The sequence below is a fragment of the Ixodes scapularis genome, unplaced genomic scaffold (assembly GCF_016920785.2).
Source record: "Ixodes scapularis isolate PalLabHiFi unplaced genomic scaffold, ASM1692078v2 PGA_scaffold4__175_contigs__length_147842914, whole genome shotgun sequence".
Taxonomy (NCBI): domain Eukaryota; kingdom Metazoa; phylum Arthropoda; class Arachnida; order Ixodida; family Ixodidae; genus Ixodes; species Ixodes scapularis.
The window spans coordinates 120,536,110-120,680,288 of NW_024609879.1; the positions used below are offsets into that span (position 1 = coordinate 120,536,110).

Here is a 144,179-nt window from a genome sequence, read left to right on the forward strand (position 1 = left end):
CTATACTCTGTTTCACTTTAGGTCCGAGCGCAGCGAACGCAACGAGACGATAAAGGCCTGTTCACACATGTAGCGGAGCGCTGCAAGCGTAGCGCTGACCTCGCGCTAAGCGCGTGCTGACGGGAGCGTTCACCAGCTTTGTGTCGCACCGTCAATACTGTTGTTCATGGCAGACAATAAGTAGCAGACGGCACGTGAGAAGCGCTACATTAGCGCTTCGCTGCATGTGGGAACCGGCCTTAAGGCCAACCAAGCAGCGACTGAAGCGCACTTTTTGCACCTGATTGGGTCTCCCGGTGATGCACTTCGTGACGTTGCACCTTTACCGCTATTCGATTGGTTCTGTCTTTTCGTAGCGTACGCTGCGCTCGGTCTGAAGGTGAAACGAAGTATTGACATTTCGAAAATTCTAGTTGATTCGCGTTCTATGATACACAGGCAGTTACAGTCCCCAGGAACAATACGATCTTTTGCCAAGAAAAGCACAAGTTGATAATTTTGCGAGTGTGACCTATGGGGTTCAATGCAAAGAAAGTGTAGAGCCGTGAAATAAAAGTAATACAATGTCAGAAGTTTAATTACTGCTAATTAACATTTTATGACTTTCATCTAAACTAGCCCGGGGAACATTGCGATGTTTGTTGTTGTTTAATCATTTTTTTTTTATTTCAGTACTTTTAGCAAAACGTTGATGACCGAGAGAGTTCAAGATATTTATAGTCGACTCGAGTAAATTCGACGGCACCTATAGCAGCTAGAACAGAACGCTTTGGCAGCAAGTTCGCTGCCGAGCTGGCCAGAACCAATGAGATACTCACCGCGCCTTGCGGTTAAAAGAAGACGCCGTGAAAGTTCCTCAGAAACACGCGATTAAAATCAGCAATTTTGAGATGCAAATAAAATTGGCCTGCTGTTGACACATCATACACCTGCAGGTGTCTTAGTCACGTAACTCTAGCCACGACTCGTTACAACGCTCTCATTGCGCCTCCCGCGGCTGTGAGCCGCCGTTTCCAAGTCACGACTGCCAGGAAAGGTTTGCGGCGTGTTACTCTCTAGATGTAAATTGAATGACCTCTTTAATTGGGAAACCTCCGTTCCCCCTAAAACTGTCTGCAATGTTAGTTTTTCATATACACGTATTGAGCAAGTTCGTGCTCAGAAATGATTTCCATATACTCATATACACGGTGTACTTACAGAAGGGACGTGACTATAGTTATTTTTTTCAGGGGTAGTGCGACGAGGCAATTGTTTGAAACATAGATATATTATCAATATTGTTCAAAACGTTGTTTCATTAATATAGTTTTTGCTTCTTCCTTACCGCTATTAGTTTTCTTTTTATCTTATATTGAGGGGGGGATCGGTGGCCGAGCGGGCTAGCGCACACCAGCTCGGATCACGTGGAGCGAAAGCTTGCGCTGCAGAGCTCAGGGATCCTGGGCTCAATCCCCACCCCTGCCCGCCTCGATCTGGATGAGCATCGTACCGGCGTGTAGTCGTGTATCACAACTGCGTGGTGGACGTTAAGGACCCCAGGCTAGCAATTTTACCGCACTGGCTAAATTGCTCATTTAGAGCTGAGACACCAGACACCCACTCAGGCAGACTAACTTTCGGCTGTATAAACATAAACACAATAATTTGTTTGTTTGTTGTTGCATATCATATTGGCAGGTGTTCATCTTTGCTTTCAGGGAGTTTAACATTCGTTGCTTTACACGCTAGGGACTCATTAAATAACAATGCGATACAACTTTTAGCGTACGGTGCCTTTGCAAGTAAATGTCAGGAAGTAAAAAACTCTCGCATGCAGGTTCCTTGTCGGGACGTGTTAAGCCCAAATATTTCCCCAATAAGTTAACTGATAGGATAATGGAAAGTGTGCTTTCTCACACCGGCGTAAAGTGACGTTCAAGTGGTGGCGCCATTGCGAATCTTTTGACCAAGTGTATATGCCCCCTCGTCATGTCAGCATTCTGAACCTCACTATGTATCATTGACAAAAAAGCGAGTTTTCAAAGAGAAACATTTGCGTGCGTTGAAGAAATAATTAATGTATCAAACGCTTTACACCGACCCTCATGGTCTCAGTCTAGGTCTTAAACCTGAGTCCGGGATGCGTTTGAGACCCCTGTTCGTACACATTTCCTTTGCTTATCAACTAGCTGGAAAATACCGAATCAGCGGGCTATGAACGTGTCTGATATTCTGCACAAGAAAGCTACTTGTCATCCTCAAAACGTCTTTCCTAGCCCAATGGGCAAAAAGCTGGCGACACGCAGATGGCGATTTGTGAACTATTCTACAAAGGTTGTACCGATGAAAATACCTCGCGATCGAAGCCATGCTTGTTGACTCAACACTAGCACACCAAACTGGGAGAGTGCTGCAGGTGCCTCTCGCTTGTTTTCTAGCGGAGGGAGGCAGCCTCAAGGTCAAGACCGCTGTACATCGACGACGCGATCGAGAGAGGATATTGCTAATCATCCACGGCTAGTAGCGTTGTCCGTCAAACAACTTCCCTGTATGAGCGCTGCTAGAAAGCGCGCGCCGTTCGGACAAACAATCAAACAACATGGCGTGCGTCCGAATGCCCGTTTGGATTCTCCTGCTTTCGGTCTCCATGTGCCACTCGGCGGCTGTCGACGGACGTAGAGGTGTGTGCTTGATACCGAGAATTTTTATGGAAATTCCGTTATACGTTAATTACTAAGGAACGTGACGCATTACTCAATATTCTCAGATTTGCGAAAAGAATGTAAGCAAATTCTCTTAGGATCTTCGAGGACCAGTGAAAGCCATCTTTGCGTTGGTTTTGCCAGGCTTTGTATACATTGTTTTTCAGATCAGTGTTGTGGTGATTATAATTAATAACAAAGTAGCGTTGTTTGTTAGAACATCAAAAAATTAACCAGCTACTGACATTCGATTCCTTCCGGCAAAATTAACGAAATACCGTTACCGTTACTTTAAAAAAAATGTTCAACTTTGATTTGCGTTAGATTACACTTTAGTATTTAGTGGCCGCGGTTCCGAACTTCAGCGGAAAGTAATTTATGACACAGCGCCGCTCTCTTAATATTTTTATCCTCCTTTGTAGAATGTGTAGAATACGACGATGGCGCGTTGCCCCCTCGATGAAACCTACAATGTGACTAATTTCAAACAAAATTAACGGGTACCTTTATATGACAGACTATATCGTAAAAAAGGCGACGAAATTACTTTACAAGTGAGTCATTTCCGATCCTAACCTGTACGTTATAGGGCGTTACTCAAACATCCGAGGCCGCTCTCACGCAGCGCGAATACGCCATGCAAAAGCCTGTCTGGAGACACTAGAGAGCTCTGGGGAACCGTTTTTGCACTTCCGATACGGCGCCATGGGCCCTCCAATACGCACTGCGCATGCGCGAAACTTCCTCTGTGGCGCATGCGCAGTTCGCACAGGAGGGCCCATCGTACCATATCGGATGTGCAAAGGCAGTTTTCTAGATGTCAGAGGCGCGTTTCTTGCTTATGTGACCGTCCCGCCATATTGGCCTTGTAAAAACTGTCTCGCAGACGAGTTCGAAGTACGCGTACGTAGAAATCAAACACGCTTCGAAAATGCTCAATGTCTGTTCGGAAATACTTTGGTCATCGTGCATGCAGCGAACATCATGGCTCTCGTACGATGTACGAGAAGTATGACTGTGACCTAAGGCTTTACAAGGGACGTGGCTACATTTAACGCGTTGCGTTCAACGCTATTCGGCGTTTGTACAATTGGTGGGTGCGTACCGCAAGCACACCGCGGCAACGAAACTCCGCAACAGTCACACTTTTCTAGTGTTGCTTTATGGCGTTCATTTTTCGTTTTGTTTTATTCATTTCTTTTTTTCTTGGCGACCTGCAGTAAAGCGTGACTCGTGTCGTGCTAGGCACCTGAGCCGGGCCGAGATGGTGGACGGCCGCTGCATGCCAGTCCAGGAATGCATCCAGTCCCTGAAGGACGTGGGCAGGCTCAGGTCTCCCATATACTGCGGACTTCGCGGTTTACGGCCCATCGTGTGCTGCCCTCAACCCGAAGAGCCCACGACGACTACCGCCACCGTCACGACAACTACAGACACAACGAGTACGTCACCGACTTCAGCGCAGTTAATGATGGGTAAGTCAAGCTTCTGTTCAGTGGCTTGTAGCTAAAAAATATCCCTGTTTCTGCGTGAAGAACTTTATCGCAATTATTTTACTAGAGTGCGACACGCGTTGTAGAATGAAGTAAAGCGTGAACCCAAAATTTTATAAGGCCCGCTTCAGACGGGCAATTTCACCCAGCAACATGACATCGCAACGCCAACAACACGGACCGCACGCGTTCACACGCACCAACCGAATTCTAAACCTCGCCATTATCATCATTGAATTTGCCTTTTTTGTACTATTTAGACGCACAGCTACGCGTTAAAAACGTGTTTTAATATCTTCGAACTGCGTTGAGGTTTGTTTCCAAGAAACGATCCATTTCAAACCAGAACCACGTCTTCAGCGGTCATCATCACCACCACAGAAGTGTTACGTGAAAATATCGCGTCCCTGATTGGCTGCTGCCGCTTCAAACGTCTCCGAGTTGTTCGAGTTGCTCGTCCGTTTCGAGCGGGACCCGTTCTTAGCGATTCGTGTCGATCTAGGGAAGGCTAGGAAACAACCTGCCAGCAACCTCAAATTTCCTGGAAACGCTGCCCCGCCTGAAGCGGGCTTAAGCCGTTATATAATTAACCCCTAACAAAACTAAACCTTCTTAATTATGACGATTCCTTTTTTCATTTGATCTCGCATTACAAGTCACTTTCGCGTTAGTGAAGCGTAGTGAAATCAATGACACAGTATTTAGGAATATACCATTTCTTAGCAAGCATATAGAGGCAGGAAACTTCATTCAATGTCAACGGATACCCAGGTACTACCAGGTATCTGATAGAAGGTGGTCGGTGCTGGTGCAAGATCTACCCGTAAATTGGGGTCATACATAACAGACCCTTATTTTTTTTAATATACAGCGGCATACAGAAGTGGGCCATAATTAAGGGTGTGGGTACATAGAAGCCTGAGCCTTCTTGGCATTCCATATGATAGTCTTCTTGCGACTGAAGTAATCAGACGTCTCTAAAACCGTCAAGCTCTGTAAAGGTCACAATTTTATGTGACTGAAAGTTCCCTTCGATGAGTGCCGAAGAAAAAGAAAACTAAACATGTCATATTATCTCGTTTTAGTTTGTATTGTTTCACTGCCATAGTGTGACTTAATCTTGAACAACCGGTTGTAGAAAGTTCTCTCTCTCTCTATATATATATATAGAAAGTGAGAGAGAATGGAAGCGTACTGAGGGACATGTCACTCCTTGAGGTCACGTGACCTCGGGGGGGGGGGGGGGGGGGGGGGAGAATGTCGTGTGACGCCAGGGGGGTCACGTGACCTGGGGGGGGGGGGGTCGCGTGACCTTGGGGAAGGGGGCGCTTTTTTGAGCGCCCCTAAGGGGTGCGCTCTAAAAAAGAAGCCGTGAAAGCTACACTTCTTCGGTTTGTTCAGGTGAGTTATACGGCCAGGGGGACATAGGCAGGTAGGAACGTTTATTTCACTTTTTTTCATTAGGAAATGCTGCGGTGAAAGGGTTTAGGGTACAAGAGCGGGGGACAGGGGGCCTTCATTCTTATTTGTTGGCCCGGTTGGTGTGACGGCGTCAGAGGATAGATGTGCGGTAGGTTTAGGCTTTGTCTTTTGTCTGGGCTCAGTGGTGGAGAGCTGAGTGCCTTGAAGCCACGTGCCGACAGGAGAGCTGCAGGGTCCTGGATGTACGCGAGCAGCGTTCGCCAGAGCTCGATAGCGGTCACTCGAGGAAGGAGGGGTCCGGGCATGCCCAGGCATGCAGCGAGGTACGCATGGAACTCTGCTGGATGGTAGCCAGGGCGCGGGTGCGGGGCTTCGAATATACACAAGGCTGGGGCTAAATAAGAGACGAAAAAATCTCGCGCGTGCCTTGACACAACCGCTAGCCTTGTACTGCTCCACGGGTGGTAACTTTATTGCGTTACTGGGCTTCTCACGCGCTCAGACTCTTTCTGAAATTGACTGATGTAGTGTGTTCTCGATAACGGTCAGCAATTTTCTAATTGGGACCATATGTATATTTTCACTAATTAAAAGTTAGCTAACGAAGTTTAGCAAATTAGCCGAGTGATCGTTATGATTAGCCCCATATACTTTGTCCCCCTGCCGTACAATTCACCTGGACAAACGACATGTGTAGATTTCACAACTTTTTTGAAACGAATTGGTTAAGTTTAAAAAAAACACCACTCCATAAATATATATATATATATAACGAAGTGAAAAACTCGCGGTGAAAAGCAACAAAAAGCGGAAGTTTAATCAACAGTTCCACCGAGAGACTCGGATTCGTCAGGAGATGACTTACATTTGACTTCGTTATATATACGCCTTCGGCCCCTTGGCTCCAATGCCACCATGCGCACTATATATATATATATATGTATATATATGGAAGAAAACGCGCCTGAGACGGTTGTTGGAGTTTTTAAAACATATTACATATTATTGGTAAAGTTGGCCGACGTTTCGGCCTGAGCCAGACCTTTTTCGAGAGCCTCGAATATATATATAGAGAGAGTGATATATATATATATATATATATATATATATATCACTCTCAACATAAAATATCTTATTTTTAAAAGAATGCAGTTTCTAAGAACGGTATGCACTGTCTTTAAATCGACACGCTTGAAATTTAGAGACGGACGTTTTTGCTAATATTTTGCCCATCACCATAGGCCCTTAGGTGAGGGAAAGAAATCTTACTTTTCACCCCTACGTGAACTGTCGCCACTGGCGGAAAAAAAGCGCATCGATTACGACTTGATGTCGCCAATATACAGATATTTATTCACTGAATCGGAAAGGAAACTCATCAAAAAGCCCAGTATTCGTCTTTCTCCTAAAGCATTTGTACATATTTTGTGATTGTGAAATATGCGACAAAGAAAGAAGGCTACGGGTAATAGATTTAGAATGACCAAATGTCAGAATAGTGTTTTCTCAACAAGGTACTCGACGCCTGGTATGCACCATAGGAAAAACATACTTGGGCCACCAGATTGCTTTTTTGTTTCTTTGAGGAGCACAACTCGGTTTCTGTCAAATGATGATGACTTCTTCCAACTCACCAGACCAGTGTGTGTACTGTCTCCCTTTGTACCTTCCTCTCTATTTCTTACCCTCCCTGAGCGTAGTAGTACCTGTACGAACCTGCCCGATAGAGACCCAGGTAGTTAAATTCATTCACCTTTGATAGGATATGCTCAATAAGATGGCAGAAGAATGAAAGTTGCTTCTTTTTGTTAGCATTTTTGTTAGCAACTGAGTTGTTGTGGAAAATCCTTTTCTAAAGCCATGTTGACAACTAGATAGTACGTCATATGTTGAACAATTTCGGAAATATGTTTATTTATAATGTGTTCAAGGAGTTTGCAGACGGAACAAGTTAACGATATAGGTTTGTAGTTAGCCAGTACTTGTTTATCTCCAGTTTTATGTAGGTGTTTAATTCTGGCCATCTTTCAATCGGTCTGCAATTCGCGTTCTTATAATAATCTTTTGAATATAATGATTAAGTACTTGGCGATAAGCTCTGCATATCGTTTCAAAAACGCGTTTGGCAATCCAGCTGGACCACTAGACTTCCGTGGATATAGATTCAAGAGCTAGTTACTAATTCCGTTTTCATTCAAATGCACATTTTTAAAAGGTGGTAGATGGTGAAGTTGGTATTTTTGACTAGAGTCCCTATTCTTCGCTTCATGTCTATTTCTAGCCAGGCAGAGGGCTGCCGTACGTTTACCTTCAACTTGGTATAAGGGGGTATACTTCTAACATCACGTGTAAACACTGACTTAAAGTTTAAGCTGAAAAGATTGGGATTTTTTTTTTTTTTTTGGGGGGGGGGGGGGGGGGGGGAGGGTTCTGTTTCAAGAGCACCGTCGGCCATAAACGTGCTGGCGTTTGTTGTGGTTCAGAAGATGTATCTCAAAAACTTTCTAGGTGACGAAACCATAAAGTTGGCAAGAAGGACAATGTAAAACATATGTTTATCTGCCCTTATTTTTTTTTCTTTTAGCTTACTGGAAAGATCTACAAATTTATCTTTTAAAGTGTGATTTGTATCTTTTTCACACTTAGTTTTTAATCGCCTTAGTTAGCGGTTTAACTGAAGGAACTAACAAGATATCTGCTAGAGGCCGCTGCCGTTGCTATCAGCAGTACGCGTAGTACTGACGTCACCGGGCGCTCTATAAGAAGAGCATCGTCATACGCGCAGCCAGATCGCTGCCGGCCTCTGCGGAATAAAGCTGTTCGCAGTCCTTCCATAGAGTAATATGGTAAACGTAAAGAGAGGACACTGAAGCCGATTCGCGGCCCAGATAGTGCGTTTCATACCCTCCGCTACGTGGCGCTTTTCTGTAATTTGGTTAATATTAATTAGAGCTCTGTCTCCGAAAAGTATTTATTTTTTTAATTGTTATGCTTTACAGTTATTTAAAGTACTTAAAACGACTAAATAGTGTTTATCAAATACGTCACAAAAACCACGTGATGAATGGCGCCTGCCATGGCCTGCCTGCCTCGCCTGCCTGCACGCCGTCGCCTCTGCTCGTCCCTGCGTCGTTCGTCTGTGCCGTGCGTGTCCTCCATCCTTGCTTTCTGCTGTATCATGTTCGGTCGACTTTGCATCAATCAAGGTGACGCATGACCGCCCGCGTGCTCGCATGCTCGGCGTGAATTCGTGGAGCCGATCGGTTCGAGCTTCTCGCGCTGTTGTTTCTGCCGAGCAGTCTGGCTGCACTTGAACGTGTGTGCATGTTGATTTTCGATAAGATTGTTTTAAAAAAAGAATATAACTTACGACCCTGCACACGACATTGTCCATGGGTTCACAGATGACGGTGTTGAACGACCCTCTAACATTGCAGATAGAGCCTTGGTCGTTATGCTGTCTGAAATTTCCAGGAGGTGCGTTTAGCCCCTTGCATACACTGTTGTGCGCACTTCAACAACGTCTTTTGTTTAACGCAGTCTCCTCATTTCTCTCATTCGGGAGCTTAAAGGGGCGGTGCAACGATATTCAATTGGAATGTTTTTCAGTTTACACGAGCTTACTGGCACTAGTGAAACTCAAGGATACTCGCACGTAACGCCACTGACCAAGTAACTCCTTTGTTGCGCTGTAATTTCGAGGACAAAACCGAGTGTTTTCATTCAATCTCTCCTTCGAAAAACCTGATGACGTAGCTGGGCGGTAGCAGTACCGCCCTGTGACGATATTTGTATACGGTTCATAGATTGGACCCGAGCATGGCGTAGACACTCGATTTGGGCTCGTGATAATCAACAGCTCGAGAAACATTCGGGGAGTGTCCTGTGTCCAATCGCTGCAATGACGACAACAGCCGAACCATAACATTGTCTGGAACTCAGCGCGTGTCCTGTGTCATGCCAACTCCAGCGCATGGCTATGATCAACATTGGCGGCATATAATCGGCTCCAGATCACGGGGCCGCTTGTTCTGGCTGCGAGTTGAGGGGGTGAACTCTGCTTGTTTTTCTTTATTTTTTTTCTGCGACTTCGATTGCGTGTGGTGAAAACGAACGGGTATTTCACAGATCATTAACGTCAGGGATTCGTCCTAGGCGGTATTCGAGTAAAATACAAATATCAGTGTATCGCCCCTTAAAGACTGTTGGCTTCACAGTAAAGGCTGTGGCCTGTGGTTAGGGAGCTTCAAACGTAAGCTTGGTGTGTGTGATGATAAGCCATTTTTTTTTTAAATTGACAACGAACACGTTTACTTTGTCTTTGATGTTCCGCACCTTCCCAAAACACCCAAGAGCAATCTCCAAGCCCACAAACTTTGCATTGGAAATGAGGTCATTGAGTGGTCTTCTATTGTGAACTTTATTGTTCTATTCATGAGATGAGCTTGCAATTGGCTCCAAAACTTACTGAGAGACACATTTTTTCAAGAACCTTTTTGTAACATGGAAAAAAATTGTGCCACACAGGTACTGAGTGCCTCACTCTTTCTTGTAATCATATCCGTTGTTTATGCTAAGGATCTTCCTGAGGCAGTCATGGCTACAGCCTATTTCTGTGATAGGATGTGCATACTTTTTGGTTGTCTAAATAGCTAAAAAATTCAAGACGACAGGGCAGAAGTTGCGTCATGCCATTCTGAAGGAAGAATCTGAAATACTTGATTTTCTCCACTAGTAACTCGGATGGATTTCAGCATAGCAGTTCCAAAGTAGGAGGCAGCCATAAGCCACCTTTGGGTGGCAAGTTGCTACAAAAAGTGTCCTCATGCTCTGGGATGAGCTTGCAAGCAGCCATGACTTTAAGTTCTTACTTACACGACGCCTGCAGCGAGACACACTTGAGAACGTTTTTGGAGCTATATACGACAAATGCTGGGCTGCTACACAAACCCAAATGTGCATCAGTTTACCTCAGGACTAAAACACCTCCGGATAAAGAAACTGTTCAAACTGTCGGACAATGAAAACGTAGAGGATGACAAGGCTGACCTCCTAAAGGAGTTGCAAATAGCTTCGCACCATGAAAGTTTAATTTCAGACATTGTGGAATCTCTTCCAATTGATAACTTCCCGCCACTAGAGGATACTTCTGAGCTGGCATCAGACATCAGGTCTAACATAATTGATGACTCGTCCACTTTTTTATTACGTTTGGGGCTATTTGATCAAGCTTTTGCTTAAACAGACAACTTACAGCTGTGGCTGTTCTCAGCTGCTATCGGATGAGTCTAAGAACTTGACCAGGCCTCACCAGTACTGTCTTGTTCCTGAAGCATACCACGTGCCTGGAAAATTCTTCGGGAACTTAGTAGTACCATCACAAGCTGCCTTTCATTTCATTCAGCAACTAGACAATCACTTTCTTCCCATAATAGAGAGTGTGCCACATGTTCGAGGAGTGTGTGCCGCCTTGTATAGCACACTTTGAGGTCTGGGTGGTTTTCGCCTTTGCCCAGAGGAGCACCACAAAGGGTTTTTAAAATTGTTCTGCAGACTACGCTTGTGTTGACATGTTTGATTGCTTAACTGGAATTTGGACGAAGTTCGGTTGCACTCTTCAGTTGCTAGTGAGAACGAGACAGGTTTAACTGTTAATAGTGTATTAACAGAGGCGGTTGCCAAACCAAAAACAAAAAGTGCTTATTAAGTGGGCAGTGCAGTTGCTCTCAAAATATTTGTTTCCCCTTTTCCCGGCGAATGTGTATCATGGCTCCCTAACAAAAATATTTCTCCACTTTCTACAAAATTTCTATAGAAAATAGTGTATAGAGGCTAAAAATATTTGAAAGAAAATGTATCCACTTTTGTATCCACTATCCATAGTTCTTCAGCCACTTTTTTTTGAAGCCATATTTCTTTTCTGAACAATTTCGGGGAATGTTTAGAACGTTGAATCTTGTCAGATTTTGAATATAGTTTTTATTGTTTGGTAATGGCTCGCCCGCAGTGAGTTTGAGGCTATGCAAATTGGTGCTTTTTTTATTTTCCGGAAATCGCGAATTTGTACTATCCGGTCTGTGCTTCGCACTGTTATTATACTCTTATGACTGGTAATGATAGCGATGTCTTATTTATTTTTGCACTTACTTCCCGTACCCGAGTCGGCGTGAAAGTGAATGTATCATACAGCATGTTGTCCGTGGAAAGGTTTTGTCAACTTGGTTCCGCTAAGAATCTGTTACGAAGTGTACGACATGCCGAAGTCCTTCATATTCGTTTATTTTTGTGAGTATCGATCTCTTTCGTATAAAACATACAGAGCTTCTGAAGTAAATCATGTATACATGAATATGGTCCAATAAAATGTGTTCGAACCACTTACTGTTGTTGACCCCAAAATGCTCCACTAGCCAGGAGTCAATGCGGCGATTGTGTAACCTCAATGCTTTACAATAGAAAAAGAACAAGAAATATATATACTTCTGCTTTGTGAAGTAAGTTGAACTATTCTTTGACACATTTTGCACGGACTCTATCGTAAGAAATAAAGCAAAAGTGCGTCAGTATTAAAAAAAAAAAGAAAAACAGCGGCTTCGGGAGTCAAGGAGCTCCCAAGAGCCGAGCGAAGCGGGGAGGAAAGAGAGAGAGAAGGGTACCGGAAAACCAGAGCAGAAACGCCCAAACCGAAACCGAAACTAACTTGACCGGAAACGGAATCAGATTATACTTAATACCGCCTGCTAGGAGCGCTAGCTGTCACTGGTCTATCTAGGCCGCTGGGGCCTATGGCAGTGTCCGCTCTTTACCTTGTGTATATTACTCTATGGTCCTTCCTTCGTCTGGCCACCCGTTGCATTGCAGACATAACAACTGGCGACGAAGATGGGGGCAACAAAGCCAAGACGAAGGTAAGAAGCTTTGAAGCTGCGACCAAACAGACAGCGAAGCATCACCGCATGCCGCTGGGTACTCGGCGACAGCAAGCTTCTCAAGATGGCATCCTCCAGTCATATCGGCCAAGTAGAAGCCTTCGATGAAACTGTGAGTGACTGGCAGTCTTATGAAGAAAGGTTGACGTCCCTTTTTCTTATCAACAAAATACCTGACGACCTCAAGGTGCATGCTTTTTAAGCGTTATTGGGCCTAAAACGTACAGTCTTTTGAAGTCTTTGACAGCACCTGCCAAACCGTCAGAAAACACGCTGGAGCAACTAACCCAATTGCTGCGAAACCAGCTGTCACCGAGAGTATCAGTGATTGGAGAGCGAGCGAAATTCCATCGCCGTAGTCAGTTGGAACATGAAAGTATCGCACAATATGTAGCGGAGCTCAGGAAGCTCTCTCAAACCTGTGAATTTGGCGGTTTCCTAGATGATTCGCTGAGAGATCGGTTCGTGTGCGGTTTGTTCCGTGCGGACATGCAGCGGTATTTGTTTGCAGAGGATAAAACGTTAACATTTAAAAAAAATCCGTTGAACGCGCACTCGCGTTAGAAGAAGCCAAAAAGAATGTTCAGGAAGCGCACGCAAAAGAAAGGAGCGATGACTTGCACAAGATGAGCATCGAAGATTCCGCGAAAAGAAGAAAGCAGTCGTTCGCGTGTTATCGCTGTGGCTCTGATAAGCATTTCGCCCGGGCGTGTCCGCACATTGCAGATAAGTGCATGAATTACGTCAAGAAGGGTCACATTCAGCGTGCATGTCGGAGCGCCCAGAAGAAAGCTGTTGGCGGAAAGAAGTGGGTCCGGTCTCTTCAAAGCGACGACACATTCAACGTCAAGATGTTGTCACCGCAAAGCCGGCGTCCCATCACCGTCGACGTGGAAGTCCAAGGAACCTCCTTGAGCCTGGAATTGGACACGGGAGCCACGGTGTCCATAATACCGAAGCAGCAGTTCAAGAAACTTTAGCCTCCTTTGAAGCTTGAACCCACCGAGCTACGTCTCAAGACTTACACCGGGGAAGTCATGCAACCCTGCGGTTTCGTTAAAGCGTCCGTACGGTACAAGGGTAAAGAGGACGTTCTACCCCTCTACGTAGGTGACCACGATGGGCCACCTCTTTTGGGTCGCGAGTGGCTCACACGTCTTCCTCTGGACTGGGACAACATCTGCGGCGTGCACAAGCTGTCGGACTCTCATCGGTCTGATGAAAGCAAGAAGTACGAGGCACGCCTAAAAGAACTTCAAGCCAAGTACAGCCGCATCTTCGACGGCACCCTTGGCAAGATAGAAGGTGAGCGAGCCACTTTAGTTTTGAAAGAGCAACGTCCGAAGTTCCTCAAAGCAAGAAACGTGCCTTACGCACTCCGTTCGGTCGTAGAGGAAGAGTTGCAAAAGCTTGAACAAATAGGCGTCATTACGCAAGTGTCAACCCGCGGGTTTGCTACGCCTATTGTACCGGTAGTTAAAAAGGACGGCACCATACGTGTGTGCGGGGATTACAAAACAACGTTGAACCCTGTCCTAGACACGGAGCAGTACCCTCTGCCCAAACTTGAGGAAATACTAGCTGCGCTCGCCGGAGGCAAGTATTTTTCCAAGCTGGATCTTAGCAGGGCATACCAGCAGGTAGAGAAGTCGGAGGACTCAAAAAAGCTTCTCACACTGAACACGCACAAAGGGCTTTTTGCGTTGAACAGACTCCCTTTCGGAGTAGCGTCTGCGCTCGCGTTGTTCCAGCGCATTATGGACAACATACTTAAAGGACTACCGGGTGTCATATGCTACCTTGACGATATTCTCGTCACGGGAGCAACCACTGAAGAACACCTCAGAAACGTTGAAGCCGTGTTTTGTACACTTCAGCAGAAAGGTGTTCGCGTCAAGTGTGAAAAATGTGAATTTTTCAAGGAAAGCCTGCAGTATCTGGGGCACATTATCAGCGAGACCGGCGTCAAGCCAAGCGAGGAAAACGTTCAAGCGCTGCTGCATGCCCCAGCGCCTACTAACATCGCAGAGTTGCGTTCACTGCTTAGACTGATAAACTACAATGGAAAATTCACGCCACGGCTAGCAACGCTGGCAAAGCCTTTCTACAGGTTACTACAGAAGGATGCTCCCTGGTGCTGGGATCAGAAATGTCAAGATGCCTTCCAAGCCATCAAGGAAGTCTTGTCTTCGACGGAGGTGCTGGCACACTACGACCCGGCACGCCCGCTGCAGCTATCCGGCTATCACGGGTTATTTTGGCATCGTTTTATAGTTCGGACTGGTACATAGTTTTTAATACAGTAATTCACAATGTTCTTAAATCTAAGCCACAGCGTGTTAACATCCGAGGAAGGCTCTGATACTAGCAAAAGAAGCTCAGCAAGCTGTAAATCCCGCGTGTCTAAAATTGAAGTGTAATCAGCTTGAGCAAAATCTATGGGATTTGTTATTTAGTCGCACATTTCCTCATTTCGTTCGATAGCGATAGGAGAACGGTATTGTAATCGCACATTCCTGCAATGCTGCAACATCTTCTCAAGCAGAGAACTTTTTCATAGGGTATCTGATAAAAATGAGATCTAGGATGGACTTTAAGGTATCTTGCACTTTTGTGAAAGATTTAGCTTTTTGTGATAAATCTAGTGTAAAAGCTAAATCTAACAGTTCCTCGTTTTGTTCCAAGTCGATATTCTCCGGAAAATAATTAGGTCAATCTATGTTAGGTAAGTTAAATTCTTCCCATAAAATAACTTGTTTTTGTTATACGCTGTGCAAGATAATTCTTTAAATATTGAAGCATAGAAATAGAGGAGTTCGGCAGCCTATACACACAACTCTCAGTAGATATGTTGTACCATTTACTGTGGCGTTCAAAAAAACTCCTTCGACACCAGCGATATCATTCAAGTTAATAATCGCTAATGTGTTTTTTTTTTTGTCTTTTCGTACAATATTGTAATTTCTCCTTCTCTGGTTTCTCGGTCTTTTTTAATGGCATTAAAGCCGCTAGGAGCAAAGTCACAATCAAAACTGTTGTTATTAAGCCAAGTTTCGGTTAAGCAGACGACATCCGGGAGGGGACAGCATGATATGTTCGAATGCAAGAGAGTTATTTACGACAATTTACGTTGAGAAATTTAAACCCACATGATTATGGTGATATTGGTCATTGATTTCTAATTTCTTTGATAGCGAGCTTTTCGCCCTTTGTTTCATCCCACACGTAGTAGTGCCGCTTATTATAATATATCGTACCGAAGGCTCACTTTCTTATTTTGATCACGCTCAGTTGCTGCGCTGTTCCATCGATTTCTCCTGGCTTCACGAACTCTAAACAAGAAGTCTTCCGTGACATACAGCTTTGAGCCGTTCAGTTTCGCAGAGTTGTTCCAGACCAACAAATTTTCACAAAGATCAAGAAATTTTACAACGACGTTGTATTTTATTTTCCAATTGTCTTCCTATCCTATGAGAACGTTCAATTCCAGGTACAGTCATTCCAAGGCAGGTTTTAAAATTTTTCCTTCGTGATTCGGGTGCTTAGCTTACCTGAAGTTTCTACAGGTAATTCTTCAATGCCGAAGGTGATAAGATTTTTTCTGCGGCCTTTGTTCTCAAGATTGTCAACTTTGGTAAGCAAAAATTTCGCTTGATCTTCAAGAGCGGCCACATTTGCATTGACCGAGCCGAAATGATCGTTAGCTTCATTCATTTTGAGGTTTAGGTTTGTGACGAGAGTATCTAAACGGTTTGCATTGCTTTGATTTCCTTTTGACCTTTGAGTAATTGAAGCATAAGTACTTGATCTGCGGAGCCGAGGATTGATTCAATATCACTTCCTAGCAAAAGAAGTCCCACGAACACACGCGAATATTCAAATAAGCAGAAGCAAACACTTCGTGGACAGGGCAGCAGCATGATAAAACGGTTTTCACTACGAAAGCAGGGAAAATCGTCACAAGGGCCAACCTGCAGTGCAAGAGCATTGCGATTAAGCATGGTAGCCGATGTGCTGCCACGCTGCCCACTGAATATCCAGCCTGTCGTGGTTTCCTTTATAGCCGACGTTTGGAAGGCATCACGTGACATGGCAACCATTCCAGTGCACTAAGCCTTTCACGTCTACTGACGAACAGGGATTAGAATTACCTCTAAAAGATTCTGCAATCGGGTTGTTCCTTGACTTTTCGTACTTGTTTTTCTGGTGTATGTCTTCGAAACCCTGATTCCCCTGACGCAATTTTCCTTGAGATTTCGCAGTAGCGACGTCGCTCGTGCGTCGAAATAAAAGCGAGGTGGAAGCTGTGGTGCTCGACGTCCCAACTAAATAATCGCGAACAAAATCGCACTAGGAGCATCAGGCTTGATACATTTTTTTTTTAGCTAATAAGAGTTGATATTTGCATGTAACGTCATCTCGTGCCAATAGTTTTATCGCGCTGCTCGGAGTTCTAAACTTCAAATTCTGGGTCACGCATTTGCGTCTAAGTATGACCGGCTGCGTTTCAATCTCTCGGGACCGTTTATAACAAATTAATATACTGGCGCCATCCATCGTGCAGTCCTGAAACACGTCCGATTTGCGTTTCTAATTAATAATGCTTATATTGATTTCTAGCATACACAAAACCTTTAATCTAGTTATAGGCGGAGATAAAGTGTTCCAGGGAGGGGAGATTGAATAGCGATTACAATCAAACAGCACTTCGTCATTCATAACCTACACAGCACAGGAAAAAAAAAGTTTTTTAGAGTGTTTAAGCTAGAGATGACGCTGAGCTATTCGATCTAAAACAAAATTCGCAGACTCATAGTTCAAGTTACCTGTTAGATGACGCTAATATGACAGTATGTTCTCTTGCCGTAAAAGTGTATCACTCTCAAACGCAAATGCATGAAGCAGGTTTTAGTCATGAAACCATGGTCCTCTTGCACACGATGTTACTCTCGAACGCACTGCCAAGCAGCGTGTTCGTAAACTACAAAGTCCAACGTCATTAAGCCGCCTGTGGCGTCCCTGCCGATGACACCTTCCGCTATTTTTCTATCCGCATGCACGTAAATGGTTCTTCGGTACCGTCGTCCTGTCAGTTGGTGAAACTCTATGGTGCCTCCAAGAGGAAGTCTCCGTCTGGTGTGTTTGCGTCCTATCTCGCTCGTGTATCCAAAGTGGTCCTGAAGTAGCAACAAATGACGTCACAGAAGCCGGACCGTCATGCTGTCGGGTGTCGCGATATTGGCCGATGGTCGTACAAATGCCGGCGAAAATCACCAGCGAACCCGAATGTCGCTCTCGTCGCGGCGTCCCAACTTCTGACTGCCGCGACTTCCGTGGACTGTTACACTGGAGAGCGACCTGCAGCAGAACAGGCGTCTGCCACATCTAGCACCGCTGCTGGGACGCCGCCAGGATCGCGACCGGTGACAGCGTGGTACTTCTACGACGTCACCGGGCAGACATCGAGGGACCGCTTTTCTTGAACGCTGTAAAGACACCAGTCGGAAACGCGTCTTAGGCACCAGTGTTGGTAAAACGCAGAGGCGAGCAGACGGCTCTCGAGCTGAAGATGTAGAATTGGGGACGTATTTATAGACCTTTCCAAGAAAGAGCGTATGGCCGGTGCCATTTCCAGTGTTCGTGCGTATGGCGCGTGCTTTGCTCGTTTTCCGGAGCGACGCACACGCGCGTGCTGAGCTGTGGAGATCGCACGCTGGGCTGTGGATTTGTAAATATTGGAAAGGTCTATAGGACGCTTCGACCCAAGTTCGCTCTGTTTTATCCCCTCTTTGGAGCCACCAGGCTGCGTCTGCCGAAGAAATTTTACCCACCGACAAGACAACATCTTGAGCGCCAGCTTGTCATAAATTCGAGTGAGGTCCGCTAACTATAAAGATTGAGTACCAGCCGAAACTTCTTTACGTTTCCGACCGCTTTGACTGACGCAGGCCATTGAGACGCGACAGAACTCGAGTGATATGGAAAGCACAATTTACGATCATAGAAATACATCGCGGATATAAGAAGAAAAACAGACGTGTGTCACCCACATGACTTCCGGCGGGAATTTTAAGCCGGAGATAGCGATGCAGCTTGGTATCGTGCAAGCACCCTATTTAATTTGATTTCAGATCCCTGCCAGACAGAGAATGGCCAGCCGGGCATTTGCATGCCGCTCTTCGACTGCAAGGAGCTCGAGGATCAAATGAGCCAGGGCAAGTTCCCTCCCCTCTGCAGTATCCAGAAGCGTGTGCCCTACGCCTGCTGCCCACGCAACGAGACATTATCGCTGGAACCAATTCAGGGGGACGTCATGGCTCGCGCACTCAAGACCTCTGAGCTCGACTACGAGAACGGACTTTGTAAGCATATATTATACGAAGGCTCTCACACCTGCCTTTACTGCTCTCCCTTCGTTCTGTTACCTCCGGATGATTAGTCACTATTTAGTCCGGAGGCATGAGTCGTACTAGTGCATGGGTTGATCGTGACGAGGGAAGCAAGCGCCAGTTTACTATGGCTGCATGATCAATAGAGCAACGTATAAAATCGGATGAATTAAATAATTAAAACTTTAACTAATAGCATGTCAATACACTAATCTATTGAGGTCGGTTAGTTGGTTGAGCACATAATGCATAAATATCATGAAGGGCAGGCGTACATACATTTTTATTTCAAGTTTTTAACATCTTGCAATCTATGTCCACATAAGCCAAGGCTTGTGTGTGAGCCACGGCAGGCATGAAGACAAAAAAAAATTTGAATAGCACTAGTCCCGTCGGCTTCGTGTACTTGTATGTCCTTCGCGGTTTTTAAGTTCAAAAAGACATTACATACAGATCTATCCATATATATCTTTTTTTTTGAGGGGGACCGGTGGCCAAATGGGCTAGCGGCTACTATCTCGAAGCCACGTGGAGCAAAACCTCGCGCTTCCGGACACAGGGACCCTGGGTTCGATTCCTACCCCTGCCCGTTTCGATCTGAATGTGCACCGTACCAGCGTGAGGTCGTGTATCACTACTGCGTGATGAACGTTAAAGCCCTCAGGCTCGCGGGTGCACTGCACTGGCTAGACAAGTCGCTTGTTGAGGCAGACTTAGTTCAGACTGTATAAACATAACGACAACCTTTTTTTTAATTGGGTAGATTTCAGTTTTAATATAAAGCGTTTTAAAGTAGCAACGCATTCCGATGTTATGTGCAACCTTTTCATTTTTGTGTTCCATGTTAAAGTAGTTCAATAAATTTATGAATCAAAAAGTATGATGTATGGAAATGACGATAGTTGTACATCGCGAAAAACAAGTTTAGAAAATAAAACATTCCGCAACGGTGGGAACATAAAATTGAAGCTTCTGATCGAGCCGCTTGTCCCTCATAACTAGTCCCGGTGCCGTCTCTAATGACACGGGTATGTTTCTAGCACATATACATGAGAATGGCAGTCCCAATCCCGTCAGCGTTGCTTGCACTCAAATTGTCTATACAACGAAGTTGGCTGGTTCACTACAGCGGACGGTATGTTTCGCTTGTTTGTTTATTTAGGAAACGTTAGCAGACCAGATTACCTCACTCCCGCCGGCCAGAGCTTTGAAGAAAGAGAGACAGTGTTTATCGGAAGTCGAAGAGGCGAACGACAAAAGCGCATTACCATAAAAAGCATCTTTGGAGCATCAACTCCTTTCACGCTATTCGCCCACCATGAAGCTGGGAACATCGAACGCACCTCTTTATCATGCTATATTACGTAACCTATTATTCAGGGAAACAACGGATGAGTCGCTTAGCTGGGTGCGCATGTACGGGTATGATATTCTTCGCAAAAGTGCTACCGTGGATGCTCACAACGCGTTTTAGGACCTAGTGACCGAAGAGGGCAGCGCAGAGGAGGCGATTAGTGGACTTGTCTATGAGACTCGATGGGACCTCATTGGCACGTTAATAACCTAGTTAAACAGGCGCACTTAACTGCAGTTACGCTTAACCACAGTTGTTACACTATACACACTAAATACACGGACAGCCTTTATCGAAATAAGGTAATCCTCAACTGCTGTTACGCTTCACCATAGTTACACTCCACTGCGGTTAAGGTAATTGTAGTTACGCTTCACCGCAGTTACACTTTATTGCGGTTAGAGGCACCCGCCTAACGCGGGTATAAATGAATCGATCTGACCACCAAGACTCCCATTCCTACGAGATCTTTGAACTTACAAAAACAATGCATTATTTGTAGCTGCAGCTTCTGCAAAACCATGAAACATCACATTAAAAAAAAAAAAAAAAGATTTTGCCTGCAATTCTATTTTCTTGCCAGTTTGGCAAGACTCGCTCTCCTGGATATTTTTTTCATCGCGCACTAGACTGTAATTTCTAGTAAGTGATAACACTGTCTGTGTGGGGCGTTAACCGAAAAAGTGCAACTTTTTGCGTGGTGTCAAATTGGGTCCTGTCTTAGGTCGACATTGTGAATCATAAACAGATTCAAATAAAAGGGAGACATTACAGAAAAAGTTATTTTTATTTTTAGTCTGCGGGAAAACTGCACCTCGCCCTGACGACGAATTGCTTCTCCCTCTTCGTCTTAAGACCATTGGAGGGAGGAACGCAGCCAAAGGTTCCTACCCCTTTGCGGTGAGTTTCCCCGCGTTCGCGGAAATGCATCATTTTTACCTGTGGTTCACATTTCAGTGCTTGTTCCTTAGTCTTCTTTACCGAACGCTCCTGTCGCAAAAGTTTCAAAGCAACCCGCTAGCTAACGGATCCCTAGTTGGCGGGTTCGAATAGCGGTCGTTGTGCCCGCAATCTGACGGAGGCTTATTATGGAATATCGGTTGCCGGGGCGGCAACCGATATTTCGGTTGCACATCAGACGATCCAGAAGCCATTGAAAGTACCCATCAGTCCTTCGTAGAGGCGTGCCAGATGTCGTCCGATGGTTTGGCACGTAAAACCCTAGACTTGTGTTCACTCAATGGTCATCTCTATAGCAAGAAAATATCGGCCTACATGGCAAGGTCACGCGGACCTCATCAAGCCTTGAAGATTTTGAGGGACCTTGACAGAATTGCGTGCGTCTTGAGCACAGTCGAGACACGCTGAGGAAAGTGCTGTATGTTATCGTTATCTGGTAGATAATCCCACAGAACGGTGCTGGTCAATAAATATTGATACTTCGCTCGTTGCCCTTCGTCCATACAAAGTTTCAAAGCCGTGGTCTCGCAACGTCGTACGCTGGAACAAGAAGCCCATTCACACAATAGCATTTAACTAGGAACGCGTTACACTGAGATATAAAGGCGAGTTACCGCACACATCTGTCCTTTGCGCACCGAGTACAAATATACTCCTCGTATTAGACACCCCGCTTCGTACAAGGCGTGGAAATTCCGGCAGGTAACGGTGGTACTTAAACGTAGGTCCCGGCCATACGTTCATAGCAGACATGGTTTACGTTGCCCGAAAAGGTACTCGCTCAAAAAGTAATTAAATTCGTTACTCGTTACCGATTCTCAAGAGGAACGCGTAACTTTACCTCAAAAGTAGCGAGTTACTTTTCTCGTTATTTTGATGACCAAGTACGCAACTGCTTTTGATTCATGGTTTATTGCTTTCTTTACAGTAGTCGTTGCATTTAAGCACACATGTACGTAACGCGTTACCAATAACAAGGTAGACCTACTCAGTTAATTTTATCGGTAGCAAGTAACGTATTTAGTTAGTTTTTCATGAAAGGAACGAGTAACCTATTCGGTTACTTTTAAAGCAAAGTAAAAAGTAACGGTGTTTCGTTACTTCTGAAAAGTAAAGTGTACAACACAGTTTAAACAACCTTGTTTTTCTTCAAACCTTAGTATGCATTTTTTGCGATAAAGTCAGATGGCCAACACGAGAAACAACTAAACAGTATGACAGTAAGGTAACGTTTATTGCTGAACACGTCAGTCGAACTCTACAACTGGGAATGTCCTTCACCCGGCAATCTTCTAGGATTGGGTATAGACCGAATGTAAACCTGGAGGTTGCCAACACAGAAAGGTACAAAACTCATTGTCAACTTTGAACTTTAGAATCGAATAGGACAAAAGAGAGAAGGGAATTCCAGATTCACCAGCTCTTGCTGAAGCAGAACACTGCGGTTCCTTCGAGCACATCGGTAGAACGACTCTTCAGCGTCGCCGGAGATGTATTCTCAAGGAAACTGGGAAACTTAACAGATGAAAACTTCGAGAGGTAGCCACTGTTTAAGTGTAACGACTACTGAAAAGAAAACAATCAACCACAAACCAAAAGCAGTTGCCTATTTGGTCGTCGAAGTAACGAGAAAAGTATTTCGTTACCTTAGATGTAACGCAACGCGTTCCTTTTAAAAATCGGTTACAAGTGACGTATTTAGTTACTTTTTGAGCTAGTGACGGTAAACGTTATTTAGTTACTTTTTGGGGGTAACGTGTACATGTCTGCACTTAAGCAGTAGATCCCTCTCGAAGTTTTCATCAGTTATGTTTCCCCGTTGCCTTGTGGATACATCTCCGGCGACACTGAAGAGTCGTCCTACTCACGCGCTCGAATGATCGGCAGTGCTGTGCTTTAATAAGAGCTGGTGAATCTGGGATTCCCCTCTCGCTTTCGTTCTCCATGCTTTAAAATTCGAAGTTGACACTGGATATTGTGCCTTCCCGCGTTGGCAACCTCCGGGTTTACATTCGCTCTGTACACGATTCAAGAAGGTTCGAGCAACGCACCGTATTATGTTCTCTGGGCGAAGGACATTCCCAGCTGTAGAGTTCGACTGACGTGTTCATTGATAAGCGCTGCTATACTGCCATACGGTTGATATGTGCTTCTGGTCGCCCATCTGGCTGTGTCGGAATAGGCGCGTGTTCAGGTTAGAAGTGAAACGAGGCTGTTTAAACCTTGTACAAGTTACTCCTCAAAAGTAGCGAAAAACTGTCCTCGTTACTTGTCCTTAAAAGTAACTTAGTACACTGAAAGTACGGTTGATGTGATTGTGAGCTGGCCGATATACATGATGACTGAAACCTGACACTGTGGTTCGAAAAGCGGAAAACTCTCGAATGAGGAAGAAAAAGGGGAAGACAACGTTGTCTGTTCCTTTTTCTTCCTCCTCCAAGAGTTTCCCGTTTGTAAAACCACAGTCTCAGGTTTCAATCTCAATGTATAACTGAGTACGTTACCGGAAAAGTAACTAGTTGGAAATAACTCGTTAGAAGTAACGCGTGGCGTGCATGTGTGGTTAACATTCAACCGCGACATCCTGAATGAGCTTATATCTTAAAAGGTGTAATTGTTCGAAGCTGCGTGCTCGGCGTACCAATCAATCCCCCGCATTTCATCCTCGCGCAGAGAGCCTGATCGCGTGTTGTTATAGGGCTGAATGATTCCACGAACACGCAGCACCTCCGCCCTCTCGACTTAGCGGCGGACAAAGGTATATATGTATTCCGTTTCACTTTTAGTTTGACCGTATCCGATGCCCGACCGGATGGAGCAAATCGAGCCCCACCGAAACATTCGTCGACATGGCACACATCGTGTTTTGTGACTATGTTGTCGCTGATTAAATCAACCCCGCACAATGAACGCGCCGGTGATCCTCCGTTTACTCCTTTGTGCGATTAAATCAGCCGGTGATGGTAAGACGACGAAGACCACGAGAAGCGTGACGACGCACTTTCGGCTCTGTTTAATCGGCTCCATCAAATCGCAGCGCCGGCTGCGATCGAACTTAGAGTGCAACCGAGTAAACACACTCGACTCTTACGTCACGCAACTGCGGTGGCGCCGGTGTAGGCATTGCACCTGCGCAGACGCTTTACATCGCGCGAATCTGGTTTCTGCGTTTGGGCACTGACCACAACCGGTGGAGGTTGTGGTCATTGCTTGTTTGTAGTCAGTGTGTTGGTCGATAGTAGTGAACAGTCCTTTCCGGACGTGCGCTTCGGTGCGCGTTGATGGTGCGATTCGTGTGTGTATTTCAGGGCTGGTCGCAACAAACACCGTGTGCTCGATGGAATGCAATGTAGAAAGCGATTAACTTTTTGTTTTCTTTGCCCTTTATCTAATTGTAATTAACGTAGCCAAGGAGCGTGCGACGCATTAGAACGTGGGCCTGTGACTGTGCAGTTGCGCTATTTCGATTGGTTTTGGACGTGCGAAACCGAGCAGAATCACGATTTTTCTGTGGCGAGCTGACCGTTGTTAGCAAACAAGTAAAACCGGGGGGGGGGGGGGGGGGGTTGCCTTTTTGCAAAAGTGCGTGTCGTCTAGTTGATGGATTGTACAAAGGTCGCGTCGCTTAAGCTTTTCGTGGCAAAGTGTTCCGTTCACTTCCGCGTAATTTCATTGCAGTAGCTAAAAAAACTGCATACCATATAGCAAATGCACATGACGCACTTCTCAACAGGCGTCCTACAGCTTTCCGCACATATTTAACCATTGAAACATAATTTTTGCGTCAAGTCCACGCGATATAAACGTGTTATCTCTCATTCTCATAAAACTCCCGATGTTTCATGCAGGTAGCCATTTTTCGCAACAAACTGAGCTTCGAAAACTTCTGGTGTGGAGGTACGCTCATCACGAGAACCATCGTCTTGTCCGCAGCTCACTGCTTCTACAAATCACCGTGAGTCGACAAATGTTTATTGCGCGTATTTCGTTTTTACACCTTAGGCTCACAACACGCAACCTAGCAACTAGAGGTCTGCTTAACCGTCGACTATACACGTTTCCAAGTACGGCAAGAGGGCGCCGCCATCTTTCCCAACTAGACTGCACTTGGACACGCGTCATATTTCGATTACGACGTATTGCTAAGGGGTCGTAATCGGATTATGACGGCTCCACCAGCACCCCAACTAAGCAAGATGGCGGCGCCCTGTGACCGTACGTGGAAACGTGTATATGAGTAGAAATTACGAGAGAGAAAATGAGATCGCGAAAGCACGTCGGAACGCCACCGAGCTTTGGCTGGAATCATTAGTGGGTAGACACAAATTAAATGCATTTGTCTCTGCTCGCTGTTCGAACGCTCTGGAATTCGAACGCCAAGTGCCGAACGCCGGCGTTCAGACGTGTTCGAAAATTGATTAAAGAGAAAGTCGGCCTGCTTTGCCTCTATCCACTAGACATTGCAACCAGAGCTCAGTGTTGCGACGTTTCCACGCACATTTGTCTCCTACTCGTCCTCAGTTTTTACCCACGAAAGCGCCCCTGACAATAAGCATGTTTCGCTGCGTGCCTCTCAAGGACGCTACCAAGGCAATTGCGACAGATCGGGCTGTTCAACGACGAACCGTGACTTAATTGACAAACCACCACTCAGCAGTATATTTAGTTTGTGCTTGTAAAGTTCTTCGTGTCACGGTCTTTGGATCGATGCATTTGTTAATATACACCTCAGCATATCAAAGCCAATAATCACCGCTCCTTGAATTTCTCTGAAAATTAACGATTGCGAGAGCCGTGCTGTTGCCAACTCTGTCGCACATTCTGCGGCAAACATACTACAAACACACGCAAATACTGACACCGGTATTCACCCACTAAATTGAGCAGACAAAGCTTCTCGCTCAGTCTAGTGTCGTGGCGTACAAATGCCCAAATAATTTACCCCCCTCATCCTAGACAGAAACTTTTACCCGCTAAATGTCACGTTGTAACTTTATGCCCTGAAGCCACGCGACACTGTGAAGTCATGTTTCACGACGACCATATGTCCGTTCCATCAGGGGATGTGCTACGAAAACACACACAGAGCAGCTATCGTCTCGAAAGCTATAGTCTATGTCGTCTTGAGAAACGCAGGCATGGCCGAGTCTCCTGAGCACTGTTATTGCTCCGCATCCAATGATTTCGCAGCATAAGTCGACCAGAAGGCTCAGGAACCAATCACAAAGCAGGAAGAGGGAACACGATGTGCCATGCCCTGCGCTTCTTGAGCTGTCAGTGACTGTAAAGGTTGGTTCACACGCTTGCGTTTGCTTACGACCAACTTGGGATTTCTGACGACGAGAATACGCTGGCGCCATCTATAATATGGCCTTGGAACGAAATTTCAATATGGCGAAAGCATTTCAGTATTTGCGAGATCGCACGTATGTGGACGACTTATGAGAAACGGTCGTTTATAATATTTCCGAAAGTTTTTCTTGAGCAAAGGAAGAAAGCATGACGTGCGAATTAAAGAGGCATTATACGAAAACTGAAACGGTTCTATGACTACCTGAAAGATGGCGACAGTGTGCTTTCTCAGCGTAAGAAAGTTTAAGAGGTTTTAAGGCACACTGCCGTAAGCAGCTGCAGCGTGTCAACCAGCCTTCATCCCTCGCGTTCCCCATTCGTGTACTGGAGTGGAGAATAAAGTTGTTACGCAGTAACGGCACGCAATACCTGGCCCGTATCGGGGAGGTCAAGATTTCGGGCACGAAGAAAAACTCGACTCTGGAGCGGAACGTCACGTCGGTAGTCGTGCACCCCGACTACAACGAGCGGCAGCACTACGCCGACGTGGCTCTGCTGATGCTCGACGCACCGGCACGCCGGAGAAGACTCAGGAGACCATTTGCCTGCCTGCCGGACGCCGGCGCGGAGCCCGACAATGACCAGGCCATCGTCCTGGGCTGGGGTCACGACGCATTCGGTGAGTCTAATCAAAGGCAGCCAATCGTGACCCGTCATCGGTCGAGCTCGTGGGGGAAACGAAAGCTCGTGGGCGTATTTGGCGGATAAACAAGCGCACGAGATGCTCATCGAGCGGACGAACTTCCAAGCTGTATCGTCATTGACAACATAACAAACGCAGGTCGTGGCGGGTCCACTGCATCTTAATTTAATGTCCCTCTGCAGCTTTTGCCAGCATCAGTTCATAAGAACACAACAAAACGAATCACAAAGCAAGAAACGTGAACCCAACAGTCTTCGCCCCGTGTTCCTCAAAGGGATGCTGAACTGAAATTTGGATTTTACGTAATAAGATAGGAGTGTTGAACGGGGCGCCACGAACCTCAAAACACCACTCATGAAGCGATATCTCGAACGGGTGGACGTACTTTTGTAAAATAAGAATGCGGTTCAGTGAGAGTCGCGACGTCGCGTTTCCTGCAAAATAGTTGAGGAGGAGGGGAAACGGCCTGGGTTCCTTCCCTTTTCGCGTGCTCGCGGAGTCAAAGCGAGAATAGGAGAAAACGTGAATCGCGACGTCACGGGCCTGTCTGGCCTTGTTCAAGCGCGCTCTTATTTCACAAAAATCCGGCTATGTGTTGGAGATATCGCTTTATAAGTGATGCTTTCGTGTTTGTACCGTCCCGCCTAGCGCTTCTGCGTTGTTTTTCTGAGATCAAAATTTCGGTTCAGCATTCCTTTAAGCTCCAAGTGACAAGAATGGCATTCAATGTTTCTAACTTGTTGAAAACGTGAGACGTCAAGGCAAGACGCAAAGCATTAAAATCGAGGGAACAATGTGAAATGTCACTGCCGTATATATCTGGACTCCGTCACGAATGGTGCTTTACCGTCAATTGGTAGGAGGCGTAAACGATTGTGTCCATGGCGACAACCAATGGCGTCCTCGTCGGGCGTCTCGGTGCGAGTCGCTTAGATGCATCAACGTACAACCCGTACTGTGTACGGGTTGTTACGATCGGGGTTTGCAACTTTGAATGTATGTATGCATTCTTTATTTCGTAATAACAAGTTAAAATTAAAGTGAACGTAATAACTTACTTTCTGGTAGTTTTAATTACTTTTTGTGGTGCATTAATTGATCACTGTAACCAGTTACATTCTTCTCTAAAGTAATTGTAATTGATATCGGTTCATTTGTTTCAGTAACGCGTACAAGAATGCTTTCGAAAAGGCTTGGTATTCAAACTCGCAGTATGAATCTGTTTTTCCAGCCTACTTCGGCATGGCCTGTACTGATCGCTCTTAATGGTCCTTCTCACTCAAGCAAAAAGGAGCACTCAATAGTCATTGCGTATATTTTGTGGATTTTCCCTTTGGAGGATACAACGTAGAGACAAAGGATGTCTTTGGGTCTGTAGAACGACATGCTTATTGACGAATACCAGGTTTTGCTCGTCGGCCAGCAAAGAAAAGAGACTAAATGGTTGGTGCTATCGCATCAGACAAATTCACCTGAAGGTGCCCACGCTACCATACTAGGTCGATTCGTAGGAAGGGGAAGCTACAGTAAGAAAGTAGATTCTCCATAGACCAGAACCTCCCTCAGCAAGAATGTCTGGAACTCTCCCCCCCCCCCCCCCCCCCCCCCTCCCTCTTCCTCCCGCCCTCGAGGGTTTACGGCCGGCTTTATAGCCTGCGGAAAATGAACACGCCTGGACTAGGTGGTTTGGTTTAGCCCGCAGATAGGTCGCGTCCACGATCATTTTGGAGGTATGCCAGTGGCAAGTTCACCCAAAGAAGCGAAGAACATACCGTCCTCTTCCAGGAATATGACCTGGCCTCGTATTCAACAAGCCGCCGTCAGGGTGATCTCAAGCCTGCATCTGTTAGGCCTAGATAAGGAGACGGGAGCACGTAGTCCCCACAAGGTCCAATTAATAATGAGCTTCTGGCAAAGCCGTATCGAAAAATACCCTTCTGCCCTGATCTGTTATGGGGCCGCGTGAGCCGTTCAACCCACTTCAGCCCTTCAATTAAACCCATTCTGCCTTTCAAACTCCTTCAGCCCTTCAAACCCCTTCAGCCATTCAGACTAGGGCTGGGATGTTGATTGATTAACCTACCGATTAATCGATAAATACTTTCATTGCGATTAATTTGTTAACTACTTAATCGGTACAATTTTGCGTAATAAAAAAAAAGTAGAAATTCAACTGTAGAAACGAAATTTGTAAGTCCGAACAATTGCAGAAGGTTACAGGTGTCTCGGCCACTTCAACGCCGTTCGAGTGTCCATTTAGCGCAGCAGAGTCTATTGTGAACAATCAAGGGAGGTCGCTCTGGCCGGAGAATATCAACGAAACTCTTTGACTTACGCAGCTGAAATAATAATCTGTAAGTGCGAGTGTCTTGGAACAGTTCCCAACCGAACATTGAGGTTGATTCCACATCCAATTTTATATTGCGCCGTTTGTCACATATTCAACAAAGGCGCAAAAAAAATTGTTTTGCTTTTTTATATTTTATTTCTGGAAATGAACGAGACCGATTATTCGATAAATTAATCGATTAAATAGTGGCGGGTAATCGGGTTAACATTGTTAATCGAAGCCCAGCCCTAATTCAGACCCTTGAGTATTTTAACCCTTTAGAAGCCCAAATGTTTTTCGGGGTACTCAAAATTCTGCTGAGTAAAATCCTTAGATGTACGATTAACTTTTAAAGACGAGGTTTCTGAAATCGCCTAAATATGGCGATTGTTGGTTCTAAGCATTTTAAAAAAAACTCTAAATAATGACGATACGCGACCGATTTCCTTATTAAAAAAAACAATCAAAGATCGCAACACATCGAGGTCATCTCCAGAGATGGGGAAAGCGTGTTCCCAAACCAGAACCACTGTCACTTAATAGCAAGCAAAAGATCATCGCGCCTTCTACCGGTAAAACCGCGGAGCTATATCTCGATTACGCGCGGATCAGTGCCCATAGAGCCGGGACTATGACTCAATATAGCGAGCGCGGGCTCAGAAGCTGATGACCGGAGACATCGCTCCCTCGGAACACAAAGAAAAACATTGTGCACTATTTTTGAGACGATCACTGCATGATTATGTGTTCCCTCTCCGCGAAAAATTAACATCGCCCGACTACTCTTATTTGCGTTTATAATATACAAAAGCTTACAAATTTTATACTGACAGCTTTTACGATCTCAACGAAATGTCGCGTTTTAATTGGTCACATGTCGTTCTGGCCTACCGGAGCAATACTCCCCTCATCGCTGGAGATGGCCTCGGTGTGTTCTACCTTTGATTTCTTTTTTCTTTTCTTTTTAACATGAAAATTGGTCTCGCATCGTTATGACCTATCAATTCCCACAGAGTGAGTTGTCGCCATATTTAGGCGATTTCAGAAACCGTCTTAGGGCACCATTAAAACCGATCTGGTGCACCACGCATACACACACACAAACAGAGACTATCAGTGACACGCTTAGTGAAAGCCACCATCCCGAAACGAACATCGGCAACCGTTAATGCAATCCTGAAGACGGTTACGGAATAGTCCCTGGTGCATTGCAGTGGCGTTTCCGGCGTCTTTTACAGTAACTGGAAAATATTCTGATGCAGAACGTACCAAGAGGCGTAAGAAACGGAGCACTGAGAGACCTTTTCTCGTATTCACACATTGAGCTGCTTTTGGGAGATGAAACCCCCACGTGGGACGGGAAGCTGACAATGAGCGAACCTTCGTGGCGGCCGCCCGATACAAAATGGCCAAGCGGCTTCTTCGACTCATGTATGCTGAAGGGCCACGTCATTTCTCCAACAGAACCGTTAAAATATTCGGATGGGCCCAGGGCTTTCCCGGAAACGATCGCAACATATCCTACAGGGTTGTAAAAAAAGCTCTGACGGACATCTCGCACCCTTCAGGAAATGTTGAAGGGTATGTCAAACACCTTAGAAACTTTCGGCGGACATCTCAGACTTCCCAGAATTCTTTTTAAACGGACACTGACAAGGTCTTTATGCTCGCCAAGATTTTTAGTCGTACATGACATATGAGAGCCCAACTACCCAGAACACATTTTGCGACTTAAAATTTGTTTTCTTTCCACCCGACAACCGCCGATCGAGAACTGGCCATTTTGAGTCGTGTGCGCTCTCTTCTCCATGATCACTCGCCGTTTCTATGGTTTAGACACAACCACAAAAGATAATCAAAGTTGTGAGTAATTGAAGGCACATGCTCAATACTATAAACAGATAAACATTAAATATTCATTTTTGCGGTTTCTAAAATGTCTCAAGTAAGTTGATTGCACAAAAAGAATGTTGCACCGCCATGTGATTTCCGGTTTCTTTCTCCTCCTCTATATTTCTCCTTCTTCCCCAGTCCAGTTTCGATGTCGGCTTCAAACAGTTGCGTTTTATTTTCAACAATATACGTGACACGTACTGTAGCAAAATATTGATTGGGTAGTCTTTTAACACCATAACGAATCCCCTGGCAAGAAAGTTTGTAAAAAACATTTTCGGGGGGCTGGCGCTTCTTTAAACGTAAGTCAAGACATTTCAGAAATCCTGGTGTGTCCCACAGACGTCCTTTTCAATGGAGAGGGGTCGCCATCTACGGATGTACGCGATGGAAAGAGGGAAAGGCGCAATAAAGTAGAGGATAAGTAGATGGTAAGAAGTTGCGAAAATATGGCGGGTTAGGAATAAACGAATTTGCGGGGGAGGGCGGGGGGGAAGAGACTGCACAAAGAAATATGCTGTTGCATTTTAAATAATCCACAGAGTCTTTTTTATGTCTCCAGCTTGCCACAATGTAGTACCGGTTCATTGTAAAGAAAAACGACATTGTGTGCAGGCGGACGAGTCCACAGCCATCTTCAGGAGGTCAGGGTGCCCCTGGTGGCAAACGACGTCTGCGACGAGTCCTACCGCTCACTCGAAAACTACGCACGGGAGTTCCCCCGAGGCGTCAACGACGACTTCGTTTGCGCGGGAAACCTTACATATGGCGGCGTCGATGCTTGTCAGGTAAGATACCCCTCCGTACATCGCTTTTGGGATTCTCATCCTATTGGCATAAGTTGAAGGCTGTTCAAGTCGTTATTCTAACGCATGGTCGCTCCCTAACAATATTTAATATGTACCACTGTATAGAAGAGGAAATGTCATCTTGATATCAAATACGTATGAGTAATTTAAAGATTCTGATCGGTGCGAACATGTCAAATGTATCGTTTTCGACTGGACATGGTTCGGTAGAACAAATGGGCAGAAGTTAAGGTTGGAACGATTGGTTTCAAATTTTAAGAAGTTTAGATTATGGGTGTTTGCATGGCATAACCTGGCCTTTTTTTAATTTTAATTTTTGTTTGAGATACATATTCCCTGCAAAATAGGCTTCATGGAAGGAAAGGCACGATAAATTTTTCTGACAACTCTTCGGTTTTTACGTAAACTTGTAACGGTTGTTGTTGGAGATATTTTCAAAATGTGGTCGTAATTTGATTATGAATTATAATCAACGTATATGTAAGGCTAACATAAATATAAAAAATGGCAATATAGGCCAACATTGTTTCGTAGTACAAATTCACTACCGTGATGTGAGTACTCAAGATAATCGAACTTGTAGCAGACAAACTTCAATATCTTCTCTTTTGCACACCGTGGCCCTTTTATAAACTTTCACGTTCAGGTTTAAAAAAAAAAAAAAAGAATGTTTGAATCTCCAGCAAAAGACGCATCGTTTAAATAAAAATGGTAATTTTCCTATATTTCTTAGCATTTAATGAATAAAGTTGGAGTAAATAAGGTACATTATTATTGGATCTACAAAATATCACCTGATTTCAGGGAGCATTCCTCAAGTCTACATAAAGTCAACAATAAACAAAATAACAGGTTCTTTAAGAATTCTTATGGCCGCTTGGGCCATCTGTGGAGTTGTGACCGAAATTGGAGAGCTGCTTGATCAGAACAATTGATAGCTTTGCACTAATCTTTACACTGAAATCAAGAGGCTTTTAAGCAGCTGTGCATGGGCGCAGCCTTAACTGACCTTTACTTTTTTTCCCTCTTATTCGGTGCGCTTCGCTTTATTTTTGTGTTCGTGAGACAAGTTATTTTGTACTATACGCACCAGGGCTATGTATAAAAAGTTGTCTTGTCCCGATTTCGCAACCAGTCTCATAATGCCACCGCTGCCACTATGCATTGTGGGACAGGTAGTCTTTCTGCACGCTCCCCAACCTCGAGAGGGGCCTGCGCGAGCATAGCACGAGGCGGCACGAGCCGTCTTGTGCACTGGCGCCTTTTTCTTATGAACTACAGTTATGGCGGCGACACGTATGCGTGGAACGCTTACTGAGATCAGTTTAGTCGGTATTACCGTTCTTAGCGGCTGTGCATTACAATGAAGTAACAAAAAGGCAGTTGTGACTCAAATTTGATATTTGTAAAAGGTGTAATAAACACCCTTCTTGCTAAAGGGGCTACTAAAAGCGTGGCACGATGGGCAAGACCCTCCCCAGGTCGTCTTTTTGTAATAAATCGTCTTTCATTTATTTAAACAAGCATAATGTTAGAAGGTCAACTTTGACTGCGTTGGTTTAATAATGCGACGACTCCAAACTACCACTCTAATTTTTACGCCCACTATAACTTACGCACTTTGTAACTAACCATGAGCAGTCAGGGTCACAACTCGTAAAGTTCCCTCGCCCTTCCCTTTCGTTCTTGAAAGTGCCCGTAATCAGTGTTCCGAAATAAAATCAAGCGAGATGCTCAATGCTACCCTACTATGTTCTTCTATGGCCGGGCCAGAGAGCGACTTACCTTGCGCCCTTCGTTCTCACCTGGGTGCACTGAGATATTTTTAGCCGCGTGAGGTTGCGACCACACTACTTTGCACAACACTGCCTGGCCACCCTGAACAACAGTTCCCTGATCATTGCGATTGAAAATGTAGGCCGACATACTTACCTAAAATAGCTGCAAAGCGCCGATTGAAATATGTTTCGGCTTACGATAATTAAACGCTTGCTTATAGTATTAAACTTTTTGCGGAGTCGAAGAGACGGAGGTGTTCTGGCGGCGTGAATCTAATAGCTCTGAAAAGATCTCCAAATTAACCCCGGTGCAAAGAAGCCAAGACGGTAAGGTTGATGTGCCTCTCGGAAGGAATTAAAGCTCTGTAGGAAAGGTAGTGCTGCGGAAACCCTCTCAAGCTGTGGCTGCAAAAAACAACTATACTCCCGTACAAAGGTCGTAAGAGATCGGGCCTGTTCACCCTAGCCTGGCCATGGTACTTCCAACTGCTGAACGAGGCAAGCCACACTTGGCTTCACACTTATACACATGAGGAGAATGACCTGGATGAAAAACCTGCGCCGCAGAACCCAGGAATCATCGATTCAAACCATGACGCGGACTGTTTCGATCTGGATGAATATCGTACCGGCGTGCTAAATTTCTCGGAAACATAATAGACACCAGGTTCCTCATAAGGTAGTTTAACATTCCGCTGCTTAATCATCCAACAACAAATACTGACGGTGTATTTGCACCACGAAGGTTTTCTCCAAAGAAAAATCAAGGCGTCATCGCGTTTCGAGGACACGTGCACCATGTCACGAATGCTTGCTAATCTATGTGCTGCGCCACTCCACCGGGGGGCGAGGATTGTCCATCCGTTCCTCCGAGAAAATAACATGGTGTCGAACGCGAAGCTCAATGCTGTGTGTAAAAAGCATGGAAGTTTGAAGTCGTCACAATTTTGTACCAACAGCGCCAAGATTGACGGTTGGACAATGGAATGAATTTTACTTTCATCGACGAAAGAAGAAGCAGCCTCGAACTGTCCACTTCGTCGTTTTTGTTTTGAGAGCGCAGCGACTTCAAGTATCCCCCATCCTAAGTCACTAACATCACCAAACTAATCGAACTCGTCGTTCGGCGTCATTTTCCTTGCTCGCCGAAGCGGACAGTCTCTAGGAAGGGAACTGTTGTCCAATATTGGACATTTCGTCGCGGTGGACATTTCGTCTCGTTGGACATTTTGACCTGCTTGGACATTTTGTCTCGTTGGACATTTTGACTCTTTGGACATTTTGACCCGATTGGACATTTCGTCTCGTTGGACATTTTGACTCTTTGGACATTTCGACCCGATTGGACATTTCGTCTCGTTAAACATTTTGACTCTTTGGATATTTCGACCCAATTGGACATTTCTAATCGGTGGACGTTTTCACCCGATAGACATTTTGACCTCTTTGTATCGTTGGCCCAGACTCTGGCACTGCATAATGTTGAGACGGACGTCTTTAGAATTCCGAATCCTTACACGCGCCCCGGGTTTTCGCTAAAGCGGTAGTAGTGTGATGACTAAGAAATCTGACAAACTTTTTTTGGAGAAAACAAAATATTTCTAATCGCAAAAAAAAAAAAAAAAAAAACTAATATACGTTGTGGACGCTGAAAGTCCGCTAAAATGTAACCCTTGCGGTTGGAAGAAAATGGCAAATTTCAGATTTGAGCTCTGGTTAAAAGAGGGGGGGGGGGGGGGGGGGGATTTCTGTTTTTTTTAATTAACAAATGGAGCCCGTTCCCGGTGACGGACGCTATTCCTCTTCATGTATTCGCGAGCTCTGTTGACCACCTTTTCATCACTGAAAATTTCTAAGCATTGCCTAAAATGAATCAGACTACGCTATGTTCCGAAAAATTGGGTTAATTGCTCCAGCCGCTGGAGATATATACTGGCGGGATTGGTGCTGACCGCGATATTCAGCTTATTTTTGCGATGCTCAAAACAGGGTTTCTTTCCCTAACCTGCAAATTAGGTGACACCTAAGGCAATATAATTAAACGTGATGAATAACGGCAGCAAATGCAATAAGAGATTTTGTAATTAGGATAAGGTGAATGAAGCAAAGATAAAATAGCGCTAACTAAAACTTTGGATTAGGTAGTTGGTTCATGACTAAAAGGAATGAAAAACGCAAAAAGACACGAACGAAAAAAAAAAGGAAAAAAAAGAAAGGTTGTGTTTTATGTCTTTTTTTTGTCTGTATCTTTTTGCTTCTACAATGTTATCTTATATTGAGCCAATTTTAATCTATAAAAACCAAGGAGGGTGCTTCGTGCCCAGGTCCACGAGGTTCACATGCGGACGTTTGCAGCAGAAGCGTTTAAAACGAGACTCAAGAAGAAATTACTGATTGCACTTGCATTCGTCATTACCTTATTTTAGTCGTCCACCCGAATCTTTTCCCCGGATAGGGCGAGCACATGAATACGCGGTGTGTACGAACAAACCCAGCATGCTTCAGATTCGGCATCGCATACTGTGTTCGCTGCCATCCTAGCTTCCTTCCCTTGATAAAGGGGACAGATTACTGCACCCTTGTTATAATTAAAGTCACTGCTAGTGGCATTGGTCAGAAGGCCTTGGACAGGGGTCGGCGCATTCTATGCCTCCCGCAGTTTTTCCCGCATTTCTATTCCATATCTGACTCGATCATACTTGATATAAGCAACATTAAACAGGGTTGCAACAACTTTCGTAATAAGCATTCTTAACGCAAGCCATTCAGCGTGTATACAGCATGGAACGGATTAAAAAATGACACGTGGTTCAATACAAGTCTGTTTATTCCACATGCAAATATAGTATCGTCTTTTCAAGCGCCGTTAGTCAGCTCAATGTGAGACTGGGAGCGCGCCACTGCTGGCAACTCTGTCGACGTAATTCCGGACATCAGCAAACGTGGGCGTGTGAGAGCTGATGAAAGATGCAAAGGCGTCCATTTCTTGGTGCAATTTGTTGTTCCTGGTTTGGATGACGTGGGATTGCGGCTGAGCCACGGCCAGAGGGTCAAGCAGTAGCGCTTAAATCCTGTTTTGCGCTGCATGCTGAGCCGACTTTAGGAATTGCAGAAACTCTGCCAGGTCGGGATGTCTGCTTGGCAGGCGGCTATGCAGACCGTTGTGCCGAGTCCAAAAAGTACACGAGAAACACCGAGTCCAAAAAGACTCTGCTCAAAATGACAACCCTCTGCGGAATGAAAATCACTGTATATGAGGCACATCAAAGATCTTCAGCTATTGGAATCATCCGTGGAGTTTCTCAGGAGATCATAGAAGCGGACCTCCAGGGAGGGATACGCGCGACTGTCCCTGTCACCCAAGTGAGAAGGCTAGGGAAATCAGATATCGTCAAGCTCGCCTTTGCCACAGAAACTGCTCCAGAGTACGTCACTCTAGGCCACACCAGATTCAAAATCCTACCATACACAGACAAACCTCGACAATGTCCAAAATGCAGTCGCTTTGGCCATGTTGCAAGTGTATGCAACAAGGTGGAGCGGTGTAGTCGCTGTGGCGGCAACCACCGACGCAGTGCCTGTGAAGCAAAAGAACCGCAGTGCATCAACTAAAAAAAGAACCACGAATCGACATCACGCCAATTCACCTTCTACAAGACAGAAAAGAGGATATCAGCCTACTGCAGCGAAAACAACGTCAACTACACAACTGCCCGGTCTGTGGTGAAGCCATCTGGCCCCAGACATCAAGATCCTGAGCAGAGAAGTCATCACCGCCAAAGTAACAAAATCGAGAAAACATCGCAAGTTGTTGTGGTACCCCCAGCGAGAGATGCAGACTTCCCACCTCTGCCAAGCCATTCAACTGACGGGACAAATCCTGTTCAAACGTCACCTGGATCTTCACACGGCCAACACCAAGAAAGCGTCAGCCAATCAAAGAAGCTCCAGTGGGCTCCAAAGCAGCTCCACAACGAGTGTAAGGCCCCACCGCTTTTAAGATCGAGTGAAACACCAAAATCACAGAGCCTGGGAAATGCGCTACACACGATAGCAACGCTGATTCGTAATCTTCTTGTTTCCCTTGATTCTCCACTGGCACAAGCTACAATCACAATCATAGACATCGCTCTTCCTCTGATCAGCTCCTGGTGCAGGTAGAGAAGGTCCGTAACAACTCATTCATTTTTCAGTGGAATGCTCGAGGCCTCCGGAACCGTCTTTCAGACTTTCGTCAATTAACCTTCAAATATCAATTCCCCGTAATAGCAATATCGGAATCACGTGTTACTCGAACATTACGCTTGTCCGGTTATGAAGTATTCCACTCAAGTCGTGGAAGAAGTCCCAGCAGGCTTTTACTGGCGATACGTAAAGACCTCACATATGTGGTACACGATGTAAATCCCCATCCTACCAATGAATACGTGGCAGCAACCATTAGCAAGGACACTACGGTTCTAACAGTAAGAGCTGCATATATTGAACCAAGAGCCGGATTCGACAAAGACATTCTAGACGAGCTAATTAAGGCAACCCCGTCTCCACATATTTTGACTGGGGATTTTAACGCCCACCATCCTTTATGGGGAGGGGTAAAAACCACAGTACGAGGAAAAAATATTATAAACATTGCTCACCAACACAACCTAACTATATTGAATGACGGAAGTCCAACATTTATTAAAGGTGCAACACTTAGCAGCTGCTTAGATATCACGCTGGCATCGTCTTCCATTTCGCCCCTACCTCGCTGGTTTCTAGACATCGAAACTCATGGCAGTGATCACTTTCCGAATTACACATTGATACCCGGACTAAATAGCAGTCGCCGTAAAAAACTCCTTACATATACTAACTGGAATATGTTCAGCGAACAAGTTGAAATAGCATGCCAGGAGATAACCACAATTGAAGATTTTTCTAATATTGTCGAGAAAACAACATCGAATGCTACAAAATCTTTAGGAATGCAGATCAGCCGAATAGCTGTTGATGAGGAGTACGAACGACTTCGAGCCATCCGTCGACGAGCCGAACGAAGGGCAAGAAAAACTAAAAATAGAGAAGATATAAGAAAGTCCAGACAAGCGCAAAGAAAGGTGCAACGCCATCTCGATAAGCTTTCAATGAAACGATAAAGATCGAACAGTGCTAGACTGGAGCCCAGAAAGCCTGTAACGCAAATATGGCATATGACGCGAAGTTTAGGTTCCAGGCCGCAGCAAACTTACCCATTTCGTTCGATCGCACTACATCGGCAAGTTACACAAAAGGAAGTAGCAAAAGATTATTGCTTGCAGATTACTCGCGACTCCTCAACATCATACTTGGCTATCCCTATAGCTAGTCATAACACTGCATCAGCGCAAACCGATGTCATCGACGCTCCATTTACTTTAATAGAACTGAAAGAGGCCCTCTCTTCAACAAACAAGAACTCATCCGCTGGTCCAGATGGTGTCCGCTATTCTGCATTAGCACATCTTGGTAGCGCGGCTAGAACATTCTTACTCCATGTCTATAACGCTTCGTGGGAATCTGGTAGAATGCCAAAAGAGTGGAAGACTTCACGAGTGATTCCCATACTTAAGCCAGCCAAGACCCCTTTGGAGATTAGCTCATATCGACCCATCGCTTTATCGAGCTGTGTCAGGAAAGTCATGGAAAAAATTATACTGTCACGACTCGAATGGGACCTCGAGAACAGAAAGATACTTCCTACATGCATGTCAGGATTCCGCCGAGGAAGGAACAGTGTTGACAATGTTTTAGACCTAGTATCCACCGTTGAACAAGCAAACGCGAGCAAATTGAAAACAACCGCCGTCTTTATTGATATAAAAGCTGCCTTTGATTCTGTGGATCATAACGCCATCCTTACAGATATGAGAAGGATCGGTCTAAGTACAAGACTATGTACGTGGGTCTCCGGTTACCTGAAAGGTAGACATCTTTATTGCCACTGAAGATGGAGACACCGATCTCTATGAAGTTACAAGAGGAGTACCCCAGGGAAGTGTCCTGAGTCCCACTCTTTTCAACATATCTCTAATTCATCTGGTCAAACTGCTTCCGAAAAATGTGCATACATCTTTTTACGCCGATGATATTTGCTTCTGGGTCTCCAGCAGATCGTTATATATAAACAGAGCACGTATACAAAAAGCAATCAATATAACTGTAAAATACCTCCATTCACATGGAATGCAAATCTCCCCAGCCAAATCCGCTGCTATCGCCTTCACGAGAAAGGATAAAAGGAGATATCCCATTCTAATAGAGGGGACACCAATTGAATACGTCAAAGAACATACATTTTTAGGAGTGACCCTACATCGATCTTTGTCATGGTCCCCACACATCAGGCGCATAAAGGAAAAGCTGAAGTACTTCACACACATTATTAAAATGATAAGTGGAACGAGATGGGGATGTTCAGTAAGAGCACTTTTGACCCTTTACAACGCTCTTTTTGTCGGACTATTACGCTACAGTATTTCAGTCATGCATGGTATCTCCAAGTCGTCAATGAAAGACCTGGAAAGTGTTCAAGCCCAGGCTCTAAAAGTTTGCCTAGGACTACCAAAATGCACATGAAACATTCGAACTCTTGTTGAAGCTAGAGCAATTTCGCCCGGATATCCTCAGAACCCAAGAAACTATTCGAGTTCACCTACGACACCAAGCGCGCAGCCAAGCATATCATCTGGCGAATATTACGGAAGTTAAACCCTCTGCTCGCTTTTCGAAGGTCATCTCGCAACTCCATGGGTATATTCCAAATACTTTTGAATTAGCTAAAACTCCGCAGCAAGCACCGTGGACGTGCAGTTCTATCGGCATTAAATTAAACATCCCCGGTGTTACGCAAAAAGCAGCAACCCCAACACCTGTTATGATGCAGCTAACACTTGAGTATATACATCATGCCTATCTCTCATCGCGACACATATATACGGACGGGTCAACTAACTTTATATCATCATCCATTGGAGCCTATATTCCGTCAACTAGCACGACAATCAAAACGAAACTGAGCCATATTACATCCTCGACAGCAGCTGAACTTGCGGCTATCCGAGCAGCTGCTGCCTACATCAGCACCCAAAACCCCCAAAACTGGACAATATTTGTAGACTCTAAGTCCGCTCTCAGTGCACTCACGCATAAAATAAAGAATAACGTAAATGCTCAACTGATTTATGACATAATGCAGAAGTTCCATGATGTGAGGTGTCAGGGACATGAAATTGTCTTACAGTGGGTACCGGGGCATAGTGGCATACCCGGCAACATTTGTGCTGACAAAGCTGCTAGGGACGCCCACGAAGCTGATAATACCTGTGCAATTCCTCTGTCAAGGACAGATGCAAATGATATAGTCCGAAAAATTGGGAGAGAAATATCATCCAGACTATGGACAGATCCATGCTACTATTATGCGCGCTTGAAACATATTGACCCGGAATTAATGTTCCGAATGCCGGGAAATATAAAACGACGAACAGAAACTGTGCTGCATCGAATACGCTTGAATGTGGCTTTTACTAGAAAATATCTTCATATGATCGGCCAAGTAGATTCACCGCATTGTACAGCATACTCAACAACACACGACATTAAACATGTACTCTGCCATTGTTCACTATATAGTTCCCAAAGGAAAATACTAAAACAATCCTTGAATATGCATGATCAAGACATTGAGCTCAGCCATATATTAGGACCCTGGACTTCAGTAGCGAAAGAATCTAAAGCAACCAACGCTTTACTCCGGTTCTTAAAGGACACCCGCCTGGACCAAGAGCTGTGAACTGACATCACTCTTTTTAATTTACGTGTGGCTATTTATTTTTCGCCAATCTTTGAGTGCGTATATATGTGTTTTAGTATGTGTGTGGGATGTGTGTGGGGGAGGGGGGATACGAGTGTATATGTGATCCCACCCTTTCTTTACTTCTCTATTCTGTCTGCTGTCTCTCTGCTCTCTTCCTTTTCACGCAAAGTAGCAAACCAGCACTCACAAGCAGGTTGACCTCTTTACTTTCCTGTAAATAAACATACCTCTCTCTCTCTGAGCTCTTTGACGTGGACATTTTGACCCCTTTTGGATATTCGTCTCCATGCACATTTTGACACAATTGGACATTTTGACACAATTGGACATTTCGTCTCGATGAACATTTTGACTCCATGGACATTTTGACCCAATTGGACATTTCGTCTCGATGGACGTTTCAACTCGATGGACATTTTGACCCGATTGGACATTTCGTCTCGATGGACATTTTGACTCGATGGACATTCTGACCCGATTGGACATTTCGTCTCGATGGACATTTTGACACGGGTGTCACGTGGCCTATTGGACATTTTGACTCGATGGACATTTCGTCTCGTTGGACATTTTGACCAGAAGCCCGCATAGTACGGGGATTAGCAAGCGCCCGTGACGTGAACCAGGGTAACGTCAAAACACGGTGGCGTATAATCCAATACCTGGAGAAGATATGCGTCATGGGAGTACACCAAAACAGCAATGTCATATTGCCAACTTTGACGCTACTGGTGAAAAACGTCGGAGGCTCCAAGCTTTCCATGTGCTTTTTGCAAACACCATATCGAACCTGACGTTCGAAGAAATTTCCTTTTCTCGCGGGAACGATGGGGCAATGCCGAGGCTCTCGGCGGAGTACGGAGATTGGCACGCATGCGCAGTGCGGCGCACGTAACCTGGAATGGCGATGACGTTTGCTCTTTTCTCTGGATGAAATCTCCGTCGTGTAAATACACCATTAGGAGTTAAGGTGGCGATGCAGGCGAGTTGGTTCATGACTTAAGAAACTGGGAACAGCGCGGAAAAAAGACGAGGACAACGAGAGTAGAGCACAGGACAAGCGCTGACTATCAACCGAAGTTTTATTAAAAACGGCTCAAACAATATAACACCACAAAGCCAACCAACGCCGTAACAACCAATGGCTTGTCGCTCACCAGGCATTGATAAAATATATCTTTTTTTTTTTGTTGAAGATGAACCGAAGGCTAGCTGACGCAGTGCCCCCAGCCAGCTTTTTCTATTGCATGCACCTCGAGCACCTCTTTTTTGCACGTTTGTACATTCCCTGCCAATGCACGTATAAGCGACCTCCTTTCATTGACCGCAGGGAAACGCCACGTCCACGCATTCTCTCACAGACACACCGTCCCGATTGTCCTATATAAACCCGGCCGCGTGACAACGGGATTTTGTAGATGATTCAGACCACTCAATCCACGAACCTGTTGACATGTTAGGAGCTTCACGATGAGAGGTAGATGACGACATGAAAAAGCCGGTTCTCGCAAGCAGGGCTACGCGAACAACAAACTCCGATATAGGCAAGATTTAGTGTAACATTTCCCCCAAACTATCGTACTTACACGCCGACGTTGTTAAAAAGAAGTTGGATATTATTCGGGGAAGTTAGGCAGATAACTCGAAAGGTAGGGTTCTAATCGGGGAGTCAAAAGTTGACCACGAAGTTCTATCACTAGATTAAAGAATAGTATAAAAATAGCCAAAAAAGAGAGCCATCTTGTGGCGGTGCTAAATTAAGGGGGAACTGTACATTTCCCGCGTGTATGCAAGTTTCCAGTTTTAAAAGGATAAGAAAAAAAGATAAGAAGCCTTAAATGAGCCAGTAGGCATTGCATGCGTGGAGAAGGGGTAGTTGGAAAAGTGCGAAATTCCTAACTAGTAGGCATCTCGGCGCATCAATAATAACTTGTTTTTCTAAGTGCCTTTCTATCTGACATTAAAATTTCAGAGTGTCGTATTTATAAGCTTGGTCTTATTGACATAAGGAAATTTCAGATTTTTTTTATCTCAACTCAGGCACCGAATTTTTTTGAAGAATACAGGTTCGGGGGGAATTTTTGAAATAAATGATAGTGCAAAAAGCAAGCTTGACGGATTTTTTTGAAGTCATTGACAACTTAAGTGGCCAAGCCGAAAACTATAATGTTTCTTCCAGTTGTCAGAGATCAGATGTTTGACCGCTCGCCACGCTTTCACTTTTCACACTACTGAAAAATAACTACTCTGTGACATATTAAAAATAGATATTATGACACTGAACAGAATTTAAAAAGCTAATATTCATACGGAATTTGTTGTAATATTTAATGAAAAAATGGCGACCGACAGAGCTCTCGAACGCATTGAGCTTTATAGCGCTCGTTACCGAAAACGGGCGAAATTGGGAACCATTATCCCATAAATATTTCAGAAAATCAATTTTCATTTTCAAATTAGACATCTGTTAGTACTGACACTGTGGCACCAACTTGTGTTTGAAGCGTGCCGAATTGCGAGCACTTAAAAACAGACATTAAAGAAAAACATTGTCACTGGGCGAACAAATGGCTAAGATGTCACCGCCCAAGCAAAAAAAAAAAGCACGTGTGTTTGCACACTTCATCTTTCCAGTAACGAGCGCCGTATAGCGTTTTTTTTTTTTCGAGCACTTTAAACTGAGACAAACCATCACTGTTGTGCTCTAGCGCTTTTATCCTTCGTAAGTCTTTTTATATATTTATTTTCACTTTCGTTTTTGTATTTTTCTTAGCAAAAAACTGCCACGTATTTTTTCTCTCGAGATTTTTATTACCCATGCACTTGCCATGTGTTTTAATTATGTTTTCATTGTAATTATGTTTTAATAAGATTGGTTGCCTTTTTATTCCTTTGAATTTTCGGCAACAACTTCTTTGCGGATGTTTTCACACCACACTGTCAAAGAAAACGAAGTCTCATAGGCAAAAGAGATACCTACAAAACTAATACAATAACAACAACTACATCATGCCCCACAAAAAGAAAACAAGAGTAATTTCCTTTTCTTGCTTTTTTTCGCAAAAATAAATTACGCATCAGTGAACGCTCATTCTTGACCCAAATAGCTGGTCCAAACAAGATGCCAATGTATCAGCACTGACGATCATTTTATTCGGGACTTATAAATTATAAGTGATTTTCTCAAAACATTAATGGGAAAATGGGGCCCATTTTGATTAACATGTTAAAGGGCGCGAACAAACAGGACGAAAAAGAGACACGTACGACACGGACAGGCGCCATAGGGCCCATTTTCGCCCGGTTTTTGTTGACTGGCGCCATAGAGATCCATGTACGCATTTGAGAGCTTTGTCAGCCGCCATTTTTGCATTGAAAATATCAGAAAATCGCGTCGTTTGAATAGTATAAGGGTTAGTGTTGAAACTTTTGGCGTCTGGTTTGAACGGCTGGAGCTATACACTTTGGCGGAGAATGAGGATTCGGCGACGCGTAGTCGATCCTTCGATCCTTCCAGCGGCAAAACAAAAATCATATGCATCTTTCTCAAGGGACGCCATAAACGACAACGATAGCTGAGGGATGGTATTTCCACAAAATGTTTCCTTGCTCTCTCGTCTCTAAAAATGATATCTCAAAGACTAAAGTCGTAATTGACTCATTATCCAAACGCGTTACAAATTCTAACCTCTTCCTCGGCTGCTAAACCGAAATTCGGATCCAGTTCACTGTACCTCGGGATTCACAAGACGAATAACGACGATCTACTTATTTCGTTGTTGATTGATGCGTATCTTGACCGACATGATGCGATAAATGAACGATTACCGTTCTCTTTTCCCCTTCCATGTGAACAACCAAGAGCGAAATAACGGCATTACTGTGTGGTGTCACTACATGGCGTTCCTCCAAGTCGTTGAACCAGAAAAGCTATCACGTCACTTATGCTTCGCTGGGTCACGAGTGATGCCGGACGATATACGTATATGGAAACATACCAGCCGCACAGTCCCGGCAACCTGGAGGGAAACATAATGAACACGATCACAGCACAACTGCAACTAACATTTACTAATTAGCTGCTACTTAAGATGTCTGCATGAAATGAAATGAAATCGATTGAAATCAAATCGGCGGCAACGCACTGGGAGCAAAAGTAAGCGCCTGCTCAGAAAACTACTGGAAAAGAGGCTCATTACTTTGGCCCAAGCAGGAGTGAAGTTAATGTCTGGACAGAACTAAAATGCCAGTGATTATACAATGTAACAGCATTGTACAAACTCTGAAAGTCCGAGTGTAGCTTCTTTTACGCTTGCTGTTTTAGAGGAGCGGAGCATAATAAAGACGACCTTTGAACGTCAAGTGAGCTGCATCCTAAGGGTTTGTCACTCCACTACACTAAACTACATCCGAAACAAAATTCCAGCTGTCTTAAAAAAACAAGATTGAAAAGGCACGTTAATGCGAGATAATAGATAAATGAGCTCGTGTAAGTAGCTCCAGAAAACGCCACAACTCACTCGTTTTTTTTTCCGTTTTTTTACAATTGCAGCAAGATTCCGGTGGGCCCCTGGTGATGGAAACCACACGGAACAGCCAAAAAGTCTTCGAAGTCATCGGAGTAGTTTCCTTTGGTGTGGGCTGCGGATCACCAAACTTTCCTGGAGTGTATGCCAGGGTTTCCACGTATAGAGACTGGATTTTAAACAAAATGACTCAAGTGCTGCCCGACAGCCAAATAGGCCTGGTCAGGGACTTCTGATATGGGACTAGTCGGCCCTCATCAAAGTTACATGCCAAAAATAATTTTGCGTAACATAGCCCTCGAACTCAGAAAGAACTGTGTGAATGCAGTTAAATATGAAATTTCTTCATTTTTTCTCCCGGTCTAAGAGCTTACATCATGAGATATCTCAAAGATGCCATATATATGCCGAACAAGTTGAGAATATTCTCCACACCATTAAAGAAACAAAAAAAAAAAAACAAAGCATAAGAAACGGGTATGTACTTTTCCATAAAGTGCAGATCTGTTGTGGTTGTTGTTGTTTCAAAACCCTGTTTGCGATTTACGTCCAGAGACCAGTGTCCGAAATCCTCGCCCCCAGCGAGCAGCGAGAAAAATAGGGAATATTAATATTGAATGCAGGCTCTTGTGAAAGGAGGCGGTGCGCATAAAACAAGGTTTTTATTTTTACAGCACTCTTGGTATCGGTGTTGATCTTAGAGCTTCGTGACAATGAATTTCTGACGTTCTTGCACTACGATATCTGTGAAGGTTTCTAAAAAAAAAGAACGGAATTGCGCAAAAAGGCCAGGCCCCCTCCCGCACCCCTCAACCTGTGTCATGGCGTCAGCATGAACAACCATGGTGGTGGCCATGGAACAGAGAGGGCACTGGGCTATACATAAGGTTGTCGAAATTAGCACCAAACAATTTTCACGGCTTTGGATTTTTAGAGGACTTTTTGTGTGTCTGTGTTTTACAGCGATACCTGTTAGTGGAACACTCAGCGATACTGTTAGTGGAACCGTGAGTCACGTGATGTCATGACGTCACTGACACTGTAACGTCACGTGGCATTACGTCGTCATGTCACACCATGACCGCACGTAGAAACGTATACATCAGACTGTTGATAATAAAAACGTAGAACAAAGCGTTTTCGCTAATTATGAAGAAAGGTTCTCGGGTGATAAATCCAATAAAGCTAGGTGGGTGCTAGTCCGGCGATACCAAGGGCTTGAAATTAAGTGGAACTACACGCTTAAAACTTGATTTCGTGAGATTTTAACGCGAGCTCGTGTCGCAGAAAAGTTGACGTTGGCGTACGTGGCGTTGCAACGGAAAAATCCTGATTGGCCGATAGGGTCATGACGTCACAGTCACATGACGTCGCGCGGGAATTTCAATTTCAAACAACCCACAACGTTGAAGTGAAAGTGACGTCAAGCGTGCAATGAAAGTGACTAAAAACTATGACATGTAATGCTTTCCGCGCGCGATCCGTACACATTTGAAACTCCATATTCCGTTGATCGGCCGTCTTGCAGGCGAACACTCGCGAACACTCGCGATTCGCTGTGGCACGTCCAACGGCGCCCTCTCGTGTCTGTGCCGAAGAGTCGTGAAAAGGGAGTATTATGATCTTTGATCCCCTTTTAATAGTGAAATCGCCCGCTTATCAAGGTAATCTTTGGCGTTTTAAGATGCTTAGAGCCCGTATATTTAGTTATGACCATTTTTTCCGCCCATTTAAGACTGGTAACCACTGTGTTCGCTCTTGTAGATCCTTTTTTGCTCGAACTTATCGACAAACTGTGTAGAGGGTCTCTCGAAGCGCCAGTGGAGATCGGTGGCTGCAAATGTTCCTACGAAAACTTGGCAGATGACGGAGAGCCTCCAACAAACATTTAAATGTTGGAGTGAACCACGAGTTCTTAATCATGGCCTCCGAGATACTTAGCGCGCAAAGCTCTCCTACGGTACTTGCAAACGCTCTCTTGCCAAGCTGGAGGAGCGTATGCCGCAGCCTTTCAAGAGCTCCGGAACACGGTGGCGATAAACCGTCATTCATGATGCTGAGGTCGGCATCATGAACTACAATGGCGACGATGACGACAAGATATTCCGGATGGCCGCAGATCCACGTTTCAAGCCCTGGGCATGAATTCCTTGGGGTTGTCAGCCGCCTACTTCAGCAGGGCCACTTCCTGCAGCTGACTGCCTTCACCGAAGGAGGCGACCGCACCACCACACACATCGAGATTGCCAGGGTTTTGCCATCTGAAAAGACTATTTCAGCCAAACAAGCGCCTTTTTATCAGGGCAACTAACGAAGCAAGCTCCATGACGGTGATCTCCGGCTCTGTACCAGCTCCACAGTGCGACAGAAACACACTCGAGCCATTTCTTTCTTTGCCAGTTTCTCCACACAATTGGAATGGCCGGAAGAGAGCTTTTCCCTCCAATAATCTCGGAAAGCACGACTTAAATTCGTGCTTAAAAGTGACAGCGCGAGGTATTGGCACCTTCCGCTAGCAACTCGACGATGATGGAATAACAGATCTGAAAGTCTCGAAAATAAAAACTTTGAATTGTGGGGTCGGAGGGAACCGATGTGCACTATGATACTTCAAATAAATATATCTTTGGGATTTCGTCTTTCTCACTCTGTAGTGTTTGACAGTGTAATATTGTTTCTTGAACAAAAGTTTGTTAACAGGAGACTTCTATATTTGTAATTTGGAGACTGACAGGCACTCCGTACAAAAGAAACAAAATTAAGTCGATAGCGAAGCATGAAATGCAAAGTAAAAACATATAGTCTAATATTGTAGTTCCTTATGTATCATGTATCGTTTTTACAGTTTAGGTCTAGAAACACCTTCACCTCAAGTAAATTGACGAATTGTTTTTCGATAGGTTACCTTTTCGACGAGTTTTCATTTCGGTAAAGGGGCCTGGGACGAGTTTACCTTTTCGAGAAGTTGGCATTAGACGAGTTAGGTATACAAGCAATTTGCTTAAAGCGGAGTGAACGGGTTCTCTTTCGAGTCGATAAATGCTTGTCTGGTCTGCGGTTGAGCTAGTTCTTTGTAAATGAAGCTAGCAAGCGTTTGTAAATGCACGTATCTGGGTGAAATTGATAGACATTGCTATATGGAGATCAAATTTAATTAATCGTGCATGGCCCCCGCAATTGCAAGCTTGCTGAAGCTATTTTTACGCTCGTGCTGCACGTGTTGCACTCGCGGGGCGCCAACCGGGACGCCATGCGTGTAATTGGCTCTAATTAAGGTTGCGTGCTTTTAAATAGAGCGACACCGATTTATCCGAAAAACTCCAAATTTTGAGGTCACGATGACAAAAAAAAAAAAAAGACAGTCTTTTACGAACAAACATCGTCAGAGCACACAGTTAGTGGGCCTAAAAAAGCCAATGAAGTTGTTTTTGTTTTTGTTTTCCTCTTTTACTGTTAACAAAATGGAATTTCCTGTTTATCTCGTCAACGTTCGTTCAGTACAATGGGCAAAGGAAGTTCTGGACGACGACAAAGGCCACTCTTCCACTTTTTAGTTTTTACCATACTATTTGTGTTTCTCACTGCAGTGTTGGAACTAAAACATTACAAGTAACGACGTTACTGGTAACACGTTAGATTATTGACTAACGTCCTAACGTACTCGTTAGAATCCCAAAGGAATAACGAGTAAAGTAATATAGTTATTATTTTACGGTATCTCATATCAAATTCCGTTAGTTACTTTTGATTAAAAATGACCACGTAATCTTTTGAAAACAATTTTTTTTTTTTTGTACATTACGTAAAAGTGACAAAGAAACCCCAACAAAGCTATGCATATAAGCGTCCTTGGTACAGTCTTGGTATAGAAGCTGCTAAGATCACCGTCGCCGTACCCTGAAGGAGCAGCCGTCTCTCTGGAAAGAGCCATCCGTTCAGAAGGCCACCGTCTGCCGCCGCCCGAAGTATTTTGCTTCAGCGTTCCTAGCTACTCCCAGCTGGTCACATCCTTCTCTTCAAAACAAATGTATTCTCATTCTTTCAACAACAGAAAGGATAAAGTTTTGAAGCGTTGTCGTTCTCACTCTTTGAACCAGAACAAGCCTATCAACGGTGGCCGGGTGCTCACATGTCGTTCATTGGAAATGCGACGTTGGTTTTTGAAGGAGTGAGTAAAATAACGCGTATTTTGCCGGATTAACTTGTATACCATAAATATAGTTATATTTTTCGTCCGTTACGTGACATGCATCCGGTCGTTCTTTTCAAAGCGGTTTCTTCCTCACAGGCAGTGTCGTTAGGCAACGTCCGGTTCAACGGATCACGCTCGCGAAGCGTTACGTATTCGAGGATATACATTGCACATCCTGCCGAGGCCAGACAAAGAAGACGGGCTAGCTAAACATGTTTCCTGAGGATATACATTACAGCTGTCAGAATTACGTTCGCGAAGCGTCACGTGTTCGAGGATATACATTACCTATCCTGCCGACAGTGCATTTTTTATCAATCTGATCAATGCAATGTGCATTTATTGGTTAGTATTTTTGGCGTTATTGAAATTTTGAAATGGTATTATTTTCTGTTGTTTCGAATTGCTTATTTATATTGTTGGTTACTGGCTTATGCGGTTCGTGTACGCTTCCAAGGTATAAATGGGATCTGTACCCCACTCCTCTGCTAATATGGTGCGGCGCTGCAAAGTTCAAATAAATAAATAAATAATCACTCTGAACAAGTGTATTGTTGCCAAAGTTTATAGAGGTGGTTTACTATAAAAAGAAGTGATATACTAACAGTGAAACACGAAGTAACGACAAACTAACATAAAAGTAACGCCCGTTAGACATGACAAGTAACGACACCAGTATTCCGTTACATTTGCAAAATGTTAACGGACCTCTGTAACGCGTTAACTTTTTTCCAAGCTAACGTGTAACGCCATTTCATTACTTATTTTCGGTATCGGGCACAACACTGCTTCTCAGACGGAGGAAGGGTTGTTTTAATAACAGTAAAAGATGTGCACCTGTCGATTTCAAAGAACGGGGAGATCTACTGAAGGTTTTGTACGCCCAGACGTTTGCCTATATCAAAGTACTTACGCTTATTAAAGAAACGCTTGCTTTCAAGCTTCTTTGTGGGACAATTAATAGTGCCAATCACATGGGTGCAAATGCCAAAGGCAGCAACAGATATATATTTAGATACCGGTTATTTCCTTTATGAATTTAGTGTGCGTATTTGTCCAGAGATTATTTACTTTTATTAAAGAATAATAAGAACAGGGTGAAATTAAACCCCGAATTTCGGAGAACTGGGAATCTAACAAAAATAAACTCTGCCAAACCCCAAATTTTACAAAAAAAAATAAAAAATTAATACCGAAAATACGAAATCCTACATCTAATATATGCAATGCAGTTCCCATGATTGATTCTTTCGATACACTACTTCCAAAAATGTTTGCATGCAACACTGCGCGCGTTGCATTATGGCTCCTCTTCGGCCATGAAGAAGAGAGGCATGGTTTTGATTAAGATTACCCCGTTGGCAAAGTAGTGCATCTCAGCACTGCATGAAACTAAACTCAGCGCTCGCTTGCATTGCTCCCATTTATCTTCGTGAGAGCTTTCGTTGAATCTCTGACTCCAAGTAAGGACCTGCCTAGACTTGGCAAGGAATAGGACTACGGCGAGCCTCGTCCCTTACCTTTCTCGTAGCCTGGCCACCATTTAAAGATTATTTGAATAGGCTATGGATGTTGAGAAGATTCAGCGGGATGATCAGCGGAGTACATTTCTTTCTGTGTTTACATGCGCACAGACTATGGAACGTCGGGAGCTCCCCCCAAAAGACGTGCCCCACAATTCTATCCGTATTACTAGGCCACAGCTACAGTATTATAAGTGTATGTAAAGTCGCATATTCGAAAATGCGTGCACTTTATTTGGTCGTGACGGGATGTCAATAATTGAGGTTGGCAACTCGAAACAGAAACCGTGATCAATGACTTCCCAAGAGGCTTTGCGCGGTACCACGTAGCTAGGCTCGCTATGATTTTGCAAGATGTCTATTGTTGAGAATTTATAAATGAATCGTTCCCGGAGTGAAGAACCACACATGGCTGAAAGCTGAATCTCCTTGAGAATTTGACGCTGTGGGTGGTGATAGAACGGAAAAGTTTGAAACATGACGTAGCCTGAACCAAAGAATAAAAAAGAAAGGCGAAATTTGTCTATGATCCGTCGTGGATATAAGCGTGATATGGCTAAAACAATAATTGACATTTTGAACGCATGTGCCATTCATATTAGTTAAACCAAGTTGGCAAAAAGAAAGATAATATTGTTTTCTTTTTTGCTAACGAGCTTTTGTCCTTATAAAAAATTCTAAAGGCGCCCATAATGTAATTTCGAAGAGAAAGTTTGTCTTCCTATTTTAACTTTTAATCCAGGTAGCGTCTTGTTTTCAAAACTTTGCGTTCTGTCACTCCCTCCTAGCGTCACATTCTCACAAAATATCAGCTTTCTGCGATATGTACGTAATTTACGCGCGTAAAAGAAATACGTTTTCCTTTTATCACTAGCACCCCGCACTTTAAGAGTGCGAAATGTTTAAACAATAAACTTTGAGATCCTGAACTGATTTTCTTCAAAATAGCGTTTTGCGCCGCGGCAAACGCCTGGACAGAAATGTAACGTGATAACTGTAAGACTTAAGTTACAATGTTTTTATATTATTGCCACTTTTTATGTGGACACCCTTCATTATACGAACCCCAAGCCACACTAACAAACTGCCGGAAGAACCACGAAAATATTCAGGATCTTGCCGTTCATGGTCTTTCAGGATCTTGCCGTTCATGGCACTTGTTACATACCATTTTTCCGTTTACAAACAAAGGTCGTATGCACCTATCTCCACTAGGGACCTGGATAGTGGACAAACAGGTACAAAGCCACCGGAAATAAGCAGATGTCCTGGAAGTGAAAACTTGACGGGCTTCTTAATTTTTCCGAGTACTAGTTCGAACAACGTTCAGGGCGCTGAATGGTTTCCTGTCATCTAAAGAGAACCTGCTAGTTGCGCACATTGGATCAAGTGTGGGTATGTCCTACGTTCAGATGCCTTAGTTTAGGAATTTAATTCAAAACGGGATTAGTAAAACTTACTTAAAGACACACAAAAAAAAAACATAAACCAAGACGTCGACTGGATGCACTATAGAAAGCTCAGCAGACGTCCAACCTCCGGGACAAGCATCGAATGTTTGGTTAATTCACTTGCGCCAGGCTCGGAGAGCAGGTATGCGTCATCCAGCCGCATATAGTAGAGAGAAGCGGCCGTATCTGGGCCCCCCTGAAAAGTTCCAGTCAATCCGTTTGGGCAGACCTCCTGAGACTGTTGATGTTTAGATTCCAGGGACAATGAAGTTCTACGGAAATCACGAATTTGGGGATTTAGCGATATCCTTACACTGCGCTATTAAACATATAACAGCAGATCGGTTGTCTTATGGGCGTAACAAAAAGTCTCCAACATGTATCTCGATTACCAGTTCTTTAGCTAACCGCCTGGAGGACTGGTCACAAAATATTCCATAAACGTAAAAAGGAGCAGTGCTGTAGCAGGCATTGTTTGTCCTCTCGTTTGAAAGGAAGTACATGGGGACGTGACATCAGCGTCTCTTTCTGATGCTTTAAAACATAGTGCACGTACAACTATCCAGCACTTATAGCTGGATTTTTTTTCCGGAGTTTTTTTTTCCTTTGCAAAATTTGGGGAGTGTTTTTTTTTTTTTTAGTTTATTACATGCGAAAGTGTCAGGTTTATGCGAGTTTATTTTTGTTACATTCCCCATCGTCCGAGATTCCTCAAAATAAAAAAGGCCCGCTATTTTGTTTTATTTTTAAACCCAATGTTGTCCTCTTCGTATGTATGTTTTTTGGTAGTTTCTGATGTTCAATTGTTCACACGCTGGGGATCATAAAGAGCAACGCGACACGATACTTTATTCATACGGTGATGTTATAAAGTTCGTCATGAAGGCGAAAACTATCGCGTTAGGATTTGCCGTCGAGGCGTGTTATAGTCAACTATTTTCTGAGTGAGTTGAGCGGCGCGATAACTGACAGTGTGCCTTCGTGCTCTATCAAGGAAATGTCAGCACGCGTTCAGTTGGGCGGAGCCATTTTGAATCATGTGGCTAAGTGAGAGCTTTTCTCATATAGCCATTCTTAAGTTAATGTTTTACGGACAGACGAGATGTTGCGGATTGGACATATCTTTGATACTACTAGAATCTGTTCATAGTTTTAACGCTAAGCTCTACTCTACATCGGCATTCACCAACACTGTATCGCGACTAACCTCAATACCATGGAGGGTTAAAGATGTGACCAGGCACAAGCACACCGGACAAAATCCACACCGGAAAAAGGCTCACGAATAAAAGCTCTGCCGTTGTCCGGCAAACTAAAAAAGGAAAGAAAGAAAAACTTTATACATTTGTTGTTGTTGTTGTTTTTTTTTGGGGGGGGGGGGGGGGGTGGGGGGAGGGGGGGAGGGGTGGCGGCGACTGAGACGTAAGTTTAGCCGAAGTAAATCGGGCTAAACTGTGGGCATAGAGGACAAAAACACGCCAAGAATCGTTCGAGTACACTATTCTTTGAACACGTATAACGAAAATATATATGGGTTTTACTTATTCCGGTTCAAAAATAGATTGTTTATTAGCTTGCGTGTTTTGGGGGGACTGGCCTTATAATGCTCAATCTCGGTCGGTGCTGCGACATACAGAACAACTCCAAAATGCCTCGCGTATACACACTGCTTCATTGGCTGAATTGTTTTGATAAAAAGGAGGAGATGGAGAGTGGGGGGCATTCTTCGTATTACTTGAGCTCACTTAAACAAATTGCCCAGTGGAGTATTTTTTTTTCACTGTAAAACCTGAATGTACCGTTTTGACCGGGTCTGTGAAAAATTCAATGGGCTTTGGGCCTTCGAGCTTTCGTTCAGTGAGATTCGGAATTCGGTTTAACACCCTTTCTACAGACGATGCGCCTAGAAGAAAACTCGCTGTCGAAGGCATTCTTGTTAACTCCGCACCAGCACCAAACGGGCAAAGTGCAGCGAGTACCTCTTGCTCGTTTGCATTCGGCGAGGACCCTACTCAAGGACGAGACCGCCACAACTCGATGGCGCAATTGAGAAAGAGTATTGCTATGGAGTCATATCCACCAGCGTTGTTCTCTCGAACAACTTCCCGGTGCGAGCGCTGCTAGAAGCGCGTGTCGTTCGGAGTCTCAAACAACATGGCGTGCGCCCTGAGACCTGTTTGGATTCTGCTGCTTTCGCTCTCCGTGTACTACTCGGTTGCTGTCAACGGATCGAGAGGTTTGTGCTTGATAATGAGAATAAGTATGGGAATAGCGTTACTTGTTAATTTGGATGAAAAAAAAAAGTTAAACGTCACTGATTTACGTCGGCTTCTTGAAGATATAAAGAAATTTCATATTATTGAATAACTATCGAGAACGAATTAAAGCCACAATTGCATTAGTCTTGCCTCGCTTTGTACATACGTTGGTTTATTGGCATCAGTGTTGCTCCCGTTACCAAAAACAAGTAACGAAATAGCGCTGCTCGCTAGTTCTTCAAAAATTAATGCGTCACTCTGGTTTCTTAAGGTCCCGCAAATCTAATCAAATACTGATACCGTAACTTCCAAAGATTAGCGAAATTTTCTTTGGCGTTACTTTACACTTCGGTGCTTGGTCGCAGCGATAAGCCGCTGTTGCCAACTTTCACGGTAAGTAAAGTTTGAGAGACCGATTTCTTAATATTTTTATTAGTGGTTTATAAAATTCATAAAATACATCGAAATCCTGGTGGCGCGTTGGCCCATCGAAGGAATAAAAAATGTGACTATAGTTTTAATTGAGGGAAACAGGTGACGCAATCTGTTAGACAATCTAGAAAGATGGTAACAAAACTGATTTAATCGCTAGTCAATTCTAATTCCAAGGAGAATGTTAGAACGTAACTGAAGTACCTCAAACCGCGGTCATATTGCAAATACAAAATACAAAAAGATCGTCCGCAAACGCTGCCTGAGGCGTTTTTTTCTTTTTTTTTTTTTTTTTCTTGTATGACAGTTCTGTCACATTGGTCACAAAAAATTTGTTTGCAGGCACATATGTATGAGCCAAGCCAAGCATACTTCAAACACACTTGAGGCGTGTCCACCGATACGCCTGTCATCGTGTTCTGTGTGTGATGTATGAGCAGTGGGATGCAACTTAACGCAATACGAGTAACGTCATTACATTTAACACGTTACTTCCAACGCGATTAAGCATTTGAATAGTTGGGTGTTTCCCCAGTACCATGACCCGGTAACAAGCTTCCACAACAGTTGCACTTTTGGTATAGCTTTGTTCCACGCTGCTTATTTTTGGTTTTGTTTTATCTGTTTCTTTCGCGACCTCCAGTGCGCCGTGACTCGTGTCGTGCTAGACACCTGAGCCGGGCCGAGACGGTGGACGGCCGCTGCATGCCAGTCCAGGAATGCATCCAGACCCTGAAGGACGTGGGCAGGCTCAGGTCTCCCATATTCTGCGGAATTCACGGTTTGCGGCCCATCGTGTGCTGCCCTCAACCCGAAGAGCCGACGACGACTAGCGCCACCGTCACGACAACTACAGAGACGAGTACGTCGCCAACTTCAGCCGAGTTGGACATGGGTAAGTGCGGCATCTATGGGGTGCTGTGGTGCACGAAAAAATCTGTCGCATTTCCCGCGTCAAGGACGATAATGGGACACTTCTGATTTTGGGTGACAAGTGTGGGGGAGGGAAGTATGGACCATTCTTTTCGTAATTGGTTATGAAGGAGATCGTGACCATATTTATGAGTTTTAAACATGGATTATACAAGTCATTCTCGCATGAGTGAGAAGTAGTGAAACAATGAACTGGTACTCATTATTATCGTTCCTATAGTCTGTTACAAGTCAAGAAGGTAGGAGAAGCTCCTCCCACAAGTGTGATGCGCCCGTTTCAAATTTCTCCGCAGTCGAAAGAAGAGTTCGCTGGAAACGCTCCTTGTTCCGCTTCAATGGATTCCAACTTGTCTCCGATCCCACTTTTTAAGAAAGCGACCTTTATATTCATTCGAGAGGGAACCGAGCCCCTGAAAGCAGCCTTTGTATCCATCGGGGGGGAAGCTAATCCCCGAAAGTCGTATTTGTTTCCGTCGGTGGGGGAAAACTCTAATCTCCCTCTCGTGGCTTCCACAATGCTAAGTCGAAGTCCAAAGATAAAGCAAATATGTACAGAAAGGCAAGACCCTCCTCGCGCGTTGGCCGCGACGTCACGGAAACGATGGGACGCTATTGGATGCGGAGGTGGCGGAGAGATATAGGATTCCCTTTGAGGGGCATTTGCCGCTACCTTCTTAACCTGTAACCGACTATAGCAGGTCAGTAGAAGCAGGACACTCCCTTCGGTCTTTGTGGGTACCCAGTCACCACACGTACTATCGTGGACACCATTAGTCATGACGATTCAGCCGTGGCCGTTCCGTACCCGCCAGCACCACATAGGAAGGACACTCTCGAACACCGCGTCTACCTCACTTACCTTGTGTGGCAGGATTGCTCTTCCACGTTTCGATAGTACGCTCTCCTTCTTGTCTGCTTGGCGCAAAGCAGACACCGCCACAGCACTTCCCGATGTTTGCTTCACCGGCTTCTGTGCATGCCCTTCTGGATGACCAAATGCGCTGACTCATGGAAACGAGTCTATCAAATATACAAAGAAGGGGACACACCGAGCTAAGCATAATTAGTAGCGCTGAGCAATCGATCGATTAACCTACCAATTAATCGATTAATGATTTAATAGCGATTAATTTTACGAGCCGGTTAATTGCCAAAATTTTAACGACCCAAAAGAGAGTAAATATTAAATGCTCTCACCACAATGACATGGTCATACATGGAGAAAAAAGTGTAGGTCAAATTTTAAGCAAAAATAGTGTCATGGCGAGATTTGTAACTCCAGCAAAGTGCAGAAGGTTACACGGGTCCCGGCCACTTCAACGCCGTGCGAAGGTACGTTTAGGGCAGCAGAAACTTTTGTGAACAATCAAAGGAGGCCGCTCTTGTTGTAGAACATCAACAAACTTGCTTGCCTCATGCAGCTGAGGTAATTATCTGTACGTATAAGTGTCTTTAAACTGTTTTCAACTTCGTATTGAAGTTGACTTACAATAGAAATTGTATTTTGCGGTTAAAGCAAGTATGCAGGTGAGCTGGTAAAGGATAACCTGGGAAGAAGAAGACAAAAAAAAAATAGGACACATAGACACGAAACTTTGAAGAGTTTTGGAGTTTCGTGTCCGTCCGACCCTTTGTTTCTTGTCCCCTGGCTCCAGGGTTACTATGTCTTTTTTGCGCCTTTTTTACATAGCCAAGAAAGACAAAAATTATGTAATTTTGAGTTCTTGAACAATACAATGCATAGGAATGAACCAAACCCATTAATTGGTTAATTAATAGATTAATGGTTGGCAATAAATCGAGTTGACATTTTTAATCGACGCCCAGCCCTAATAATTTCCTCAGCAATTCTGCCAAGAAATAACCATGAATAGGCGTCTGTTCGATTAATAGAAGAAATCTACCGAGATTTGTATTCTATCTTCGACAAGGATTATGCTTAGCTCGGTATGCCCCCATGGTTGGTGGTTTGGTTAACTCGTCTCCATGAATCAGGGAATCTCCGTACCGAAAGAGGCACCCGCCAAGCCTTTGAAACAGACATCGGCAAGTTTTGTGGCGGCGTCTGCTTTGCGTCTAGCAGACGACAAGCGGATAGCAGTCGCATCCGGGAAAACTAATTCCACCGCACAGGGCAGGCGGGGTAGGCGCGGCGCTTCAGAGTGTGCCTGATAGGTGGCGCTGGGAGTATACTGAACGGCCACGGCTGCCGTTTTATAGCTAATAGTGTCCGCTAAAGTACATCATAGCAACGTAATATAGGCTGGTGCCAGATATGCGCATTAGTTGGGCAAAAAACTTAACAGTTCTCTATTGTTCACTTGTATATTTATTTCCATACAGCGGCACACAGATGTGGTCCCTAAAAATATAAGAATAGATATAAACTGGAGTTTTTTTTTAACTCTTATCTGATAAACAGGAGCACTATTTCGCCGTCAGTAGTAATCACGTCTGCATAAACCATCAAGCGACGCAAGCTCCAGAATTCAATCTGACAAAGTAAATTCGGTAATTGCCCGAGGTAAAAAATAACACTTGATAACATCATGTTCCAATTTGGATTGTTTTGATTCCCTATGATCTAATCTAGATGAAGAGGCTGTTAAAAAGTTTTATATATTACTTTTTTACCATTAAACATTTAATTGCCATAATAATGCGGAGCGTAGGAACGATATATATTCTCCAATACATCGGCACGGCAGAAATTCAGCGAAGACATTTTATGCCAATATGTTGCGCATCTCTATGGGCTTGTAGATGTGGGACATGTATCCTACGTTTTATCTTTCAAGTGACCTGTCTCCGTGGGCGGAAGAAATTATACATCGATCAGGACTTGATTTCGTCAATATACAGATATTTCTTCACTGGATCGAAGAGCAAGCAGATAAAAAATTACCAGGCTGCGTCTGCCCCCATTTACCATCGAACATAATTTATATCAATGCGAAGTTTACGAGAAATAAAAGTGCCATGGAAAATAAATTTAGAGTGAATAAATGGCAGACTATTTCTATACTACAAGGTACTCGGCGCATAAAATTCCCAACATGAAAAGTTGAAGGCCGCTGAGTTGCTTTTGTGTTTGCTTTCAGGAGCACGACTCGACTCTTGCCTCATGATGATGAATTCTTCCCACTGAGCAGGGCAGTCTGTCTTTTCTTTTTTGCTTTTCTATTTTCTTTTTTTCTCTTCCTCCTGTGCAAGGTTATCAATTGGGACGCCCTTGCCAAATGAATATTGTGGCGTGTTTGTTTAGACAGCGTGAAGTTAGTCAGCCTCAATGGCCGTCCGTTGGCTCAGCTGTTGATGAAATATTTAACCAGGCCAGTACCCCATCAAGACTTGGGTCTTAAGGAGCCTCGAGTTTTAGTGATACCAGATCGCACACTGGTGCTATGATGATCCAGATCGGATTGATCAGGGGTAAGGATTCACATGATTAAGGTGAGCGTGTTGAAATGTAGACGATTAAAATCGAAAGACCAACCAAACGATTATGCAAATATCCCGCAAGGAAATTTCGAGGGAACTACGCGTCTTTTCAGCGGTGCAGCCCGGGTTCATCGGAAGGTTGTTTGGAACAGCCTACACGAATCATCCTTTGTACATTTTTCTGCAGTAAGCCGCCCAACAGCTTTTATAGTTATCTTGGACAAAGATCGCTTCTCAATGCCGTCTGCAAAACAGGGCAGAAGCATTCACAGTCAAGTTTGCAGCTCCAACCTACATCACAGAAGCAAAACTATCGTCAGACACAAAGCCTCTCCTCGCAAAAGAACCCAAGTTCTCCCCAGACATCCCGGTCGCGAAGGTTGACAAATTAGCAGCCGTCCACTATGCCGCACCTGTCATAGCAAAGCAAGAACGACCGGATTTCTTGGGGGCAACGACTCGCTAGGTCTGTTTCTATCCTGCTCTTTGGCCGAAGGCACGTGGCAAAATTCGTTCCGCTCTAACCAAAATGCGTGAGAACAACCTCAAACTCCTCCGGGCCTACAAAGCAGGGGTATTTGTTGTAATCGATGATGGCAAGTATAAGACAAAGGCCAACGCCGCCGTGGAAAAGAATTTTACAGCGTTGAAAAATCGGCCATCGGGGTCGCTCCGCAACAAGCTAAAATAACCGTGCACCAAACTAAACCTTCCGAAATCAAAAAGTTCTGTAACAGCTCCAGCCAAGCAGCACCTGCAAGCGTTCTTCTTCGCAAAGACACACAAGCCGGACATTCCCTTCCGCACAATCGTATAAGACAGAGGGTGTTGTAAGAGGCATTATTTTTTCCTTTAAAAACATACCTCCATAGTACTTCCCTCACAGCCGTTTTGCATTAGACATTATCAAGAGCTTATCACCGTCATCGAGCTTCTTTACGTTTCCGTATCTGATATCGCCTCCTTCTCGTTCGATATAGAAGACATGTATTACAACTTGGACATCCCATTTAAGCAGTTAACGAACATGGACTCCGCAGCTTCCAGAACTCACCTAAAATTTCGCTTTTTGGGCTCATCGAGTTTCTACAGCTCGATAAATGAAATGCAAATTCCGAATAAAGAAATCAATAAAAAAAAGTCTATATGATGGAGGATGAAGGGAACATCTGGCTTAGGAAATAAAAAAATTCAAATTGGACGTTTTAGTGATTTATACAGCGTAAAATCGGTCTGCCAGTAGGGGCGACACTGGTTTACACTGTAGATGAGCAAGTTCGCCAGTGCCGTAGGACTGCTAACATGGGGTCTTTAACGTGCTCACGCAGTAGTGATACACGACCGAACGCCGGAACGATGCTCATCTAGATCGAAACGGGCAGGGGTGGGGCTTGAATCTGACTTAAAAAATGTGGAATTTGCATAGGATTTCGTCTTGCGCCCGTGCTAAGCGAGATATTGTCTTAGGTTCACAAAACCACAGAGAAGGAGCTGAAGAACACACTACCACGATGCCAGGTGTTCCGGTACGTCGACTACTATCTGGTTCTTCACCCTCGAACCATCAAAATGGAGGCCATTTTGCCCTCATTTGGACGTGCAGGAGGCAACCTAAAATTCAAGAGGGAGAACCCGTCGTCAAAAGAACTGCAATTTCTGAAAATCCAGCTGATGGAGACGAACGACGGTGTCTGCTGGGCTTTCTGGTAACGCTCGGAAAAGCCAGTGCTTCCATTTAGGAGCGAACACCCATAGTCGGTCAAACAAAGTCTCATCAAAGCATTACTCACTTCAGCAAAAACAAAATCTCTTCCGCATTCGGCAACTGAAAGCTTAAAGAGCCATACCAGTCAACTACTGAGATCTTGATTTTCTGTTGAACTATAAGCTATTGAAAACTAGATACGAGGCGTATCTAGTTTTCAATAGCTTATCACCTTAGAAACTGCCAGAAGCCCACCTCTCACACGAAGAAGGATCGCTTGCGTTCCTTACATTCTCAACGTATCCTACCACATCCGGTCTATCGCCTTCCGCTTTGACACCGGGAGTTGTCTTTCCCTACCGGTTTAAATTGATTGGCAAGTACGTGCAACATGATCAACCAACCGGAAAGAGAAGAACCCGCAATGCGAAAAGAAGCAAGCCACACAATTCCGGCCTTCCGGCACAAAAAAACTGTACTCGGTGCCCCCCAAGTGCAGAGCAGAACATATCGGACAAACAGGCAGGTGCATAAGCGACCGCCTGCGAGAACGTCAAAACGAGGTCACACCCAAGAGCACTCAAGTCATCCGATCGCGGTTCACGCAAAAGGTTGCTTCGGATGCCAACCTGATCTCAAGTTCATAGATAAGACATTCCAACAAGTGACGACACTCCTTGAAGCGCCGACTGCGTGACGGTGCATATTTTAGGAAGCGAATAGCGGCGCACAGACGAAGAGTGAGGTGAATGACGCCATTTTGTTCCTACGAAATGTGCTTTGTCGTTCGTTAGCGTTTCTTGTAAAACGAGCATCAAGGAAATTTAGGGACACCGAGACCGCTATGGACGCGGAATCATCGAGTCATGATCATACGTCGTTAAGACATCACGAGTATTGTCTCGTCCTCGTCCTTCGTGAAGATTGAACCCAAACTTTCTGGGCTCTGCAGGTCGAGTTTTCGATCCACGTGCTCCGAGTTGCGGTGCAGTAACAAACTCGTCTAATGATCTCCTCGAATTTGCCAGGTAGACTTCTTTGCATTTTTCGACAGTTGTTCTTTCCTGTATGAGCCTCCCCCTACGGCCACTAGACATGTGTCGTAATACTTTACTTCTAATTACGAACAACTGAAATAGAAGTACCGGGAACAAATGCGTCAGACATGTCGTTCCGAGTTTGGTTTTCTAGTGTATGCGCCTTCTAACACAATATTTTTCCGCTAGCAACAATCATTACTTCAAGGTAGAACCTCTCGCTCCAAAAGTGTGACTACACTGGATTGAGTTTTACACTTTAAATGCTGGTTCCCGCATTTGCGTTTGAGTGTGATCCACTACGCAGCAACCGGTCGTGTCTGTTTTCAACGAGAGAACACACTGGCGCCATTTATTGTGGAGCCCCCGAACTTTCGATTTGCGTTTCTTTTACGCCCTATTTTTTTTTTTTTTTTTGGTCGAGGGTTTGATATCACTATTACAATGTTATAAACGACCATTCATCTTATATAGCACGTAGATTAATCTCGAACGTAGCGCAAAAACTTCAGTCTAGCTGTATGCAGATTTCAATTGTTCTTGATACGGTCGTGCAAGTAGTGGGTTGAATCAAAGAAAACTGGGTCAAACAATCCAGGATAACTTTTTTTCTGCAGTGTTGAAGAAAAACTTGAGACTCGGCTATTCGATTGTTGGTTTATTTTGGTGTGCAGAGAAAGGGGGAGGCAGGAGATATGCACTATCCGATTCAGACCACAATCTGCGCTCTCCTAGTTCCAGGGATGCCAGATATGTGCCGCCAGTATGCGAACATGTTCTCGCCTTGTGAACCTTTACAAGCGGCTGTTACTCAGTCGATCACACGTAAAAGAAGCAAATGTGTGAGCCAGTCTTTAGTCGTGAACACATACGACATCTATCTCTTGGTTTCAGGTTCGTGCCTGACAGAGAGCGGGCAGCAAGGCACGTGCCTTCCGCTGTTCAACTGCACGGAACTCGAGGAGCAGATGAGCCAGGGCAGGTACCCTCCCCTTTGTAGCATCCAGAGTCGCGTACCCTACGCCTGCTGCCCACGCAATGAGACTGCGCCGGTGGAACCCATCAAGCTTGACATCACGGCTCGCGCCCTCAAGACATCTGAGCTCGACTACGAGAACGGTTTATGTAAGTATATAGTACCAAGGTTCTCACTTTGCTTTGTAATCTCTGGATGGTGAATTACTATCCACTCAGTAAATGAGAGTCGTCTATAGTGGTCTATGACTTTATCTTGATCTTATTCCAAAAATCAGATCTCTGCGCAAGAGTGCTTCGGACGCTAAAAGCAAAGCGCGATCATTGCAAAATTATTCTTATAATTATTATTATTTTTGCGTGGAGACTTTCCTTAAACGTTGCCTGAAGTATGTATGATTGTGTGGGTGTGAACACTATCAAAAGAATAAATGAGTTGGAAAGTGCCACTCGAATCCTGCAAAAGTAATGAAGCGGAATTGTGTATAGCATTCAGTGCTGTGTCGACTGAAATCGTGTCTTAGGTCGCAGCTGTGAAGCTTATCTAGATTCCAACCAAGAGGAGACGCAGCATAATGTCTACTTTATTTTCAGACTGTGGGAAAACTGAACCCCGACCTGAGGACGAGTTTCTCTTCCCTTTTTATTTTAAGGCGGTAGGAGGGAGAAACGCTGTCCGAGGTTCTTACCCTTTTCCGGTGAGTTTCCCCAATTCAGTGCTTGTATCATAGTCTTCTTCACCCAATGTTGCCGCCTTGGTAGTTCCGAGGCGAAGCGCAAGCTGATGAATCCCCAGCTGGCGGGTTCGAATCCCAGCAGGGGTGCCCACAACCTGACGAATGCTCATTCTGGAGAAGGCGCCATGAAACCGAGAGTCCGGTTGCACTTCAGATGATCCCCAGGCAGCCGTAGTTAACCATCCGTCCTTCGCTGCGGCATGCAAGATGCCATCCGTTGGTTTAGCTCGTGAAAACCGCAGATTTGAGTTAATCCGAGACAGCCAAGACATGCTGTGGGGCGAGAACTATTGTGCAAATTCCGTGCGCTCAAAAGAATGTGGTGGGTTCATTTTACCGCAAAACACTTTGGTGAGCCAATTGCTTCAATAAATTGAGGCAGCGTGGCCAATGATGAGGCTGAATATATGTTTAGACCTAAAAAACAGTCCGCGCTGCGGCAATGAAAATGGTGACAGGTCATGCTCAGTGCAATTGCGTGTGATTGTCCCTGGGCGCTTAAAAACATCTTCTCCCTCGTTATTTGCCGAGCATCCCCCGCAGATTGCGGCGATTGGTTCTCCCAATTACATTGGTAGAAGACAGATGCTCCAGGTTTATAAGAGTTTTATAGTTCATAAATCTCACCAATTGTGCCCATGAGCCAACTTAGATTTTATGGCCGCGATCTCGCGATGTAATTGGCCAGAACGTTATAGCCCAATCACACCGCAACGCCTACGGCTCTTGGTTGCACTGCATCGAATGCGATTTAGCGACGCTACACGTCTTGCTTCTCACTCCGTGCACCTATCCACTCTCTGTGTTGGTCGTGCGCTTTAAACGAGGAAAGGTATAGGGCAGGCAGAACTCGCATTTGTAAATCGACGTCGGTCCCCACACGTCTGCGAACAAAGTCACGCTTCTACAATGTGGATGGCCCTTTGTTAGCCTCGGGGGTCACGTGGTCCTGCACTCTGCTCACCACTAAGTACACAGGGCGGTTGAAGCTGCGTGCTTTGACGGACCAATCAATCGCCTGTTTTTGATCGGCTGACCCTCCGCAGAGAGGGTGATAACGTGTTGAAAAATATAACGTGCTGCAAAAGACTGGTTGGACAAACATCCGGTGCCCCGGGCCCTGTCAGCTTACCGACGAACAAAATGTAAAAGGGAACTAGTCTCTGAGTCCTTTCTCCGAATGCGCCCTTGGGGATCATTCGATGTTCGATTTACATGCGCATTTTCTGGCTCGCAGCAACGAAAAGCACGCGCTTGCCGGTCTGCGATCTAGAGCTATATTACCAAAATCTTTGCACCTGTTACCTACTACATTTCTTTCTATAGTTACAGCTTCATGATCGTTATACTTTTTTCGGCATTCTTGTAGGTGAACGCCGCACTTACAGTAACTACAGAGCGATAGTAAGACGCACCCGACTCGACACTTCCGGCGTTTCTTAAAATACCACTGCGGTCAAAAACGAAACCAAAATAAATGACTCGTATCGCTTTAGTGGCACGAAATATGACCACAGCCGAAGTACTGCGTTAATGTGAAGTTGCGTATTCCACTAAACCCGATTTTAAAGATGCGACCAGCTGCTCTTTAGCGGGCGGCAAGCGGGTTCGCTTTTAGTCGAGGAACACTCGCGCAGCATCCTTGTGACATCACGTTGCGGCTCTACGGCTAATGATCAGTGTTGTCATCTCTTTAAAAGATAGTTTCGCTTTTTGTCATGGACGCCCGAAACCATACTTTGACCCTCTGGCTGCTTTAGCTGAAAACAGTCGTAATGAGTATAAGCGTGCAACGCTGTGCAACGTAGACCCCTGACTGCGCATCTGCACTGTTGTGTTGTGCTTGATTGGCGCCTTGCAAACCGACCACAGTCGTGACTTTTATGCCTTTTTATGTGAGGAGTCGACCCAAGGGAGGTATATAGTGAGATGCAGCAAATAAGAACAGGCGTTTCGACTTGTTAGGGAACTGCGTGTCATTCAGTTGATGGATTGTACAGGATTCATGTCGTTGGTGCATGTCGTGCCTAAGCACTCCATTCAGTTCCATGCAGTTCCGGTGAACAAACAATTTTGTGAAATCGCGCGTGCATATCAGGCGGTAACCCTCAACAGGCGTCTTCCAACATTCTGTGCATTTTTCAACTACTGAAACCCTATTGTTTCGCCAAATTTATGGTATATCAGCATTTTATTTGTCAAACGCTTTTTCGCTATCTTTCTCTTCCCTAAACTTTCTTGTGCCCCTCGCAGGTGGCCATTTTTCGCGACAAACTGAGCGTCGATAACTTCTGGTGTGGAGGTACCCTCATCACGAGAACCGTCGTCTTGTCCGCTGCACATTGCTTCTACAAAACTCCGTGAGTCAACAGGAAGTTATTGCGGGTTCTTTTATTTCGTTTTAGGTGCGCTACACGTAACTTTACGTCTGTTTTACAGTGGGCTGACATTACTCACATTGAACACGTTTGGCTGTGTATATCGGAGGAACCTCACCGAGGCTCTCGTGATAGAGCACCATAACATATTGCACAAAACCTAACCGTGACGTATCTGACAGACCACAACTCAGCAGGTAACTGAGTTAGTGCTTCTTCACTCGTGCGCGTTACAAAAGACATTTCTTAATTTACACTCCAGAGTATCAAAGCAAAACAATTCCCTGTCTTTTCCCGTGTTCTGAAATGAACTGCGGCGATATCCGAGGCATTGCACACTGGCGGCACACTCTAATGCGCGGCTGCACACTCTAATGCACATACGCCGCGCACTGCCATTTTCCCGCTAAATGTAGCGGATCATTGAACATGGTTAAAACTCTCCTACTGTAGCGGAAAATGTTTTTTCCTCTAACTTTAGCGTCGTGACAAAAAAATGCACGAGTCATTTCTTTCACTATACGTCACTGAGTCCCGTCACATTATGACGTCAAGTGGCATCGTGATTCTATAGACCAGTGTCCGATATCCTAGCCCCCAGCGATAAAAATGGAAATAATAATCTCAAACGCAGGCTCTTGTAAAGAGGGGGGGTTGCGCATAAAACAATATTTTTGTTTTTTACAACACTCTTGGCGTCGGAACGGTTCTTGCAGCTTCGTGACTGTGCATTTCTTACGTTCTTGCACTATACTTCGTTTGACCTTATGTCCGAGCGCGGACGATGTTATGAGCCGAAGGGCCAATCAAACAGCGCAAAAAGCGCAACGTCATAGCGTGCTCTCTGCGCTTGATAGGACTAGCCGGCAGAGGAGCACGCACAGAGGGACGGCGAATACCGGCTATTCCTATCAACTGCAGAGAGCACACCATGACGTCGTGCCTTTTTCGCTGTTTGATTGGCCCTTCGGCTCATAATATCGGCCGCGCTCGGACCTAGGCTGAAACGAAATATACGATATGGGCAAAGGTTTCTAAAGGAAACTGAGCCTTTCAAAAAAACGCAGCCCCCCTTCTGTGTCATGACGTCAGCATAAACGAACATGGCGGCGCCCATGGAACAGAGCAGACACTGGTCTATATACAAGATATACACCCTGTGATCCGCTCCGGAACAAACCAATAGCGAGTTTTTTTTAGAATAGCGTATACGCGAAAAAAAAAAACTTTTCCTACGCAAACAGCGTCGTCGCCATTGTGCACCCGCCGCGAGCCCAAACCGCGTTTTCGATTGGCGCACGGTGACGACGCTATTTCCTTGTGTAAGCAGCGCTCTTGCGCACGCTAGTCTAAAACTCGCTTTAAACTCCGTTGAGCTCCAGGTCCCACCAATCCCGTATAGCCAATCCAGTAACGCCAAAAGTGCACCATCACGGCGCGACATCGTCTTTCCGTTATGTCATCATCGGCTATAGACGTTTTCCGGTTTTTTGGTGCTTTCAGTCATGGGGATTCCGTCTCTGGTATGCGGAACGAAAAAAATAATGAAATATATCGAGCTGGAATTTGCGAGGAAATATAGGGGAGGCAAAACAAGAGTATGTGAAAATCGCGCATTTTTCGTAACGTAAAACGAGGCTTTACCGCATTCCAGAAGTTACGACATTTAAAATGGCTGCGCCCTTGTGGAAACGGTGTATATTCGATTTGCATCGCTTACCACCAGGGCGAAGAATGTTGAGTCACTTAGCTGTGGACGCATGCGCAGCGTCTGATAAGCCGCACAGCGACGCTACAGCGAATGTTCAGAAGGCGTTCCACAGCCCAGCAGACAAAGATCACGGCGCGCAGGAGGCGATTTTTGCGAAAGTCTATACCAAAAGCACGGAGAAAACCCGCAAACTCTAGGCGCATTCACTCTGCTTGATTGATATGGTCGGTAATAGCAAAGGTACAAAAGCGACGAGCGCCGTGACAATGCACTTTTTTGGCGCTGCTTCAACGGATCCATCGGATTGTAGCAAACTGCCGTCGGACTTAAAGTGAAACGGAAGATAATAACGGCGCGATCGTCGCAAAAAAAAAAAAAAGAAAAAAAATTGTTTGCTTCCGCCATTTTGCTGGAATAAAAAAAAAAGTTGTTCTTACGCAGTAACAACACGCGGTACCTGGCCCGTGTCGATGAGGTCAAGCTCTTGAAGGCGAGCAACGTCTCGTCCTTGGAGCGCGATGTCACGTCGATCATCGTACACCCCGACTACAACGAGAGGCAGCACTACGCCGACGTGGCCCTGCTGGTGCTCGATGCGTCGGCACGCCGGACGAGACTAAGGCGACCCTTTGCCTGTCTGCCGGACGCCGCCGCGGAGCCTGACAAAGACCAGGCCATTGTCTTGGGCTGGGGACACAACGGATTTGGTGAGTGCGACAGAAATCGAATCAAAGGTTGGTGAAAACGGCACTGCGGTCACCTAGAGCTGAAAGAAAAAACGCAAACAATGGCAAATCCAGCGTACCTGATCGTTTCTATGCAGCGAACAAGGTTGTTGTTGTTTGGAAAATCTAAGAGCAGGGGTAACTAAACCCCGCGCAGCGGTCCAGATTTAACCCGCAAAAACAACCTGCCCCCCCCCCCCCCCCCCCCCTCCCCGCTGCGGATGGACTGGGGCTTGCGCCCGGCCCGTAACGAGGATATTAGAAGGAATGAGTGAAAGCTGCAATAAAGCGCGGGATCTATCGCCATAATATTTATCTTACATCGCCATCTCCAGCCTTAATATTCGTAGTTCCTTGCCTCATGTCTCCGTGACTAGGGAAAAATTTCTCAGCATTTTTAAGAATATAGACTCATGCGGACCTCGTACTCGTGCGTACATAATATAAATTATATATATATATATATATATATATATATAATGAGAATAGAGCCTAGTGTTCTGTACTGTCGCACAGTTTTATCAGCAGATCTACTGCTCTCATTAGTCTTCTGCCCTCTGTGAAGTCGCCAAATTCCCAATTAGCTTTGATTTAGGCCTGGGGAGTTATCTAGGTCGGAATTATTTTGGAATGTCACGTTTAGCATCATAATAGTGATAGAAGGAAAGTATATGTATTCGTGGTATTCGGGATATTTTCGGACGCCATTACAGGAAGCAGGAAACACTTCCGGTTTTAGTATTTTTTGCATGCTTTTAACAGGCAACATCACCTCTATGTATACTGTTTCCCGCAATTGAATCGGTCGTTTGTTATGTTTTCCACGTCCACTTGCTTCATGAAATGCTATAATGCTTTGGCAGATTTTGTTGTTGCAGATTTGACGAAATAAAGGGCAGTGAAGTAACTCGATTAAACGAATTATATTGTTATGCAAATAAATATTTACTGAGAGGTTAATTATTACTCGCCGCTTCTGGACATTCAGATGTTCAACATTTTAACTTCATATTTTAGCCCGAAACCAAATTTTTATTACACAAACCAACTGCATTAAAATATTTAATAACCAAAACATACTTGTGTTGTTGTTTTTTTTCATTATTTTAGAGTAGGATCACTGGCTGATGCTAACTTCCGAGTGTTTGTGAACTTGTGAACACACCGTGTATGCGAGAGTCCTGAATAAACATAATCAAAAACACACAAATAAACTATATTGTTTTTTTTTTCTTTTTTTTTTGGCGGGGGAATGCGAAGGTTTTTTTTTTTTTTTTTTTTTCACATGAAACCGAACCTGAGGTTCGGTTTCACGTGAATTTTAGACACGTCATCATGTGAAACCGAACCTGAGGTTCGGTTTCACGTGAATTTTAGACACGTCATCATGAAAGATGTGTTGTCCCGTCCCCTGTATTTACGTGTATAACTCTTCCTAAACTTAATCTATCTTGAGGTTCATGGCGCGATTAAAACACGATGGGTAACGTAGCATGAAACCACTGGTACCATCCCTTTGGATTTTATTATTCGCCAACGTCGTCAATCACAACAGCGCTTGTTTGCATCTGACCAAACAGAAGTGTTCGAACAAATGGATTTGTGTCCCAAAGAGTGTCGCGTGATCGTAACAAGTCGGACGCGAAACTAGTTGTCTTACCTTATCGCCTGGTTGTCTTACCTTAACGACCCTGTCTGTAACAATATCCACGTGAATATCATTCACGAGATCGCCGCGGTAAGTCGACGTTGTCACAATCACGGTGTCTCCACTCGTCGTCGAAAGAAAGAGAGAGCTTGCGAAAGAGGAAAAGCTAAAGTGGTATGCCATTGCCAGAAGCCAGATGGTCATCATCAGTTAGGAGGAGGGACGGAAAACGAGCGTCGCAATCGTACACACTGCGGAGGCTTTGTCACAATCACGATCTCTGCACTCGTTGTCGAAGACACACCGCTCACTTTTTCCCTGGCACGGTCGAGCATGCGTGGCACAATCCTTCAGACCTTTTGTGAAGGATTGCGCCTTGTGTCTGTCTTGCCCCGTCTTCGTCCTTGTTGTGTTTGGCGCTGTATACCTTTTAAGACCTTCAGCTACATCCGACAGGCGTAACGTAGTTTCGATTTGGCCAGCTAGAACATTCACGGCGACGACGCGCAGTTGATGAAGCAGCGATATGGTGCTTTCATACGCAGTCTCCTGCATGTCTTGGTTGATTTGTGTGCCTCTAACTTCGCTGAATGTCACACGTGTACACCGCCACGAGGGTTAAATAAAACTTGATCCGGTGCTTTTTTTTTTCTTACCATGATTGGTTCCTAACCATATATTAGTATATTTTACCTCTTGTTTTCGACATACCTTTTCTAAGTTTTCGACGAGAAAAATTTAAAAGACACGCTGCTCATTTTTGCTCGTTGAAACATACACAAGAGGCTGATCAACCGGAAGCATTCTGGGACACCGGAAGTTTCGCTATTGCTTGTTTACGTTTACCTTGGAATACCATGTATTCAGCAGGCTTGTATTTTTTTCAATTTTTGCCCTAGTATAAATTTGTGTATTTGAACGCTTACTTTGGCTTATTTATTTGGTATTTTGTCATTTATCTTGTGTTAAATATTTTCCGGCCCTCGAGTCTGCGATGGGTCCCCAACGCGTTTCCTTAGCCAAAACGTTTAGACCCCTGTTCTTGGATATAGATCCCAAGCCTGGGACGGGAAGCCAATACTGAACGTCCGTTTGTTGCGGCCGCTCGATTCAAAATTACCAAGCCGCTTTCTTGAAGTATATATCCTGAAAGGTTATGTGATATATCCCACCGACACGCTAAAATATTTTAATGGGTCACGTGCGTTTCCGAAAAATATACCGACAGGACCCGCAGGCCTCTCAAGAAACTATGACGGGCCTCATACAATCTTTAGAAATTATTGAAGGCTACGTTAGTTGGCGAAAGCCTTCAGAGTATGCGCCTCGGGGAAGCCGTATATATACCTTAAAAAAGCCAACGAACATCTGAGACTTCTCAGAAATATTTTAAGGCTACGTCAATACCTTTTAAAATTCCTGGCGGGCCACACATACGTTTTCTCAATATGGCAGTGTGTGTACTCCCTAATGCCACGGCGTATGTTCTCACTTGTCAATATGCCCGCGAATGAAGGCCCCGCCGTCTTTGCACGCGCGTGATAGAGGCAGGGAAAAGCGCGATGGAGGGGAAGAGTGCAAGTAAAGAAACAGATGAGGCGCAATCGTTTCGTGTTACAGATGAGAATTTTCAATGGGGGAAAGGGGGGAATGGGTGAGGGGAGGCTGCCGAAATAAATGCTATTACATTTTAAATAATGCGTCAATTTTTCTTCGTGCCTTCAGTTTGCCACAATATAGTACGGATTTTGTTATTCTAAAGCCAAACAACCATACCCGCAGGCGGACGGGTCCAGACCCATCTTCAGGAGGTCAGGGTGCCCCTGGTGGCAAACGACGTCTGCAACGAGTCCTACAGCTCACTCGAAAACTACGCACGGGAGTTCCCCCGAGGCGTCAACGAAGACTTCGTTTGCGCGGGAAACATTACATATGGCGGCGTCGATGCTTGTCAGGTACGAAACCCCTGCGTACATTCCTTTTGTTATCCTCACCCGATCGACATAATAAAATTTAAGTTTTTCATCGCGCATGACGCAAAACTGTGATCTGCCATGAACGTTCCATGAGACGGGAAACAGTTTATTTATTTTTAAATATATTCATAAGAACAGTAAGGCTATCATCATAAACGAATCTAAAATAACCCTATCTTTGTTGCGCACGAGTTTATTGAAACTTGGCGAGATTGCTACCTATGTTTGATTAGCGTTTGCAGACAACTATAAATTTACAGATTACAGGGCTTTGTGTTGGTGTAGGCCCCGATAAAATCACTGGATCCTAGGAAATTAGCGCCATAGCCTTCCGTGCCTGCTAGCTTGACACAAACAGATACTAACACACAGACGACCAGGCTTCGCAAGGGGATTGGCTGATCGGTTTCAGTTGCCACGGCAATCGCCATTTCGCTTCATTCAAATCTTCGAAGCTTCTAAAGGGTCGTTGTAAACAAGTCGCGCCAAGATCTCTGTGCAGCATCATCGTACTGAAAGCGACCTTCGCTAATATAAGTGATTTTAGTACTGTGCATGCCATTCACTTATTGTATATGTTTATCTATTGTTAATTGTCCTTGCTTATTTGAAGACAGGAAACTTTTTAGAGCGCAGCTCTTAGGGGCCCGTTTCCGGCTTGAGCGGCGTCGCCGTCGCCGTCGGCGTAACCAAGGTCACCCCAAGGTCACGTGACCCCCAGGACACGTGACCCCCCAAGGTCACGTGAACCCTCTCAAGGTCACCCCAAGGTCATGTGACCCCGAAGGTCTCGTGACCCCCCGAGATCACGTGGCCCCCAGGTCACGTGGCCCCCTCCCCGAGGTCACGTGACCCCCCCTTCCCCCCGAGGTCAAGTGACCCCCTCCCCCCGAGGTCAAGTGACACCCCCGGAGCACATTAAAGAATGAGGGGAGGAGGAGGAGAAGGAGGAGGAGGGGGAGGGTCTACCCTCCCCTCAGTACCCTTCCCTCCTCCTCAAGAGCTGCGCTCCAACTCGGCGTTACAGGGAGTTGTAAACGGCTTTCACTTTTTTTTGTTTCAATTTCGCCATGCACCGACGTTGCATGCGAAGATGTAAGCTGGTTTCGCCGGTATGTGAATAAAATCTCGGCTTTCAAGACATGCCTTTATAAAGCAACCTGTCGCTGGAAATTGGAATCGGCTCAAGAGGTCAAGGATAAACTTCTTGTTACATGGAGAAAAAAGTGAAAGCCGTTTACAAATCCCTGTAACGCCGAATAGGAGCGCAGCTCTTGAGGAGGAGGAGTGAAGGGTACTGAGGGGAGGGTAGACCCCTCCCCCTTCTCCTCCTCCTCCCCTCATTCTTTAATATGCTCCGGGGGGGGGGGGTGTCACGTGACTTCGGGGAGGGGGTCACGTGACCTCGGGGAGGCGTGACCTGGGGGTGACCTCAAGGCCACGTGACCCCAAAGGTGACCCCCACGTGACCTTGGGGTCACGTGACCTGGAGGGGTCACGTGACCTCAGAGGGGTCACGTGACCTGGGGGTCACGTGGGGTCACGTGACGTTGAGATGACCTTGGAAGGGGTCACGTGACCTTGGGGGTCACGTGACCTCGGGGGTCACGTGACCTTGGGGAGGCGACCACGTGACCTCGGGGGTCACGTGACCTCAGAGGGGTCACGTGACTTGGGGGTCACGTGACCTTCAAAGGGTCACGTGGGGTCATCTTGGGGTCACGTGACCTTGAGATGACCTTGGAAGGGGTCACGTGACCTCGAGGGGTCACGTGACCTTCAGGGGGTCACGTGGGGTCACGTGACCTTGAGATGACCTTGGGAAGGGTCACGTGACCTTGGGGGTCACGTGACCTTGGGATGACCTTGGTTACGCCGACGGCGACGGCGACGGCGACGGCGACGGCGACGGCGACGGCGACGCCGACGCCGACGGCGACGCCGCTCAAGCCGGGAACGGGCCCCTAAGAGCTGCGCTCTAAAATGGCGACCAAACAGGAAGCTCGACGCTACTTTCCCAAAATCCAGTGACTATAAGCCCGGAAGTGAGGTGAGAGCACCTGCTGCCCAAAGCCATGTCTCGGATAACCCTCCAGTGATAAGGTGAATTTCGTTCCTGCAGAGCACGTCTTAGAGCGCTCCAAGCGTGACGCAAAAGCGCGTCGTCACGTAGGTATTTTTTCTCTGAATTTTAGTTTAGGCTAAAACAGGAAGCGTGCAAAACGTATCTCTTAGCGAATACCTTAATTGGCTGTGTCACAATGCGCTCCACAACTTTCCGATGCACACCTTAGCCCTGAAACAAATAACTGAGAAGTTAGCTAAGTAGTCTTAATTATTAAAATAACTAGGCGCACTGCAAAAAATCGTGCTCTTTCGTAAAATTCTTGCTAACAACATAGAGCGTAAAACAAATTTATACAGCCTAAAACTTGGTCTGCCTCAACGGGCGACGAGTCTCCCAGCTGTAGATGAGAAATTTAGCCAATGCAGTACAACCCCTAGCCTGGGGTCTTTAACGTGGAACACGCAGCAGTGTTACACGACCGCACGCCGGTACCATGCTCATTAAAATCGAAACGGGCAGGGGTGGGGATTAAACCCAGGATCCCTGGGCTCTGCAGCGCGAGATTTGGCTCCATGTGCTCCAAGCCGGTGTGCGCTACATGAATTTCACACTTATGCCCGTGTCCCACTAGAGCAACAGACAGAAACAAAAGACAGCGATAAGCCTCAAACCCATGCAGCATGCTCGCGATGGTACCTTTGGCAGGCATTTAGTCGTTCAATGCTCGTGAAGTAAGCACGAGGGATTGCAAGCCTGCCAAAGATACCCTCGCGTCCATGATGCTCGTGCTTGAGCATAGCCTCCGTTATTCCACAAAGCCTCTCAAATCGCGAAAAAGTCTGGTTTGACTGCTTGTCGCTGTAGTTAGTTTCTGTCCTTCGCTCTAGCGGGACACGGGCATTAAGCTGAGAGTAGAAGCTCTGCCTCCAGCGCTAGCTTTCTGCCCTTGCTAACACAAGTGTGAACGCGCAGGCATGGGCAACCAGAGCACCGCGGAAGCCAGCGAGCTTGCCTCGAAGGCGGAGATACTAGACGCAGCTTAATGCCTCATTCACACTGGCGGTGGAACCGCGTACGCGAAGCGGTTGCAAACGCGGTTGCCTAATAACTCAGTGCACTTTAACGCGCATTTGATGATGAAAACGAGCAGATACACTTAGCGGTTGGGATTCGAACGCCGGTGTAAATGCAGCGTAAGAGTGAACGGAGTATAGCCCGCTCTGCCCCCGATCTCCCTGACGTAGAGCTTAGTTTGGTGTAAGTTATCAGGGGCACCCTGTATAATGCACCTTTATGATTTGTTTCCATGCACGCGCGAGCAAAGTAGAAGCTACAAGCACGAGCATGAGTGTTCGCGACTGGCGAAACCGAGAGACCAGTGTGCGCTTTTATAGACGCTTTCAGCGCGCGCCGGACTGAGCCGCCATAGCCGACCTTCTCTTGTCTTACCGAGATGCCGAGCCCCTGAAGCGGGCGTTGACGGGTCTTCACAAGGGCCTATGCTGGGCACAAGGACACAGTGGGACTTAAAATGGCAATAACCTGTCCTGCTGTGGTAATGATGAAGTGGAGCGAACGGAATAACAGGGAACAGAAACTGAAGGTCGGTTATGGCGGCGCCCATGCACAGCTGCCGGAAAGCGTCTATAGCTTCAACCACGCACTCCCTTTCAGTGAAAGAAAATCTGATAAAGACAGAATTTATAGGGTTACTGAATCGAAATTTAAAATATACAAATAGCTTCAATAAAGAAGTCGAATAGAAAAGCTAAACCCGTATATTGTAATTTCACGCTTGTATCTGGAGCGGCTGGCTATTTATTGCGCTCTAAATCCCGGGAGTTTGGCGAGCGCTACGATATCAGACATTCAAGAGCGCGATGCATTTCGGGAGATTTGATGCACCCTTGACGCCATTAGGGAGTTTTCTTTAGACCGCGTTTTCCCCTCCGCTAAACCCTCCGAAACGAGGAAGCCGATACTGCGCCTGCGCGTGGATTGTTTGACTGTAAAGTTCCGGGTACCGTAGCTAGTTGCGGAGAGCGTTGTGGGACGGCGAAAACGATCTTCGAAAACCCCCTATTGTGTCATGCAGGGCGAAGCGTACCGCTGTTTTGAGCTTGGCCTCTTGAAGGCTTCAACGCGTTGCAATCTCGCTTAGACAAAGTATCCGAGGGTTGTAGCATATCGCCTGGTGGTGTCGGAGCGGGCGGTGCAGGGGCTCTTATTTGGACGCTTGGCAAAAACGTCGACGAGAAATTTGACTGCAGTGATTGGCCGGCACCAAGGACAAGCGCGAAGCCGGCCAATCAGCGCCCCGGGATTCCTCGCCAACTTTTTCGCCAAGTGTCCAGGTTAGAGCACCTTACTCGTGAGTGTGATGCCCAACCAACACGACGAGAGCGGTGGGATAGTGGCATTAGCGGGGACGAAGACGCCGCCACAATATATAGTGGCCGTGATGGTCGAGAGGCGATTCGGCCTAGAGCCATATAGAGGCTTCGTGGCAGCTGTGCATGGGCGCCGCCAAAATTTATGTTCAGTTTTTGTTTCCTCTTATTACGTTTACTTCACTTCGCCATTACAGCATGGCAGGTTATTGCCATTTTAGATTCTACTGTGTCCTTTCCCACAGCATTGGCCTTTCTGGAGGCTTGTCAACACCCGATTCAGTGGCTCGGCATCTGTATAAGACAAGAGAAGGACAGCGACGGCGGCTGTAATTAGGCGCGTTTCCAAAACGTTTATTTGTATGTCCCGTCTGCCTCGTCATCGTCGTCCTCAACAAAACAAATCTTTGTTCTAGATTTGCTAAGAAAAAAAAAGCAATGTTTATTTGCACCCGAATATATAATGCGTAAAATCATTTAATACCACAAAGTTTCTGGTTAAACCATCTGATTCCTATATTCGGCGATGCTTTATAAAAATAACTTTCACCCTTTTGCATTGCTTTTCGACGCGTTCGCCAAGCTGTTCCGTTAGAGCTTTTTGGAAAATATACTCGGAAGAACTCGCTTCAACCGACTGTACCTCTTCGGAAAATTCACACTCTTCAGCGCGGTGAGGCTCCTGTCCTGAAAGTGCTCTCACCGCACAAGCGATCCCTTTTCGAATGAACCCACGTCGGAAAGGACGGGCGCGAGAGACGACTTCGCGGGCAACAGATTCTCGTCCTTCAGAAACCTCTCTACCGGCGTCTCTCAAGACAGAATGCTGGTAGCCGAAAAAAATTCGAAAGGAACGATTCCACGACAAACGCACGCGGAACAAGCCGAGTCAAAATTGTCGAGCCGAGAGCTGAAACAATGGTGACCGACTCTGCTGCGACTTTCTTCACCAAAGTGCCTCGGTATCGCGTTCAGGCCCAAGTTATCTTTACGAGTAAGTTTACTTCCCATTGTGGTGCTACTCTTACCGATGCGATGCCATCACGACATTCAGTCGATGCTTCACAGACATCCACGAGGTGGTTTTTGGTTATTGTTTACTTCAGTTTAAAATACCTTTTCTTGGCGTTTCCTTCGATATATTGGTGTTTGTGAAGTCCTACTCCAAACTTCTTCATTTTGAAGCAAAGAGATGAGCTCAGAAATTGGGTTCCCGTGCCTTTATAAATGAAAGCTGAGTGGACTGCCAACGGCTTCACACATGCGTTGCAGCACTTTAATCAACACACCGAACAGCCCTGTTTCAGCGCTGACTTGAACATGCCATATAGAGATTCGGGGCCGTATATGAGGGTTTTATCAACGCTGTATAACTAATGTAGCGCGGATACAACGCTGCACCACCAAGGTTACCGCCATTTCTAGCGCTGACTAACTGAGGCTGTGCAATGGTGTGCGACAATAAAGTTTGTTCAGAAACACAAAATTCCAACCTTGTCTTAAAAAAAAAACTTTGAAAACACACCTTCATGCAATGTTTTAAGTGAGCCCGTGCCAATAGCTCCAGAAAGCGCCGCCAATCATTCGGTTTCTTGTTTTTCCTTCTATCTCATTGCAGCAAGATTCCGGTGGGCCCCTGGTGATTGAAACCACTCGGAACAATCATAGAGTCCTCGAAGTCATCGGAGTCGTTTCCTTCGGTGTGGGCTGCGGGGCAGCAAACTTCCCCGGAGTGTACACCAGAGTTTCCACGTATAGAGACTGGATTTTAAACAAGATAGCTCAAGTGCTGCCCGACAGTCAAATAGGCCTGACTAGGGACAACTGAATATCCCACTCGACCCTAATCAATATTTTACGCCCCAAAAGATATCTGGGAACGCAGATGCGAATACAATTCGTCTGTTAGTTTTCTCTTGTCCTGCAGTATGTCATAAGATATATCAAACTTGCAACACATGAGCCAAAAAAAAAAAACTAACATCGCACAAAATTTGGAACATAAAACAAAATGCTTCGCGCCATTAAAAAAAGTGACTAAACACAACTAGGTACGTTTATCGTACTAAAACTTCAAATATACTTTCAAACAGACCGCGTTTGCGTTTTGAGTTCAGCAAATACTTTTTAGGTTGTCGCAAACAGCTGAAAATGGTTTCCGCACCTTCAAAATTTTGTAGAATGTTTCTTTTTTTGTGTGTGTGTGTGTGTGTGTGTGTGTGACTGTGCGTTTTTTTTTTATATCAACTCTTATCTGCGTTTTGAATTTTTAAAGTTTTATTTTTCTTTTCTTTATTTTTAATGCATGAACTTGGGTGTGATCGCTGTTTTCTGACCACGACCTTTGGGCTTGAGTTGCAGCAGGATTATGAAGAAACTTCATGTCTATTTGATTCGTAAACCATAAGCTGACAAAAATGAGATGCTTGGGATTCCATAAGCTCGTAGGTTTAGCTTATTAGTGACTATAAATACCCATCCACCTCATAGACAAAAAAAATAATACTCAACATATTCTTATGCGAGGGAACGTTCAGTAGTGTCATTTCACTCTCCGAAAATGTACTCATTATAAAAAAAGGGCAAGTGGGGCTTTAATCGCCAGTCCCGTGCACGACAAAAAAAGCAAACCATATATGTTTTAGAACATTTTTTTCTATCATGTCTATTTAGTTTATGTAGATTACATTTGCCAATATATAATTTGGAACTTGGAAACAGCTGTGCACAGGGAAAAACGCACTTTCATCATGTAGTGCAGCCTACTAATGGAAAAAAGAACTTCATTATCTGATGCCTGTCAGTCAAAACTATTCCAGCCAACAACAGGGAAAATCCGCACGTTTGAAACGCATTGAACTACAAACCGGTGAAAACACTAAAGCGATATACAATGGTAAAAAAAAAATGTTCGCGGGACCATGCCTTGCGAGTAAAGTTGATGCTATAAAAGCACCAAAGAGCATATACTTTTATTGGGGCAATACATTTCTGAAGAAGGGAAGCTGAGCTCTAAGGGAACCGCCAAGGTGCTTGAAAATGTGTCAGATGGGTCGCGGAAATGTAATCCGAGATACACAAACAATCAATTGTGGAGGCCGTGAAAAAAAGACAAGACGGGTAATATTAGTTCTAGCGGTAATTATAGATTCAACTCTAGGTGTTTTTTAATTACTGTGACAATCGAGCTATACTTCTAGCTACCCACTTGCTTCGGTAAAGAGAACCCTATTTATTCTTTTGTTTATTAAGGGAATGAGTAAGGTACTATTTAAAGCCAAGCGACGGGTAACGATATTTCGTTATTTTTGAGGAGTAACTACGCCGTTTAAACAGCCTCGTTTTAAGTCCTTCCTGAAACAAAATATTGCCGTTCATTTGAGTGCGTCAGTAGAACGACTCCTCAGCGTCGCCGGAGATGTATTTTCAAGGAAGCGGAGAAATTTAACCAATAAAAACTTCGAGAGGCAGCCACTGTTTAAGTGCAACGACTACTGAAAAGAAAACAATGAACCATGAAACAAAACCAGTTTTGTATTTGGCCGTCAAAGTAAAGAGAAAAGTAACTCGTTACTTTTGAAGTAAAGTAACGCGTTTCTTTTGAGAATCGGTAACAAGTAACGTATTTAGTTACGTTTTGAACTAGTAACGAGCAACGGTACTTATTCTTTTTTGAGGTAACGTGCACTTGTCTGGCTACGCGGGCATCGCAGATGAGAGGGGGTGACAGGTATATAGAAACAAAAAATCTAAGAATGCAAATATTTAGCTGTTTACGCGTGGATAGTAACTCGGGTATTGTACTCTGATCACTAGAAGCCGGATCTTTAGGCAGGTGCCTATTTTGTTTTTTTGGTCCCTATATTGCCTTTTCTATGTATAAGCACGAATCATGAGTTAAGAAGCGTTTTAATAGTAGTTTTATAGCGCCTACAAATGCCTATTTCGGCGTTTGAGCCTAAATTACCGTTCCCCGCCTATAAATGCCTATTCTTGACTTTTTTTGCTTCGGTACCCCCAAAATTACTTCTTCTGCTTAGTTTCAATTTCAAGCGAACTATTTTTCATCTTGCTGCGATGCATGGGAACAGGCTGTTCCAATCTTGGTCCCGAGACACACCACAAACATCGTTGTTTATTTTCTTCACGCCAGTAAGCCAAGGCGCAAACGGCGCCTTCCTTCAGTAGGAGGCCCTTCCCGCCCTGCCACAAGCATCGTCCTTTTGTTTATTTCTTGCCGCGCCTTTGCTTTCTCCTCCTCTCGCATCGCCCAAGACAAGTGTGGAGCCCGGGAGATGCCTGGAGGCTGGAAGTCTGGATTTGGATGCTGCTGTACTCCGTTTCAGCCTAAATGGACCTTAGTGGATGCTGGGAGCGTCCCAGCCAGTCCAGCGCTGGGAGAATCTCCGCGTGTCGCTCCGCCCAGCTGGAGTAAAACTGGGTTGGCTGGGATGGCTCGTCCTATTCGCTGCGGTTCATTGGAAGATCAGGAAACAGAGCGTAACGCCCACCAAAAAGTTTTCTTTTTTTAATGAGCGAGCGCGTGTGTCTGTGTGCGTGTGCCTGCGTGCACGCACACGCACGCAGGCACACGTGTGAGGTGAATGAAATAGGAAGCCGTAGTTTGCTCTTTTCACGTGCGCGTCGGTCTCTAACGTTATTGTGTCCGTTGGTCTGTGGTTTGCTGCTTTTTGCGTTCGCTGCCTGAAGCTTCTCAACAATGCCAAAAAAGAAGGTCTGAAAGAGCGTGCTGATTCGGCAATGGACCCAACATTCTCTTTGCTACTCGACCGAGGGGGATATGGTCTGCTGTCAACCGTGTGGAAAGCAGGTAAGAAGACACTCTTAGGTGCCTTGTTTCGGAGAAGAAACAGGACTTGATCGAACGACGATTTAGCGAATGAAAATAAAACCATGACGTTTCATCGAATGACGCTCTTACGAATGGCAGCTTCATTTTCCCTGATCGACGGCGAGGGTTAACTGCGCCAGTTTAAAAGCCTAGCTCGTCACCGTCGAAAAATAGCCTGTTCGCTAAAATGGCATTCCCAAAAACGTTCGTCCGCTCAAATGGTTTCTAATGGCTAAAACGTCATTCGCTCATATAATATGAACAAAAAAAAAACGCATTTTTATTAAAGAGATGATGAGACTTATTTATTTAATGAAAGGTTTGCTTGTCTATGGATTGGTGAAGAATTTCCTGGCCAAAGTCCCACAAGCCAATACAAAACTGTGTCTCCCCTGCCCCTCCGCGGCCTCAACAGACACATGCATATGTAATACAGGAGTCTCCTCAATACTGGCATGACCCTTCAAAATCACTTTATGTAATTTTTCATTCGACGGATGCCAGTCAAGCACAATGTTTTCCGAAATCTATTATCCCCGAGAACGAGCACAACCGTTGCTGTGTAGTTGCAGCGTGCTGATTGTTTGCTGTGTCGTCTCCGTGACGTCACAGTGAGAAAAGCGACGGTGTTCCCGTGAGATTAGGATCGCACAAATTAAACTGTACGCACGGTATTTAAAGACCAAGCAGAAATAATATTTGAAGTTACCATCAGCCGTTACCGGACCATTTGCAAGGTGACCCAGGAAAAAAATATCTCCGTGATGTCACGGAGAGGGACCACCAAAAGGAGTCGGAAACTTCTTTGACGATACTTACAAATTTATTTAGTTAATTAACTATACTCAGTAACAAGACAAAACGCAGTGTTTCTATGGGATTACTGATCTCCAGTACGTGCTTGTTGCCTCCCGTCATGCTTTGGTTGAGCGTGTACAGTTGAAATGCACGCTGGGGGCGAGGCAACTGAAATACACTTTATCTGCGAGAGTAAATCAGACGATTTATTCTCGCATTGGTTTGATACCCCCCATGATATAGGCCTGCGCGCTGTTTCCGAAAATCCATGCATTTGCCCCGCGCTATTCGTCAGCACCGCCCGTGTACAGAAAGAAGCTTGACTTGCGTAAGATGAAGTGCCCGCGCATGCCCCGTGCCGACAGCGACGCTACCGCAGCTGAGTGACGTATGCCAGAGCCGCATTTTGGTGTATATAGACGCTGCACCGACAGAAACCACTTTCTGTCCAAGTCTCTCTCGCTGATCAATTACCAGCCGCAAACGGGTGAGGGTCCAGCCACGGCGCCACACGCTGTTTTCCTTCGACGAGAGGCCGCATTGAGGTGAAGGTCGCTTTATAGCCCGAAGGCGCAACGGACGAAGAGTATCGCTGTTGATTATGCCGACCCGCGGTGTTCATCGAAATATTTCCCGCTGTGGGCAGATGCAGTTAAGCGCGTGTCGTTCGGACCCTCAAGCAACATGGCGTGCGACCGAAGACGTGTGTGGAGAATTCTACTCTCACTCGCCGTGTACTACTCGACGACAGTCGACGGATCGAGAGGTTTGTGTATGATATCGCGAATAAGTGTGAGAATATAAGTTAATTGTGTTGTGCGTTTGTTTAGTCGGCGAGCGGTCGGTCGTCCCTAAAGGGCGCCTAGCGACTCAGTTGTAGAAAAAGTTTAGACGCTGCAGAAACGTTGCTGGCCTGGAGCCTTTCATTGACGTGCTTCACACAGTAGTGATACCCGACCGCCCGTCGATTCACAATCCAGATGTTTGTGAATGTTTTGATTTAACGTTCAGAGCTGCGGATTTAAGTAGCACACAAATGTTTTTTTTTTTGCTACTCATGTTTAAACGGGCTAAAAATATTAGTCTGTAAATCTGTAAATTATTGTTTCTCCGAAAAGTATATACTCACACCAGTGAACGATATCGGTGCATAATTAGATGATCAAATAAATCACTCAATTTGTATAACGAAATCTAATTTCCAATTTCCATTCCTTTGAATACAAACTTACCATTGTTCCCAAGCAAACTGCGAATAATCTTTTCTTTTAGATTTCACTTTTATTCGATGTTATTAAATTTATGAATTTTAACAAATATATTTACATCTTAAATTTTCTTAATAATACGGAAGGGATAATCACGACTAAAAGTGTAGGCGACAATTTAAGAATAATGTTCAGGGAGACTGAAGTTTGAACATGTCTAAAGGCGACAACAAAACTTTCATTGAGCAGGGTTGCACAAACATTATGAAACTCCACTCTTTTTTGGATCGTTTAACAAGTTCTACTCTACGTTTACTATCATTAACGGCAAGCATACAAAAACGTGCTCAGGGGTAATGGCAGCGATTAGATAGCGGTTTCTAGCAACAATAATGAGCGTATAGAGGCTCCGCTGAAATATAGCGCTATCGATTGATGCCAGACACCAAAATGTCAGAACTAACCGTCATATCAAAAAGTATAAACGATTTTTTCCAAACTTTTTGATGACATAAAGGCAGCCCTCGAAGTTCACGAATGTGAGATGAATGGTGTCTACATCCCTAACGGGTCCTAATTTGTATCGTCAAAGATTTAAAAAAAATTATATATTTATATATATATGGGAATGAGTGCAGATTGACGAGTGCAGCCGGGCTACAACTATATTTGGGCAGAGGCTGGGTGTTCGGCGAAGCGGAATTTATTTTTGTGATAAAACGTAAAGTGTTAGCTTTTTTTTTTTCCTATTTCGGTGACTACTCAATTTGCTTTCTTTAAGCAGGTATATATTTGCCTTAAAAGTTTATTTTATACAATGCTGCAGTGAGGTGACCAAAAGCTGTCCACCTGACTCTTAATATTACCAAACTCTCCTCTGCCGTATCCACGATTGTGCTTCACATCTGTTCTTAGGAATTTTCAAGGAAAAAAGAGAGTCAAATTATCAATCAGCCTTGTCAATAAGAAAACCATCTGACAGGGAAAGACAGATATTCATAAAAAATCAACAACATTGCCTGTTGATAATGAAATTCTTCAGCGTTCAGCTAAAAGAACTATAGTCAATGACAGGTTAAACGTCCAGGGACAACTCTTCCTTCCCTTTTCCACTTTACCAGAGTGAACGCTGGAGAGGGAGTTACCTCCTTTCCAGCCTTTGCTCTGCTTAAGTGGAAAAGGGTGAGAGGAGCTTCTCCTTAACTCTTCACTTGTCACCAACTATACAGTCCCTCGAGGTTTTTTTAAATATTTTTAAATATATAACGGTCACGACAAAATCTATCTTCACTTCAGAAATATTCATGTAATTAAGATTCCCAAATAAGGTATTTCAATGAGTTCATAAATATTTGTCTTCATTGAATGTTCATAATGTGTCCAAAAACTCTACTTCTAAAAATGTTTTTTTCAATGGCTAACGAAAAGTTATACTTAAAACCCGATAGGCACATACGTGTGAATTTATACAATCAGCAGGGCATTTTTAGGGGGAGTAATTGAATGCGTCGTCAGTGAACCCCTGTTCAACTTTCGTTTCCCCCTTTTTTTTTTTTTTTTTTAAGAGTGTATGAGGCTGGGGCACAATTCCTACCAGACCTTATAAACTCCTTTGTATCCGACGTCCAGTGCGCCGTGACTCGTGTCGTGCTAGACACCTTAGCCGGGCCGAGATAGTGGACGGCCTCTGCATGCCAGTCCAGGAATGCATCCAGTCCCTGAAGGATGTGGAGACGCTCAGATCTCCCATATTCTGTGGACTTCGCGGTTTGCGGCCCATCGTGTGCTGCCCTCTACCCGAAGAGCCCACGACGACGAGCGCCACCATTACGACAACTGCAGCCGCGACAACTACGTCATCGACTTCAGCCCAGCTAGAGATAGGTAAGTGCGGCTCCTGCACTTTGCCATGGTGCGCAAAAACAACTCCGTCGCAAGTTATGCACAAATAAAGGTAATTGAATTATTTTTAATATTTGGTGACAAGTGTGGCGGAGGGAAGTAAAGTGAAGACCTTGAATTTCTTGAGCGATTATGTAATAAAAAGGAAATACATTTTTAAGGTACACAGCATTCATGAGGTGCGGTACGGCATTATAAAGCCGCATTAATAACCTAACTCTTATCTGACAGCGTTCCCTCGAATTTGTGTTGCTTTTCAATGGGGATGATTGTCCTACACCCATTGGCGTCACCTCCACACCGAGACCACCAAGCCAGATGGTGTCATTCTCTAATCACCTCCTTTAGTTATCCTTGATTCGTTTTCACTTTTGTTGTTAATTTTTACCTTATGATTTTATTTTGTTATTGGCTACCATGACATCAAAACAAGCTAAGAATGCTGAAGCTCCCTCAGCAAAAGTTCTACCTTCACTTTGGCTGTGCTGCTCACAATCCGCCAACGAGTAATACATCATTTAACGAAAGGGTTCTCGAGAGACGCCATTTTGGATGTCGGTGCGTTTTAATGCGCGCTTCCGTCGCTTCAGAAAGGCATCATTTTCGCGACGCTGAAGTGTTACCCTTGCATGCCGATCTGTCAAAGGCCGGTCTACCAAATGGTATTCTGACGGTAGGAAACCCAGTTCCCAGTTTCCATCTACCCATTCGCCCTCCCCTTAACTCCGTCGTCCTTTCCTCACATGAGATTTCTGAGCTACTTGCCGCAAAGCGGAGGAGAGATTCCCTCTCTCTCCAATGGAAGAAAGAAATTGAGGGAGCTTTCTTCTTTCTGTCCCAGCCCGAAATCCGTTCTCCGAGAGGCGGACGTGTATATAATGTTTCGAGTGGTTTGACGTATTCTGGTTTCTGCTGCCTGGATGCTGTGTTGGATATACAACTCTCCGCGTTCCACAACTATAGTGTTCCAGTGCCAGCAACGGCGGGACGAAAGCGGGAGGTGGTGGTTAAGACAGTAGCTTTTGGTGCACTCTTTTCCTGGATGCCACTCATAATTCCCACAAAACGTTTATTCCCACTGTCCTGCCCATGGCCGTCGAGAGGGCCGCGCATTTCCTCTTTCTCGCTGAGGCCACACCAACGAACTACCCCCTAAACCCTCTGCCCCTCTCCCCTCCCCCCCCCCCCCCCGCCCCCTCGAGCCCCCGCCGCCCTTCCTTTCCATTGGGCGTTGCTCGTGACGTGTCACACATATTATTGAATGCCTGGAAAACCGTCGTGACGTCACATTACCTGTTCTGGCAGTCAGTTTGCCGGCGCGTCGTCCAAAGCAAACCGCAAGATTTCGACTCACAGCGGGCTACGGAAGCCACGAAAAGATGTCCATGCACCCCTAAGCGCCGGCCCGAATCCTGACTGGTTTGAACCACCCTTTACGTCTTGTAAATAGAAAAATGGTCGGTGGAAAGCTCGCACGGCACGTCGTATTTCTAACGCAAAATTCCTACAAACTAAGTTATTGGGAGCGCAGGGGTCGGAGAGGTGAGTGTGGTGTTCGTAACCAAGGCGCAGCTGTACCTTGCACTCCAGGGTTAAAAACGATGCTAGCAAAACAGCGTAGGTTCAGAATTTTATTACATTCTTAAGAGGTATTATTCGTACGGAAATGGAAGCGCGATCCTTCCAAATATGTTATATTTATTTTTATCGCATGTTTTCATTTATTTACAGCCAAAGTTTAAAACAAAACTGCTATTTGATGCTCTGGCACTAGAGAAAACTTACGCAGGGAACCATGGTGATAGCTACACATGGAGCACAATACCTAAGGCCGCTTCCAGCCACTGAAAGAAGCGAGCAATATAGCCACACCTCCCCTTGTGGCCTACCACAGCATTGAGTCATGAATCTATGTGACATATTTTTCTCCATCTCAGATCCCTGCCAAACGGAGAGTGGACAGCGGGGCACTTGCATTCCACTTTTCAAATGCAAGGAACTCGAGGAGCAAATAAACCAGGGCAAGTACCCTCCCCTGTGCAGCATCCAGGACCGCATACTCTACGCCTGCTGCAAACGTAACGAGACACAGCCGTTGGAACCGATTCAGGAGGACGTCTCGGCTCGCGCCCTCAAGACATCTGAGCTCGACTACGAGAACGGAGTTTGTAAGTAGTCATTCCAAGTCAACCACTACTGACTTCGCGGCAGGGTTCCCACTTTGACTTATCACCCCTGGATGGTGTACCGCTCTCCTGTCCGTAAATAAGAGGCGTCGCACTCAGCAATGGTACGATTTTGACGAGACAAACCAGCACCAATCTTCTATAGCAACCTTTTTTTCCAGGGCGAATATAATGGGTCGTTATCATTACATCCATATATTTTCTCGCGGTTCCGGATGATTCTTTTTTGATTCAATAATTTTAAAAACCTAATGATGTGCGAGGTTGCTATGCGAAACCTTGCAATTGCAATTTTCAGGGTTCCAGCGTTTCAATCAATTTATAATTTAATCCTAGCAGGTGTAAACATAGTACTTCACCTCAGTGGCTACGAATCAAAGCCACAGCCCACGGATCTTGATGGGGCGAGTTCGAATCCCGGTTGAGGCGTCCGCAATCTGACGGCGGCTTATTGCGAAGGGCGCATCATGTAACCGAGATTGCGGCTGCACGTCAAAAATCCCGAAGGGTCGACGTTCAAAATCTATCCTTTGTTGAACTGCCCCAGAATCACATCGTTGGTTTGGCACGCAAAATTCCCTTTGTAATTTATTGGAAGCACAGATACATTTACATCACGAGAAACTACATCCGAAAACAATGTTTGGGAAGATTGGCAACCCTACTGAAAAAAACCATTTGAAATTCAAACGGGTGGCAAACTGGTTGACCCGTCTGAATCAAACGGGTGACAAACCTGTCGATCCGTTTGGATCAAACGTGATTATGGGATACGGGTACCCGTTTGAAACGGTACCAGTTTGAAGCAGTACCCGTTTGATACAGGTGCCCGTTTGATACGGGTGCCCGTTTGATACGGGTGCCCGTTTGATACGGGTGCCGGTTCGACCTGGCAAGTACGTGACCACAGGTTTGAACGTGCCATTCGAATTGGCAAATTATGCGCTAGCCCCAAATGGGTATCGTCTGGGAGGCTGGTTATCTTAAACTTATTTAAGACGCCCCGAAACTCGTAAACCTATTTATAACATGGACGAAACACTTAGAACAAATGTGCTCGCGTAGGTGTTTTCAAGTGGATGGGAAAACAGACACAAAAGATTATTTTCGATTCTCCTCGAATTTTATTACCTCTTCTGTAGGCAAGTACAAACGGTGAAATGTGAGAGGCACTCTAAGCTTTTACATACAACTGAGAAGATTGCAAAGCAAACAACAACCGAGGTAATTCTAGACTATAAAGGCAGACTTTCGGGGAAATTATTTTCCCGGCTGCCGCGAGAATAGACGCTGCATAATTCTATAGATAATCTGGAAGAGTATGCCTAGAAGAACGGTCAATCTTTGCCGACAAATAGGTTGCAGTGCACTTACCATAATAATAGCGGGCTTGAAAGATGTACTCCGTGATATTTGTCGATACGGACAAAACAGGACAACCGCGCAAACGCAAACGGAGGGAACGGCTCCTTTGAAGTTTCAACGCGATGCGGTGCGCAAGTTGTCATTAGACGAACCCAACCAAACCGCAAGAATTCCTGTCTTCTTTGAAGGATCACTTGTTGCCGATATACGTGTAGGAGTTTTCGAACACTGATAGCTTTGGTGTACATTCAATACGTTGTCGAGAAACATCCTAATAAGACTGCACGGTTAGGCGACAGATCGAAGCAGGTAGGACGCACGAAGTTCGAACTGCAACTGACAACAAGGAAGCAGACTGATTGAAAAGGTTTACTCCGACTTAACATAACAAATTAATAACAAAAGGTACAGACGTTTCGCCACCTATGCAGGTGGCATCTTCAGTATACACTGACACAAATGAGGTGAGGTCGACCAGTCTACTTATCACACACGTCCCCGTAAACGTCCGGCAGGGGGCCACGGTTGGTGTTGCACACCGATGAGTCACGGCGAATGAACCAGGACTCGACGAATTTTCTTTGCCCCCACCTTTGTTCTCGGGCCAGCGTCGTCGCATTGTCCAGGTCGAAACTGTGTCCTGTCGTCCAGCAGTGTTCGACAAGTTCCGTCTTGGACCGCGTGGCATGGGTGGCCTTGGCAACGTCCCTTTTGTGTTCTTTCAATCTCGTTGCCCTCTTTCTGCCCGTTTCGCCGATGTAGGTCGCGTCACAATCCCCGCACTGCACTTTGACGCGACCTACATCGGCGAAACGGGCAGAAAGAGGGCAACGAGATTGAAAGAACACAAAAGGGACGTTGCCAAGGCCACCCATGCCACGCGGTCCAAGACGGAACTTGTCGAACACTGCTGGACGACAGGACACAGTTTCGACCTGGACAATGCGACGACGCTGGCCCGAGAACAAAGGTGGGGGCAAAGAAAATTCGTCGAGTCCTGGTTCATTCGCCGTGACTCATCGGTGTGCAACACCAACCGTGGCCCCCTGCCGGACGTTTACGGGGACGTGTGTGATAAGTAGACTGGTCGACCTCACCTCATTTGTGTCAGTGTATACTGAAGATGCCACCTGCATAGGTGGCGAAACGTCTGTACCTTTTGTTATTAATTTGTTATGTTAAGTCGGAGTAAACCTTTTCAATCATGAATTCACCCGGCTTTTGGAACATTTTTGCAAGGAAGCAGACAAAGAAAAAAGCGGCTGCAAGGCGCGCCCTTCCGGATCTCGATGCTTATCAGCGTGTAGCTCGCGCGATGCTGCGGGTCACGTGACAGTGGTGACAAGAGAGGAAGGAGGGGGCGCGTTGAAGGCGCACGACACCGGCACAGACCCAGGCATTTCAGTGAGACGTGTTTTTGTAGCCTCGGAAAGCAGGCGCGCGCGCTGGAAATGACGGCGGCCAGAAGCTCGGCTTGCGCCCGAGCGAAGAAAGTACTCAGCGCGAGCTCGTAGTTTGACTGCAGCAACGGCGGGCGTGCTCTAACAATGCTCGATGTTCTTGCAGCCGCGTGTTCATGCGCTACCTTCGCTGCGTCTTGAATTGAAGTGAAACGGAGTCTAGAAGTACATTCTTTCACGCGTTTGCATCTTCTGGGAGAGAGATTCGAGCTGAATAAATAAATTGAGGAAACAAAGATGGAAAAAGTTTTAAAGTTCTGTCAAAAATATAGGCTCACCAACGTCGCGCGTTTACGAACATCAGCGCAATTAAAATATATATGTAATTACTTGCATAACGCGGGAGATCTGAAATCGATGAACCGGCGCTCCCAGCCTTCCGGAAACATTGACTGCCACGGCCGAAACAGGCGTGCCCATGCCGCCGATCAGTACGTTCAATATCAAAGGGGCTTCGGAGAGCCGTTTGATTAAACCGGTACAGTTTGCCCCGTCTGTGCAACATGGTCAACGGTTTGAGCAAACGTGCGACAACTTTGCCCAAACGAGTCGCCCATTTGCCCAGACGAGCGACCTGTTTGCGAAAGGAGTGACCGGTTTGTCCAAATAGGTGAACGTTATGGCTCATACGAGGGACGCTTTTGAGCCAAACGGGCGACCCCTTTGACAAACTGGTGACCGGTATTGCCAAATTGTTTCCCGTATGAACCCGTTTACTTTCATACAGGCGCCAAATGCTTTTTTTTTTTTCAGTAGGGAACGTAAAAACTAAGCTTGAGACTAAGCCACTCCATCATCGTCGCTCATCCCGATGCTACCCATAATGAGAAGGACGCGTTTCCCGGCACATCCAAACAATGAATGTCAGTCCTGTCAGCGTCCCGTGCACTTAAATTATAGCCCCAATGAAGTTGGGTGGTTTGCTTCAGTTTAATTAGTAGCCGGCTAGTCAACGCGAACTCAGGCAGACCTGTGGTGTGCTGTGATCTGATGTGATATGATGTGATGCCGCGCTGACAGCAACGTTTTCGCCCGTTCTCCTTCTAATGCGGCGCCCTGTACCAACCAGTCTGAACCAATGTAGCTTTGACCGAATCCGCTAGCTGAGAAAAAAAAAAGTGAAAGTCGTTTATAACTCCCTGAAATGCCTAATTAGATTGCAGCTCTTGAGGAGGAGGAGGAGGGAAGGGTACTAAGGTGGGGGGGTCACGTGACCTCGGGGAAGGGGGTCACGTGACCTCGGGGAGGGGGGTCACGTGACCTCGGGGAGGGGAGTCACGTGACCTTAGAGAGGGGGTCACGTGACCTGGGGGGGTCACGTGACTCCCCTCCCCGAGGTCGCCGAAGCCACCCAAGGTCCTCCCGAGGTCCTCCCGAAGAAACCCGAGGCCCTCCCGAGGTCCTCGGGGAGGGGGGGGGGGGGGGGGCTCGTGGTTACGACCGACGCCGACAGGGACGCCGACGCGGACGCCGACGCCGCTCAAGCCGGAAACGGCCGCCTAGGAGCTGCGCTCTAAAAAAATTCCGTCAGCCGTTTAAATACATTTTTGATTATGGGACTCTAGCAATTGCCATTATTAAAGAGGCTATGAAAAGATTTTCTACTTCTTCCTCCTTAGCTTTAATCCTCAACTCTAAGGCAAATTGAGAAATCACGTCGTCGTCACACGCTTGGGCACCGGTGCGATGACTCTAAGCTTTTACCGTGCCTTATAAGCACACCATAGAACTTGTTCGCCAGTGACGAAAAGATCCGTTGGGGCACTTTTTTGGGCCACGAACGCGAATTCAAATATTTGTCAACGGATCGATTGTTGATGAGCGCATACGTTCGAGTGACGCAGTTCTCGTGTCTAATGAGCGAGCTGGGGTCGGCTGACGTCATTTGGCACCGCTGACGTGCTTTGGGTAACGCGGATGTATCGGGGAGCTTTCGAAGGAAAGGAGGTATGAAATAGTCCGCTATATTTCCAAATGTTCGCACCGAAAAGATGGATTTTTTTTTTACTTTCTGCTGTCTTCCTTTTGGCCCACTAAACAATATGCGATTAATAAAGCCTCAATTTTAAATAATTTATACCAGCCCGGAATTTGTTTCATAGCCTCTTAAAGAATACATTTATAGACACCGCCAGCTTAATAAACGCAGAGCGTGGCGAGTCAAAATCCAGATCCATGTTAACATTCAAGTCACAATCCAAGTTCACATCCAAGTCCAAATCATCTTATCACTCAGCTACCAGTGAGATGGTGGCATTATTGGAGAAGAACACCGAGGAACGGATCACCGAGCGAAGACAGCAAACCTAAAAAATCACACACTATGGTGACTTCATCTGTCAGTTACTGTAAAAAACAAATATACAAGATACTTTATGTCAAAAAACGGAATCGCGCGCAAAAACGAAGTCGAGACGCAAAAAGAAAAAAAAGCGCGATCGTTATGGAAAAGTATTCTTTGCGTAATGGGTTTTATTGAAAGTTACGTGAAGTTGATTCGAGTATTTGGACATGTTGAAGACTGAAAAGATAAAAAAATGAACACGTAGGAATATGCAAATCCAATACTGCACATCCGAAGAAAGAGGAGTCATGTAACGTACCCTGCGGTTTCAACTTAGCATCGTGCCTCGGTTGTCGTTGTAAAGAATATCCACATCCGAATCAAGATGAGACGTAGCAAAAAGTTATCTCTACTTTCAGTCTGCGGGAAAACTACACCTCGACCTGAGGATGCGCGGCACGTCGTTCCCCGTCTTATGGTCATCGGAGGTATAAACGCCGCCCGGGATTCCTACCCCTTTGCGGTGAGTTTCCCCGCTGCTGCAGGAGCACGCTGCCTGGAACGTGTCCTTGACTGGTCTGCTTAGCATTCTAGCTCGCCCATACGTCAAAAGTGGTTCCGAAACGGCAACGAATGACGTCACAAAAGCCAACGTATCAAATTGTTGCATGCCGCTATCCTGGCGGTTGGTGCGAGATGACCAGGCAAAAATTGACAAGCGGACGCGAGTGTCACTATCTTCACGGAGTCCCAACTCCTGGTTGCAGAAGCTTCCGCGGATTGTCAAGCTGGAATACGACCTGCAGCAAAAACAGGTGTTTTCCAGGTATATCATCGCTGCCGCGATATCGCCTGAATCGTGGCCGCCAACATAGGGGAATTGTAGTAGACCGTTTCCGCAGCCCGCTAAGCACCCGGATAGCGCTCCGTAATCCGCCACAAGACCTTGAACACTGCAGACAAATCTGACGGCGCGCATGCTCAGCAACGGCGTTTTCTTCGTTGGTACGGTATAGCGGAGGAGAAAAACGGTCTTCTAGAATTTTTTATAGCATGACACGTCTCTGACGTAAACAGGCGGATGTCCAGGCACCAGCTTTTAGTACGCGGAAAACTCACCAGTCGGAGACGCGTTCCAGGCACAGTAGCAGGAGTGCCTCATCCTAACCTATGGTTGACAGTTTCAGTGTTTATTGTTTAGTCCTTTCCAACCAAAGTGCGATACTCTCCTCTGTGGAAATATGTCGGCCCCAATGGCAAAACCATGCATGACGACCTTATGATGCGAGTAAGAGTTTGCGGGTCGCAAAGCGATGGACGTACAACGTGTCCCCCCGGAAAAAAAAAACCGCTTGCAGTATCTTTTTTAAATACAAAAGTACACAACGCGTCGCCATACGCTCAGTCTCCACCTAAATTTAGAGCTAGCAGTCCGAACAAGAGGCCAACGTTTCAGAACTGATTGGAATGTTTTTCAAACGTTTTGAGTTATTTTTCTTTTAGCTTTTAGTGAAAAAAATGGCCCGTTTCGGTAGCTGGCGACAGTCATCTTCGTGTGTTCGTGGACTTCGTCGACCGCTATCTTCCCATTGAAAATTTATAAAATCCCTTATAACATTTGAACCGTATATGCAGCAGCGAGCCCTAAAACATGGGCATTTAGTCAGAACTGCTAAATGTACATTTAGGAGGAAACCGAGCATTCGGTAACATGTAAAGTACTTTCCATAAACATATATTTTTTTTTTGGAAAGAGGGGGGGGGGGGGGGGGCTTTTGAATGTTCAATTGCGTGCGTCTTCGACAAATTCGAGTTGCCCTGTAGAATGCAATATATAACACTACTAAGGCTATCTAGTAGATACTGCTATGCAAAGGTGCTGATCATTCAACCCGGATGCTTCGCTTGCTGCCCTTCGTCCAGACAAAGATTCAAAGTCATGCTCTCATTACGTCGTTGGCTGGAATGTCGAGGCCACTTCACACAATAACACTAGACAAGGATTGAGATATGACTACAACTTACCGGCACATCTGTGCTTCTCACGCATCGTACCATTACAGTCTTTGCATTGGTCGCCACGCTTAATGCAAGGCGTAGAGTTTCCGGAAAAGTCGCGGTTGTATCTAAAAGCGAGTTCCTACTGTGTTCAAACATATAATCGCCCATTAGATTCTGAATGACCCCTTTTACCTTAAAGATAACGTCGTGGGAAGCTGCGCGAATTGCGGACTAATCAATCGCCTGCATTGTATCGCCTGACCTACCGTAGAGAGCGTGATCGCGTCTTGCAAGACACAGCGTTCATTGATTTAGCTTTGACTGGCGTGTTTGGTACAATGTATAGGTCAGGCACGTAGCCAGGGGGGGGGGGGGGGGAAGGGGGGGTGGCATGGGGCCCGGCCTTCTCCCCCCCCCCCCCCCCCCCGAAGTCGTTTATTTTGCTGGGGCCTCCCCCCCCCCCCTCTCCTCTCTACTCCCCTCCCCTCCCCCCCTCCCCCCCCCCCCCCCCCGAGAAAGAATCCTGGCTACGTGCCTGGTATAGGTGGTAGACTTCCGAAAGGTTCGGGCATTATTTATAAATGCCCTTTTCGGTCTTAGTCCTTCTATATAACTCCCTTTTTTACTCTTGCTATAATTACTACTTCCTTGTTTGGGGTAGCACAATGGCTGAAATATGCATCCCTTGTATGTTCTCGAGAAGAGAATCATCCGCATTACGTGCAACGCGGAGTTCAACGTTGACACATTACAACTTTTCAACCCCCTTCACATAGTCCCAACTACAAAGCATTATAATTATAAATTTATTCTAACATGTTAATCTTTCCTCAGGAAAAATCACCTTGTTTTTTCTATCAATGGGCAATATGAAGCGGTGGGTGCCTGCATATGTAAGCCGCTGTGTTGACTCATGGTCAACGCCTCGCTTGAGGATAGGCTGCGGCCTCCAGATGCTGCAGCTCTCGTTGCCTAATGTTATAAATAGTACACATTATTTGGCACGGATTTTATGAGTTTGAGCAGAAAGGATATTTGTTGGAACGTTTAAGTGATTCGCGGCACCATTTTGCGAAGGCCAGTGCAGCTTGTGTGTCTGTGGGAGTTAATGGAAGTTTAGAATAAACTCCCATCCATCCGGTGGGGAGTGTGATCGAACGTTTAAGTGGTTCGTGGTAAGCCATATCTCTGGCAGGAGGAGATCGAAGATGACGAAGTGAAAATAGAGAAGATTGAACGCTCGTGCGTTGAATCAACATGGGAACAACACGTCAGATCGCATCGCTTGCAGCTTGTAGATAGTGTAAATAAAAGTTAGCTCGAACGTAACCATCGATGACTACAGGCCCCTACAATATTCGTTCTTTGTTTTCTATTTTTTATATGTGCCGATTTTTGATGGAACCTTTTTGCTTGTACGTAAACTTTGTTGTACGAATCACTAGTACTTAAAATAGACTCTCGTGTCGCTGAAGGGGAGGAGAAACTCTGTCACGCGGCAACAGTCTGCTTATTTTTTTCTTCCTCCCCCTCTCTCCTGGAGAGAAACAATGAAGTTCATGTTGAAGTTGAAGTTGAACACGCAGCACCCCTCACTCCCTAGAAAAAACTCGGTTGATGCAGAGAGTGAGAGAGGCATTGGAGTTGAATCTCGTAAAGTTCCAAGCAAGTCCAGGTATATCTGTAGACAGTTTCCTAACGATCCTCAAGGTTTATCTGAAGTCGTCGGTAATCGAATACGAAGGAAGGAAGTACGTTTAAAGTATAGAAGTAAACTGAGTTCTTTCTATAAGTGCACTTAGAGACTCATTCAATAAGAGTTTCACCATTGCGTTTCCTGACTCGCCACAATAATGACCATCCACTAACCAGACTGCGATCTATCGCGTGATTACATAAATGTTTGGCACCTCTAGCATAGTACGTCGCATACACAGCTAATGCAGGCCCATGACTGTGCTTTGGATTGAGCGTGCAAATAAAACACTGCAGTCATGACGTCTAGGCTACTAGCCGACCAAAATGAGATATACTGTAAGCAAGGAAAACAACTGCGTGGCATCCACAGTCGGGAACCGGCTAAGAATTCAGTACACTCCCCACCTCCATCCAGCGCTCTTTGGCTCTCACCGAGCTTCGGCTGCACGAGCGACAAAGTGCTATCAAATTATCAAAGGCAGAGAGCTCGCTCTCGTGACAAAGCCTCTACTCATTGTTTTTTTTTTTTTTTTTTTTTTTGCACCGTATCGTGAAGCATATTTAACCTGAGCATGCCGTGAATAAAGGTTTTGTTCAGTTCCGCGCGATTGCAGGGAACGTTAAATAAACAACACAAAGCATTTTTTTGTTTTAAACAGGCGCGGTTTTGAAAGCATTTTTCAAAAGTCATCTACCATCTTAGCGTGCGTCTTTGAACCCATTAATACGCTATTATCTTGCCCACTCTATGCAATATAGGCAGGTTATTTCTTTCTATTTCTCTCCTTAAAATGTCTGGTGGTTCGCACAGGTAGCCATTTTTCGAGACAAGCTGACCTTCGAGAACTTCCAGTGTGGAGGTACGCTCATCACAAGATCTGTCGTCTTGTCCGCAGCACACTGCTTCTACAATACGCCGTGAGTCAACCAGCATTAATTATACGTTTCTAAACCCTAAGAAAGGCCTGTGCGTCTACTTACCCGCAACACCCTCGAAGAGCCAATCTCTGCGATCTACAAATTCAGCTCAGTAAATGATGAGGCGGGACATTTGTTTAGACTTCAAATGAAGCAAGCGCTGTGGCATTACGCAAAGCAAAGCGTCATGCTTGCATTGCGTATAGCGCAAACTTAATTTTGAGGTCTAAAGAGATGTTCCGCCTCATCATTCGCTGAACTAATTTCGTAGATCGCGGAGATTGGCTCTTCGAGTGTCTTGCGGGTAAGTAGACGCGCAGGCTTCTCTTAGAGCGTAACACATTGTGTATTTTATCAGACGAATTTTATGAGAAAACGTGGTCAAGACTGCTGCCAAGGACCGTCAGAACTGACGTCACAGTCATGTAACCTGATGACGTCACTTAACGTCTCACACACACACACACAGAAATAGCATGTGACCAGCCTTTTCACAACGCGTCTTGCGCTCCCGGTTTTTGCCAACAAGATCAAACTATCGTCCAACACACTGTTCACAAACAAGCCCGGGTTTGTCCCCGCCGGGTGTGGGCACAGCGCTTGCGCAGAAACTAGAGTCGCCTGAGGCGAAGCATCCACGCATGCGCAGATTGGAGAACAGACTGCCGATACTCTAAGCGTAGCTCATTTAATGCTCAACTAAACCAATCACCATCATAAAAGAAAAAAAAAGAAACGCAGGATTTAGGCCTGCACGCAGTGCCTGATTGGTTTAGTCCCTCGGAGCAAAAGCACAAAAGTAACGAGCGACGTGACGAGGCACTTTTGGCGCGGTTTGATTGGCACCATCAGGCCCTAGTGTTTCTTTTTTTTTTTTTTACATTTTAGGTGCACGGCACGTATCTTAGCAGATAAGTGTACCTACCAAAGGTTATCGCGATAGAGCTTCATCACGAAATGTTCTAAAGCCGTGCATGACTCATTCAACAGACCGCCGCTCAATTGAACAATGCATTTGTGTTTGTGCACTTCGTCGTGCCCCAGCCATTGCTTCATTACATGTTTCTTAACTACACCTCAGTATACAAAGCTTGCGCTGACGTCACTTTAGGAGTCGTTGATGTGGCCTTGCTGCTTCCGAGCGGCCAATTTCGCGGGAAGGTACAAAATTCGAGTTTGGTGGTTGGGAAAAAGTTTCACAAATAAAGTTACCCCTGTCTGCTCCTTCGTTGGCACTGCATAACTAAAGCCAATTAAAAAAGAGAGGAAATAACGAGGTAATGTGTCCCAACTAAAAAGTGAATAGCTACAAATAGAAATGACCGCCCGCATAATGCGATGGCACCGCAAGCTCAACCCATGTATACGAATACCAAAGCAACTATAGGGGGAGGGTGTATGTACCGGATGCTGTATCCGCGTGCGCTGTTCACAATGCATGCTCAGAACGAGTGCACACTTATTGGCGACTTCTGCGAGATTAATTGCACCTAATCGCCATAACGGAAAGTTTTCGCGGCAGGTTCACTCGCCAGCTTTTTTGAGCGAATCAAATACAATGCACAGCGCTTGGCGGTCTTAGGACGAAGCCTTGAAACTTTTTTGAATTGACGTCTTTATTTCTTTCGGATCAACCGAAAGGGGAACAGAAACTAAAGGCAGAAAATGCCTGGTTCCCCTTCCTGGTTCCAGAATACATGATAAAATTGCCATCGTCTATAAAACTGCCAGTATTGATGATGTAGAATATACCCGCTGCAAAATGAGCGTGGAAGCTCGCCGTCTGCAAAATCTCAGCAGTGATGGAGGTACAACTGGCGCAAGTGTGCTGTGGCAAATTGAAGCAGACAGCAATCGACCGGAAATTGACTTCCGGTAAGGCATTTGTATGGGAAAACACGAGCGCATTTTCTTTCTGCGCTTGAATATAAGAGCAAATATTACGAATAATTTGTACGTACTAGGTAGATTGGAACATTATCGGTCACGTAGACGAAATAATTGATCAGTTACGACGTTGTTTTTTTTTTTTCTTAAAAATCATGGCATTAAAAACAGTTCTAAAAACGGCTTCGCACATATATGTATATGCACTGTCGGATACTGTCAGCGCTAACACGGCGGCGGCACTTTCAGCATGGGGAAAATACGTGCCGAACGAACCAAGGACACGTGGAAAACAAATAGAAGACGGCAATAACTATGTAACACTGGATCAGTAACTCCTTGTGCACGCAGTCGATTAAAATAAATTGAAGGCCACGTAATAGAATCCGATTTGCAATAAATAAGTATACTGCTTTATTTTTTCTGCTCATGAACATCTGCGAAGATGCTTGTCCTGCATTCAAAACATCACCCGCATGCTCCAAATCTTAAAAAAAAATAGGGAAAGCCAGAAAACAAGTGCCCGATAGAAGCTGCCTCACATAGGATATAATAAAACGACACACCTTTCATAGTCCACGTACTTTATTCTTTGCTTTGAATGCTCTTTAACCGCTGGTAAAGATGCACGACGGGGTCCTTTCATATAGTGACAAAACGGCCATATCAGCAATGTATAATAAGCACAATCGGAATGCTGGCGGACCTTGAACACACTCTACATTCACTTCGATTGTTATTTTGCTTAGAATCGTCGCTCGTTTATACACGCTTGCTATGAAACAAGGGTTTGGACCTGAAATATAGCAAAATTTAATGTCGTTCAGTGGAAAATAAAAAGGCTAAAGCAATCATACTTTTACAATGTTAATAAAGGTACATGGTATTCCGTACGACCTAAATAACAAAATTTATCCACGTTATTTTCCCGCGAAGAGGCAAAATGCACGCGCGTTTCCCGGTAGGAATACACAGAAGCACCGCAAAAGTAGTCTGGTTGCTGTCTGCTTCAAGTTGCATCCCCGAAGTCGCAGAGACACTACCGTCATTTCAACCTCTAGCGTGCATTATAATAACTCTCTGGTGAGAACACAGGACGGCTTTGCTCCTCTTCACTCAACGAACGCGTTAGATTGCGGAACGCCGGCGTTCAGCGTTTGGCTCTCGCATTCGAACGCGATGGACGGTTGGAGTGGAGACAAAGATAGCTAGCTTTAGGTCTACCTTCTAATCATCTCAATCCGAGCTCATCGCCGCCCCGAGCGCTCTTGTCTCGCGAATGCTCTTGTTTCTCGGGGCATTGGCATCGTGTTTGGTGTCGGTTAAACGCGTAAGCATAGCCGAATGTCTCCGTTGACAACAAGACTCCGCGAATGCAATGGGGCAGTATTTTACTTTCAATAATTCAAGCTCACACCGATTTGTTTTTTGGTTGTTTTTTTTCTTTCGGAGTCGGCCCGGTGGGGTCTGCCGAGACCATTTTCACTTTTTTTTTATCGCAGGCTCATCTTAGAGGGGCTGTGCAACGATGTTAACGTTGAAAGAATTGACATTTTTTTACTTTTGAGAGTGTTCATCTTGTCACAGAGGACAGAAAACCCACCTCCTTCCTTAAAAAAATGTTGCGATTCCGCCGCGTAATCTCGAGGCAAAAATTAGAATATTCCCCGACCTGCAGCCGCAAGCGGTTGCCATGAGAAACACGCGGCGTGACGTCAATGGGGGTCTTGTGGAAAGATAGCAAGTTGTGCGAATACCTGATGGATGAAAGGTAACTTTTCTATAAGTCTTGTCGTTCTCACATAAATATAAATTCGTCAAAACCTGGTATCATCGATAAAACTTTTATTATACGGAGTTTTAGTGGCGCCATCAATCCTAGATCCACACAACCGTCAGCTCTATCTGCTACCACGAACAGCCACCAGAAGCCGGAGGCGCAGGGGGACATGCAGAGACGGACGGGCATGGCCGGACCCGGATGAGCCTTTCCTCCTTTCACCTGATTGTTCGCGCTGCGCCCGCCAGCACGTGGTCACGCGGTCGCGAGCGGATGAGTTCTCGCTGCTCACTGATGGCTCTAGAGAGAGAACTTCACCGGAACCCCGCGCGACCCCCATTGACATGACAGCGCACGTGACTCGGAAGATGGTGAGTGAGTTGAGAGGTGTCCAAAACCGCAATCTTTGTTCGTTTTTAAAATGAAAACTAAGACATGCAGGAAAAGGCTGTTTTTTTGTTCTTTACTTCCGAAAGATCGAGGCACTAACTCTCAAATTATTTAAGCAAAGCACCGAAACTGTTGCGGAGCTCATTTAAAGGACGGCTAGCAGTCAGACAGGAAAAAAAACTTTCTCGATTCCTCCTTTCCATTCAAAGCAAAGAAATACTCTTTTTTTTTTATGCGGGGGGGAGTTTAGAGACACAGGGACCCGCTTTTGTGGGGAGAGACGGAGAGAAGGAAACTAGGAACCACTTTTATGCCCGGCAGTAGACGATTCTGTAGATCGGTCTTTACAAGTCCCGCCAAAGACCGGAATGGATAAGGATCGAGTACCATCCGACATACTTTCACGTTCCCGGCTACTCTGGCTGGCGCAGTCGATAACAGCGCGAAATAATTCGAGCAATCTGGAAAATACCGCCTCCGGCGCACAAAAAGGAACTTCGAGGTTTTCTGCAATACTTTGACCCGGAAGTACGCCATGTAAAGTCGTCTTTTGAAAGCAAATCTCCTGCTAACTCCATTCATGTATAGGAACGAAAAATGGCGTACTTCTTTTGCAGTAACGACACGCAGTACCTGTGCCGTATTGGTGACGTTAACATCAGGGAGGAGAGCGAAGACTGGACTGTGGAGCGCAACGTGACGTCGGTGCTCGTGCACCCCGACTACAACGAGGGGCAGCACTACGCCGATGTGGCTCTGCTGATGCTCGACCGATCGGCACTCGGGGAAGGCCTCAACAGGCCCCTTGCTTGTCTGCCGGACGCCGCCGCGGAGCCCGACAAAGACCAGGCCATTGTCTTGGGCTGGGGACACAACGCGTTCGGTGAGCGCAACAGAGAGACTACCTAAGTCCGTTAAAACTACGCTAAAGGCAATAAGCCGGCTTTAAGGCAGTTTTCTTTTGTGGCGAGGGTAAATTGCCGCAAATTGAAGATGCAAAAACCCAGAGCGCTGTTCCAACATTGAGCTCGAGAATGGTGCTTTATTCCCATTGGCTGGCGTAAGCGATCTTGTGGCCCCTCCAACCTACCAATGGCAGTGGCGTACCAACCTGTTTGTGAGTAGGGGGGGCCAACCAGACCCCAGACCACTCCTCCCCCCCAGGGCCGGGGGGGGGGGGGGGGCGGTGCCCTTGGTATTCACTGGGCGCCGCCAGCCAGTGTTTGCCCTGACCATAGGCGGCTGCTTAAGGGGGGAAGGGGGGTTAAAACACATGCCTTGCCCCCCACTCTGAGAACTGGGGGGGGGGGGGGGGGGAAGCGAGCGCCCCCTTGCCCCCCCCCCCCCCCCCCCGGTTGGTACGCCCATGACCTATGGCGTTTTGATTGGAAGTCGCGGTATCATTACATCAAATAGTGAACCGAGGCTGAGCCGAAAACGTATTTTTACGCCTAACGATTTGGTCACACAGGTCTAAATTACAACCCCATGAACCCTATGCTGCACGGCGGGACCAAGCGGGAACTGGGGACCGGGTAAGCGTCGTCTGCTGTGATTGGTCAGCATCGCGCCGCTGACCAATCGCAGCAGACAACGTTGACCCCGGCCCCTTAGTTCCGCTTCGTCCAGCCGTGTAGCACAGGACCCCAGTTTTGTTATTTTCGTACTTTAGTGGTTGTTGTTGTTTTCGAGAAAGCTGCGAACTCAAACTGGTAATATGAGCATTCTATCTTTTTATCACCAGTCGTGATCACTGTGAATGAACGCGGTCGATTTGTGTCAACAAGGCAACGCGGTCGCAGTTTCGTCCGATTTTTCTGCCACTTCGTTTTAATGAACGCGACACTGCCCGCAGGTGGGCGTGTGCAGACCCACCTCCAGGAGGCTAAGGTGCTGCTGGTGGCGAATGACGTCTGCAACGAGTCCTACAGCTCACTGCTGAACTACGTACGGGAGTTCCCTCGAGGCATCAACAACGACTTTGTTTGCGCGGGGAACATCACATATGGTGGCGTCGATGCCTGTCAGGTGAAAGCCCCTCCGCACGATCGCTTTCGTGAACCGCATCTGATCGGTACGAAAATACTTAACTTCGCGGTGTTTCAAAAGGAAAAACTCCGATCTCCATGGAAGTGTACCGACTACACTAGTGGTCAGGAAATTAATTTGAGGGTGGGGGCCAGATAGGCCAGTCCGCAAAGGTCTAGGGACAACGTAAGGAGGGAGGGAGAAGGAAGGGTGTTCAAAAGATTACAAAGAGAAGAGACCTTGTTCTGCATGCTTTTCGTAAACTCAGTTTGGCCAGTGACATTTTTAGATTTGATTTTTTCATATGACTACTTTGGGCCCTAACCTGATGTGATAGCGACAATTCAAATGCCTCCACCCCTCCAACGTGCTAGCACTTTTATTTGAATAAGAGAGCAAGTACACACACCGTTACTTTGCTCAATTCACTCAGAAATCAACCAAACGCAACCCTCTTACAAAAGAAAAATGTGTTAATTTTACAGTTTATGTTTTCCTCCCGATTTTTATTACAAAACTCTGAACAAATACTTGTCTTTTAAAGGTGATTTTTTTTTAAGGTGAGAATCCCGAGCTCGTAGCATTATCTTTGGCAGTTAGTCCTGCTGATTGAGGGTTCGCGCTGCCAAGATGCACTCTTCAACAAAGAGCTCGCGCTTGCAGCCCGTAGCAATGGTACATTACAACAAGTTGGGAAGCAAAAAATCAAGCGAAACGAATGGCAAATGAGCACAGATAAGTATAAACTATGTGAATTCTTTAAATAAACAGAGCTACTTTTCGAGCGAAAATGAATCGGCAATATGAGCCCCGCAAACTACAATAACGCAATCTATGCAAGTGAGTTGTACGTCCAAGAGGTCATAATTATATTCGAGTCGAATTGTTACGATAAGCCGGATGACAAACGCAAAGTTTGCTGCATAACTCTTTTCATTAAAAAATATACATATCGTTTCAATTACAAACTTGCTGAACGTAATCGAAACTCACTAAATAAGTGAGTTTTAGAAATATGTGGGGCCGGGTGACAAGCGCGATAGTGGGCCAAAGTTACCAGCCGTGCAACCGGAGCAAGGCGCCGGAGCCTTGTTCGGCGCCGGAGCGGTTTTTCCCGTCTCTTATCATCTGCGTTATCGCTCTGCCAGCGCCTCGTTATCGCTTCGCCAGCAATATATGGGTGGAAACTTGAGGGCACAATCCCCAGGGGCCCCAAAATATTTCTCAAATTGTCTTATTTGGTTGTTTTTGACGGCGCTCAGCAAGTTTTTCGTCAGAACTATATCTTTATTTTTATTACCTCGTTATTTAATAAACAGACTTATCATGGCGGTTATTCTTATGAATGATGTCCCGCTCGCTGTTTAAATCTCCTGCACAAACCGCATTAGTGCGGGTTCAACGGATTTTTCAAACTAATAGGTAAATCCTGAAACAGACACCCGGTACACAAATCAGTGTGTGTCAATAGTCTCCCAAAGCGCCACAACTCATTCACTTTTCATGATTTTTCCTGCGGCTATCTGATTGCAGCAAGATTCAGGTGGACCCCTGGTGATCCGAACCATGCGGAACGGTGAACACGTCCTCGAAGTCATCAGAATTGTTTCCTTCGGTGTGGGCTGCGGCTCAGCGAACTTCCCCGGTGTGTACGCCCGAGTTTCGACGTACAGAAACTGGATTTTAAACAAAATGACTCAAGTGCTTCCCGACAGTCAAATAGGACTGAATACCGAACTTTACGCATAGCGGATTCTATCAGGCTCTTTAAATCGACCACGAAATTCTTCCACTTTTCTCCCGCGTCCTCCTCTCCCCCCTTCTAACCTGTCTACCGTTGTCGGTTTCCTCTTCCCCCATGGTGAGGAGGATCTTCTGCCTTGCAGAATCTCGAGTCTGGTCGTCGGCCTTCTTAAAGCCCGACGACCAGTTCGCGCTTTCCACTTTTCTCCCACGTCTTCTTCTCCCCCCCTCTACCGTGTCTACCGTTGTCGGTTTCCTCCTCCCCCACTGTGAGGAGGATCTTCTGCCTCGCAGAATCTCAAGTCTGGTCGTCGGCCTTTAACCTATCGCGCTACGATTTTGTGCAGCGTTGCCCAGAGATGGTGAATTTTTTTCTATAAAATTTGCAAAGAGCGAACTTACCTGAGGAAAAAGTAAAGAATGAAAAACGCTTAACTCCTATGGAAACCCAGCGACGCCACCGGCCTCCAATCAATAGGGCGCCTATGGTTTGAAGACCACTGACTTTGCTGCGTTTCTAAAGGAATATAGAGTGTGTTGAAGGCTCACCAGCACTCCGGTGACGCTTTATATTGCTAATATGCCAGTCCTGTAACTTTATGAAAATGACCTCTAGCATCTGTACAAGCGGTTAAAACCACTCAAAGCGTCAAAAACAAAGTACTTGGGGTATGAAAGGAGTCGCTTTCTAATATTTTTTCTGCCAGATAGTCTTTATCGGGCACTTGTTATCAAAGATTCCGAGCGTGCGGGTGATGTTTTGAACGCAAAACAAGCATATTTGCACAGAGCATAAAGAATAAAGCTCTACTTATTGAAAATCTGGCTATATTAGCTGGCCTTCAATTTATTTTGATCATACATGCGGAGGGAGTTACTGATTCAGTGTTACTGCGTAGTTCTTGTAGTCTTAGTTTTCCAGATGTTCCTCGTTCGTTTCGCGCGTATATCACTTATAATGAAAAGCACCGACGTCGTGTTCGCGCTAACAGTGTCCGACAGTGCACATAAATACATGTATGAAGCCGTCTTAGCACCGTTTTAACGTCTTCTCATGAGCCGGGACTGAAGAAAAGCTTGACATTCCGTCTACAGATGGGTGAACGCTGAGACAAATAGCACTCGCATGCGCTACATAACGCTCAATACAGAACATCTTGAGAAAAGGTATGTATCGTTCGTGACAATGAACTCTAGTATGGAAGGCCACGTTTAATGCCTTCCTATACATATATTAGTACCATGGGCGTTTCTACGTCAGATCGTACAACGATGGTCCGGGTCATATATATGCAAACTATATATGTGAAATCCATGTTCTTAGGAGGGGCATTTAGCTTTATGCCAACGCCGTAGTTATTCTGTTTTTCTAGAGATATGAAATTTCCAAAGTCGAGGTGTGGAGAAAAACACCACAGCCGAAACCATGGCAATCTCCACGATCCGAGCTTCAAACGTTTATATCTCCGGAAAAGAATTAGCTACGGCGCTCGCATACAGCTGAATTCCCCTCCAAAAAACATGACTTTTAGATGAAGTTTTTACATAAACATAAAAAAAAATGACCCGAATCATCTCTGTACGATCTGTCGCGGAAGCATTCTCTTGCCATTTGTAGTTGCACACCACTCTGCGCAAGACAACTGCTACGCTGCAAGGACCCCAAAGCGTTTCTGATGCACTTTTTACGCTAGCGCTCTCAAGAGTCATCAAGCCAATGATCGTTGGCGTCTTCCAACTGTCACTGGACCGTTGTCATGTGAGTTTCATTTATGTGGTGCACAATTTCGTCACAAAATTATCGCGAAATTATACGCTCCGGATTTCGTCACAAAAGTATCGCGACATTGTGCACCACCAAAATGAAAGTCACATGACACCGGTTCTCCCGCAGGTAAGGAGTTTCACTCATCACTTTCCGACCAAGCTGAATAAAAGTATCATTTTTTATATATATATAAGGCTCTAATATATTCATTTCTCATTTGCAATATCTTAGAAAATGCTTGACTAATAAAAGTACATATATCGATTTTTAGCCCTTGTCTCAATATGATGTGTCCCATTTAGGGACTCGAGGAAGTCAGCCAAGAGACGGGGCATGTTTCTCGCTGTAGTTCGTTCAACCCGATGAACCGCAGAGGCAAGATTAGTGTCAGGTGAAGTTCTGGAGGCACACCGGGGGGGGGGGGGGGGGGGGGGGAGGAAGGAGGATTTGTTTAGAACGCTGGTTTGGCTAAGATGTCTTGTATTGGCCGCAGCTGTCCATTATGAAACAAATTAAATGCCAAAGCCCCTTCCGCGATAGTGTGAGTCAGCGTTACCAGCGATTTTTCGCGGCGTCGAATACCCAAAACGGCAAGTAATCAGATTACTCAGCTTTTGCCGGAGCCTCCAAGGTTCAGTGCCCCAGTAGCGGGCCGTCAAAAGTGAACGAGCGAATCGCTATCTTGCCAAACTTACTCGGCGTCGTGTGCTTGCCTAAGTCCCAGGAGAGCTGTCCCAACTAAAATCTCCGGATAATCCATTTTACAAGTAGCGACAACCAACGCCCACTACGGAGCTCATTGCGCTTTAACAAAATGACGTCTTTCATTCTGCCGCTCAACGCCGTCATTCGAATCCTAAAACAAGCACCGTCCACGCAGTCGGCGCTTCAAACATCAAACTGCAGCTTTTTGTCAAGAAACTTTTGTCCCAACCAATAGACGTTTTGTTTTCCTGTCGTTTTCAGTCATGTGGGTTCCGCATATGATATGCGGGACGGAAAATATAATAAAACATTTTAACCTGGAACAGGAGTGAAAATATAGGTGTGGCAAAACAAGAATGTGTAACTATCATGGACTTTTAGTAAACACCCCCCAACGGCGTGGTCTATAACTATAATTCTTCCAAATCAGGAAGACGGACACATAACATCCTTTAACTAAGGACCTTCACCATTGAATAAACAGCGAAACCCGTGATTCGACTGTCTTTGAGTCGCGTCTAAAGAAGCTATTCATCATGTTTACCCCTTATGTTGTGTGCGCCAGCAAAACGACTATTCAGTGTGGTTCACCTTGAGGCGCATAAGGCTGTTGCTGCGTTAACAGGAAGACGTGAGGCCAGATTCGCGAAACGATCTTACGCCAAAAATGTGCGTAAGACAAAACTTAAGCACAAATCCGTATTCACGAAACGAAATTTTCGTAAGTTTGGCGCAGGTTACGACGAAATCCTACGACAGCTCCGAAGCTGTCTTACGCACTTCTTACGATCAAATCAGCATGGCCGACAGCGTCGCTCAGTTGGTCGCGACAACCAACGGATGTTTATTTTTCTACGTGCGCTTCTCACGCGTCCCGACTTCAAGCAGCAAGAAACAAGTAAAAAGTACTTGAAACAGACCACGACGAACGAACAAGAACGCTGGATCCACACACACCCGGGAAAAACTCCAAGGGCCACGAGTACGGACTCCGACCGATCGGTGATAGGCCTAGCAGGCACTCCGACTCGGCGCAGCGATGATCTGACGGTCGGTCCTTGGCGAAGACCGTCTGCCCACGACCGGCTGGCGTGCTGAATGGAATATGCCCGCGCGACCCTTGTGAACCCTTCCCGTATTATAATACGGGAAGGGTTCACATAATTGAATTGAGGTATATTATAATACCTCAATTCCAGATTAAGAGGTCAATCTCTTCCTCTTGTCATCTCCTTGTTTTCCGAGGCAACGGTGACGAACGCTGCCGTCGAAAAGGGGCTCCCATCGATTCTATCTCTGTTTTGTGTGATATCAAGTTCAAATAAATGCCGTATGGATTACCTTCGCAACATGGTATGTACACTTTGTTATTAGCATTCCATTTTATTCTGACACGACTGCACCTCACTGTCGATCGCTGTAACAGTTCGTGGGTCGCAATGCCGGTCCAACCTTTCTTCGCCGGGTGTCACGTCAGCATCGAGTTGCAATCGTAAAGGATCGGTCCCGAAGCGCTTATCAATTCGTGGTCCAACAGCGCAAATCCAGCACTTCGATCAAACGCGCGCGTCGGCTCCGTAGTGTAAACAAGCATTTACGTGGCTCTTGCTTCCACTGTCGTAGTTCAAACGTATCTTTTTTAACGTCGGCTCACTCCTGCATCTCGGAGGCCGCAAAAAACGCCGCGGCAATTTGTTCCCATCTACGTCGCTTTGCAAACGACTGCGGGCCGTCTTTTACCAACGATGACAGTTGTGTTGACTTGGTAGCGATCGAGTTCGTAGCAGTCAATGGGGGTGGTTACGCATCCCGGCCTCGGCATTCGGGCGAGTTTAAATCGTGTTAGCGTCGACATATCACTGCACGGATACAAACCCCAGACAAGCGGTGGCAGAAAGGCCGCCTGTGTTAGGAAAAATCCACGTGCACCGAACGGCTCCGAACGGCTCCGAACAAATGCCGAGCTATCCGATTGGTTGTTCGTGCTGCTGAAGACGCCGTCGCCATAGCAACAGCACCGGTAAGTTTTAGTTTCTCCGTACGACAACGTCGCTTTCCTCCTCTCACTTAAGAACGCGTTCGTGAATACCGATTTCTCCTCTTCTTACGATGTTCTTAACTTACGAACTTCTTAGCTAAGTTGTCGTAAACTAAGAAGCTCTTCGTGAATCTGGCCTCTGAGTGTTGGTACCTATGCTGTAAATTAAATGGGCACGAATTACTGCCTTAAAGTATTGAAATGTAATGTCAAAGTAATTTCATTACTTTTCGAAAGTGTTTGTCATATAATGTCATTGCTTTTAGTCTTCGGTAATTTGCAATGTAATTTAATTACATTTTGCAATCTTGAAGAAAGCAATTACTAACGTAATTTAATCACTTTTTAAAAATAATTTTCCCATGGCTGGTCAAGTGGCACAACCGACAGCTATCACTTGACACCACCAAATGCGTGAGATTTTTTTAGAAAAACGAGAAAAAGTGCTTTTTGCTCCGTTTTTATGCTGCTGTCGGCAATGAAACTTTTTGTGTGCTTTTCGGGAAGCATGTTAAACAGTGTGTGCACAAACACGAAAACTGACAGCCCTCATAGTTCTTATAAATAAATGTTTTGTGGTCGAGAGTGACTACGCTGAGCGAAAAATGTTGTCCAGCTGAATGGGACAAGAGTTACCTTGAGTATACCGCGTAGCCGGTGGCGGTTTCGATGAGTTGGGTTTCGTAGACGACAAACCTGAAGGCTTTGCTACGCGCAATTCACTCACTCCCGGAAAGCCGCTGTAAAATTGAGCCTTTTCCTTTAGTTGTCGGTAACTACACTAGACAACAATCGTTGCTGGTGCAGCCCTGTTTCCTCGAATAAACACATATTCAAGACATAGCTGCGTTCACCTTTTCTTTTTTTCTAGATCCAGAAATAAGAGCTATGGAAAATATATACTACAAATGTACAGTAAAGAGTCCGAGCGTTTTAACTCTCGTACCTTTATTCGGTAAAACGTTAAACCAGGGTTCATTAAATTTGTCAATCTCGAGGAACACCTATTTTTCTATATTTAGAGTAGAAGAACCGCTCTTGGATCTCAGTATTGCTGCAACATAGTATGATAGCTAAAACCCTTGTAAAGCAGTAATGCACATAGTAGCGAGTGCTTGTAACATTGATACACGTCAGTGGATGACTCAGATCTTCACACAAAGGGCTTAAACAGACAACGCTTCACCAGGGGAAGGAAAGGCCAAAAAAATATAGGTGCACGGGGAACGCTTAAAGGCAGTTTAGGGAACTCCTTGATTACTATGCTTCGTTTCAGCTTAAGTCCAGACGCAACCGATGCTACAAGCTGTTTGGACCAAACTCTCAAAAGCTCAAGTCACTGGACCTTCTATGTACATGATTGGGTCAGCGATAATAGAAGACGTACCGAAACACTACGAAGACCAGTGTGGTGTTACGAACTTCAGCCTCGTGGTCGTAACACCTGAAACAGGTTGGTGTTACAATAATCAAGTCGGTGGCCTTTTGACGCTGTACGATTGGTTTTATCTGCTTTTAGAGTTGACTGCACCCAGAATTAAGGTTAAACAAAATATTAGGGATTCGTGTTTTCGGGGTTCAGTTTCTTTCTGATTCGGGGATGTTTTTCTCGGGGTGTATTTCCCAACAAGCTTGGCGTTCTTTCGTTGCGAGCCTCTAATGTCGAACAAAAAATCGGTTTTTCTGGGCTTATACTTGAGGAAACAGGACACGGGCTTGGGATTCCCAAACCTCAAAGGAACTAGCCCGTGATCCGTATACCTTGAAATAATCATGGTACCGATAATATAAAGAAACGATATAAGGGGTGTGGTTACACAAGAGAAAAGCATCCCTATAGAAAGCTGTGGAGGGGTGTGTGTTGTGGGTCAACACAAAGAACGCTGTAGAGAGATTTTTTTTTACCCGTGAAGCCCGGATTCTTGTCTCATTCAGGGACAACATTCATTTTGGGCTTTAAACTTTGCCCGATTGTTATAACACCGGCTTGGGGGTTATTTTTTCCGGCTGATGGGTAGACGCCGAAGACATGGAACCGTAGTTCCTAGCAGTACAATTCCAAAACCTAACGGTTAAATTATTATTCCTCCCGCGACAACGGCCGCACCCGTCATATAGCTAGCCTTAGGGATACACATGAAAGCAATAGTCTCTGCTATCTGCTCGTCCCGGGCCTTGAGCTTCAATGCAGTTTTCTCGACAATCGTCGCCACCACGTGTGCCGGTAGCTTGGCGAGCAACAGTCTGTCGACGGGACCGGGCGAGATGGCGTTGACGCGGATGCCCCTGGTGGCCACTCCGAGAGCCACTGCCCTGGTAGGAGAGACAACACCACCCTTGGACGCTGAGTAGGGCGTCGCTAGCGCGAGACCAGTTTCTGCGATCGTGCTCGCGATGTTCACGATGGCGCCGTCCATAACGTTGTCGGCCAGCATAGATTTCACGGAAGCTCGATCAACGAGGAAGGTTCCCTGCAAGTCAGTTTTAGTTTCAACTAAGACGAGTTGAAACTGCACAATTGTTCGTATATTTTCTCAAAATCTTTATTTATCGAGGCTATCCAACTCGGCGCCAGCATCTCCTATGACGTTGTCGGCATTTTTTCCTTCGTCATGCCACCTGGGAGCGAACTTGCAAACCAGTGTGCAGACAAAGGGAAGATTTGTATGCGACATAGCAAATACACGGCACCCAGTTTTTTTTGTTTTTTTTACCAGTTTTGAGTTGAGTTTTTGCGAAACGTCATTTGCGTGCCAAGTTTCAGGTATGTACGTTTTAAATTCTAGTTTTGCAAGGCGTTTCCTGTGCGTAGGTCTTTACAGCCTCAGCCCGTAGATCCTTGGTTACAAAAAAAGATAAAAAGAACGATCACTTGAAAGGCTCCGATTGACACACATCAAAGCTAGAGAAGGCCGTGCTTAGAAGAGCAGACGTCGGCTGTCACGTGCAGACGCCGCTCGACGAGGGAGCCTCGAAAGCGTACGGAAAACGACCCACACGGTGGAACTAATAATAAGGGAATAAGCAAACACAACTGACCGTGTAGCATCCGTATAGTTCCGGCGCCGCCTGTTCTGTTCCTGTCCGCAACGACGACGGTGGCGCCCTCGCGAGCGAGCACTATGGAGACGCTCCTACCAATGCCACTAGCGCCTCCGGTGACGATTGCTAGGCGACCAATGAGTCCCAGAGAGCGGCACTCTGTGTCCATGTGTGGTCCCTTCACGTTCCTTTGACCTTCTCGGTTTCATCGACAGTTTCGATTTCCACAGCTGCCACCATCAGTGTACATGGACAACGACGTTCCTGAAAGCGTGCACGGTCATTAAAAGGCAAGAACAAAGGGTTACAAGATTCGAACGCCATACACCACTGATCTCCCCTAAGGGGCTGAACGGCGCATTGAGCAAACAGGTATGAAGCCACCGGAAGTAAGCGGCTTGTCCCGGAAGTGGGCGTTTGACAGTCCTTCTAACCCTTCCGAACGTTGTTTTGAACAGTGTCCGGTTCGAGGCAATGGATTTTTTTTTCTCTACAGAACCAGTTTGCTGTGCAATATCAGGGCGTACATACCCGAGATGTCTTCTGGGAAGCCGTTTGATGTGTGAAAACTTCGAGATTCTAGTTGATTAAGTGTGCATGTCCCGCGTTCAATTGCCTAATTTTCGGAATGGGATGCTAAAGGAAAATACGAAAACCTACCACAAATACAAGAAAGCATGGTCCAAAACAAAATGACCGGTTTAAGAAATCAAGCAAACGCCCGACTTTGGGGACAAGCGTAAAACTTCCGGTGGCTTTACTCGCGCCCGGTTCCGAGAGCAACTAAGCGCTATTCAGCCCCCTGTAGTAGAGATTAGTGCTATAAGGAGGGCCACGTGCACTAACACAAATGGTCATCCTCTAGAGGCGTGTGTCCAGGCATTGTTTTCTTTCGGAAAATAAACGAGGTACCGACTGTCAGAAAGAACGCGAGAATGGTGAGGCGATCGCAGCTCATGGTAATGTCTACTCTTCGAAAGATTTGTTTTCCGGACGTTGTGTAGGGAAGAGTTGCGGTGCCTGCATTTTAAATAAATGCCAGCTGCCAAGAACGTTAACCTCTTGTGCACTAGGCACACAATCGCATTACACAGGCAGACGTCTCGGGCAAACCAAATGTCGTCTCAAACAAAAACTTAATTTGAAAAAAAGTTCTCCCAAAACGCTATAAATCTTTTTTTTTTTTTTTGTGCGACATGTTGAGTACCACTTCAGTGTTAGAACCACCTAAAATGCACGTAGGTACCTTGCAAACTACATAAATAATTATAATTGAGGCGATTTTAGACCTTGAGAGAGAAACCCATTTCATTCGTTTTTCATTCGTTATCGTTTTATCTTATTTTGTTGTCTTTGCTTTTTTTCCATCCGTGTATTAGTGGTGGATGCGTAACTTAAAGGATGCTGAACCGAAATCTGCACTGCCCAAAACACGCGGCAAAAGCGTGCAACGGGATGCTACAAACACCAAAACATCACTCATACAGGGATATCTCGAACGGATGACCGTATTTAAAAAAAAAAAAAAAAGAGGCGCATTTGGAGGAATATTGACGTCATGTTTTTCCGAGGAGGAGAGGGAACGGCCTCGCGTCTTCTCCGCCTCGCGGCCTTGAGGGAGCGAAGCGAAGAGAGGAGGAAACTAGGTATTTTGACGTCACGCGCCTCGTCGTCCTGGTTCAATCTCGACTTCCTTTTCCAACAATACGGCCGCCGTCCATTTGAGATATCGCCTTAGTAGTAGTGTTGTAGGGATTGTAGCGTCCCGCCTACACCTCCAGCATTGTTTTTTTTTAAATCCAAGTTTCGGTTCACCATCCCTTTAAAGGACCTGAGCCTCTTAAGAAAACCACGAAAAAAACGTGGATGGTTAAGCGTGTTGGTTTCTAATTGATGATAAAGAAAGGGGGAAATTCAAGACAAAAAGTCTGTTTGTCCTGAATGTCCCTTTTTCTTTATCATAAGAAATGTGTTCGTGATTTTATTTTATATTAGTTTGGCTGAGGACTGAGATCAATGCTTGCCGTTACTGCCCAGTTGGTGGTATTAACAGCAGGTTTTGATGGGCGGAGCCCCTAGCTATAGATATTGTAAGGGCGAATGTCTTTACGCTAGTTATAATATTCTGAAGGATAATCCGAATTATTGAGCCGTTTCTTATTGCAAGCTTTGGGGAGGGACGCGTTCGAGGACTCCCTGCGGCTCTATATCGAAACGAGGCTCATCGAGTTCTTCTCGTCATACATGAATTGTGTCGCGTAGGGTTCTTACATCGGTGATCACCTTGCGCTATAGGTCAGCGAGTCTATTTTGATGTGTCTGAGCTTATTATGCATTCTTCCTTTTTTATGTAGCTATCTTACATTTGCTTGTTTTTTATATCCTTTTCGCCCATTAAATTTTAGTTGGCAGTACTGCTGTGTCCTGTTGCGGTCGTGATTTTTTTTTTCGTCTGCGTTTATAACTTCGCTACATTAGAGCTATTCGCAGAAATAGAACGTATGGAATATTTATTCATGTTTCAATAGAGGCAGACAGAGTCGATTAGTGCAATTAGATTTGAGGTGCGGCCTGATCGTTTCAAAATATTACATTTTTCAGAATTAAAAGAATTATAGGGTGGTTTTGTTTAGGCTTTACAGGGCTGTTAAAAAACATGAACGCTATACTAATGCTGCCTGTGCCGGTGAGTTATAATTCCAGGAAAACATAATTTAGGGGGCTAATCGTCACGATAAAGTACCAATTTACAAGCAATTGTTAACTGTATATTAGTTAGTGAAGATGTACAGTCGACGGAAAAAGTTTGCGGGGCGCTGGAGCGTCAGCGGAAATGACTGGTTGCGCCTTCTGACGCCGCCCGGCCGCTCTAAAGACTCACACTCCGAGAATGGGCTTCCTTTCGTGCTTGAAGCCATGTCTTTTTTACTCGCTTCCGCCCGAAGTGCACGAGATAACTGGGACCGGCGCAAGGTGCCGCTATGAGCTCCGTCACCGTGATGGGTGACGGAGCTCGCGCATACTACAGATAACATTTCGCGGCACCTTGCGCCAGTTCCTGTTATCTCGTGGGTGTCGAACGGAAGCGAGCGAAAAAAGCATGACTGCGAACAAGAAAGGAAGCGCATGCGCAAAGCGCGAGTCTTGAGAGCGGGAACGCGCCGTGAGAAGGCGCAGCCAGTCTTCTCGGCTGGCGCTCCCGCGCCTCGCAAACTTTTGCTCCCGACTGTACATATGGATTAATTAGAAACTTGATAAGCGTCATCAAAGGCCACTAAATTAGTTAATTTTAGGATTATTTGAATCTCATTGGAAGCGCGGTGTAACGCTAAAATAACGCTCGTCCGGTAACCCTTTTGTTTTATTTAAACAAATATTTTTCCAAAGAGTGTGTCAATCCTATATCTTAAAAAACGCATATAATATTGCAAATGGCCTTACAAATATTTATTCTGAACTCTACCTGTAAACTTTAACTTCGCCTGCACAGAGGACCAGTAACAGTAAAGCATTGTTCCTTTCTAATGCAGCAATGATGCCTTTCAATACTTATTTTGTAGAACTATAATTCAAAGGAATGCTCTGCCCGAGCAAACCGTCCACTGTTGCAGTATTTTCGTATTTGAAATCTATTCAACAATTTCCCTAGCAAAATAAAAATAAAAAAACAGTGAGTGCACAGGCGAGCTGGTGGGTGTTGATCATGATGCAGAATACCCGAGACTGTAGAAGCTGGGAAACTTGGTCGAAGAAAAAGGACATAGGAAAAGAACATCTCAAACTCAGCTACTGCGTTTACTTCTTCAAAGCCTTATATATCCACAACATAATCACCGACCACCGATGTCCCAGAGCCGACCTTTGTTATACAATCCTACCCACACTGATCTTCACTTGAACCGTGAACCGTGATTTCAATCCTAAACTGAAACCTTGGGATCTGGAAAAAAACGATCCCGCTGACCCACTTCCTTTCCAGTCGGAGTCTGAAAATGCTGTGCTTTATCTGAACGAGGAATAATATCTCCTCCAACTGAACCCTTGCCCGCAAAATGACTCATTGCACGTTTGCCTACAACTGTCAACAAAAACAAAAGGCGAAAAAAACATTACATTCTAAGAAACTTCTTGGAACTACTTCCGAGTTGCATCGATGCATGGCTGATACAGTTACCGGTGGATTTGATACGAATTGTCTTGCTTATGGGCCACTTAGTGTTGTTACGCTCTCTGTGCACAAGGTCAGTTTGCGACCAAAGTGCCTTTAAATCGCTGCAATCACTAATGCATTTAGCAATCTCCGAATTGAGAGCGTTTACTTTTACATTTCTTTTGTGCTCTACCGGTCTATCATTTACACACATTGCCGTTTGACCCGCGTACTTGAAACCAAGTTTCCCAGCTTTTACCACAGTCTCGCGTTTTCTGCATCATGCTTAGCGAAATAGTTGGAATGGGGGAGTCGATATTTATGGCACATGTATATTGTTGTTTGTTTTTATCTGCCCGCCTAAGGTGTCGATTGGAGTCTTCAATTATTTAATATCCAGCTGAATTGTTTTCTATTTAGACTCTCCTAATGTGCGCCGCAATAAATGCAATACTTATTGCGTTAGTGCAGCGTGTAAACTAACGCTTCCAAGGGGAAGGTGTATATAAGTCGTAGAGGCAATAAAGTTTTCAGCTGATTTTGAGACCTTGTCTCTCCCTTTTTCCTCCTACTTCACGAGTTTCCGTTTTTTCAAACTACAGAATCGGGTTTCAGTCGTCATGTATGCTTCTAAGGCACTTGACACCGACCGCGAAAATTGGTTTCACAACCTGTCCACTGTGATTTTCTGCAGAGATGCGGCTAGGTGGTGGAAGCACAGGGTGAAAATATCAACGGATAAGCATAATTTATGAAAAAACAGTTAGGGCGCAGGCGAGCTGGTGTAAGTTTACCATTTTTTTTTAGGTCGATCGGCAATTGCATAAGCCAGGCGTCTATGCTTCTTAGTGATAGGGCGAAAGCTTTTCTGCGAGTATAAATTGAACAGGTTTTGTGTTTTTTCGCCAGAGGAGCCTCCTTTGTCATGTTCTTGTTCCGTTTGTATACTTATGTAAAGAAAAAAAAAAGTGTAACAGGTCGATGGGTTCGAACTGCAGTCGGTTCCGTGTGGATCGTTTCTTTGTTTTTTGTAAAGATAAGAGTGGCTGCGAGGTCAAAGAATGTTACCTTCGGCCGACGCTTTGATGTATGTGTAGCTTTTGTTAGTTCAAAATGATTCGTTTTTTTTTTTTTTTAACATTGTTGTGGCTGCGAAATCAAGACGTGTCTTCTTGGTGCCTTTGTTTGGAGTGTTTTTTATGGTGACGATTTTGGGATCAGGATGTATAAAAGGAGAGAGAAATGAATAAAGTGGTTAGCTGTGTTTGAGACGTCGTCGTGTTTCTTCCACTCAGTCTCAGGTGGTCTAAAAAAATGGTAAGCATAATTTATTTTTTAAAAGATTGAAAAAGAAATCAAATTTGTTTTGGGCTATCTGGAGCTGCATTCGCAGATCACGTCATGCCCGGGCTAGCCTAGTTGTATGTTCTGCCGTAAGATGTCGCAAAGTGAGACGCAAGAGTATTGCAGCGCCCCCTCAACCGATCATCTCATCTCCATGAGGAATTTAAATCCCCGATTTTTTCGGGCTTTTTAATTTTATTGAATGAATTTTCGCACAATTAGGATTTAACATTAGAGAGATGTGCTGCGGCATACTGAAACGTTTCCGAAGAATTTCTGCAAAGCTCGGCGCAAGCGCGCTCGACGCTACCGACATCCGTCGGCGGCGGATCTTTTTGTTTTTTTCTTGAACAATCAAAGCTCATCTGTTGATATTTTCACCGCGTGCTTCCACCACTTGATTTCACCTCTGTAAGAAAATGCAGCGTGATATGTTGAGAAACCGGTATTTTCGGGCCGTCTAAATTGCCTTAGAAGCATTCATTTACATCCTGCGTAGTCATAATTTGAGGGCATGATGAATATTTGTGATGTATTCCTTTTTCTCTCCCGCGTAAACAGCAAGGTTTACAATATTTCAAAATAAAAAAAAAACTTGTTAAAATTTATATTTGTTACGGTGAACGATGCCGACTGGTCATGCAAATAGCTAACTACACCACCCTTCACGTCCGCTAACTTTCAGCTCAGTTTTCCAACTACGCGGTAGGCAGTCACTCAAGCGAAAGGTGTATAAAATGAATCTATCAGTCAATATCATGTCTTGTATGTAATTGTTATACATAGTGGGACATTGTTAACGCGAACGAGCCATCACCGTTTTTTTTCTTTTTTTCGTTTCTTTTTCTTACAGATATTGTTGCCAAATCTACTGTAATGCGCACTGAGAGTTTAAGAAACGCAGGGCGCCGTGCCGAGCACCTTTTTACCCCCCCCCCCCCCCGCACCCAATCAGATTGATGCATGAACCGATAAGAACCCTGAAGAGCAAATCACGGTGCACGAAGAGTGTTAAGAAGCCACGCCCTCCGCTTCTTAGGCAGTCAGTCAGTGTCCTTAATGTCGCGAGGAGCACTCATCTGGAGACTCTACTGCTATTTTGTCACAAATCGAAATTTGATGTCATTTTCACCGGATGACATTGTATAGGTTGGAGCTAAGCACCAAGGAAAAGCAGGCATGATCTTTGACAAGGCGGACAAAGCTCGGACTGGTTGCGCCGGCCGATGTTCTATTTATTGGTACCGTGCTGCAGGGTGAACGCGCACCTGCGGACGATGAATTTGCTAAGCCGATTGCCGATACGTCCCCATTTTTTATCCTTAAAAAAATAAACAGAACCCACACACAACCCACGAACACACTCACTCGCTCAGTATATAAAATAATTTTCCTCAGCCGTTTGATGCGCCTCAGTCACCCCTCTTGCTGAAAGTTTTCATCATATGTCAAGCGCGTGGCAGACAGACCTGTCGGGACGATTGCCTGAGCGGAAGTGAGGATGGTGGCGATCTTTTATTCTGACTAGTGGGGCTGCTGGTAGTGTTACCTCGAAATGCTTGTTCCGCTGGTATTGCTTCAGCATCGGTAGTACTGTGTCCCCGCAGCGAGGGTGTGGAATGTGGCACACCTTTGTTGACCGTGTTATACCCATCAGAGTAACACTCATCGAGAAAGCTAGACCTTCTTCTGTCCTCGTAAGATGCGTGTGATTCCTGCGCATTTCTCGTCCCTGATCTGTGCGAATTCGATATGATCTCGGACCTTCACCACACACAACTTGCGCTTTTCTGTCCCAGGATTTCTCCCCTCTTAATCGAACGCTGTCGCCTTCTTGTAACGGAACAAGTTGATGTCCACGATCTAGGTTCTACGCTAATTTGCGTACGGAACCTGCTGGACGGGTCGTAAAGTCTGGCAGAAGCGTACGGGACATGCGACCCATTAGTAGCTTTGCTGGAGCTGTCCCACACTCGAGGGCCGTCGCACGGTAGTTCAAGAGACCAAGACAAAAATCTTCGTCCGAGTGTTCGCATTTTTTCAGGAGCCTTTTGACAACCTGCATTGTCTGTGGCCATTCCTGGCCAGAACATAATTCGCCTCGCGCGAAATTGGCATCTTTTCAATCCTAGCTGCCCGCTGTGCACGTGCTGTAACATTTCTTAGACTTCGTGGTATGCCAACTTTGGAGCCCTTGGGCAGTACACCGTCGACGACGGGGAGTTGCGACTGGAACGGCTTCAACTTCCCCTGCAGCGGCGCGTCTCTCATCAGGACACGGATGACGTCTCGAAAATCGTTGTCTATTGTTGTTTCTTTGACGATACGTGTTTTGGTCTTATCGCTGACAAGGGTGGAAAGAACAGCTGCTGCATGGACATCGACACGTGATCGGCGAATCGGCTGGCGATACTACGGCATGCGTTTGCATGGACGCGAGAGTAGCACATCCGACGGTAAACCAATCGCACCAGTCCAGTCCCTCTGTGTCTTGCTCCTCTCGCCAATAACAACCGTCATATCTAGATTCAATGCGCCACGGTTTCATCTATCGACTCGCGGCTCAAGTTTGGTTCGTTGCGACTGCTTACGCCTGGAGAGATTACAAACATGTTTTTAAGCTTTTTACGATTACTTACGGCCGCTGGGCGGATCATAAGCAGTAGCAACATGCTCAAATACTGTTTAAAGCCTCTCTGGTTGTATGAGCTGTCGCATAAGTATCAACCAGTCTTTACGGGCGTCGGCGTGCATTGCGCTGCCTGATTGCTGGGTCGCTCGAATGTAATTCGATGGAGCGGACATAATTATGCCTTGTGGAGGTGGCATTAAGGGAACGCCGAGGGTTTCATGCTCTCCAATACCATTTTGAAGTAAGCTCTAAAAGCAAAGTGTTCGCTCTAACAATGTCGAGCAGAGTACATCTTCTCTTTTTTTTTTTTAATATTTCAGTTAGTGCATGCACCTTCGCATAACGCACTTTGATCTATTTACTTTAATGTTCCCTTTATTTAATGTACAGAATATCCCGAATAGCTTTAGATACACCGACACAATCTGTGTAAATGAAACGTTGTGTCTGATTTTCAAAACCAGGTATTCGAACGGTTCAACTATGGCTACAGCAGCTGTAACAACTTACTTCTTTTTGCTTTTGGTATTTTGGAGGTTTTGGAGATTCCGGCCGATTAGCTTCACGCTGTCTAAATACTCACGTTCACTTCTGTCCTCGAAGAAGCACTGGTACCAGGCACACCCTCCGAAAAACTGGAATGTTCTGCCGGTTCCTGCATGGATACAATGATTCTAAGCATGACAGGTTTGCACTTTGTACAGATGGTAACAGTTAAATAACTCATTGCCCAGCTTGCATTAACATGTCAAAGTATGTTGCAGGAGTTGTAGCAAGCTATAGTGCCTGCTACCAAGCTGATACACAATGTTGAGCAGATCCAAGAACAATCATATTTGAAGATAATTTCATATTTTTCTGGTGAGCCATTTTTCTCAGCCAAAAACGTTTTCCGTTCTTACCTGCGACATATCGCCTGCGACAGAAATATAGCCTGTCACAGGCAAGGAGCGCGTTGTAAGATCCACCTCCAGTATCTGTTCACTGTCTTCAGCTGCACTTCGGCTGTGTGTGTCTTGTGCTATCAAGGCTATTAATCTCGTGCTACAGGCAGAGTTTCCGGTGAACTTTCCACCTATATTCGCATTCGCTTTCTCTGGTGGGGCACTCCTGACTTGAGATTCGGATTCATGCCAAGACCCCTGGGAGGTTACGGTCATATTGTGAGAAGCTCTATGCACCTTGATCATGTTGATGCTTACTCAACCCTTGCTACAGAAAGTATTAGGTAGTCGTCTTGCTGCACCACAAGTCGACTACCTCAGAATTCACTTCAGCGAGGGTGGAAGGGTGTGTTAGGGTTCTGAGATCAGAGCTCAAGAAACAATTCAAGCTTGTGAACAAACTCGATGTCCCGGAAACGCCTTCTTAAGGCCGGATTTTATGGTGCGTATATGGGGTGAACAGCATACAAACTTCGCACGGCGATACATTTGCTTTGCGCGAGGCACAGCAGCTTTTCTGACAACAAACACCCCCCCCCCCCCCAAAAAAAAAAAAAAAAAAGCACCGCAGGGTAGAGTTTGTCGTTTTTCTTTTTTCGTTTTTGTTTCTTTCCGTCATAAGGTTGTGTTGTTACGCACATGAATGTAGGGAGCAGTTTCAAGAGGCACCCGTCTTGGAGAGGCCCGTCTAGGCACCTTGGGGCGCATTGTTTAAAGCCCTTGGGTCTTACAACGTTAACTTGAATAACGTTGAGAACTGCGCTAATAGATTTGAGAGTAGGTTGGACTCGTTCAGTCAGAAGAAATCACGCTGTCCTGTGCGAGGGATAACCTTTCAAAAAGGCCTGCATTACGTGTGCTCCCCACAACACGAGTCTCGCGATCAATGAACGACATTATAAAAGGGTAGGCAGGACTCTTACCCGAAACGTCACGACTAATTTTAATTAGTAAGGACTATTAAGCACCGTTTTAGCAAAAAAAAAGAAAAAAAAAACTGTTAAAAACAGTTTTTTAAAACTTGAAACTCTTTTTAATAACATCAGGGGTTTCTGTGGCCCGCGAACATTTAAGGATTTCGGAGCGCGGAAACTTCCAAACATTCCGAAGTGCAGGTACGCTCCACTAAGGTGTGTCGCGTCGATCGTTTCTTTTCGCCGCCCAAAGCTGGTTTTGGTCGATAAATGGGCTATTTTAAGCACGCAAATTATGAAAGTAAAGTATTTTTTGGCTTGACTATCTAACTGCGTTTACCATGGTATGGTTTTGTTCAGTACTTCTATTCATTACAAAGGCCCAAAATGTTTTGAAAGGCATCCCAACCAGTTGTACCTTATTGCGCCTATTACTTATTGTGGCTATTATAGGCGTCTAGATTTAAGTTTCTATCGCACGATGAGTCGGCCTCTGCAGATAAAGGGCTTCAATAATTGTAGTAGTACGGTTTCTCATTCGCAACTTTCTTTTTTTCAGTACATTAACCCAAAGCTGCCTTGATGTGAAATTGGACACTTACCACAAGGTGATAGCGAGCGGACTCCCGGGGAAGAATTTGAACCGAACGTATTACCGAAAAAAAAACCCACCCAAACGATCCATGGATCGTTTCAGATTACGTAAGGCTAACTAACTAGAAAAAAAAAAAAGCTGAGATACTTTCTTGTACGATAATTTTGAAATCATTCTATCTGCACACGCTTACTTGGTGCAACTAGGTGAGCGCATATAAGTTCACCGTCATGCAAGTTATCGTTATTGTGTCACCCTACCTAGCGTGATAATTGGTAAGCCGCAGCATCACACACTAACGTCGCGTGGAAACCTGGCTAATCAATTAAGTCATTTGCAGACATGTAAGTATATATTTTCAGTACTTAAGTACGCAGGTACGGCACCGCCGAATACTAAGATTTATCCTGCTACGGTCATCAGCGACCGGCTGGCTCCTTGTAGAGCTCAACACACTCAAAATCGATGAAGCTTTACACATCAAAAACACAGATTATAAACGACAGTAAAAAGGGGGACGGACGAAATCTCAAATCATGTTGCAGGTTTTACAATATTCAAAATTTTATATATTCTTGTTCCAAAGCATACTCAAGCATACTTAGCTTTTACAACGTTCCCATGTTACGAAGGGAATCCACTCAGCACAACACCCCTCTTTCCAGTAAGCGAAGGCAGTCGTAACACAGAATGCATTGTGTGTTGCTTTCGCGCTTTTGTTTCACAGATGAACTTGATAGGGATTGTTTTGCCTTAACGTAACAAACATCCTATTGCGTAGGGTCCCCAAAGAAAGTCCTGCCAAAGCTAGCGCTCTAGATGGTGCGGAATGCGAGGTTCGTGTCTCCAACTGTCGCACTCCCCAGCTTTGACCTTGCTATTTCGCATCTTGTCATCTCCTCTGAAGTAGGTGCTTGTAATATTTCCCCTCGTCTCTCGCACTCTTTCACTACAATATATATGAGCGTGGTCTCTGCTTGGTGACAGCATTTCAAGCTTGCTCTCGCCGCATGCGTTGTTAGAGCCGTTTCTTCAACATCCGCTTTCTCAACCGAAGGGTTGAGAAATTGCGCTTCGTCACTTTTGTAGGCTTATTTTAATCTCGCGAAGTTTCGCGTGATGCTCCTGCGTTAGACAAAACTTCCAGGATCCAACCGTATAAAATATTATTTGTTAAAGAATAAGTGAATCATACTTCCAACCCGTGGTACCGCAACATGCTAAAAGACGTTCCCCCACTAAGAGGTGAAGAGTTCTTGGAAGTACGCACAGTGATAATGCTCGCTAGCTGGCGGAAGTTTATCATGATCCCACTCAACGGCGAATGGGCCACTAAAATAATGTCTTAGAAACATTATGTAGGGAGACAAACACTATCCAAACTTCAACTCAAATTCACCTCAGCTAACTCGTTTATTTAGTATACCTTTTTATATAGTCCAAGCTCAAGGCCATCGCCCCCAACACAGAACTTCGTCCATCTTTGTTGGTGGTGATGACTTTAAGTTTGAGACAATATAAAGACGGGGACTAAATAAACCAGTTAGCTGAGTTGGATTCGTCGTCTGATCTTTTTTTTGTTCCTTCTAAGTTATGATATTTCTCTTCTTCCGCAGTCTCAGGTTAATTCATCAAGGTTAATATTTACCAGCTCGCCTGCACCCTTCCAACATTTTCTTTATACTATTTTTAAGGCTTCACAAATTTGTTGTTAAAACGCTGTGAAAGTTACATCTATTCCTCCGCAGGTGAGGTGTACGGCCAGTGGGACATAATATATGCTAATAAATGTCCCGATAAGTCGGTTAAGTAATTGAAATATGTTGAATCATTTTTTACTTATTATTTAAGATAAATATATGGTTCCAATCAAGAACAGTAAATTTTAGAAAGATTTCTTGGTCGTGGGAAGCGCGGTGACACGCCAATGTAACCACTCGTCCAAAAGGCGCAAAGCTATTTTTTTTTTCGTCTCTTATCATCCATGTTTTCGCACGGCGAGCATTGCGCCCGCGGCACGAGAAATGAAGTGAGCGCACCGCCACGCTTCCTACCAACCCCAAGTCGTTCTAAATTCAGTTGTTGCCGATGACTCTCAGCAAGTTTATAATAAAAACCATATATTTATTTTCCCTAAATAAAGAGTGTACCCACAAATTGTTGTTCATTATCCGACATATTGGGACGATTAGCCCTCCTATTATGTGCACCTGGCCGTGTAAACTCACCGGCACAGACCGCATTAGTGTCGCTTGCGTGGCTTTTTTAAAACAAATTTATAAATCCTAAAAGAATACTTTGTATACAAACAAGCTAATAGTCACCAGACCACACGACATATATTGCATTAAAAAGAAAAAGAAACAACAACAAAGCCACACTCATAAAAAAATAAAAAATTAGAGTATGAAGTATACAGCACAATTATACTTTGGACCATTCGACTGCATCTGCTACTGTCACGAACCGTTTTACTAGGTCAAGAAGTGCTGTAGCACAGCGTCTTTTACATGTGTGCTACAAAAGTGAGTTTCTGTACTAGCTAGTGTGATACATTCTTATATTGAAAACGCAGTTATCAGCAGCAAGAAAAAAACTCGCTAAGCGTAATTGTACCGAGCTCAAAAGGTAAATTTACACACCTGGCCGTCTAGAGTCTCAAATGTTAACATTTTCCCTTTAGAAACAATTTTGGTGTTGAACGTAATAATATTTGACTTCGTTAAAGGGCAACTCCGCTCAATTTCCAAACTTTTGGTATAACGAGTGATTTTGCATTAAAAAGCAAAAAAAAAATATAATCGTCTGTGCAAGATATCTTACTCCCATTAAATATTTTTCACGCAGGTACGCTTCAGGCACAGGTGCGTGGACCCTCCTAACCTTCTCGCCACGAGTCCATAATCGTACATATTGCTGATCAGCGAACGAAATGCAAACATCGAGCCGACGGCAACACTCACAAGAATCAATATACGGTCTCGGAGAGCTGCTAGTCTCTTCGAGAGTTCACATATGTCACTCATTTTATATTGAATGAAGTTCGCCACACTTATACTATTTATTTCAAAATAAATCACCAGCTTATTTCCTTGAAATTGCGCCCCAAGCATTGAGACTATTATTTGTACCATGTAGTTTATAAACTTTGGCTTTCCAGAAGAAAACAACATCCATTCAGCGCGTTTACTCTCACAAGTGTTTTTTTTTCATATTGTATTGGTTTTTGCTTTAGCAAAAAGGATGTTTGCAGGGACCATATTAACAGCTGTAGCGCCAGATTCCCATGGCGTGATTCTATGTGCGATCTTAAGTTGCGCTGTTCCTACTGAAATCTACATCGCCGTCCCCATTTTATTTTACAGCACCAGTGACGACACAGCTAAAAAATCTCAAGCAGTATCGCACTATAAATATCAAACGTTGCATGCGTTCTTTTTCTTTTCGTTACACCTTTCTTTTTGCTAGCGTTGACGTCGAGTTAACGCCGCAACAAGCAACGGATTCGAGGTTTTTCAATTGCCTTCGGCCGCTTTGATACGATTATAGATTTCTCGATGGCTTTAAAACAATTAAAAACACCATAATAGCTGAGTTGAATGTTACTCATCTTTGTTTTCTTTTAGTAGAAGAGGGGGGGGGGGGGTGGGAGGGAAGGCCGGAAACTTTATCACTCAACTGCCTTGGCCAGGTGCTCCGTGATTTCCTCCATCTTGTGTGAGATACTATGGGGCATCCGCCACTGCGTATAAATCCACAAACCCCTTCGTGGTTCACCTGCGAAACAAGACAATCTCAGAGATCACAAAGAGGTGGGATCATATTATCTTCTTTTAAGTGCTAAAGCACGTTGGCATCGCTACTGGGCTGGGTTGACGGGAGCAGTCGACGTTTCTACGGGCGTTACGTACAACTAAAACACAATGCATCCCAGTGGACACTACGGGCTCAAACACCCGACCTGACCTTTGTGTGTGTCTTCGGTACACGGGAGCTTTATTATCTCTAAATTTCTCAAAAGGCTCGAATTATGATATCTGCACTTTGTATTCCACCCCTATTTCGGACCACATTTATCTCAAGAACTGGAAAGTATACGCCAAAGAAGCATGAACGGCTTTTTAAACATGCTTTCGCGATTATACACAAAAAATAGGTTCGGATTTGGCAGTGTGCATATGCAGTCCACTACAAATGTATGTATATAACCAAAAGCCATTATACGTTTCGGAAAAGCTTTTTTTTTTTTTTTTTCACCATGGATATTCACTAATATTTCATTTCATTTCATTTATTTACCCTCAGGGCGTAAAGCATTACAGAGGGGAACAATGAGTCGCTAGTGGAAATTACAGAGTGGAAAAATGAGTCGCTAGTGGAAAACTCACGTGGGAAAATTGATAAAAATCATGATTCACAAAATCAAGTAAAGATACAAATCAACGCCGTTTTGAAATGAGCACTGTCAACAATTAAAACAATGGGGGCAGGGAGGTGGTTCTATTCATGGGATGTGCATAACACAAAAAAAAATGGTAAAAAGCATTGCAATTTGAATGAGCGATGCAAACTTTATGTTGATGATCGACTCGTGATGAAACATAAAAAGGAAGTTCAGAAAGCCTTTCTCGCAGTGTAACATTAGTGTAATAAATCTTGTGAAACAGCCTTAACCGAGCGATTTTTCTACGTACTGAGAGATGTGGAAGTGAAAGGTTAGCCTAGCTTCATTAACGATATACTTGCGATTCGGTGATAGTTAGAGCAAATGAAACGTACTGACCTATTTTCTATGGCTTCAACTGATGCAATTAGTGAAGATTAATTAGAATCCCAAATAAATGATGCATACTCTAGCTTTGGTCGTACGAGTGTTTTGTACAGTATCACCTTTAATGATTGGGGTGCCAATGAAAAGTTTCTCTCCAAGTATCCCAGCATGCGGTTTGCATTGTTACTTACGTTATCTATGCGATGTTTCCATGTTAGATCAGACGTGATATGTACACCAAGGTATACCTGTACATCGAGACCGACTGTAATACAATTCCTTTCATATTATAATCTCCAGCTACGGCTGTACATCTGGATATGAGCATATAGATTTACATTTAGTTGCTAAAACTCGCAGGCGCGGTGGCCTAATATACGTCAGTCGAAAATGCACGTATCATAATACAAACGTGAACACATTGACATGTCGGTATCACATGCATAATACCAATATGACAATATGCCTTAATTGAATTCTTCCGTTTCGAAAAGCCGACTCTGTTTAAGGCAAAGCGCCGGCCTACGGATCCGTGGCGGGTTCTTATCCCGGCCGAGGTGCCCCCTCAATCTAGCGGAGGCTTCTTGCGGAGAAGCCGTCCTGTAACCGAGTTTACGGTCGCGCGTCATGAGATCCCCAGGTGGTTGGAGTTAATCTCAGTTCCTCACCCGGGGCGTGCCAGATGCCCGTCGTGGGGATAGTACGTAAAATTACCCAACTCTCAGTTTTGAGTTCATTTCGGAAAAGTATAAAATTTGCGTACGTTTAGTGCATTGCTTATCCCAACGGTGCGCTGCTCCCTCTCCTGTTTCCGACCGTCATTCGCTTATCGACCTTCTCCAGTAAGCTTCTGCGCACGCGTATACACTCCCGCTGTCGCCATTTTCGCAAGACACGGGGACGCTGTGCCCTGCAAAAATGACGACAGCAACATTTTCAGCATGTATCTTCGGCACAATGTCAATGTGTTTTGACGGGCAGAGGCATGTTGGGCTGCTTTTCTATTGCAGTTCGCAGACAACTGCCCAGACTGCGCTCGTTACTGTAAAAAAAGTACATTCATGCACACTGACCACGGAATCCGCGCTCTTTCCGTTGAAGCTGTAACTGCAGACACATTCAAGAACGAGGAACGCGAACACATGCGCATTAACTTTTAACCTCCTTTTTAGACTCTTGAAGGTACGAACTAGCTATTTACCAAAACCGAAGGTCCTGCAACAAACATATTTTACGGTTTAACATATATAAACACTGAGGCTATTGGTGTAATTTATATGGAAGCAGTTGAAACGATATGACTGCGATTAGGGTGGCGATGGGAGGTAGTTGGTTCATACCAGGGTTGGGCAGTATCGCGATACAAATGTATCGCGATAGTATTTCAGAAATACATTACGTATCTGTATTTCTGTATCGCGATACACTTTTTCCACCAGTATCTGTATTCCTGTATCGAAATACATTTGGAATGTTTCTTTGTATCGCGATACAATCAGGATGACATGTATTTCGTTACATTTCTTGAGAAATACCCCCCCCCCCCCCAAAAAAAAAAAAAAAAAGCAAGTCCGAGCGCATTTTTTTTTTTTTACTTCTGAGGTCATCAGAGTCAAGGAGATGCGGGGGCATTGTTACTATACTGACCAAGGTTCTTTTTGATTCTGCAAACTATTTTTCTATGCGTCCTCTTCTCTCTTCTGAGAAGTGTTGCGTAGTCGTGGACTCGAACCAGGTGGCGTGCCAGGAGTGGAGTCAGAGCATCTTCTGCCGCAGGTCCTTAGGTAGGGATTTCTTGAGTCATTGTTTGCTGGCATCCAATTCCCGCTGCTAACCGTCTCTCTCGCATTAGCGTACAGAGTACACCCAGCCGGCAAAGCTGAGTCACATTCCGTTGCAGCACGAGCCTGGCGGTGGTTGACTTGAAATAGTAGGAAGGCTCACGCTGTGAAGTTCAACAGATATTATAATTCATATGCAGCTGCGCCCGTAACATTGCACGGCTCAAGGGTACGTCATCAGCGAATGTGAACGTGACCCGCTGCTCTGGTGATCCGAAACGCAGAAGGAGGCCAGAAGTGGCCTCGCTGTGCCATCCCAGACTACGTACTCCCGCGACTTGTCTCGAGACCGCCGTTTCTCGGAGAGCTCGCACCTGTGCCGGCAATATCAGCCCGCAATCCACGAGGTCTCTGTTTGGATAATGCTAGGCAAAACTTGAGGACTGCAATCCGCGCGTCGGTGGCGGAGGGTCGGTAGTAAGGATTTTCAGAACAGGCATGCTACCGTATCGTTTTTTCAACCGTAACAGAAGGTAAGACATGTATTCCAAGATGCTTCAGGTGATCCACTATTCTCAAAAATTCCAAATGACACGGTGTGCACGATCTTTAACTAGGTATTGTTGAATTAACAGCGCAAATACGACAGGAAGGAGAGACAAGGGAGACAGGATAGAGCGCTGAACTAACAACTGACGTTTAATGTAAAGGAGAAAGAGGTAGAAGAACCGAAGAATGCTTTTAAAACATGCATAATGAAAACCCGCAAAAACATATGCTATAGCTTGAGTTGCCTGAAAATGAATTGCTAAGAATAAATACCAAGCTTTAAGCTGGTCGCTTAAATGACTTGTTGAAAACGATTGAGTCCTGGTACGACGTGAATATAAATTCCGGTAGAAAAAAGAAAGAGGAAGCTTATGTTTAAAATATTCACAGATTCTAAGAACCGTTAAATATCGCGACTTAAAAAGTAAAGTTCTTTTTGTCACAAGGCCACGGACGGCGCGCTTACGCAGGCATCCCCAGAGGACAGAACAACCTGTGCCTCGTAGTGCTCGCGAGTTCATCGTTCCCCTAAACGTTTCAGGATTTTTGTTTTCCTGAACAAGGTGGAGCACTGGCAGTCCCCGACATGTATGGCAAAGTGGCCTGCTGGCGACGACTTTAGTGACACGGCATGTTCTCTTAGACGGTCGTTGACACACCTTCCTGTCTGACCCACATACACTTTCTCACAAGTAAACGGTATTTCGTAAACGACCGCACATTGGCATTCGACGTATCTTTGTTGATGTTGAACTTTGCACCCATCCTGCTGCTGCTGCCTGCTGTTAATTTTCGGACACAACTTCTTTAGTTTGTCCGGTGCAGACAACACGACTTTGATGTTAAACTTCGATGCAATCTTCTTAAGGTTGTGGGAAATGCGGTGAATGTATGGAAGCCCAGCCGGTCGGATAGTTGTGTCCCTTTGCATCGTCTGTCGTCCCCGTGTGGTGATAATAGACTCGGCGACGTCATACAAGATGGAACTCGGGTAGCCAGAATCTTGAAGACGCTGCACTTGATCACGAAAGCTTTCCCCCGCTGAATGTACACAGGATTTCTTTAGCGCAGCATTTAGGGAGTTTTTTACAATTCCTCTCTTAATAATCTTCGAATGTGCCGAATCGTATTGCAGGAGGCCTTTCTTGGACCTTGGTAACCTACAACGAAAGTACGTATTGTCCTTTCATACAGCAGCGTGGAGTTTTATGTTCAAGGCCACACCTACAGATAAAGAACATTAGTTCATTCCACCGTGACATCATGTGATCAATGTTGACAGGATTCCCTCGTCAGACAGACAGGATGTCATGGAAGGGACCGCGGTCAGCCCTTGATAGAACGTTTTTTTGTGCCCATTGAAGACTCCTTGTCGTCGGAAACCACAATCTTCAAGGCAAAGTGCCAAGCCTACAGGAGAGTAATTTCGGGATCGAAAACATCCACTTCAAACTTCAAGCTTCATCTCAGTCGGCGTCTCAAAAAATTTGCAAAATGTATTCCTCTATCAGTATTTCTGTATTTGTATTTCTGCCCTCCCTAAAATGTATTCCTGTATTTGTGTTTCCAAATACTTTTTGCCTCTTTTTAAGATGTATTTCCGATACGTATCGCGATACATTTTTACAGATATATCTTAGTATGAGTATTTTAGCTACTATTTTAATGTATCCCAGTATTTGTATTTCCAAATACATTTTTGAGTATTTCTGCCCAACCCTGGTTCATACTGACAAAAGGGCAAGCAGCGCGCAAAGTACAGGGACAAAGCAAAAGAAGCGCACACAGTACAAGCGCTCACTCTGAACTGAGCTTTAATAAAAACAAAATCAGCAACACCGAACACATAACGAGGTGGTCAGTCAACATGTATCGAAAAGGCAATTTATTTGCTCTGTAAATACAGCGACATCTGGCTGAGGCATTACTCTACCGTCGTTTTCAATCGCACAAGCTCCTAAAACTTTCCCAGTCATTCAGCCTCTGTCCTTGCCAATAATCCCCGCTTTTTTAATATGCGATCGATACCTACACTTAGCACAATGAAGGGGGAAGTGCCGCCCCCGCCCCCTCCCCCCCCCCCCCCCCCCCCCCGCTCCCACTTCTGATCGTAACCACAAATCATGCTCCCGCAATCTGTAATTAACACATCGGCCTGTCGGGCCGATGTATGGTTCTTTTTTCCTGCGATGGCAATTAGTGGGACACTTCGCAGGTTTCGCGCCGTGGACCACGCTCCATATCGACGCGGGCCATTTTTGGCGTTTCGCGGCGTGACGACTCCGCCGTCACGCCACTCATCACGTCACCTGTTACCTGGCGTCAGCTGACATCATTACGCGGAATTGTCGTATCAAGACACGTTGCGCAGTGACGCCACGCGACTTACTGTCGCCAGGTGACACCGTGAGTCACGTGATGTCATGACGTCACTTCACACCGTGACGTCACGTGACAATACTTCGTTGCCTGACATCATGACGGCACGTAGAAACATAAGCATGAGACGGCTGGAAACGACGAAAACAAAGCGTTTTTCACTGATTATGCTTGAAAGGTTCTCGGGCGATAAAACAAATAAAGGTAGGTGTGTGTTAAGCCGGCGAAACCAGGGGCGTGAAATTAGGTGGACCTTCGCCCTTGAAACTTGAGAGCGCGATTTTAGAAGTGTACTTTAGTAAGAACAAGGCGGTGTATAGTGTGTTTCCAATAACGTTGCATAAGACGTCCAGACAGCCACACCAACGACAGGGAACGGTTCATGAACACACATGTGGTTTCGCCGTTCCCTGGATTTAAAACTTAGGCGCGCAATTTTCGAAGTGTTCTTCAATTACCACAAGACAGTTCTAGTTTGTGGCCGTGGTATAACAGGTTTACGAAATGCTCTCTACTCAATACACTCTCGTTGGTTCCCAAACGATATTGAATTTTCGTCCGGTGTGTTACTCGGTTTAATACGAAATTCCTACGAGTATTCTATGGAGCGCGCTCGCACCTTTACCGTTCATTCAGTCCATCTTTCTCCGAAATGACGACTTAGCGGCTCCGACGTCATACCTCAGCGGTCGCAGTTTCACCTTACGGGTAGTGGAAGTGTTTACAATTTTTTTTTAATTAAAGTTCAGTTGAAAGTCAACCTTTGTGTTGTGTGCACTTCTACATTGTCGCTGTGTTTTGTGCGCTGTTTGCCCTTTTGCCGCCATGTCTGCGATCTTTCGGTGCGCATTTTTCCGAGTGCTGCCCCTACGTGTTGCTAATTCTGGTAAAATTGTGCGTTTGACTAATCATAACAAAGGTATATAATATGTAATATTATATACCTGGTAATATGTGCGAAGATGCGTGTTCTGCGTTAACAACATCACACGCACGCTCAAAATCTTCGAAAATGAGGAGACGCGCCTGAGAACAAGTGCCCGATAAAAGCTGCCCGGCGTAAGAGATAATAAAAAAGAAACACCTTTCATAACCCAAGTACTTTATATTTTACGTTTTGAATATTGTTAACCGGTCGTAAAGATGCACCACGGGGTTATTTTTATATAGTGACAGGACGGGCATATTAGCAATAAATAAGCACCACCGGAATGCTGGCGAAACTTGAACACATTCTATATTCCTTTCGACTGTTATTTTGCTTAGAATCGTCGCTCGTTCTTACACACCTGCTATGGAACAGAGATTTGAACCTTAAATATAGCGAAGTTTAACATCGTTCACTGAAGAAGAAAAATACAGTAACTAAACCAATTACACCTTTCCAGTGATAATAAAGGTGCATGATCGGTAGGCTCAAAATAACAAAGGTGACCCATACTATTTTTCGGCAGAAACAAAAAGCACGCGCATTTTTCATAGGGATGCACCGGAGCACCGCAAATGTAGACTGGTTGCCGTCTGCTTCAATTTGGGTTGCGTAAGTCGCATAGACACTAGCGCCAGCTGAACCGTTGTATACAGACTGCCGGTTCTAGAGAATCGCTCCTTGGAGCCGACGTCCTGCGACAAAGCCCCTACACTCTCAGAAGAAAAGGTGTATTATTACACCCCTTGTCCCATATAATACACCCCAAAACTTCAATTCGACGTACAGCGCCCCATAATCCAACAGGCGGCCCAAAAGTTTACGAGGGGCTTGATAGCCGTGTGGTACAACTTATTAAGATACCTGATGTACGTAATATTGACTACAAAAAAGACTATCGGAGTTTTCTTGGCCGTACTGCAAAAGCTTCGTGTGTTCTTTCTTTGGTCTTTGGTACGTACTTTAGCAATTTAATAAGTTATATCGCACCGTTATCAAGCCCCTCGTAAAATTTGGGGCCGTCTGTTCGAGTATAGGGCGCTGTACGTCGAAATGAAGTTTTGGGGTGTATTATATGGGACAAAATTGTGTAAGGTGATACCCTTTTTTTTTAGAGTGTATAACGAAGACAAGCTGGCTGAATTTGAGTCAAGGTTTGTTGCTACTAAATATTTTTTCCATCACGAGTTAGTTCTTAAAAAAATAATAAACGATAAAGTTTTTTTTTTCAATGTTGACATGCAATTTTACTACTTTTAGAAAAATTACTTACGTACCTGCACTAATAACAAAAGTACGATAATGGATAAGCAAATATGTTTTATACACTCGTATGCTTCGTTTCAAGAGGCACATATTTATATATTTTGCCACGTTTTGCATAAAGCTTTTTGTTCGTAAACAATTTGTAAAAATGTCTCTAAAACGTTCTTTTTACGTTTTTCGTAATTTATTTATTTTGTCTTAGAAATAAGCAATTGCAAACTTAATATTTAATGTGCATGTTGTAAATTGTCTATCAAACAAATCAATCGTTTTTTTAACTGTGTGGTTGTTTTAGTGTGACATTGGCGCCTGTGCAAATTAACGTAATGAAATCCCGGCTATGTCTATATGCGGCGGTGAATGGAAATGTTTGTTTCTGTTTCAAATGCTTTCGGACGTGCGAAAGCCAGGTCAGACAAAATGCAAAAAAAAACCGCCACGGTTCAACAAAAAAAAAAAAAAAAAAGAGGGAAAACGCAAAGGAAGACCGCAAACCTTCTCCGTGATCATATCGAAACCGAAACTTATTTTCGCCAGCCTTGTGCGCAATCCTCCGGTAACAGTCGAAGAGTTCCTTACCGAGGCTTCCAACATTGAACGCGCACTGCATGCCCGACCCCGGCACTATCAACAACTGCCCAGCGTCTCGGCACTCGAGTCATCCAGCGGCAACTTCGACATCAGTCTCAAAGGCATTCGGGGCATCACACAATCTTTTCGGGGAGGAGATGAGGAAACTACTTTCTGCAACCAGTCACTCGACTTTTATTTAGATTTCCGGGATTGGTCGGGAAGAAGTTCAACAAGCATTTAAATCGGACCCTTCTGTGAGCGAAGCGGCATCTGACGAACCGAGGGTGACTTATGCCGCAATGGCAAGACGGCCGTCACCGGCTGCCCTTTAGTATGCCAATTCAACGAGATACCCAAACGCCGCTGTATACCTCACGTCGGGAAGAACCAGTGTAGGTCCGCACTGAACAAAGTACACCGAGGAAGACAGGAGTGTTTCGCAAGTCCGACCGACGACCACTCTGCTACCATTATGTGAGGCCGCCCATTACTACCGGAGGTGCCCGCACCAATAAATGGGCCTGCGGGGGTTCGTGCCGAACGACTCTCGACCACGTCTAGAGAAGCGACCGCAGGACATTGAGGAGTATCTTCGGCGGCCTCTGTCCCTGGTGGCCGACACTACTCTGAAGCTCCTGATTCCTATCTTCCTGAAGGGAAATAAGCACGACACATGCTTTTACACTAAGCACGACAAAGCAGGTGAGTGGCAATGCGATGGCAGTTGATTTGGTGTCGGTCGTCGTCCAAGGGCAATAATAATTTGCCGACAGCAGTTATCTATGCCCACTGCACGAAGCACTCGATTTCAAACTTTGAGAAAGAATGCCGCTGAGTGGCTTCGAGAAATAAAATAGAATGGTTGGTTGTTTTCAAAAACTGGACACCAAGCGTCATCCGACTTCACTTTGCCGCACGACTTACAGAAGTCGCAGTAAGCAATACATGCCCGAACTGGCTACATTGACGCAGAAAACTACCAGAAAAAATTTGCGCATTAGAAGCCACCCCTGCAGCTTCAGTGCATCAGATGTCAGTGGCGGCACATGACGTATGATCACAAGACGGCATCAGTCAGTCAAAGTCGCCGCTCGACCAAACTGAACACCGACGTGCCATCAGCGCCATCCGACAACAGGAGAGGTACTACGACTGAACTTCTGCACGAGACTGTCGCAGATAGCTCGTTAACCCTTGCCTACTCATTGTTCACTTCAAGGAACAAACAGCAAAATGTTGTTTTAAACAGGCGTTTTGCATTAAAATAAGACAAAACTATTTCCTTGACTTCCAGGTGTCCTATGTTGCTCTAAAGCGGGTCCCAGTCTCACTGACGTGCAGACGCCGAAGTTGATGGAATGCTGGCAGGATTCACATCATTTTCATCACTTCTGTCACTGCCCATCAAACAATCGTCCGATTCCAAAAATCGAAAAGGACAGAGGATTTGTTGTCACATAGCCCTGAGCACTAATCCCTTTAAAAAAGAAGATTAAAATGGACCTCCGTGTGAAAGCCATGTTGTTTTAGCGTAAATGCTCACAAGCGACTGCTCTTTTTTTACTGGCTAAATGTAGCATTTTTTTTCTGACAGCCAGCAAAACAAAAGAGCAAACTGCCCAAAGCAAATGGAGCAACAGGGTTGGTTTATTCATTTGCCAGAGCGCGCGCTAAACAAGAGCCGAAACTGAAACACGAGCCAAACTCGTGATTGGGCTTTATGGTCTGTAAAAGGAGGCACGAGTGACACTCGTTACTAGGAGGCCAGGGGTAAAGGAACCATTTAATAAGAATCAATAATTATACAGTAAAGTAGAAATTAACATCATTGATTTACTAAGCAAGTATGCATTTAATTCACACTCAAGCCTTTACGCCTTCAGAGTCTACGCACCAAGAATTGTGTCCATTGCATGCGGTGGAGCTTTTGGGGACACTTGCATCTCTGCCCCCCCCCCCCCCCCCCCCCGAATAATAATGAATGGGACAAACCATACTGGCAGATATAACAATTGGGGTTGCGTCGATTTTCATATAGCGTGTGGTCGGTAAGCCAGTTCAAAGTGGCAACGAATCACTCACTTTAGGTGAACAATTTAGCCAGTGCAGTACAAGTACTAGCCCGGGGTCTTTAACGTGCGCCACGAAGTAGTGATACACGACCGCACGCCGGTACGATGCTCATCCAGATCGAAACGGGCAGGGGGGGGGGGGGGGTTGAACCGAGGATCCCCGGGTTCTGCAGCGCGAGCTTTCGCTCCACGTACTCCGAACTGGTGTGCGCTAGCCCACTCGGCCATCGATCCCCCAAACTGGCGGACTTGTTGCATGAAGCTGCACTTCTTCCACCTCCCCTGAATATCTTGTGCATCCGATAACAAAATCCAGTGATGTGAATATTTTATTTATTCATTAATTCCCTCCAAGGGCCTTTGTAGGCATTGCAAAGAGGATACTTAAAGCTACACACATGATAATAACATCATAGTACACTAACATTTTTGAGCCCAAAATGAGGGCAGCCAGTGGAAATAAATGTTACACTAGTAAGAAATAATTATATCTGTAACTTGTCAATTACAAATACAAACACACCTCTGAGCACCTAGTTTAATAGTATGTGTTTATGCATTCTTGTACAGCAGGGCATTTCATAAACATGTGACATAATAGACGCTTTGCAAAACCCCATCAAGCAACATTGTTTGCCACCTTTTTTTTATCGTAAAGCCTGTGAATATGCCCCAGTTCACGTCGAATTCTAATGCGGCTCTCGAGTCTAATAGGTGCTGAGCCAAGTTCACAGTGATCGCTGACAGAAAATTCTCGTCGAACAAATGCCTAAAGTATCAAGGCCTTGGGTATTTCGCATAGCAGCTTTACACCGTTTAATCATTAATTGGCAAACGGCCAAGGCTACACTCCGAGAGAGCCAATATGCGCACTGGAGAGAGGTATATGACAACATGATCAGAGTGCTCTCCTTCTGCAGAGATTTGCCACATTCCTTCACTCCGTCTCTCTCCTTAATTATGACGATGTGAGCCAGCTACTAGACGATCACGACCCCATTGCATTTTGCTTGCAGGAAACGCATCTAAAAGCGCGCCACACTAATATATTAAAGTACTTCCAGGTATTTCGCAAGGACCGGATACAAGCGGTTCATTCACCTGGAGGCGTTGCAGTTGTAGTGCAACGCTCAACTCCATGTAGCAAAGTGTTTTGCAGACTTCGCTGGAGGCTGTGGCAGTCCGCATTTTGTTAGATCGTATAATTACAGTTTGTTCTTTATATATACCCCCCCCCCCCCCAGTTATCAGCTAAAGATTGAAGAGCTTGAAGACCTTATTAGTCAGCTTCCACCACCTTTTTTACTTTTGGGAGACTATAATGCGCACAATCCTCTGTGGGGGAGTGGCAGACGAGATCCCAGAGGGGCTCTCATTGAACGCTTCCTTCTTTCCTCGGGGTTGTGCCTACTTAACACAAACGAAGCTACCTATTTTAGTTCTACCACTCATACTTTTACTTCTATAGACCAGGGATGGGCAGTATTTCGAATACAAGTATTTGAAATACGTAATCCAAATACTTTGTGTATTTTGCATTTGTATTTAATTACAAATTGGGTAATGTATTTGACGTGTCTATTTAAATACTAAAACGTCAGTATTTCAAATACAATTGTAGTTAAATACAATTTTGTGGGCGAAAACACATCCCTCAAATTCATTGTCACTGTCCAGAGCAGGAAGAAAACTACGTTCTGCACCGAATGCAGTGTCTCACAATCAAGCACAAGCGTTTAGTGACTCTGATTACGGTGCTAGTCCACGGCAAGAATAGTGATGAAATCGACGTTCACAGGCAGACTGGTTAAATAAGTGCCTGTGACAACTTGTGATGCTTTCCAGCCTGATTTTTATCCATATTTTTGCCTGGAACATTCTAAATGCGCGGGTCGTCCAGATTCTTGTAACTGGTGCTAGTAGCAACAATAAAAAATTCTCTAGCTAGCGCTGCGCGTCTTGGTCGTCTCGGTTCTTTGTTGGTCTATACCAAAATGTAATCGACAAAAAAAGCAGCTTGAAGCTCTGTACTTTTTTCACCTATTACGTTCAAGGTGATTCATTTTTTTGTGATTATATTTTATTACGTTACTAGAGCCTCGCACACGAACTCCCGAGTGTGCGATGCAAAATTAAAATGAGATACCCAGAAACCCGTTGCAGGTGCCCTGAAGTCGCTGACGCAAATTTTGAGGAATGTATTTGGAAAAGTATTTGGAGGAGACCAAATACATTTGGTTGTATTCGTATCTTGTACTTAAATGTTTTGTTTCGGAAATGCAATTAGATTTCTAATTAAATACATTCTTGACGAAGTATTTTGTATTTGTATTTCGATACATATATGCATGTATTTTGCCCATCCCTGCTATAGACTTATCCATTTGTCACCCTTTAATATTAGCATTGCTTTCATGGAAGGTCATCCCAAATCCATATGGAAGTGACCACTTTCCACTAATTTTAGAGTTGAACCATCCTCACGTCCCTCTTGCACCGCGTTCGCCTCGGTGGAAGTTTGAAAAAGCTGACTTGGCACGTTTTAAGCAATCATCTCTTTTAGCTGTTTCATCTCTACATCAACTCTCTATCGATGAACCGACAGACCATCTCACAAAGCACATTCTGGAAGCTGCAATGATTGCCATACCCGATGACATCCACCCATCTTCCAAAAAGGCCAAAGCCGTGCTGGAATGAAGACTGCCGAGAGGCTAAAAAAACAAAAAAACAAAGCGTGGGGAATTTTTAGGAGATATCCTACACCGAGTAACCTTATTAATTTCAAAAGAATGAGGGCGCAGTCAAGGTACATTCAAAGGCATGCTAAGCGGCGAAGCTTTAGAGGATATGCTTCCTCTATTAATCGCGGTGCATCCCTGAAAGAAATTTGGAACCGAGTGCATAAAATCGATGGCTCTTACCGGGGATTTTCTGCCCACTTTTAAGTCGTAATGGAATATGCCCTGCGAGTCTGGAAGAGAAGGCAGATATCCGAGGGGAACACTTAGGATTTTTATCGAGTTCCGAGCATCATACTCGAAATTTCCAGCGACATAAGTTGGAGGAGGCGGAAAACAGACTGTGACCACCTTCGGGGCTATGAGGGAACCATATAATGCTCCATTCACACTACACGAACTTCAGTCGGCTCTTTCATCCAAGCAGTCTGCACCTGGACCAGATGGCATTCATTATAAAATGCTCGAGCATCTTCATCCGTACACCCTGGAACTTATCTTGTACCTTTTTAATAGAGTCTGGCTCGAGGGTCACTTTCCATTCTCCTGGAAGGCTGCTATCATCGTACCAGTGCTAAAGCCAGGCAAGGATCCCTCATGTTCATCTAGCTTTAGACCCATAGCTTTAACTAGCTGTATTTCAAAGACTATGGAGCGAATGATTAATAAGAGACTTATGTTTTACTTGGAGAGAAACAACCTACTTGATAAGTACCAGTGCGGTTTCCGTTCAGCTCGGCCCACAGTCGATCATCTAGTTCGTTTTGCGACCGCTGTGCTGGAGGCATTTGTGAACAGGCAACAATGCCTTTCTGTTTTCTTTGATTTAGAGAAGGCTTATGACACGGTTTGGCGTTTTGCAATACTGCAAGACTTGTTCAGTTTCGGTGTTCGAAGTCGCATGTTAGCTGCTATCCAAAGTTACTTGGAGCACCGTACTTCTCGTGTGAAGCTGGGGACAACACTTTCAAGAGAGTTCATACAGGAAAATGGAGTCCCCCAGGGAGGCGTGCTCAGTGTCACTCTTTTCTTCGTTAAGTTAAATTCAATTACTCGTGTAATACCACCTTTAGTACAATATTCTATATATGTTGACGGCTTGCAGATCTCCGTCTCGTCCTGTAACTTGTCGATTTGTGAACGTCGGGTTCAACTTACGGTTAATAACTTGATCAAATTGGCTGATACAAATGGTTTTATATTTTCGCCTGAAAAAAAAAAACAGCCTGTGTTTGTTTTTCTCGTCGGCGTGGAATTCGCCATGATCCATCTTTAAGTATGTATGGTACTCCAATTTCCATAAAAAGTGAACACACGATTCTGGGTCTCATATTTGATTCAAACACGTTTATTTTACATATTAAGAGTGTTAAACTGAAATGTCTAAAATCTCTCAACGCTCTTAAGGCTCTATCGCATGTGGCATGGGGCTCAAACCGGCTGTGTGTATTACGCATATATCGCTCTGTCGTTCGTTCCCGGTTTGACTACGGTTGCATAGTGTATGCTTCAGCCCGGGAATCGGCTTTGAAGACGTACGTTGGACTTCATTCACCCTCAGGGGTTGCGTTTAGCTGCTTGTGCGTTCCGCACCTCCCCGGTACCTAGTCTGTACGCAGAAGCTAATGAACCATTTTTGTAGTATAGAAAATTCGCACTGGGTTTCAAGTACCCCATTAGGGTCCGCTTGGTCACCGAGCACTCTGCCCAGGATAACGTAGAAAACATTCGGTTCCAGAGAACATTTCAAAACAAGCCCTCCATAGTTCCTCCTTTTTCAATTAGGAATTGTAGTTGAGCAGAGTCCGTTGGGATGGATGCTAAGGCCCCATTAGTCCAATACCCTCCATATATGGCCCCATGGGACTACAGCAACATTCACTGCGACTTCACAATAACGAAAGACAGTAAAAAAGGTGTTCCTAAGGAAGTCATGAAGCAGGAATTTTTGGAACTTTAATGTAAATATCAAGAGTGTACAAGTTTCTATACGGACGGGACAAAAGACGACTCCATCGTGGGATGCGCTATGATCGAACCATCCGTTAAGCGAGTAAGGAGAATAAACTCAAACGCCACCATACTCACGGCATAGCTCTATGGTCTGCTGTTGGCGGTCGACTACATAACCAAGAAAAGGTTTCCTCGCTCAGTAGTATTCACTGACTCTTTAAGTTCTTTAAAAGCAGTTTTATCGCTGAACTGGTCACAAACCCGCTTGTGTCTGAATTACAGAGTAAGATTATTCTAGCCGCAAACAGGAACATTCGCATAACTTTATGCTGGGTGCCTAGCCATGTTCACATCCCGGGAAATGAAGCGGCGGATTCTGCAGCACGTTCTGCTAACAAGAAACAACTAGACTTGCGTAAAATACCTTATAAAGACTATCACACATCTCTAAAACGGTGCATTCGGTTAAAGTAGCAACTTCAGTGGAATACTGAAATGTACAACAAATTACGTGCAGTAAAACCTTACATAAGTGAATGGGAGAGTGCCCGGG

At 45.1% G+C, this 144,179-nt stretch overlaps 4 protein-coding genes across 4 annotated transcripts; 3 read left to right on the forward strand and 1 right to left on the reverse strand.

Annotated features, from left to right (window-relative positions):
• The first annotated feature begins 2,581 nt into the window (after positions 1 to 2,581).
• On the forward strand, positions 2,582 to 46,637 carry LOC115311982 (clotting factor G beta subunit). Its single transcript, XM_029970844.4, has 8 exons — positions 2,582 to 2,663; positions 3,905 to 4,159; positions 18,660 to 18,890; positions 21,068 to 21,171; positions 25,080 to 25,186; positions 26,937 to 27,202; positions 32,064 to 32,236; positions 46,428 to 46,637. Exons 1-8 carry the CDS (start codon positions 2,582 to 2,584, stop codon positions 46,635 to 46,637), a joined length of 1,428 nt encoding a protein of 475 aa, XP_029826704.2.
• Positions 46,638 to 55,721: 9,084 nt separating this feature from the next.
• On the forward strand, positions 55,722 to 79,809 carry LOC115311989 (clotting factor B). Its single transcript, XM_042293690.1, has 8 exons — positions 55,722 to 55,803; positions 56,901 to 57,152; positions 64,268 to 64,498; positions 67,184 to 67,263; positions 67,339 to 67,445; positions 69,616 to 69,881; positions 73,330 to 73,502; positions 79,600 to 79,809. The coding sequence occupies exons 1-8, from the start codon at positions 55,722 to 55,724 to the stop codon at positions 79,807 to 79,809; spliced, it is 1,401 nt and encodes a 466-aa protein (XP_042149624.1).
• A 4,506-nt stretch (positions 79,810 to 84,315) lies between these two features.
• LOC115311990 (clotting factor G beta subunit) lies at positions 84,316 to 106,487 on the forward strand. The gene is made up of 8 exons (XM_029970851.4): positions 84,316 to 84,397; positions 86,469 to 86,723; positions 88,679 to 88,909; positions 94,456 to 94,559; positions 98,547 to 98,653; positions 103,328 to 103,593; positions 104,566 to 104,738; positions 106,272 to 106,487. Exons 1-8 carry the CDS (start codon positions 84,316 to 84,318, stop codon positions 106,485 to 106,487), a joined length of 1,434 nt encoding a protein of 477 aa, XP_029826711.2.
• Positions 106,488 to 113,064: 6,577 nt separating this feature from the next.
• LOC121837855 (3-oxoacyl-[acyl-carrier-protein] reductase FabG-like) lies at positions 113,065 to 114,274 on the reverse strand. The gene is made up of 2 exons (XM_042293691.1): positions 114,230 to 114,274; positions 113,065 to 113,463 (listed from the first exon to the last, which is right to left on the reverse strand). The coding sequence occupies exons 1-2, from the start codon at positions 114,272 to 114,274 to the stop codon at positions 113,065 to 113,067; spliced, it is 444 nt and encodes a 147-aa protein (XP_042149625.1).
• Positions 114,275 to 144,179: the final 29,905 nt, after the last annotated feature.

Excerpts from the sequence above, each read along its gene's own strand:
- LOC115311989 (XM_042293690.1), top strand. The coding sequence starts at position 55,722 with ATGGCGTGCGCCCTGAGACCTGTTTGGATTCTGCTGCTTTCGCTCTCC. Across the intron at positions 57,153-64,267 it reads TTCAGCCGAGTTGGACATGG|GTTCGTGCCTGACAGAGAGC; the intron begins GTAAGTGCGGCA and ends TCTTGGTTTCAG. Across the intron at positions 64,499-67,183 it reads CGACTACGAGAACGGTTTAT|GCGGTAACCCTCAACAGGCG; the intron begins GTAAGTATATAG and ends CGTGCATATCAG.
- LOC115311982 (XM_029970844.4), top strand. The coding sequence starts at position 2,582 with ATGGCGTGCGTCCGAATGCCCGTTTGGATTCTCCTGCTTTCGGTCTCC. Across the intron at positions 25,187-26,936 it reads CACTGCTTCTACAAATCACC|TAACGGCACGCAATACCTGG; the intron begins GTGAGTCGACAA and ends GTTGTTACGCAG. Across the intron at positions 27,203-32,063 it reads CTGGGGTCACGACGCATTCG|GCGGACGAGTCCACAGCCAT; the intron begins GTGAGTCTAATC and ends CATTGTGTGCAG.
- LOC121837855 (XM_042293691.1), bottom strand. The coding sequence starts at position 114,274 with ATGGTGGCAGCTGTGGAAATCGAAACTGTCGATGAAACCGAGAAG. Across the intron at positions 113,464-114,229 it reads CTGTCGATGAAACCGAGAAG|GGAACCTTCCTCGTTGATCG; the intron begins GTCAAAGGAACG and ends ACTGACTTGCAG.
- LOC115311990 (XM_029970851.4), top strand. The coding sequence starts at position 84,316 with ATGGCGTGCGACCGAAGACGTGTGTGGAGAATTCTACTCTCACTCGCC. Across the intron at positions 84,398-86,468 it reads GACAGTCGACGGATCGAGAG|TGCGCCGTGACTCGTGTCGT; the intron begins GTTTGTGTATGA and ends TCCGACGTCCAG. Across the intron at positions 104,739-106,271 it reads GTGGCGTCGATGCCTGTCAG|CAAGATTCAGGTGGACCCCT; the intron begins GTGAAAGCCCCT and ends ATCTGATTGCAG.